The 108,717-nt window shown below is 43.9% G+C and overlaps 2 long non-coding RNA genes across 6 annotated transcripts; one reads left to right on the forward strand and one right to left on the reverse strand.

Moving 5' to 3' along the window:
- Window positions 1–5,245: 5,245 nt before the first annotated feature.
- LOC139361347 (uncharacterized) lies at window positions 5,246–80,748 on the forward strand. Of its 5 annotated transcripts, XR_011618907.1 has the most exons (5): window positions 5,246–5,526; window positions 9,104–9,299; window positions 36,819–37,053; window positions 41,172–41,312; window positions 79,868–80,748. It is a non-coding gene; the product is annotated as an uncharacterized lncRNA (long non-coding RNA). The 5 variants fall into 5 exon arrangements; XR_011618905.1 differs by lacking the exon at window positions 79,868–80,748 and having other exon boundaries at window positions 5,325–5,526; window positions 41,172–43,815; XR_011618908.1 differs by lacking the exons at window positions 36,819–37,053; window positions 41,172–41,312; window positions 79,868–80,748 and adding an exon at window positions 19,145–19,308 and having other exon boundaries at window positions 5,342–5,526.
- On the reverse strand, window positions 43,572–63,788 carry LOC139361349 (uncharacterized). Its single transcript, XR_011618910.1, has 3 exons — window positions 63,714–63,788; window positions 48,870–48,965; window positions 43,572–43,645 (listed from the first exon to the last, which is right to left on the reverse strand). It is a non-coding gene; the product is annotated as an uncharacterized lncRNA (long non-coding RNA).
- Window positions 80,749–108,717: the final 27,969 nt, after the last annotated feature.

Here is a 108,717-nt window from a genome sequence, read left to right on the forward strand (position 1 = left end):
CGCCCCTGGACCTGTTTACACGTGTCCTGGAAAGCACAATCAGCTTGAAGGAGCCCCAGGCCCTTCAGAATCACGGCAGGCCACTGCTCTTTCAAAGGAGGGACGCAGAGGGCTCACGGGTCAGTGAATTTTCAGCTGACACCACGCCTTGAGGCCCATGGCATGTTTCTGGGCTGCAGCGAGGCCCTGCCTGCCTCAGTCGATGTGCTCAGCGCATCCATTCTCACCCGGAGGGGTCCAGAATCGGATCTGACGGGGGGGTCGCGAGATGACCCCAGCAGGTGCCCTGAAGCTCCCCCTCCCCCGGTGGAAATCGGCCCAAGGAGTTCCTGAGGACAGGACTCCTGGGGATCTTGGCTTTGGAGCTGGGACGCCGCCCGCGGCCCCCTCTCCCACGCGGCCCCCTACCGGACCCCGGATCCAGCCGCTGCCAAGGCTGCAGCAGGAGAGCCCCTGGCGCCCAGCGGCCGCCATCGTTTAAAGGGGACGCAGCCTGTCTGCCCGCAGCGGAGCGCGGGGCGGCCGAGCCAATGCGCATGCGCGAGGCGCGAGCGGGCGGGGGGCTGCCGTCACAGTGGTTCCCACGGTTGTCACGGAAACCACGCCCGGACGCTTGGCAAACAGGAGCCCTCCGTGGCGGTGCTTGGGTGTCGGGGCTCCGAGGCTCCAGCCTGACCTCTCCACGGGGTCGACAGGACTGTCTTCGGACGCCAGGAGTCGTGGCAAAGGGTTGACCAGATTGTTGAAAGCACAGGAGGAGTCCGAGGGAAGCAGCGCCGCATCCCTGCCTCAGGCCCGCCCGGACGCTGTTCGGGTGAGTCTCCCCAGAAGTCGTGCCCCCGGGATCACCAGGACGGGTCGGCCTGCAGGCCCGTGGGCTGCTCTCTCAACCGAGGGTCGTTCTGGTCGAGAGTCGAACCCCGTAGCCACAGCGGCTGCCTGGGGGTGTTTCTTTCTGCGCCCCTGCTCTATGACTGTGTGTGTGTGTGTGTGTGTGTGTGTGTGTGTGTGTCTCCCATTTTCGATTCTCTCTGTCTGTCACTCTCTGTGAGTTTCTTGCCCTCTCTCTGTCGGTTGACGTGTAGGAGTGTGTGTGTGTGTGTGTGTGCGTGTGTGTGTGTCTGTGTGTTTGCAGCAATGTGCCCTGTGCGCCAAAAAGCGATTTCTTGCCGGTCAGCATGTCTTTGGTAAGGGTCCTTCCGAGTCTCTGCCTGGGTCGTGTGTCCCCTTTTCCACCGTTTCCTCGGCGGTTCCACTTGGGTTTCTGAAGGCCTCGACCACGTGAGGAGATGCGTCGCTCCCGGAGCCGTTGAAATCTCATCCCCATCCCGTGCGGCCTCTTTTCTGGGATCAAGACGAACACACTCCAGCCACGGACGACAGCCGCACGGGAGCTCATTGTCCTGCAGGAGAGGAGCAGGCCCACATCACAGAAGAGGCTTGCGTCTTTTCAGGGCTCTTCTCTGAGAAAAGAAGCCACACCACGACACAGGCTGAAAGAGGAAGCCGGGAATGGGAGATGGCCACAATCCCAGTCACTGCAACGCTGGCCTCACTGGACAAGCCACCCGTTAGGCACCACTCCCCTTAAGCCTGTGGGGGTGGCACGGTGCTGTACCCTGCCTGGGCTCTGGCCTCTGCTCCGTCGTCCCTCTGGCTGTTTATCCCCTGTTTCTCAGGGGCATAGATGCTTCTTGGTCTGGCTGGATGTCTTCCATGAGGATCATTTCCCAGTCCATCAGGGAGACACTTCCTGGAGATCCCTGTCATGATCGTTTCTCTCTCCAAACCTGCTTCGGTTTGGGCCGATTTCCACCGGGGGAGGGGGAGCTTCAGGGCGCCTGCTGGGGTCTCAGGACTCCGCTTCAGATCCGATTCCGGACCCCTCCGTGTGAGAAAGCATGGGCTGAGCACACCTAGTGAGGCGGGCAGGGCCTCGCTGCAGCCCGCAATCATCCCATGGGCCTCAAGGCGTGCTGTCAACTGAAAGTTCACTGACCCATCTGAGCACTCTGCCTCCCTCCTCCTTCGAAAGACAAGTCCTTGTCTTCTGAGACAGGTGCTGTCGCCTTTCCTCTGCACATCCAGTCTCATTCCTGAGAGTGAGACTCCCATCTGCTCGTGGGTGGACTGAGCCCCTGAAACTTTTGGCCTGCTGCTAGATCCCAGGCGTTCTTTGATTTTCCCTGGCATTCATGGAAAGATCACCTGTGCCCCCCTTCCACCGGGCACATGCCTGGACACCAGTGTTTCTTTCGCCATCGCCCCGTGTGCCCTCAGTGACACACGTTCACCCCATCTGCCCTAGGGGACGCCAGTGCCCCGCATTGGCTCCACCTCGGAATCGCCCCTGGACCTGTTTACACGTGTCCTGGAAAGCACAATCAGCTTGAAGGAGCCCCAGGCCCTTCAGAATCACGGCAGGCCACTGCTCTTTCAAAGGAGGGACGCAGAGGGCTCACGGGTCAGTGAATTTTCAGCTGACACCACGCCTTGAGGCCCATGGGATGTTTCTGGGCTGCAGCGAGGCCCTGCCTGCCTCAGTCGATGTGCTCAGCGCATCCATTCTCACCCGGAGGGGTCCAGAATCGGATCTGACGGGGGGGTCGCGAGATGACCCCAGCAGGTGCCCTGAAGCTCCCCCTCCCCCGGTGGAAATCGGCCCAAGGAGTTCCTGAGGACAGGACTCCTGGGGATCTTGGCTTTGGAGCTGGGACGCCGCCCGCGGCCCCCTCTCCCACGCGGCCCCCTACCGGACCCCGGATCCAGCCGCTGCCAAGGCTGCAGCAGGAGAGCCCCTGGCGCCCAGCGGCCGCCATCGTTTAAAGGGGACGCAGCCTGTCTGCCCGCAGCGGAGCGCGGGGCGGCCGAGCCAATGCGCATGCGCGAGGCGCGAGCGGGCGGGGGGCTGCCGTCACAGTGGTTCCCACGGTTGTCACGGAAACCACGCCCCGACGCTTGGCAAACAGGAGCCCTCCGTGGCGGTGCTTGGGTGTCGGGGCTCCGAGGCTCCAGCCTGACCTCTCCACGGGGTCGACAGGACTGTCTTCGGACGCCAGGAGTCGTGGCAAAGGGTTGACCAGATTGTTGAAAGCACAGGAGGAGTCCGAGGGAAGCAGCGCCGCATCCCTGCCTCAGGCCCGCCCGGACGCTGTTCGGGTGAGTCTCCCCAGAAGTCGTGCCCCCGGGATCACGAGGACGGGTCGGCCTGCAGGCCCGTGGGCTGCTCTCTCAACCGAGGGTCGTTCTGGTCGAGAGTCGAACCCCGTAGCCACAGCGGCTGCCTGGGGGTGTTTCTTTCTGCGCCCCTGCTCTATGACTGTGTGTGTGTGTGTGTGTGTGTGTGTGTGTGTGTGTGTGTGTGTGTGTGTCTCCCATTTTCGATTCTCTCTGTCTGTCACTCTCTGTGAGTTTCTTGCCCTCTCTCTGTCGGTTGACGTGTAGGAGTGTGTGTGTGTGTGTGTGTGTGTGCGTGCGTGTGTGTGTGTCTGTGTGTTTGCAGCAATGTGCCCTGTGCGCCAAAAAGCGATTTCTTGCCGGTCAGCATGTCTTTGGTAAGGGTCCTTCCGAGTCTCTGCCTGGGTCGTGTGTCCCCTTTTCCACCGTTTCCTCGGCGGTTCCACTTGGGTTTCTGAAGGCCTCGACCACGTGAGGAGATGCGTCGCTCCCGGAGCCGTTGAAATCTCATCCCCATCCCGTGCGGCCTCTTTTCTGGGATCAAGACGAACACACTCCAGCCACGGACGACAGCCGCACGGGAGCTCATTGTCCTGCAGGAGAGGAGCAGGCCCACATCACAGAAGAGGCTTGCATCTTTTCAGGGCTCTTGTCTGAGAAAAGAAGCCACACCACGACACAGGCTGAAAGAGGAAGCCGGGAATGGGAGATGGCCACAATCCCAGTCACTGCAACGCTGGCCTCACTGGACAAGCCACCCGTTAGGCACCACTCCCCTTAAGCCTGTGGGGGTGGCACGGTGCTGTACCCTGCCTGGGCTCTGGCCTCTGCTCCGTCGTCCCTCTGGCTGTTTATCCCCTGTTTCTCAGGGGCATAGATGCTTCTTGGTCTGGCTGGATGTCTTCCATGAGGATCATTTCCCAGTCCATCAGGGAGACACTTCCTGGAGATCCCTGTCATGATCGTTTCTCTCTCCAAACCTGCTTCGGTTTGGGCCGATTTCCACCGGGGGAGGGGGAGCTTCAGGGCGCCTGCTGGGGTCTCAGGACACCGCTTCAGATCCGATTCCGGACCCCTCCGTGTGAGAAAGCATGGGCTGAGCACACCTAGTGAGGCGGGCAGGGCCTCGCTGCAGCCCGCAATCATCCCATGGGCCTCAAGGCGTGCTGTCAACTGAAAGTTCACTGACCCATCTGAGCACTCTGCCTCCCTCCTCCTTCGAAAGACAAGTCCTTGTCTTCTGAGACAGGTGCTGTCGCCTTTCCTCTGCACATCCAGTCTCATTCCTGAGAGTGAGACTCCCATCTGCTCGTGGGTGGACTGAGCCCCTGAAACTTTTGGCCTGCTGCTAGATCCCAGGCGTTCTTTGATTTTCCCTGGCATTCATGGAAAGATCACCTGTGCCCCCCTTCCACCGGGCACATGCCTGGACACCAGTGTTTCTTTCGCCATCGCCCCGTGTGCCCTCAGTGACACACGTTCACCCCATCTGCCCTAGGGGACGCCAGTGCCCCGCATTGGCTCCACCTCGGAATCGCCCCTGGACCTGTTTACACGTGTCCTGGAAAGCACAATCAGCTTGAAGGAGCCCCAGGCCCTTCAGAATCACGGCAGGCCACTGCTCTTTCAAAGGAGGGACGCAGAGGGCTCACGGGTCAGTGAATTTTCAGCTGACACCACGCCTTGAGGCCCATGGGATGTTTCTGGGCTGCAGCGAGGCCCTGCCTGCCTCAGTCGATGTGCTCAGCGCATCCATTCTCACCCGGAGGGGTCCAGAATCGGATCTGACGGGGGGGTCGCGAGATGACCCCAGCAGGTGCCCTGAAGCTCCCCCTCCCCCGGTGGAAATCGGCCCAAGGAGTTCCTGAGGACAGGACTCCTGGGGATCTTGGCTTTGGAGCTGGGACGCCGCCCGCGGCCCCCTCTCCCACGCGGCCCCCTACCGGACCCCGGATCCAGCCGCTGCCAAGGCTGCAGCAGGAGAGCCCCTGGCGCCCAGCGGCCGCCATCGTTTAAAGGGGACGCAGCCTGTCTGCCCGCAGCGGAGCGCGGGGCGGCCGAGCCAATGCGCATGCGCGAGGCGCGAGCGGGCGGGGGGCTGCCGTCACAGTGGTTCCCACGGTTGTCACGGAAACCACGCCCCGACGCTTGGCAAACAGGAGCCCTCCGTGGCGGTGCTTGGGTGTCGGGGCTCCGAGGCTCCAGCCTGACCTCTCCACGGGGTCGACAGGACTGTCTTCGGACGCCAGGAGTCGTGGCAAAGGGTTGACCAGATTGTTGAAAGCACAGGAGGAGTCCGAGGGAAGCAGCGCCGCATCCCTGCCTCAGGCCCGCCCGGACGCTGTTCGGGTGAGTCTCCCCAGAAGTCGTGCCCCCGGGATCACGAGGACGGGTCGGCCTGCAGGCCCGTGGGCTGCTCTCTCAACCGAGGGTCGTTCTGGTCGAGAGTCGAACCCCGTAGCCACAGCGGCTGCCTGGGGGTGTTTCTTTCTGCGCCCCTGCTCTATGACTGTGTGTGTGTGTGTGTGTGTGCGTGTGTGTGTGTGTGTGTGTGTGTCTCCCATTTTCGATTCTCTCTGTCTGTCACTCTCTGTGAGTTTCTTGCCCTCTCTCTGTCGGTTGACGTGTAGGAGTGTGTGTGTGTGTGTGTGTGTGTGCGTGCGTGTGTGTGTGTCTGTGTGTTTGCAGCAATGTGCCCTGTGCGCCAAAAAGCGATTTCTTGCCGGTCAGCATGTCTTTGGTAAGGGTCCTTCCGAGTCTCTGCCTGGGTCGTGTGTCCCCTTTTCCACCGTTTCCTCGGCGGTTCCACTTGGGTTTCTGAAGGCCTCGACCACGTGAGGAGATGCGTCGCTCCCGGAGCCGTTGAAATCTCATCCCCATCCCGTGCGGCCTCTTTTCTGGGATCAAGACGAACACACTCCAGCCACGGACGACAGCCGCACGGGAGCTCATTGTCCTGCAGGAGAGGAGCAGGCCCACATCACAGAAGAGGCTTGCATCTTTTCAGGGCTCTTCTCTGAGAAAAGAAGCCACACCACGACACAGGCTGAAAGAGGAAGCCGGGAATGGGAGATGGCCACAATCCCAGTCACTGCAACGCTGGCCTCACTGGACAAGCCACCCGTTAGGCACCACTCCCCTTAAGCCTGTGGGGGTGGCACGGTGCTGTACCCTGCCTGGGCTCTGGCCTCTGCTCCGTCGTCCCTCTGGCTGTTTATCCCCTGTTTCTCAGGGGCATAGATGCTTCTTGGTCTGGCTGGATGTCTTCCATGAGGATCATTTCCCAGTCCATCAGGGAGACACTTCCTGGAGATCCCTGTCATGATCGTTTCTCTCTCCAAACCTGCTTCGGTTTGGGCCGATTTCCACCGGGGGAGGGGGAGCTTCAGGGCGCCTGCTGGGGTCTCAGGACACCGCTTCAGATCCGATTCCGGACCCCTCCGTGTGAGAAAGCATGGGCTGAGCACACCTAGTGAGGCGGGCAGGGCCTCGCTGCAGCCCGCAATCATCCCATGGGCCTCAAGGCGTGCTGTCAACTGAAAGTTCACTGACCCATCTGAGCACTCTGCCTCCCTCCTCCTTCGAAAGACAAGTCCTTGTCTTCTGAGACAGGTGCTGTCGCCTTTCCTCTGCACATCCAGTCTCATTCCTGAGAGTGAGACTCCCATCTGCTCGTGGGTGGACTGAGCCCCTGAAACTTTTGGCCTGCTGCTAGATCCCAGGCGTTCTTTGATTTTCCCTGGCATTCATGGAAAGATCACCTGTGCCCCCCTTCCACCGGGCACATGCCTGGACACCAGTGTTTCTTTCGCCATCGCCCCGTGTGCCCTCAGTGACACACGTTCACCCCATCTGCCCTAGGGGACGCCAGTGCCCCGCATTGGCTCCACCTCGGAATCGCCCCTGGACCTGTTTACACGTGTCCTGGAAAGCACAATCAGCTTGAAGGAGCCCCAGGCCCTTCAGAATCACGGCAGGCCACTGCTCTTTCAAAGGAGGGACGCAGAGGGCTCACGGGTCAGTGAATTTTCAGCTGACACCACGCCTTGAGGCCCATGGCATGTTTCTGGGCTGCAGCGAGGCCCTGCCTGCCTCAGTCGATGTGCTCAGCGCATCCATTCTCACCCGGAGGGGTCCAGAATCGGATCTGACGGGGGGGTCGCGAGATGACCCCAGCAGGTGCCCTGAAGCTCCCCCTCCCCCGGTGGAAATCGGCCCAAGGAGTTCCTGAGGACAGGACTCCTGGGGATCTTGGCTTTGGAGCTGGGACGCCGCCCGCGGCCCCCTCTCCCACGCGGCCCCCTACCGGACCCCGGATCCAGCCGCTGCCAAGGCTGCAGCAGGAGAGCCCCTGGCGCCCAGCGGCCGCCACAATCCCAGTCACTGGAACGCTGGCCTCACTGGACAAGCCACCCGTTTGGCACCCCTCTCCTTCAGCCCGTGGCAGTGGCACGGTGCTGTACCCGGCCTGGGCTCTGGCCTCTGCTCCGTCTTCCCTCTGGCTGTGTATCCCCTGTTTCTCCGGGGCTGTCGTGCTTCCTGGTCTGGCTGGATATCTTCCAGAAGGATCACTTCCCAGTCCATCAGGGAGACACGTCCTGGAGATCCCTGTCATGATTGTTTCTCTCTGCAAACCTGCTTGGGTTTGCCCCGATTTCCAGCGGGGGAGGGGGAGCTTCAGGGCCCCTGCTTGGGACTCAGGACTCCGCTTGGGATCCGATAATGGACACTCCGGGTGAGAAAGCATGGGGTGAGCACATCTCCTGAGGCAGGCAGGGTCTCGCTGCAGCCCACAATCATCCCACAGGCCTCAAGGCCTGCTGTCCACTGAAAGTTCACGGCCGCATCTGAGCCCTCTGCCTCCCTCCTCCTTTGAAAGACAGGTCCTTGTCTTCTGGGACAGGTGCTGTCGCATTTCCTCTGCACACCCAGTCTCATTCCTGAGAAGGAGACTCCCCTCTGCTCCTGGGTGGACTGGCCCCCTGAAACTTTTGGCCCGCAGCTAGATCCCAGGCGTTCTTTGATTTTCCCTGGCATTCATGGAAAGGTCACCTGTGCCCCCCTTCCACCGGGCACATGCCTGGACACCATTGTTTCCTTCGCCATCGCCCCGTGGGCCCTCAGTGACACACGTTCACACCATCTGCTCTAGGCTACGCCAGTGCCACGCGTTGGCTCCACCTAGGATTGGCCCCTGGACCTGTTGACACGTGTCCTGGGAAGCGGGATCAGCCTGAAGGAGCCCCAGGCCCTTGAGAGTCACGGCAGGTCACCGCTCTTTGAAAGGAGGGAGGCAGAGGGCTCACGGGTCAGTGACCTTTCAGCTGACTCCACGCCTTGAGGCCCATGGGATGATTGTGGGCTGCAGCCAGGCCCTGCCTGCCTCAGTCGATGTGCTCAGCCCATCCATTCTCACTCGGAGGGGTCCAGAATGGGATCTGATGGGGGGTCATGAGATGACCCCAGCAGGCGCCCTGAAGCTGTCCCTCCCCTGGTGGAAATCGGCTGAAGGAGGTCCTGAAGATGGGACTCGTGATTATTCGCATCTAATTATTCTGAGGAGACATTAACACAGCAATTTTGTAAATTTCCCATTAATTGTTAATCCATGGAAAAAAATTGGACAATGTTTTAAAATTTGAAATGCTTCATATAGTACAAATATCTTCCCACATGTGATTCAGTTTGTATTCATTAAAGCCAGAGAAGTTAATCATTACAAATTGCCAGTGGAAAAAAAAAATAAATCATTCATCATTGAAGTAGCATAGAATGTTTAAAGAGACAAGAATTTGTTATTTGCTTTGGGACAGTTTATGATTTCCAAAGGTTTTTTTTTGTTTTGTTTTGTTTTGTTTTTTTGCTCATGGCTTTCTTTCTCTCTCTTTCTTTCTCATTTCAGTTTCTTTTTATTTCTCCTGCTTAGAAATGTTGAGAGAACTTTGGATGCGGAACGTGGAGGTGGAGGAATATGATGTGGAGGCTTCTCTTGGTCAACACTGCAGGTGCCCAGCAAAGACACTGCTAGTCCACATCCCGGAGGTGTCTCTGAGCCCTAGTGGGCATTGCAGCTGATGATGAAACTTTTGGTGTGGCAGAAGAGTCTCCACAAACTTTGGAAGGTATTCGCTGCTTCCTCCATAGCCGTGTATCCCTGCTGAGGGTGGACTTCTGGGCGGGGGAAGTCCCCCTCATGGGCCAGGGCTGGCTGGCTGGTGACTCTTCCACAGCGCAGCCCCGGCGGTGGTGCAGGCTGCGTGGGCCCCTGGGTTGGGTGAGCCACAGTTGTCTGGATTTACCCAACTCCCTGGGAACACCCAGGTAAATTCCAGGCCCAAGATGGACCTCAGGCCCCACCTGGACACAAGTCCCTAGGTAGATGCATAGGCTCTGGGGAACCTCAAGCCTTAGGTGAAGTTCTAGGCTACAGGTAGACATCTTGCTCCAGTTGGACATCTGGTCCCAGGTGGACATCAGTCTCCAGGTGGAAACAAAGTCTCAAGTTGGACATCAGGCACCAGGAGGATTTCAGCCCTCCAGCGAACACCAGCTCCCAGGCTGACATCAGGGTACAAATGAACACTGGGCATCTGATGTACATCAGGCCCCAAGTTGACACCAAGGGCCCAGATGGACATGTGGCCCCATATGAACACTAGTCCCCAGTCAGCTAGGGCCTGGGTCCACCTGGAGCCTGATGTTTAGCTAGAGACTGGATATCCACCTGAGGCCTAGGTATCTACCCAGGGACTGAAGTCAAACTGGGGCCTGATATCCACCTGGGGACTAGGTATCCACCGGGGGTTGATGTCCACCTCGGGCCAGACGACCTTCTGGGGTCTGATGTTCACCTCAGGTCTGGGTGTCCATCTGGGGCCTGGTGCTGATTTGGATTCCAGCGTCTACCTGGAACCTGGGGCCAGGTTGTTCACTTGGAGCCTGGAGTTTTCCTCTGGGGCCTGGTAGCCACCTGGGCCCTGAGTGTCCACATAGGTTCTGATTTCCACTTTTGGCCTGAGTGTTCTTCTAGGGCCTGAGTGCCACCTGGGTCCTGATGTTCACCAGGAACCTAGGTATCCACTTGGGGCCTGATGTTCACCTGGGGCCTGATGTCCATGTGAGACCTGATATTCACTAAGAGCCTGGGCATCCACCTGTGGCCTGATGTTCAGATGGTGACTAGGAATTCCCCTAAGGCTTGATGTCCACTTGGGGCATAGATAACCACCTGTAGCCTAGTGTCCACCTGGAGCCTAGGTATCAACCTGGGGCATAATGGGCATAATGTCCTTTTGGGGGCCCACTGTCCACCTGAAGACTGGTGTCTGCCTAGGACCTGGCATCCACCTGGGGTCTGGTGTCTGCCTGGGGCCTAGTGTTCACCTGAAGACTGAGTATGAACCTTGGACCTGATGTATGCCTGGGGACTATTTATCCACCTGGGGACTAGCATTCATCTGGGGCCTCATGTCCACCTAAGCCCTGGGTGTCAACCTGGTGCCTAATGGCCACCAGGGATCTATATACTCACTTGGGGCCTGGTCCTCCCATAGGGCCTAGGTGTACACCTGGGGAATGATGTCCAGGTGGAGGTGGATGTCTTCCTTGGTGTTGGTGTTCACCTGAGGACAAAGGTGTCCCTGGGGACCCGTGTTCACCTGGAGCCTCATGTGCACTTTGGACCTGCTGTCTACCTAGGGCCAGATGTCCATGTTAAGGCTGGTTGTCCACTTGGGGCCTAATGTCCACCTAAGACCCAGTGTTCACCTAGGGCCTGGGTGTCCACCTGGAGCCTGATGTTGAGCTGGAGGCTATGCATCCACCTGAGACCTAGGTATGCACCCAGGGTGTAGTGTCAAACTGGGCCCTTATTTCCACCTGAGGACTATCTACCTGAGGCTTGATGTCCACCTGGAGCCCCACCCGGGGCCTGGTGTTCATCTGGGGCCCAGTGCCCACCTGGAACCTTGGTATCAACTTGGGTCTTGGGTGTCCACTTGGAGAGTGATGTGCACCTGGGGCCTGAGTTTCCACCTAGGGCCTGATGATCGCCTGAGGCCCAGGTGTCCACCTGGGGTCTGATGTCCACCTGAAGCCTAGGTAACCACCTAGGGCATGGTGTTACCTGTGCCTTGGTTTCCACCTGAGCCCGGTGTACAGCTGAGGCCTGGATGTCCACCCGGGGCCTGATGTACACCTCAAGCCCAGTGTCCACTTGTGGCCTGATGTCAACTTGGAAGCTGATATCCACCTGGGGACGGAAGTGCTCCTGGGGCCTCATATCCAACTGGGACCAGATGTTCACCTAAGACCTGGAGTTAATCTGGGACCTGATGGTCACCAGGGTCCCAGGTGTCTACCTAGGGCCTAGTGTCCAACTAGGGCCTGATGTCCACCTCGAGTCTAGTATCCACCTTGGCCCTGATGCTACCTGAGGCTTGGGTGTCTACCTAGAACCTGAATGCCCAGTTGGGCCCTGATGCCCCCCTGGGGCCTGGTGTCCTGTTAGGGCTTGATAGCTACCTAACGCCTGGGTATCCTCCCGGAGCCTGATGCTCACCTGTAGGCTGGTGTCCTTATGGGGCCTGGGTGTCCACCTGTGAGCCTGATGTACACCTTATGTACCAGAAAAATGGTATATACCTGGGGCCTGATATACACCTGGAACCTGTGTGTCCACTTGACCCCTGATGTCCACCTGGGGCCTGGTGTTTACCTGGTGCCTATATCCACCTGGGGTCTGAGTATCCCCATAGGCCTGGGTATTCTCCTGGAAACTGGTGGCAACCTGGGGCTTAGCTATACACCTGAGACCTGTTATCTGTCAGGGACCTATGTCCACCTTGGGCCTGGTTTTCATCTGAAGCCTCGTGTTCACCTGGGCCGTGGGTGTCAACCTGGGGGTTGATGTTCACCAGGGGCCTTTTCATCCACCTGAGATTTAATGTCTACTTGGGGCCTGATTTCCACCTGGGGTCTGGGAGACCACCTGGGAACTGATGTTCAGCTGGGCCTGGAGTTCACTTGGGGCCTGTTGTCCACCTGGGGCGTGGGTGTCAACCTAGAGCCTGATGTCCACCTCAGGCCTGATGTCTACTTGTGGCCTAAGTGTGCATCTGGGGCCTGTTGTTTGCATGTGTCCAGGATATTCTTCTGGGGCTTGGGTGACTACTTGGTCTCTGATGTCTCCCTGAGGCCTGGGGTGTCCACCTAGAGCTAGATATCCACCTGGCACCTGCATATCCTCCAGTGACCTGATGTCCACCTACTACCTGGTGTCGATCTGGGGCCTGAAGATCAACCTGGGTCCTGATGTACACCTTGAGTCCAGTGTCCACCTGAGGCCTGATGTTTCCAAGGTGTCTGAAATTCACCTGGGACATGATACAAACCTGGCTCCTGGATTTTTATGTGGGGCCTCATTACATCAAGGGCTTTGGTGCTCCCCTGAGCCTGTGTGTCTCTCAGGGACCTGATGTTTCTCGTGGGTCTAGATTTCCACTTGGGCCTTCTGTCCACATGGGACCTGATGTGCTCCTGAGGTTTGATATTCAGCTGGGGACCAAGTATTCACCTGGAGACTGGTGTTCAGCTGAGGACTGATGTCCAGCTGAGGACTGATGTCCAGCTGGGACCTTATGTTTACTTGGGATTTGGTGTCCACCTGAGGCTTAGGTGTCCCTCTGGGGCCTGAAGTAAATTTGGGGCCTGGTATCTACCTGGGGCCGGATGTTCATCTGTGGACTATCTATCTGGGGATGGATGTCTCCCTGTGGCTTATTGTTCATGCTGGGCATGAGGTCCATTTGAGGCAATGGTATTGACTTGGGGCCTGATGTGGATCTGGGGCTTCAATCTAAGATCAACTTGATTTTTTTTTTGTAAGTGACTTGGTCTTTACACTTGAAGATTCACACATCACATAATTTTTAAGGTTTAATTTTTGTTACAATATATTTTTGAATTTTGTCTCTGGGCCAAAACATTCAGATGTATGATAGGTGCCTCTCAATATGTAAATTCAAATTTTGTTTTATTTCAAGAAAGTGTGTGTGTGTGTGTGCCTGTATGTTAGTACGTGTGTGCCTGTGTGTGTTTATGAGACTGTTATAGTCTTAAAATTAATTCTATTTCAACGTTTCATATTTCCTCAAAGAAAAAAAATGAAAGAAATAAGTTACTCCAATTACACCTCTGCCAGATTCTCCTTGCATATCTTATCTTCCACAGCTATTCCTAATTCTTTTGAAACATTCTTAATTCTGTTTTATTCTCTTAGCTTTGTTTCTATCCCCTATTTCTAACACTATATTTTCAATTAATTCATGCCCTGTCTGAGGAACACTGTAATTTAATCTTAATTTCTGATACACAATTTTTCCCAATTTTTCTCTGAGGCTGATGAGTGTCCACTTTGCATTTTATTTTCCTTTTGTCTAGAACTATCATGAAATTTTGTATTTCTGCTTCAAAATATTCTTCTATCTGCCTTTACATGAACAATCACTGTATTTTAAACATTAGTTGTTTTATGTTGTTTCCTATGCTCCATAGCTGTTTTGATTGTTGTGTGTGTGTGTGAGTGTGTGTGTGTGTGTGTGAGAAAACTTCTTAAAATTTTTGAGACTCACTTTCTGTTATTTTTTTATGTCATTGTTGCTGATCTACAACACTTTTTTCTCTTGCTGTTGTATAGTTAAATTTCCAAATAAATTGACACATTGACTTATGTCTGTCTTCTGGATCTTAGCACCTTGTCTCAGTTGCTTTATTATTTCCCTTCAACACCACTTAAAGGGAAAATCACAGGATATCAAAAATGACTTTACAAAGAACGGTTGTAAAGAACAATTGATAAGAAGCTATGTAAATCTTTAACATAAATAAATGTATAACTTTGAAATTTTAAATTAAATGCATAGTATAGGGGAAATAGGTAGAAAAGGCATTTTAACTAGTCCATTAGTAAGCTGGTTAGTAATGTTGAAAGGACAAAACTAAAAAAGCTAAAAAGGTATAAATAACTTGATCCATAAGCTTTATCTAAAACTATACAAATGTATATCGAACAAATAAAGAATATACATTTTGTTATGTTTTCAAAAGTAGCTCATGAATTAGACAAAGAGAGAATAATCAATACATTCTAAATAATCAATATCATATTGTGTTTTTCAACCTCAAAGCCAACAACAACAAAAATTTTCATATATTTGGAAATCACTAAGCCCATCATTAAGTATTCCTGAGATTAAAGAGAAAACAATAGGTAAATTAATAAATTTAGACACGTAAAGTTTCCAAGAATAAATTTAAAAGAGAAATTGGAGGTGTATCTAATTTCAAATAAATTTTTAGAAAAAAACAAAAATATAAAAAAGCACTAAATCTTCTACCTGAAAATCTAGAAAGAACATATAAGTAAAATAAAAAGCATAACATATTTAAGAATTTAAACCACTTTAAGAAACAATAGATCATTAAAGATTAAAATTTAAAAATGATTTTTCATATTAGAAATTCTAACTAAGAAGAAAATGAATGCAAATGAAACTGAACTTTGAAAAAGAGATAAGTAGAGATGTGATATAGATTTAAAAATTTGGTCTTAAATTAGAAAAAAATAAGCTTATTTGTTTTACTTTCAGAAATTTCTCCAAACTATCAAAGATAAACAGAAAACAACAAATAACAACAAACAAACAGGAAACAGAAAAGCACAACAACAAGGCCTGTTTATTTCATCCTCTCCTAATAGTCTTCTGTTCATGATTTTGCTTTTTCTGTATATGGAACTGCAGAGAGAAAACACACCAGCCATAACAGTCCAAGTAACAAATTTTCATATGTGCATTATCTTTTCCATTGTAAAGTTCCAAAAGAACATCTCATTATGACTGTACATTAGGTTCAAAAATTCGAACACTGAAGAAATTGCACTTGAGAGTTGGACCCATTCCTTCCATTCATTCAGCAAATGTTTACTAAGTGCTTACCACTATTCTTTTAGGTACCACATATTCAGTGATTAAAAACTCAGTTGAGGTTTCTATTCCCATAAAGTTTTAATTCCAGCATTAGGAGTCAGCTAATAAAAAGATACATGTAAGCATTGCAAGTGAGAAAAGGCAATGAAATAAGGATGGTTGTGTACAGAGATGGAAATGTTAACTTATGGGAAGTCTTGAGACAAAAATGAGAAAGAATGAATTGAACAACCAGAAAGATGTAGACAATAGAGTCCAAGAACTAGATGGGGACCAGAAGATGCAGGCCCTGATAGGCCATGTGGATAATTTGCAATTAAATTTGGGAAACTCCATCTTCAACACAGTGAGATCAATAGAAGGAGGTTCATTCTATCAGGTAATGGGAAGTCCGAGGTGGAGGTAGATAGTTTTAATGGCTGAAAAGGCTCAGTGACGTATTCTTTTGGAGCCTCTTAGACTTTACATCACCACTGCAAAATAGTTATGGTTGCTCTGGCCATCACAATTGTATCCCAGATAGGAAACATGAAAGAAAGGGCAACCAGTGTGTGGTAAAACTTGCAACAGGAAAGTCAAAATTCTCGAAGAACTTTCTAGTAGGATTCCATTTCATTACCCAGAATCACAAAGCTGATGACTTCTGGTTGTAAGAAAGATTAGAAATTATGTTGCTGAATGCAGCGGGTTTGGCCTAAGTCAAGTTGCTCACCACACTGAAAGCCAATCATTAAGACAAGGAGTGTTTCCAGAGAAGAAAGGCTTTAATGCAGATGCCATCAGCCAGGACATAGGAGATCAGCTTTAAGTCAGTCTCCCACCCCAACTAAAATTAGAGGTGTATCTAGTGGGACATGAATGTAACTACATACAGGAAAACAGGAATCAGGAAGGGGTGAGTAAGAGGAGTTGGTCAACAAGCAGCAGGTGCATCTCATTATCCAATGCACTGTTGGAAAGTTTCAGTTCCTTGATACTATCTGTGAGTCCTGGTGGTTGGTTTTCTAAGAAAGGAATTCAGATAAAACAAATGTAATTTTCTTCAACTTCAGTTGTATGGGAAAGCTGAGCCAGTTTAAATTAGGGATTTATGTTAACCGCAATTTCTTTTGCACCAACCTGATAACTAAGCATTACATATTCATGATTCCAGCCCTGAAGGTGTTCTGATAAGAAGGCACAACAGAACGATGGATACTGGATGGGCAGCACTATTAGTCTTTGCCATCTGAGAGTCAGAAGTTCTGATTTTATCACATGTGTGTTGGAAGGCCTTTAGATGGTTTTCATCAGCAAGTAGCATACTTAGATGTAAATGTTACATTGACATTTTGCCTGCTGCATGGAGAGTGAGTTGTAGGCAGGTGGCAGCAGAAGCCAGGACAACTGGGGATGTCACTATAGACATCCAGGTGAGAATCAGTGGTAGCCCGGAACATCATGAAATTAATGGACACGGAGAGAAGTGGAAACAATAAAAAAAAAAAATGTTCTGGAGAGATGCAGGACTTATTCATGAAATGAAAATGCAGAGCGAGGGAACAATAGCCCCCAGGGATGAATGAAACCTAAAATTTTGACTTGAGCAGCTCGAAGACCATGGTGCTTGAGATGGGGGGATTTTGTTAGGAATAGGATTGAGGGTGGTGGACGTCAAGAGTTCTGTAACAATCTGCTATGTAGGAGATGTTCTTAGACATCCAGATGGAGTTACCAGTCAGTAGCCTATCACCTCTAACTCTGGAGGTCTGAGAACAGGACAGGTGGGAGAACATGGCAAGAACTCTGTGAGGAATTAGAGATATAGGAGGTTACACCCTTGACCAAAGTATAACCAGCAAGTCCTGTTCAATCTGCTGAGTTTTAGAGTCAGGCTCAGAAAAGGGTCCAGAGCATGGGCAGGAGGATCCAAAAGCTTCCCAGGGTTCTTCCTGGGCCAGGGCCCTGCCCAGCACAGCCTTGGAAGGTCAAGATTAGGGTCCTGCAGTCCACCTCTGTGGGTACCTGGAATTGGATGGTCCCACCTGTCATAGTGTAGGTACAAGGGATTAAGCCCCTATTTTCTCCTTTTTATGATGTGATTTATTTGGAGTACGGAATCACAGGTTTCCATGTACTCAGAAGTATTTGTTGGCCTTGGTTCTTTATGAATGACTGAGTGTGTGCTGAGACACTTGGAAAATGCTTTTTACTCCTGGGGGGTCCTTCAGAGCAGAGAGAGGCTTGGGGGCTTGGGTGATGATTTCAGATAAGACAGAATGTTCCAAGGTACTGGACTCTGTGTCAAAAATCCTGAGACAAGAGCAGGCCACATTGGGTCCGTGAGGTCCTCATTTGGAAGTTAGGGGAACTCGCTGCCCTGGCCGAGGCAAGGATGTGTTGAGAATGAGCTGCATACCTCAGGAGCTGGAGGAAAAAAGGGGACAAGAGAGGCTTCCAAGGTCCCTCTTAGTGCCCATAGAGCCTGCAGTTTCTGCTCCTTTGCCTCCTGGGACCCTGGAGAGCCACTAAGTTGATGACCCCCTACTGCAGGTGACTGTTGTGTTCTGTGATGCTCCTTCTGGTCACGTGGGTTGTTGGAGAGCAGCTTCCTGGGTCCCTGGTGCCCACTGGAACCAGGAGAAAGTCATGCTGAGGTCATGCACCTCCAGTTCTTTTTAATGATCTCCACATTGTGAGGTAGCCAAAAGCAAGAAGGGACGTGTGACACCTTCTTATTGATTCACTCAGCAATTCTGCCCTTAGCACTAGTCCTGCGCCAGGTGCCCTGGTGTGCCCAGCATGTGATACTGAAAATGACTGAGAGGTCTCTCAGCTCCAGGTGCCCACAGTTTGAGGACAAGTGGACATCAGGCCCCAAGTAAATACCTAGGACCTGGTGAACATCAGGCCCCAGATGGACACACAGGTCTAAGTGAACATCAGGTCCCAGATGAAAATCTGGCCCCAGATGTACATCAGGACTTGAGTGGAAACCCAGTACCAGGTGGACATCAGGCCCCAGGTCGACACCAGTCCCTGGGTGGATACCCAATGCCCAGATGGACTTCAGGCCCTAGGTGAACACCAAGGCCCAAGATGGACATTAGGCCACAGGTGGAGGCCCAGGTTTTAGGAGAACACAAGGTCCTACAAGGACATCAGGCCCCAGAAGAATACTTAGGTCCCTGGTGAACATCAATCCCTGAGTGGGCACCCAGGTTCCAGATGAACATCAAGGCCCACAATGGACACCCGGGCCCCAAATGGATACCTGGTCCCAAGTATACACCATTTTCCTAGTAAGCATCAGTGCCCAGGTGGACAGTAGCCTCCAGGTGTATATCAGATCTCTAGGTGGACATCCAGGCCCCAGATGTCCAGAAGTTGACATTGGACCACAGGAGGATACCCAGGCCCCAAGTGGACATCAGGTCCTAGGTATATAGCAGCCCTAGGTATATAGCAGACCCCAGGTGAACACCAGGATCCAGGTGGACATCTGGGTTCAGCTATGCAGCAGTCCCCAGGTAGATACCTAGGTCGCTTGTGGATTTAAGGCTCCAAATGTACACTAGGCCCCAGGTCAACAATAGGCCCAAGTGAATATATAGGCCTCAGGTGGACATCAGGCACCAAGTTTACACCCAGGACCCATGTGGATATGAGGCCCCAGATGAACACCAGGCCCAAGGTGGATATAGACCCCAGGTGGATTCCTAAGCCCCAGATGGACATCAGGCCCATGCTGGCCATAGTTGGTGGTGTGGCGCACCTGCTCTTGGTCCACAGAGATGGAGAAGTTGGACCCATCAAACAGTTCCTCATTGGTCTCCTGTGTGGAGCTCTGCAGAGAGAGTGCCCGACACCCATTTTTTTTTGACATTATTGGTGAAATTTAGTTATCCTGTTTATTTCAATTGTCTTTAGGTTACTATTTTGTGTTTGTGTCATCTAAAAGTGGTTTTTTTTTGTTTTTTTTGTTTTTTTTTTTTTTATAGGAAGGAGAATCAGATGGTAGAACATAGTCATGGCTCTATGAGACTATTGTTGGAGCCAGTCCAACCCTGGAGAGTGTGTGGTCCTCAATGGACAGGCATCCATTTTGACATATTTTGCTGTGGGTCACCAGAAAACCTGGACTAGGTTCTCCTTTCTCCTTCCTTCGTAGTTTTGCGCATTTCCCTGTGTGATGGGATTTGGAGGTAGAGCCTTGGGAAGTGATTAGGCCATGAAGGCAGAGACCTCGTGTATGGGATTCATGCTCCTATCAAAGGGACCATAGAGAGATCCCTCATCCCTTCTGTCATGTGAGAACACAGTAGAAACATGGCTGTCCATGAAACAGAAAGCCAGCCCTCACCAGACATGGAATCCACTGACCACTTGACCTGAGATTTTACCATCTCCAGAACTGTGAGAAGTCAATTTGTTGTTTATTAGTTACCTAGTCTATGGCATTCTGTTTTAACCCCAGATTAGCAAAAATACCAACATATCAACTTGTATACATAATTTTTGGAAAGAAACTGTGATACTAAATCTTTGATGGTAAAAGGTGATCTATCTGCCTGAGAAATGAACCTACATGATCCCTCTTTCCACAATAAACCTGAGGGAGTCAAAACAGGTAAAAGTACAAAAGCACACAACTGTTAGAGGTTTCCAGGATGCCTCAAAAATATCATCTGCAACATTAGGGAGTGAAAGAAGGCATTCAAGTTTCAAAAAGTCAAACTTTATTTAAATGTCATTGTATAAACTTTGAATTCTAACACTATGAATAAATCCTTGGGCAGGTGGAGGCATGGAGACCCTGATGTGCAGCTGCTGAGTTTGGAAGCTTCCTTTGGAGACACCCCCTGACTCCCTCACCCTTTGCCTGCCTGTCAAGAAGAGCCCATCCCAGGCAGCAAACAGCCCAGATGCCCAGCAGAGAGCAAACCTCCATGCCTGGAGGAGGCCACCTCTGGGACAGGAGGAGCTGCTGGAACCCCTCCTTGCAGGCTTCTTTTCCTGCTCTCTAGCAACTCCTTCAAGCAGGCAAACACACCCAGCAGCAGCAGCAGCAGGCTCTTCGGTAGCAGGGCTGTGGTTCTGCCAAATGAGAGAAGCCCCTCTCTAGCAAGGCAGAGGATCCCAGACTGCACACCCTGTTCTCCGCCTCCACGGCTCCCACTGTGTCCCGGACTGGGAGTAGCATGGGAGCTGCTGGCTGGGGCAGTGCTGGCCCAACCCTCCGTGCCAGCTCTAGCTTCAGCCACGCTTTTAGCTCCATGGCTGAGGCCAGTGGCTAGAGCAAGTGGCATGAAGTCAGGCAGCTCCTCAGTGGGCTAGACTTTGGCAGTCCCAGAGCAGAGACAGGAGGTCTCTGGAGCTGCCTCTAGCTCCACCCCTGTCCCTGCAGGGGGTCTTCCCCTGATGCTGGCACTAACTTAACAGCTGGTGCTGGAAATAACTGTATTTCTGCACATGGAGCAGGAGCTGAGAAAGGAGAATGGTCACCAATGTCACTTACTTTCCACTGGAATTTCCAAACACAAAAACAACCTCACTGAATTTACAGGAATTTTAGCCCCAAAACAGCACTCCCAGATAGTCTTCCAGACTGGAGGTCACCTCATCATGTGCCTATACATCAGTGGGCTTCAGAGGCTCCAACTTGTCAAGGATAATGTGCAGATGCAGTCCCATTTGTATCAGTGGTGACCCTCAGCCTGGAAGAGCCTGCCCTGGGCTGTCCTGTGATACCTGGGCCTTCTGCCAAATGTACAGAGGCATCTGGGGTGAGGGATGAGCCTTCGTCAGCATCGTCAGAAATGGCTCTCACTCTGGGCCTTCCTGAAGTAGGAGCCTTGAGATGTGGGGATGTAGCATGAGAACATCTTACTTTCTTGAGAATCTCCCACTCAGTGAGCTGGCTACAGGGCTGACTCTAGGATACCTGGTTACCAGGGCTGACCTGGTTACCAGAATCCTAAGTTCAGTTAGGGTCTGTCATCAAGGAAGTGAGGTCACTTCTTTAAGGTTCCATCCCCTCAACCGCTTCCTTCTATAAGACCTACTCAGGACCCCACTGGGCTGCTGACTGCTCACCCTCCCCGCAGGTCAACTCCTTACCTTTACATAAGTTACGTCCACCCAGGGCCTGCTTGTAGATCTGTGCCTGGTGTTCGCCAGGGACCTAGGAATCCACTTGGGGCCTGGGATTCAACAGGGGACTAATGTTACACTGGGGATTGGATAGTCACCTGAGGACTAGGTATCAACCTGGGGCCTGATGTCCACCTGGGGACTGAGTATTCATCTGGGACCTAATGTGCACCTAGGGCCAAATGTCCTCCTCAGGTCTTAATTCCACCTTGGGCCTCCATGTCCACCTGAGGCTGGTGATCATTGGGGCCTGGGTGTCACGTGGGGTCTAATGTGTGCCTGGAACCTGATGTCTACCTAGGGCCTGATGACAACCTGGGGACTTGGTGTCCATCTAATGTCTACCTAGAGCCTAGGTATCTATCTTAGGTATGGCGTCTGCCTGCAGCCTGAGGTCCACATGAGTCTGGTGTTCAGCTGGGGCCTGTGGTCCACTGGGGCCTTGGTGTCCATTTCGGGCCTGGTTGTCAACTTGGGGCCTGATATACAGCCTGAGTCCAGTGTTCGCCTGTGGCCTGATGTCTACCTGGTGACTGGTGTCCTCCTGGAAATGGTTTATCCATGCAGGCCCTGATGTCCACTTGGGGCTGAAAGTCCCTCTGGGGCTAGACATGCACTTGTGGCCTGATGTCCATCTAGGGCCTGCTGTCCACCTGGAGTGTGATGTTCACCTGGGGCTAGGTGTCCACATGGGGCCTGATGTCCATATGAAGCCTGGGTGTCCACTAGGACCTGATGTTCACCATGGGCCTAGATATCCACCTGGGGCCTGATATCTACCTGGTGACCTGTGTCCATCTGAGGGCTGGTGTCCACCTGGGCCTGATAGCCACCTAAGATTTGGTGTTTATCTGAGGCCTGGGTGACCACCTGATATCTCATGTTCAGCTGGGACCCAGAGTTCAACTGGGGACTGTGTGTCAACCTGGTGCACATCTGAGGACTAGGTACCCACCTGGGTGCTGGTGTTCACTGGAGCCTGATGTCCACCTGGGGCCTTGTATTTACTTAGGGCCTAAGCAACCACGTGGGCCCTGAGTGTCTTTATGGGCTCTAGAGTTCTCCTGGAGCCTGGTGCCTGCCTGGAGCTTGGGTGTACATCTGTGACCTGATATCCACCTTGGGATGGATGTGTACCTGGGCACAGATGTCCACGTGGGACTGAGTGTTCACCTGGTTCCTGATGTCCACCTGGGGCCTGGTGTTCACCTGTAGCTTGATACCCATCTGGGGCATGGACGTTTGCCAAAAATCTGACGTTCAGCTGTGGCCTGAAGTTTACGTATGCCTGACGTCCACCTAGGGTTCAGAGTTCATCTGGGGCTTGATGCCCACCTGGGGCCTGGGTTTCCACATAGAGCCTGGCAATGACTTGGGATCAAGGTATTTACCTAGGGCCTGGGTGTCCACTTGGGGCCTGACTTCCACTTGGTTCTTGGGGTCAGGCAGAGGCCTGACTGTTCACTTGGGTCCTAGATAAATCCATATAACTGATGTCCATATGGGGCCTGAGAACCACTTGAGGCCTGCCATTAACCTAGGGCATATTGTCCACCTGGGGTCTGGGAGTCAAACTGGAATGTGATGTCCACCTGGGGCGTGGAGATCACCCTGGGTCCTGATGCACTCCTCCAGTCCAGTGTCCAACAGAAGCCTGATGTAAACCTGAAGCCTGATGTCCACCTGTGGCCAGATGACCACCTTGAGTGGGATGTTCATCAAGAGACTAGGTATCCACATGGGACTTGGGGTCCACCTGGAGCCTGATGTCTACCTTAGGCCTGGCATTACCTGGGGTCTGTGTGTACATCTGGGGCCTGATGTTCAGCTGGGCCCTGGTTTCCACCTGCAGTTCACCATCTAACTCAGGCCTGATGTCCACTCTGGACCTAGGTATCCATCTGGGGCCTGGTCTTTACCTGGGATCTGGGGGTCCACCAGGGGCCTATGTGTCCATTTGGATTCTGATGTCCACCTGGGACCTGATGATTACCTGAAGCTTGATGTTCACCTGGGGCCTGGGTGTCCACCTGAAGGCAAATATGCACATAAGGCCTGGCATCCTCCTGGGGCCTTATGTTCACCTGTGTCCTGGTGTCTGTCTGGGGCCTGGGTGTCAAACAGGGGTTAATATACACCTGGAGCACAGTATCTACCTGGGGCCTGATATCCCCTGAGGCCTTGGTGTGCATTTGGGACCTGGTGTCCATCTGCAGCACAGGTGTCCATCTGGTGCTTGGGTGTTCACCCAATGTTCATTAGGGGCCTAGGTATCCATTTGGGGCCTGAAGTTCATCTGGAACCTGGTATTCACCTAGGGCAGGAGTATCCACCTGGATCCTGATGTTCAGATGGGGACTGGATATAGACCTGGGACCTGATACCCACCTTGGGTATAGGCATCCACGTGGAGCCTGATATCCGCCTAGAGCCTGTGTGTCAGCCTAGAGCCTGATGCCCACCCGGGAACTAGGTACACAGCTGGCTTTTTTGTTCACTTGAGGCCTAGTGTCCACTTGGGAACTGATGTCGAACTGGGGATTAGGTATCCACCTGCAGACTGGTGTCCAGCTGGGGCTTTATAAATCCCTGGGGCATGTTGTTCACCCGGGCTTGATGTACACCTAAGACCTGGGAATCCAACTGAGGCTGATGTCCAGTTAGAGCGTAGCTATCTACTTAGGGTCTCATATCCATCTGGAGCCTAATGTCCACGGGGGGACTTGTAGCTACCTAGGGTCTTGGGTGTCCACTTGGGGCTTGAGTGTACTCCTGGGGTTTGGGGTTCTCCTGGAACCTGTTTTCTGCTTAAGGCTTGGGAATATAACTGTGGTCTGATGTAAACCTATAAATGGATATTCACCTGGGGACAGATGTCCACTGGGGGCCTGAGTGTCCACATGGTGCCTGATGTCTACCTGGGGTCTGGTGTTCACCTGAGGCCTGATATCCACCAGGAGCCTAGGTATCCACCTAGTCCTGGTTTCTATCTGGGACCTGATGTCCACTTAGGTCTGGTATTCACCTAAGGTGTACTACCCACCTGGTCCTGGATGTTAACTTGCGGACTGATGTAGACCTCAAGTTCAGGGTCCACCTGGGACCTTATGGCAACCTTGAGCCTGACGTTCGCCTGGGGACTGATGTTCACCTTTGACCTAATGTCCACCTGAGGACTGGATATTCACCCACAGCCAAATGTCCACCTGAGGCCAGATGGCCAACTGTGGCTAAATGTGCAACTGAGGCCTGGGTATTCCCTTGGGACTTGATGTTCAACTGGGGCCTAAGGTTAACCCAGGCCATGATGTCCACCTGAAGTTTGATGTCCACCTGGGTCCTGGGTGGCCAGATGTGCAACTGGGGCCTGGGTATCCACCTGGGCCTAAGTGTCCTTCTCATGCCACCTGATTTCCACCAGTTGGCCTGGTGTTTATCTGGGGATGTGGGGTCAACTGGCAGCCTGATGTGCACATAGATTCCAATGTCCTCTCGGGGCCTGATGTATACCTGGGGCCTAGTATCCACTTGGGGCCTGGGATTTTACTGTTGGCCTGATGTTCACTGAGGTCCTAGGAATCTTTCCTGACTGGTGTCCACCTGGGTCCTGATGTTCAGCTTGGGACTTGAGTGCTTACCTGGGACCTGATACCCACTTGGGGCATAGGTATTCACCTAGGGCCTAGTGTTCACTTGGGGCCTGGTGTACACCTGGGGCCTGATGTCAACCTTGAATCTAGGTGTTCACTTGGGGACTGCTGTCCACCTGGTGCATGGTTATCAACCTAAGACCTGATGCCCACCTGGAGTTCAGGGTCCACCTTGGGTCTGTTGTGCACCTGTGTGCCCACTGGCTATTTACTTAAAACTGAGGTTTACCTAGGGCTAGATGTGCACCTGAGACCTGATGTCCCCCTGTGGTCTTATGTTCACCTGGGGACTGATGTACTTTTGGAGCACAAGTACACCCATGGGGCCTTTCGTCCACCTGGACTGTGTGTGTCAACCTCAGGGCCAGTGTCCACCTGGAATCCAGTGTCTAATAGAGCCTAATGTACACATAGGGCTCTGGCAGTCACCTGGGACCTGATATTCAGATATGGTCTTGAGTTTACCTGGGGACTGGTATCTACCTAGGGCCTTGGTGTACACCTGGAACCAGATACCCTAGGGGTGTTCCTGGGTCCCAGATGGTCATTAGGTCCTAGCTGGAAACTCAGGCTCCAGATGCACATCAGGCTGCAAGTGGACACACAGGTCACAGGGTGATACCCAGGTTCCAGGTAGACACTGGGCTCAAGAGGAACACAATGGCCCAGGTGGACATCCAGGCCTGAGGTGGACATCAGGCTCCAGATAGACATCTAGCCCCAGCTGGATACCTAGGCCCCAGTCATTGGCCCTAGGTAGACCCAGCCATATGTGACTAAGGTCATCTAGAATCTAATGTCCGCGTGGACCCTGGGTGTCCACATAGGGCCATGTATCTGTATGGGGCCTCAGCATCCACCAGGGCCTGATGTTCCCCAAAGGCCTAGATATCCACCTGAGGCCTGGTGTCCACCTGGGGCCTGATGTCCACCTAATACTTGGTGTTTAGCTGGGGCCTGGGTGACATCCTGGGATCTGATGTTCAGCTGAGGGCCAGAGCCAATGCCTGATGCACACCTGCAGATGAGGTATACACCTAGGGTCTGCTGTTCACTGGGGACAGATGTCCAACTGTGGCCTGGTGACCACATGGGTCCTAGTGTTCATCAAGTGCCTGGTGTCCACCTGGGACTGGGTTTCCACCTGGGGCCTGATGTTGATGGCAGGGAGGAGGCCTGTTGTGCACTTGAGATGTGGGGGTCCACCTGGGGCCTGATGTCCACCTTGGGCCTTGTATTTACCTATGGCCTGGGCATCCACCCAGAGCTTAAGTGTACCCTTGGGGCTTGGGTATATATATGTGACCTGATGTCCACCTTGAGACAGATGTCTACCTGGGGACATACGTTCACGTGGGGCCTGATATGGTTTGGCTGTGACCCTACCTAAATCTCATCTTGAATTGTAGCTCCCACAATTTCCATGTGTCATGGGAGGGACCCAATGGGAGGTAACTGAATCACGAGGGTGAGTCTTTCCTGTGCTGTGTTCATGATAGTGAATAGGTCTCACGAGATCTGATGGTTTTGTAAAGGGCACTTCCCCTATTGCCTGCCACCATATAAGATGTGACTTTGCTCCTCATTCACCTTCAGCCATGATTGTGAGGCCTCCCCAGCCATGTGGAACTGTGAGTGCATTAAACCTCTTACCTTTATAAATGTCCCAGTCTCAGGTATGTCCTTATTAGCAGCATGAAAACAGACTAATACAGTAAATTGGTACCAAGAGTGAGGTGGTGCTGCAAAGATACCCAAAAATGTAAAAACGTCCTTGGAACTGGGTAACAGGCAGAGCTTGGAACAGTTTGGAGGGCTCACAAGAGGACAGGAAGAGGTGGGAATGTTTGGAATTTCCTAGAGACTTGCTGAATGGCAATGGCTTTGATCAAAATGCTGACAGGAACTTGTTGGGAACTGAAATAAAGGTGACTCTTGCTATGTTTTAGAAAAGAGGCTGGCAGCATTTTGACCCTGCCCTAGAGATTGGTGGAACTTTGGGCTTGAGAGAGTTGATTTAAGGCATCTAGTGGAAGAAATTTCTAAGCGGTAAAGTGTTCAAATGGTGTATTGGGTACTGTTAAAGGCACTCAGTTTTATGTATTCAAAAAGATATGGTTTGTAATTGGAAATTACATTTAAAAGGGAAGCAGAGCATAGAAGTTTGGAAAAAATTTCCAGCCTGATGATACAATAGAAAAGAAAAACCCATTTTCTGAGGAGAAATTCAAGCTGGAAGCAGAAATTTGCATAAGTAACAAGGAGTCAAATGTTAATTACCAATATAATGGGGGAAAATGTCTCCAGGGCATGTCAGAGGTCTTCACAGCAGCCCCTCCCATCAAATGCCTGGAGACCTAGGAAGAACAAATGGTTTCATGGGCCTGCCCCAGGACCTTGCTGCTTTGTGCAGTCTCAGGACTTGGTGCCCTGCATCCCAGGTATGGCTAAAAGAGGCCAATGTAGCATTCAAGCCTTTGCTTCAGAGGGTGCAAGCCCCAAGCCTTGGTGGTTTACATGTGTTGTTGGGCCTGCAGGTGCACAGAAATCAAGAACTGAGATTTGGAAACCTCCTCCTAGATTTCAGAGGATGTATAGAAATGGCTGGATGTCCATGTAGAGGTGTGTTGCAGGAATGAAGCTCTCATGGAGAACCTCTGCCACGGTGGTATAGAAGGAAAATGTGAGATGCGAGCCCCCACACAGAGTCTCCATCGGGGCACTGCCTAGTGGAGCTGTGAGAAGATGGCCACCATCCTCCAAACCCCAGAATGGTAGATCCACTGACAGCTTGCACTGTTTGCCTGGAAAAGCCAGACACTTGACACCAGCCCGCGAAATCAGCCAGGAGGGGTGGTTGTACCCTGCAAAGCCACAGGGGCAGAGCTGCTTAAGACCATGGGGACCCACCTCTTGCATGAGCATGTCCTGGATGTGAGACATGAAGTCAAAGAAAATCATTTTGGAGCTTTAAGACATGGGCAAGGACTTCATTTTTAAAACACCAAAAGCAACGGCCCCAGGGGTACACCAGATTCCTGGTAGGCATAAGGCCCCAGGAGGACACTAGAATCCAGGTGTACATAAAGCCACCTGTTGACACCAAGCCCTCAGATGAATACCAGACCAACTGGTAGACATTAGACACATGAGAATACTTGGGCACCAGGTGGGTATCAGGCCCCAGATGAACATCAAACTTCAGGTGGACATCATTCTCCAAGTAAACTCTAGCCCCAGCTAAACATCAGGCTCCAGGTGGAAGCCCAGACTCCAGACTCCAGGTGCACTTCTGGCCACGGTTCAACATCTGTGCCCAGCTGAACATCAGACCATGGATGGATAGCTAGTCCCCAGGTGGACATCAAGTCAAAAGTGAATATAAGTCTCGAGGAAGACATCTGGCCCCAGGTGGATACTGAACTAGAGGTTTACATCAGACCCCACATTGACAGCAAGACCCAGGTAGACAGCAGGCCCCAGGTGAAGACCAGGTCCAGGTGGATACTGAACTAGAGGTTTACATCAGACCCTAGATTGACATTCAGTCCCCAGGTGGTCATGACACCTTAACTAGACATCAAGCCTTCAAGTTGATACCCAAGTCCCAGGTGGACACCAGGTCAAAGATGAACACAAGACCTAAGGTTGACATTCAAGCCCCAAGTGGACACCAGGCCCTAGGTGAATAATATGACTCAGGGAATCATTAGGACCCAGCTGCATACCAGTCCCCAGGTTTACACGAAGTCCCCAGTGGTTTCCTAAGCTCTAGTTGGACATGAGGTCTCTAGTAGACACCCAGGACTAAGGTAGACATCAAGCATCAGATGGACATCTGGCCACAGATTAACATCAAGCCTCACAGTATCTAAAGAAGCTCTTTAGTTTAATTAGATCCCATTTGTCAATTTTGGATTTTGTGTCCACCTGGTGTCTAATGTCTAACTGGGGCCTGGTGTTTCTCTGAGGCCTTATATCCATCTGGGGCCTGGGCATCCATTTGAGGCCTGATGTCTACCTAAGACTTGGTGTTTAATTGGGGCACAGATTTCTTCCTGGAGCCTGATGTTCATATGAAGCCTGAAGTTCACCTGTGCCTGTCGTCTACCTGAGGCCTATGTGTCAACCTGGGGCCTGATGACCACCTTGAATTCAGTGTTCACCTGGGGCCTGACGTCTGCCTGGAGTCTGGGTGTTCACATAGGTCCTGACGTTGGCTTGGGACTGAAGTATTTACCTAGGGCCTGGGTGTTTACTTAAAGCCTGACTTCTACCTGGTTCAGTGTGTCAACCTGGGGCCTGATGTCCACTTAGGGCCTAGGTAAGCTCCTTATGACTAAAGTCCACATGGGGGCTGAAACCACGTCAGACCTTGTGTTAACCTAGGGCCTAGTGTCCACCTGGGGCCTGCCTGTGACCTGGTGACCCCCTGGGGTCAAGGTATCCACCTTGGGCCTGATGACCAATTGGAGCTAAAGGATCTACCTAGAGACTGGCATCAACCTGGAGCCTGATGTCCACTTGGGGTCTGGTGTACACCTTGGGCCTGATGTCCACCTGGGCACGGGTGTACACTTTGGGCCCAGTGTGCCCCTGAAACCTGGGTGTCAACCTGGGTCTTGATGCACACCTTTAGTCAAGTGTTTAACTGGGGCCTGATGAAATAGTGGGGCCTGATTTATACCTGTAGACTGGGTATCCACCTGAGGCCTGATGTCCACCTGCAGCCAGATGTCCACCTGGCGCCAGATGTCTACCTGGAGTCTGGTCTTCGCCTTGCACATGATGTATTCCAAGAGACTAGGCATGCACATTGGGCCTGGGGTCCTGATGTCTACCTGAGGCTGGTATTGAACTGGGGCCTGTGTGTTCACTTGGAGTCTGATGTTCATTTGGAACCTGGTGTTCACTTAGGACATGGGTATCCGCCTGGATCCTGATTTCCAACTGAGGAGTGGATATTGGCCTGGGACCTGATGGCCACCTATGGTATATGTAACCCAACCACCTGGGACCCGGTGTTCACCTGGGGCCTGATATCCACCTGGTACCTGTGTGTCAATCTAGTGCCTAGTGTCTGCTTGAAAACTAGTTAGACACCTGGGGCTTGGTGTTCACCTAGGGCATGGTGTTCATCTTGCACCAAGTGTCCACCTGGATCCTGTGAATCAACCTGTGGCCTACGTGGCCACTTGGAGCTTTATGTGCACCTGCGGCCTGAAAGTTTCCTAGGATCTGATGACCACTGGGGCCCAGGTATCCACGTGGGGCATCAGGCTCCAGGTGTACACCCAGGCTCCATGTGGACACCAGGCCAGGAGAACTCCAGCCCTTATCTGAACATCAGGTCCTAGGTAGATGGCCAGGCCCCATGTGTACAGCAGGCCCCAGGTATGCACTGGACTCCAGGTGGACACCAGCACTCAGTTGGATACACACACTCAAGGTGGAAACCAGGCCCCAGGTGAACTGCTACACTCCAGGTGAACATCACGTCTCAGGTGGACACCTGGACCCCACGTGGGTACTAGGCTCTAAATTAATACCAGGCCTCAGGTGGTCCTCAGGAACCATGTGGACCTTAGTCATCAGGAGGTAACCTAGGCCCAAAGTGTATATCAGGTTCCATGTTGACACAAGAACTACTCGGAAGTCAGGCCCCGGGTAGACACCCAGGCCCTAGGTCCCAAGTTGACACCAGGCCTTATGTGAATACTTATAACTCAGGTCATCATCACACCTCAGGTGGACATCTGAGTTCATCTGGAACCTGGTGTTACAGGCCCCATGTAAACGCCAAGCCATAGGTGGATACCCAATCCCTAGGTGGACATCAGAGCTCAGATTAACACAAAGACCCCAGTAGACATGATGTACCCCTGAATATCCAGGCCCCAGCTAAATACCCAGGCCCCAAATTGACACCAGGGTCTATGAGGACACACGGGACTCAGATAGAAAACAGGCCCAAGGTGGACACTGGACTGTAAATCAGGTCCTAGGTTGACAACCATGCTTCAAGTTGACACCAGGCCCCAAGTGAACATCTGGCCCCAGCTGGACACTAGTCCCCTGGTGAATACCTAGGCTCAAGGTTGACATCAGGCCCCATATGAACACTAGACCCCAAATACACACTTGATGCCCTAAGTGGACATCAAGCCTCAGGTGTTTACCCAGTCCCAAGGTGAATATCAGGACACAGATGGGCACCAGTTATCAAGTGGATTCCTAGTCTCCAGGTGAATATCAGGCCCTAGGTGGATACCAGGATCCTGGTAGACATCAGGCCCCAAGAGGACACTAGAACCCAGGAGTACATTAGGCCACAGGTCAACACCAAGGCACCAGATGAATACCAGGCCAACTTGTGGACATTAGGCCCGAGAAGGGTCCTCAGGCCTCAGGTGGATATCAGGCCCCAGGTGAACATCCAGCACCCAGATGAACATCAAGCTTCAGGTAGACATCATGCCTCAGTTGAACTCCAGGCTCCAGCTGAACATCAGGCTCCAGGTGGATGCCCAGCTTCCAGGTGCACATCTGGCCACAGTTGGACATTCAACCCCAAGTGACCCTCAGGCCATGGGTGAATACACAGTTTCCAGGTGAACATGAGATCAAAGGTGAACATCAGTCCCCCAGTGGACATCAGGCCCAAGGTGGATACCCAGACTCCCAGTGAATTTCAGACACCAGGTTGACATTCAGACCCCCAGTGGTCATCTGGCCTCATGCGAACACTCAGACCTCAGGTGCACCTGATGTCTCAACTGGACACCAACTCCTGGTTTGATACCCAAGTCCCAGGTGGACACCAGGTCCAAGGCTGGCACTCAAGCCCTAAGTGAACACCACACTCTAGGTGAATAATTCAACCCAGGTGGTCATTACGACCTAGCTGGATACCAGGCCCCAGGTTAACACAAGGCCCCCGGTGGGTATCTAGGCACCAGCGGGACATCAGGCCCTAAGTAAACACCCCAGTCCCAGGTGAACACCATGCTCCAGGTGGGCATTAGGCCCTAGGTGAACATGGGGCCACAGGTGGACATCTAGCCCCTGGGCGACATCCAGCCCCAGGTGGACATAACCGTTTCCATGCATAAACCATTCCCAGGTGGACATCAGGCCTCAAGAGGATGACAGTCACCAGGTAGACATCAGGCCTCAGTTGGACACCAAGGTCCCAGATGTACAGCAGGCCCCAGCTGAAACCCAGACTCATGTGGATATCAGGCCACAGGTAGACACCATGCCTTAGGTAGATACCCAACTTCAGGTGGACATTAGACCCAAGGTGGACATCCATTCCCCAGATGGACATTCAGGCCCTAGGCACACATCAGGCCTTAAGTGGACACCCAGGCCCCAGGTTGATATCCAGCTCCCAGGTGATCACCAGGCCCCAGGTGGGCACCAGACCTTAGGTGAACAACAGGATGCAGTAGGTCATCAGGACACAGCTGGATACAAGTCCCCGGTGAATGCAAGGCCCTAGTGGGACATAGATCTAAGGCAGACATCAGGTCCCAGGTGGACATACAGACCCGAGGTGGAATTCATCCTGAGGGGGACATTCGGCCCCAGGTGCACATAGGGCCCCAGGTGAATACCCAGTTCCCAGGTGGACATCAGCCCACAGGTCAACCACAGTCCCCAGGTTGATACCTGGTCCCCAGGAGGCTACCCAATCTGCAGGGTAACATTAGGCCCCTGTAGGATTCCAGGCCCCAAGTGGATTCCAGGCCCATGGTGAACATCAGGTGCAGGTGTCCAAGAGGCCCTGGGTGGACATAACTGTGTACAGGTAAGGAGATGACCTGTGGGGAGGGTGAACAGTCAGCAGCCCAGTGGGGTCCTGAGTAGGTCTTCTGGAAGGAGGAGACTGAGGGGATGGAACCTTAAAGAAGTAACCTCACTTCCTTGGCGACAGACCTAAGGGAACTTAGAATTTTGGTAAACAGGCCAAGTGGCTCACACCTGCAATCTCAGCACTTTGGGAGGCTGAGGTGGGCAGATCATGAGGTCAGGAGTTTGAGACCAGCCTGATCAAAATGGTAAAACCCCCATCTCTACTAAAAATACAAAAAAATTAAAAATTAGAAACAATCTAGCTGAGTGTGGTGGTGCGCGCCTCGTGCCTGTAATCTCAGCTACTCAGGAGACTGAGGCAGGAGAATTGATTGAACCCAGGAGGCGGAGGTTGCAGTGAGCTGAGATCGTGCCACTGCACTCCAGCCTGGGCAACAGAATGAGACTCTATCTCAAAAAAAAAAAAAAAGAATTCTGGTAACCAGGAACCCACATCCTAGAGTCAGCCCCGTAGCCTGTTCACTTGGTGGGAGATACTTAAGAGAGCAAGATGTAATCGTGCTGCATCCCCACATCTCAAGGCTCCTGCTTCAGGAATGGTGGGAGTGAGCGCCTTTCTTTTCCAGCGATGTCCATGTATGCTCATCCCTCACTCCAGATGCCTCTGGCCATTTGGCAGAAGCCCCCCAGGCCCCAGGTAGCACAGGACAGGAGTCACCAGGTAGACATCAGGCTCGCAGGTGCAATCGTGGTGTGCTATAGCCTTGAACTGCTAGGCTCAAGTCATCCTCCTGCCTCAGCCTCCCAAGTAGCTGGGAGTGCAGGTGCATGCCACCTTGCCTAACTACAAATCCAGATTCTTATAGTGACAGTTGATTAGATGGTTCTCTTCTAGAAATAGAAGCTCAAAGATTGCACGTGCATCTCCTGGAAATATTTCTTTTGTCTTTTTTTTTTTTTTTTAGATGGAATCTCACTCTGTCGCCCATGTTGGAGTGCAATGGCACAATCTTGGCTCACTCCAACCTCCACCTCCCAGGTTCAAGTGATTTTTCTGCCTCAGCCTCCTGAGTAGCTGGGACTACAGGCGCTTGCCACCACGCCTGGCTAATTTTTATATTTTTAGTAGAGACAGTATTTCACCATGTTGGTTAGGATGGTCTCGAACTCCTGACTGCATGATCCCATCGGCCTCCCAAAGTGCTGGGATTACAAGCGCACCACCATGGCCGGCCTCCTGGAAACATTTCTAAAACCCAGGTGAATACGCCTCCTAAGTTTTCCAAGCTGACAAAAACTCTGGGATAAGTAACAGATGGATTTGGGAAATTGCAAAAGTGTAGCACAAAGCTAGTATAATTTATGCCTTATAAAAGACTGGCTCAAAGTAGTTTTCCCTTTAATTAAATATTTATGTTATAGCCAGAAACAGCAAGTGGTCTTTGTGTGGTCAGGACTGGCTTGCAACATGTCTATTTAAAAAAGAAAATGAATGGCCATGAAATAGTAATTCTTTACATGTTAACAGTAGATTCTGCTCTTTCCCTGCCTGAAGGCAAACAAAATGGCTAGAGATAACCAATCAGCTGCATTTGGAAACATACTTTAATAAAAAGACTGGGAGGACAGGTTCAATTAGGAAGTGGATCCGAGGTTTTAGTGAAGCCAGATGATGAGAAATACTCAGCCCTTTACCATTTATCTGGGGGCCGCGAAGGTGAACTTTTTTACTTTAGTTGCATTTTCTCATCTTTAGAATGGGGAAAATAACATGAGATGACCAATTTTTCCACGAAGCTTAGATTACTAACTGCTGTATCAATTTTCCAAACTCGTATATGACCCTTGCAAAGGATAATCTGTTGTAGCAAACTAATCTCAAGTATAATTTTGTGTTTTTAGTTTTTCTTCAGTCTGAAAATTTAGAAATGATCATGAACCAGAGCATGTAAATTCCTCTTATTTAGTTTTGTTATCTTTTATTATAAAAATTTACTTTTTTAGAGATGGGGTCTTGTGATGTTGCCCAGGCTGGAGTGGAGTGGCATGATCATGGCTCACTGCAACCTCCGCCTCCTGGGCTCAAATGATCCTCCCACCTCAGCCTCCTGAGTAGCTTGGACTACAGGTGCACACCCCCCTGCCTGGCTAATTTTGGTATTTTTTGTAAAGACAAGGTTTCACTATGTTGCTCAGGCTGGTCTCCAACTCTTGGGCTCAAGTGATCTGCCTGCCTCAGCCTCCTAAAGTGCTGGGATTAGAGGCGTAAGCTACTGCACCCGGCCTAGATCAGTGTTTTAATAACCTGCACTTAATAGCTTAAAGTTATTCCCTGAACTTTATTAAGTTTCATTTGCCTGAACTGCTAGAGCAACACTGCAATATCAATTATTGTTGGAATTAAATACACGTGTATGTATGTATGTATGTAACGAAAGGCAAAATTTGTACTTGGGTTTGGAGCTCAGAAAACTTCTCAGGGCAAAGGCCATGAAAATACAAATACGTACTAATTAATTTTTAAAAAAGGGGTGTTGAAAAAAGTCTAATTCTGAAATTTAAATTAATCTCCCAAATTTGAGAACCTAGAACAAAGTTCATTCCAAGAGGTACCCTCTTAACCACGTTAATAATGAAACTACAGTCGTGCAATAAAAGAGAAAAAGTAAAGAGATGAGAAAAATACGGCATTCTTTGATGTTGAGTCTAGAGCACATGGGTTCTAAAACTGCTGAATTGGAAAGGCATCTGCTCTCAAGACATTGTAAACAATGCCAAGTGCTAAATATTTAAAAGGTAATTAGGATATCAAAACCTAGGCTTGGAAACATTTTTAAAGCTTAAACACCTAAGTAAAGAATAATAACTGTTTTAAAATAACCACTTAGATAGAAAGTACGAGTGAAAAAAAAATCCCATGAGATTTAGGCCAGAAATTAGTTACCCCACAATATAAGATTTTAGTTAGCTTTGGAAGGAAGCTTTCCTGATATATTCATGCACTTTGCATGAACAACTTTTTTGTCTCTTAACACACAATTCACAACAGTTTAGGGTCTCCTATAGGAAACACACAATTTCTTTTTCTTTTTCTTTTTTTCTTTTTTTTTTTTTTTACACACAGTCTTGCTCTGTCGCAAGGCTGCAGTGCAGGGGTGCAATCTTGGATCACTGCAACCTTCGCCTGCCTGGTTCAAATGATTCCCCTGCCTCAGCCTCCTAACTAGCTGGGATTACAGGCATGTGTCACCACACCCAGCTATTTTTTATTTTTTTAATTTTTTTAGTAGAGACAGGGTTTCATCATGTTGGCCAGGGTGGTCTAGATCTCCTGACTTCATGATCCACCTGCCTTGGCCTCCCAAAGGTGCTGGGTTTACAGGCATGAGCCATCACACCTGGCCTTTTCTTTTCTTGAGACTAAGTTTCACGCTGTCACCCAGTCTGTTGCCCAGGCTGGAGTGCAGTGGTGTGATCTGCTCACTGCAACCTCTGCTTCCCGGGTTCAAGCGATTCTTCTTCCTCAGCCTCCTGAATAGCTGGGACTATAGGCACAAGCTACCATGCCCAACTAAGTTTTGTATTTTTAGTAGAGATGAGGTTTCACCATATTGGTCAAGCTGGTCTCAAATTCTTGACCTCATGATATACCCACTCTGACCTCCCAAAGTGCTGGGGTTATAGGCGTGAGCCACCATGCCTGGCCCTTCTTTCTTCTTTCCTTCTTTTCTTTTCTTTTCTTTTCCTTTCTTTCTTTCTTTCTTTAAAGAATTCTGCTATTTCAAGAATTCTGAAATAGCTACCTTTAAAGAATTCAAGAATTCTGAAATAGCTACCTTTAAAGAATTCAAGAATTCTGCTATTTCAAGAATTCTGAAATAGCTACCTTTAAAGAATTCTGCTATTTACAATAAAAGTGAGATCTCCCTCCTCCATCCTGTGTTGCACAGCTTGGGATTGCACCCTTGTTCCTGGCACCTTTGCATTGCAGGAGCCTGCCTTTGACTTTCTTTCCTCTCTGCACATCTTCCATTCTTGCTGCTTCTCTTTACAGAAAGTGCTGAGCTTCTTGGCGAGTGTCCCTCCCAACAGATGAATATTCAGCAGAGAATGGAGAGCTTTCTACTGGAAGAATCAGGATGTGGCTGTTTATAAAGTTATTGCATTTTTTTTTGAAGAGTGGCTGCAATTAGTTTTGGTGTTAGGCAGCAAAAACCCCAAAATGTTCTTTTTGATTTCACATTGCTTGCATAATACAGATACCCATTTACTGGAAGAAATCTTTGTGGGTAAGTGTATGAGTGTGTATGCATAAGTATGTGTGTGTGTGTGTGTGTGTGTGTGTGTGTGTGTGTGTGTGTGAGACTCCACATATATTTCTGGAGTGCCTTCTATGTTCCAGGCATGGTGTTAGTCAACATATGTAATTGAGAGTAAAACAGTCATGATCTCTGCTCTTAACCAATTTACAATCTAGGATAAAAGAGACTTTCCATGTTCAAATCCACAGTGACATTAATTGCAATATGATCATTGTTGTGTTTGAAGAATAGCTAAGAAAAGCACAAAGAACTTACAAGATGGCTTAACAGAAGAACTTCATCTAGCTTACAAGTATGGATAGCCCCTTTCTAAGAAAGCGGTATGAGTAAGGATGAATAGGAATAGGCCAGATAAAATACTAAGCCAGGAGTTGGAGGTGGACACGGGGGAGGGAGGTGACATAGTACTGACAGAGAGGTGTAGAGAGCTGAGGAGGCTGATGAATGTAGAGAAAGTAGAAGTGTCACTGGATTGCAGTTCTTGATAGGTAGAAATGTTGTATGAGGGGACGAAAACAAGGCCATTGGAAAGGGAAGCTGAAGGTGGTGGTGGTGGTCTTTGTGAAGGTATTCATATTATTGCAAAATTATCTGAAGTGCAGTTTCCAATGTTGACCAAATTCATGGTATGACTGTGGAAGTTGGTGCTTGGGGTGAATGATGACAACTATCAGTGGGTATCAGGGTAAGGAACTGCTGGTCAAGGTGTTGATGGTGCATCCAAGTGATGTTAAATCTGCTTAGCATGATGGTAAGGTTGGGTGAAAAGATGATCAGTTGGGTGCTAAATTCTTTAAGGAGTGATCAAATGATTAAGTGAGGACTGGAGGGAGAAGAGGCTCTTATTGTCAACTACTCAAAGGAGCAGCTTACAAAAGAGAGTGCAGTTATTTGTCTGCAAGTGGCATTGGGTAGTCAGGAGGACACTGCCTTGGTTCTGATACTGGGATATTTCGAGTTTGATGGAAAACATCTCCCAGCCCCTGCTTGAGAGGAGAAGCAGTATCCTTAGGTGACAGTGGGTTTCAGTGAAGTCAAGAAAGTGTGTGGTGTGTGTGTGTGTGTGTGTGATAACTTTGAGATAATTATGGGTTAGAAACATGTGGATTAAGGTAAGAAGAGACTACCCTCAGGCATTCATCCAAACTTTGAATTTCTTCTAGAAACCTCCTCTCAAGTCACAGTCAAGTGACTGTGATTGATTGATCCAGCAATTGCAAAATCACTCTCTTCTAATGCATACCATTTAAGTTAATTTAAAATGTAAGTTTTATTTTCTTTTTGGATGGGGTCTTGACTGCATCCTGAAAACATAGCTGATGTTTTTATTACCTTAGTGTAAGCTGTGTAGTCAAAAGAATAGTGGGAATGGTCACTGTGTGTGGATATTGTTGTTCCTGAGGTAAATTCTGTCCTAGCTACTAACCAAAGGATCTTTCAGAAATGCTCTCCCAAACCACTGCCCATTGGATAGCAAACGCAGTATCTATTTTAGAGAAAATGATTGCATCAGATTAAAATGGTTAAATTGTCTTAACATGCCAGGATGTTATCTTTTCATGAAAACATTTTTTATTAACTTTTTTTTAAAGGAGGACAACTGCTCTTCAGATTTTTCCCATGAGAACGGGAGATTAAACTTTGATTTTTCTCCTTTTATCCTCCCCAACAGAAGCTGTATGTTTTGAGGATAACCACTTGGTTTAAAGCAAAATAGCCTTAAATAAACATACATACCTTAAAATGAATGAGCATTTCTGGTATAGTCTTAGATTTCACAGTGTCATACTGACTGGGTTGAGAAAGCCACCAGAATTTCATAGCTCAAAGTTCAGGTTTTATACAAGATTTATATGTCCTGTAGAATATTTTGTTTGCTGCAGTTTGAAATGATAGTATCTTCTTCTCTAGGAAACTAATGTTTAACAAGTAAGTACAACTGGATTTGCTAACAGGAGATGGAGAAAAAAAATGTCACTATTTTGAATGGGGTTTGTGTTTACCAGTACACAAAATGTATGCTTGTATTATCGATTATGTGAAAATATCTATAATTGTTAGAAAGATAAAATCCATGTTTGACAAGAAAATCAATTTTTTCCATATCTCTCTTTGTGCACTGTGGTTTTAAAATTTCCTTTTCATTTTTAATGGTGTTTTCTGTTTAGAAAGCTTATTTGAAAAAATTAAACAAAAATTATATACATTTATTGTGTACAATGTAATATTTTAAAATATGCATACATTTGGAATGGCTAAATGTAACTAATTATCATATGCATACTTATGATTTTTGTGGTGAGGACACTTAAAATCTACTCTTTTAGAAATTTTCCAGAATACAATACTGTCCAATGTTATTAACTGTAGTCACCATATTGCACAATAGATCTCTTGGACTTACTACTCCTGTCCAGTTGAAGTTTTGCATACTTTGACAAACATCTCTCCAATCTCCACCTTTCTCCCCACCAGTCCCTTGTAACCACCATTCTACTTTCTGCTTCTGTGAGTTCAACTTCTTTATATTCCACATGTGATATTTGTCTTTCTGTGCTTGGCTTATTTCTTTTTTTTTTTTTTTTTTTTTTTTTTGAGACGGAGTCTCGCTCTGTCACCCAGGCTGCAGTGCAGTGGCCGGATCTCAGCTCACTGCAAGCTCCGCCTCCCGGGTTCACGCCATTCTCCTGCCTCAGCCTCCCGAGTAGCTGGGACTGCACGCGCCCGCCACCTCGCCCGGCTAGTTTTTTGTATTTTTTAGTAGAGACGGGGTTTCACCGTGTTAGCCAGGATGGTCTCGATCTCCTGACGTCGTGATCCACCCGTCTCGGCCTCCCAAAGTGCTGGGATTACAGGCTTGAGCCACCGCGCCCGGTGGCTTATTTCACTTAACATAATGTCCTCCAGGTTCAGCCATGTTTCACATATGACAGGGTTTCTTCTTTAAGGCTGAATAGTATTCCATTGCACATATATATCACATTTCCTTTATCCATCCCTCCATTTTTGGACATTTAGGCTGATTCCATCTCTTGGCTATTATGAATAATGCTGCAATTAACATGGGAGTGCAGATACCTCTTTGACACATGGATTTCGTTTCCATTGGATATATGTGGTATGCTCAGAGGTGCGATTGGTGGATCATATGGTAGTTCTTTTCAAATTTTTTTGAAGAATCTCCATATGGATTTCCATAATGGATGTACCAATTTACATTCCCATGTGCATTGTTTTCTGACGTTGATGAAGCAGTAGATCTATTCGTTTCACAAACCTTTATTGCGTGCTGACTATGCATCAGCATAATGGGAGACGCAGTTGATACAAATAAAAGGCACAGCCTTACTCGGAAGCAGATATGATAACTATTGATTAAACAAAGATGGCAGAAGTGGGCAACTGACTGCATGTGAGAAGAGTGACAAGGAGAGTGAAATCTAGGATGATGTATATTTTAGCTTGGGCTGTTGAGCTAATGAGGAATGTATACTTTTTGAAATGCAGTATGCTGTCACCTTATTTCTAAGTAGGGTCAAGTTTGAAGCCAAATAAAACTTTCCAATATTTGTTCTTCTAGCACATTAATAAAATGTACTTTGTGATTATGGGCAGCTGATTTGAAGATTGATTAATTTCTACTCCTGTTACCTTGATAAATGAGAAATAAATTTCATGGACAAGAACTCATCATTTGAAATAGATGGTAACAGTTGGATTGTCATTGATTACATGAGGTGATTTACAAGGAGGTCCAGCACATGCATGTAGTGTGCTATTCCTTGCTATGTCTGTTTTCTGTTAATTAATACAAATGTTGTTGTGTAGATTTTGGTATTTTGACTCAAATTGAGAAAATGTATACACTTTTATATACACGTATTAGTGTAAAACTTGGACCTGGAAAAGCAGAGGTTTCTAATAAATTAGCTAACATTTTCTTTGAAGAATTCAAGGTACCCTGAAGTACTTTCCTAATGATTGAATTGTTATTGTTAGAGGTCAATTTTCCACAGACTTTTTGTATTTCTGCATCTCTTGTGAGTGAGCAACTAACTGCCCTTCATTCTGAACTATCTTTTCAGGGATATTTGTATTGTGAACAGTCTTGGAACATAGAGACAGTGTCTCTGTCTGGAGCAAAGGCCAGGCATGCTCACTGCCCATTATAAAGGATTCGGGTTCCCTGAATTCAAGATTCCTCTTCTATAGCACAATCACTGAAGGTACCATCTGGTTCTCTTTGCATCACTTTGCAAAAATGGAGGCCTGGTTAACTGGTACAAAAAAATGCTAATACTTTGGCTACTGCTATTGTCATGAGCACTAAACTGTTATTTTTCTGTGACCCAGGAGTCTTGCGTCTTCTACCAGCATTCATGAAACTTTTGTCTGGCTAACTGGTTAGTTTGTGAGAAGGGTGAACTCTCAGACCCGTCGCAGTTTTTTGTTTGTTTGTTCGTTTTGTTTTTTGAGATGGAGTATCGCTCTGTCGCCCAGGCTGGAGTGCAGCGGCATGATCTCAGCTCACTGCAGCCTCTGCCTCCTGGGTTCAAGCGATTCTCCTGCCTCCTCAGCCTCCCAAGTAGCTGGGACTACAGGTGTGTGCGACCACGCCCGGTTAATTTGTTGTATTTTTAGTAGAGACAGAGTTTCACCGTGTTAGCCAGGATGGTCTCGATCTCCTGACCTCGTGATCCACCTGCCTCGGCCTCCCAAAGTGCTGGGATTACAGGCGTGAGCCATGGTGCCTGGCCTCCTTCACAGTTTTTGATGGTTAATGCACTTCAATGTCTTATATTCCAATCCGTAGACTTTATCCTACCATAAAATATGAAACATTCCAACTTTTCCAGCACTGAGAGGATGGAACTCTAAGTTGTAGATTGACATGGTTTGGCTGTGTCCCCACTGAAATCTCAACTTGAATTGTGTTTTCTAGAATTCCCAAGTGTTGTAGGAGGGACCTACCAGGAGGTAATTGAATCATGGGGACCGGTCTTTCCTGTGCTATTCTTGTGATAGTGAATACGTCTCACGAGATCTGATGGGCTTATCAGGGGTTTCTGCTTTTGTTTCTTCCTCATTTTTCTCTTGCTGCCGCCATGTAAGAAGTGCCTTTCGCCTCCTGCCATGATTCTGAAGCCTCCCCAGCCATGTGGAACTGTTAGTCCAATTAAACCTCTTTGTCTTCCCAGTCTTGGATATGTCTTTATCAGCAGTGTGAAAACAGACTGATACAGAAATGAAATGACAAAAAGTCAAAAACTGTTACATCTGCTTTTCCTTGTGATTGCAAATGAATATGGTGCCTGTGATACCTCACATTTATTACATACCATGATTTTTGAAACCTCTCACTGAGAAATATTGGAGTGTAAGTGTACATTTAAAGCAATGACTTCTGTGAAATGTGAATATTTACTATCACTCATAGTTCATTTATTTTCAGTGCACTTAACTTTTATCTAGGGATCATAAACAAGTGTTTTGCTTTCTTATTGTAATCAAGTTTATTGAGGTGTAATTTATGTGTAATAGATTGCATCCAGTGTACACTTTGATGAATATTGACTGTTTAATATGCCTGTAAGATCACCATCACCATCAAGATACAAAACACTTCCATCACCCCAAAGGCTTACATGTACGCTTTGACTAAATGAATTTCGATAATGTGTATAAGTCCTTGATATTGAGCAATTTGGGAATAATTTCTGCTGAGGAGTTTTTGCTAGTTTCCTTATTTTATTTACTTTTTAAATTATCATAAGCATTAATATCTTATTTTTTTTCCTTGGTTATTTGCTTTGATTTCTGTTTTCCCGTTAAGGGTCCTCTGTTTGGTCTTTCCTTCTCTTTCATATTTGTTGGAGCAGAAAGACCAAATAATGTTTTCTTGAGCTCACATAAATGAGAGAAATAGAGTACATTTGAAAAAACATCAAGACTAAGTTGTCTCGAAGGGAAAAAAAAGTCACACCAAAAAGAAGGTGGGAATTAGTGTACTTGAGTATGGAAATTGATTAAGCAATAAAAATATGATGACAATTACTTTTGTAATTCAGTTATGAATTATGCTTAAAATGTGTACTTTATTCACTTTAATTATGACATTTGATTTTAGAGTTTTTCCTTCTCTCAATTATTGATACATTTTCTAGGGAAGGCTTTCTCAAATATTTGTTTTTGTCTGACTTTTTATAATCATGGCTCTTAAAATCGAAGGATGGATTTTGAACAGTCAATTTCTCTCAGCAGTGTAAAATGAGTCACATGGGTCACATTTGTCTTGAGTCCCTTCAAAGACTGGAATGTGAGTAGAAATTGCAGTGCAACTTTCCCACGGCACTAATTGCATGTGAAGGACAAGACACTTCCATATTGTAATACCAATTATAAAATAGTGCAAAAAAAAAAAGTCTCTGGTTAGAACTGTTCCATTTGTCACATGCCTTCTCATTTATAAAACAAGAATTTTCTCTCTTCTCTCACCCGGTTGGAGGATCAGCTTTATTTTTCAAAATTTGGATGGAAATCAGTCTTCAGTCTGCTCTATCTGAAAAGAGAAAAATGCTTGCAACAGTTTGAAACCCTATAAATTGGAATACTTGATGTCAGTTATCTAGGATTTTTCTATCACTCCTCTTCCAACCTCCCACTTCTCACTGATGAGGGTTTCTTACTTTGGGGGGAAGAATACATAGCAACTGTAAAAATGTAAAATAAAGCGAGTTCATCTGGTTAGTCTGCAATCTCTCTCTTTTCGTTTGCATCTGGAAATTCTCAAGTAGACACATGGAAACTTGTAGCATGCATGCTTTCTCCCTGTGTGTCTGCATATTCCATGCCATTTTCCAGCCATGCTTGTCTTTTATTAGGAATTAGATGGTCTGAATGAGAATAATTTAAAACATTTTTTAAAAACTTTATTTTTTTAGGAAGAGTTTTAGGTTCATAGCAAAATTGAGATAAAAAAACAGAGATTTCCCATATATCCCTCCTGTCCCCCTCACCTGGCCTCCCTTATTTTCAACACCTCTGACCAGAGTGGTACCCTTGTTGCAATCCATGAGCCTATACTGACACATGATTATCACCCAAAGCCCAGAGTTTACTTTAGGGTTCCCTTGGAACCTAAATATATATCCTAGGTGTTTAGATAAATATGTAATGACATGTACACAGAAAAATAAAAATTTGAGGTCAACATCTCACCTTTCCTGTTCAGTATTAAACATGAAGCAACTGTTGTGCCTTTTCCAAAAATAGTCTGCCACAAGGAGCAATAAGTAATCAGAATTTAAAGGGGAGGAAAATGGAAAACTCAAGAGGCCTGCTTTACATGAACACACACATATTTTATAACTTCTCTTATACTTTAGAACATTATTCCACTGGATTCTGGATTTCTAGATATCACATGAAAGTTCAACTGTAATTAGGAAGTACTTAGCTTAGGGTGAGGCAGGGTAGCTTGGGCTCTGTTTGATAGAATTGAATTGGGTCAACTTGCGATGCATCAAACACTCAGAGCAAGTATTTTTTTGGGAATCATCCACCTGAACAGGGAAATTTTCTAATTTGCACTAAAGTGCAGTACACGCTGTCAGAACATGAGGAATTGAAGACAATCACACTTCCCCTCTTTTGTAGCAAAAGGATTTTTTTACACCGGAGATCTCTGTTGAATTATGCCTAGTTGGTATTATCCATGCAGATTATAAATATGAGATGTTTTGATCCAAGAAGAAAAGCATTTTTTGCCTTTTTCTTGTTTTTGTTTTCTTGCTTATTTTTACTTGCTTGTTTTCACTACTGTACCAGTCCAAGGAATCACTGGCCAAAAAGGAGGACACAGTTATAATTAGGAAATAAAGGAGGCTGGCGGGAACTGGAAAGACGTGAATAAGTGGTTCATTAAACTGAGAAAACTGAGAAAGCGAAGCTCAGGGAAAGCAAAGCTCACTACTGAGAAAGCAAAGTTCACTACTGAGAAATTGTAGTGGGGTTGGGAATGGGGTTGAAAGAGATGCAACTGTATTGTAGACAAGAGAAAGGCCACTTCAGGCACTAACTCATAAAGGCAGTGCATCTGCCCTGGTTTTCCTTTCACGAACAGCTAAAATACTAGGTGGCACTGGACATGGTGAAAGCACATAATAGGATGAGGAGGTTGGTTTTGAAATTTGGACTAGGTCAAGATTTCTGGCTCATAAAAGTTAGTTGATCATGGAGCAGTCAACGTTCACAATGGGTCTCAGCAGCTAAGTCAGGCAACGGGGAAGATATTCTTTACTTCTCTTGGGTAAATATGTAGAGGTGCATTGGCTTGCTTATACGGTTGGCATTTGTTTAAATTTTTCATAAACTTCAATTGTTATTTAAAGTGCTGGCATAATTTGACACTCCTATCAGCAGTGTGTAAGACCTCAAGTTGCTCCATATACTTAATAATACTTGGCATAATCAGTCTTTGATATTTTAAACATTCTAATAAGTATATAGTGGTATTTTACTGACATTTGTTTCTCTCTCACTATTTTCCTTTTGCTTTTTTTTTTTTTCTTGTGAGACAGAGTCTTGCTCTGTCGCCCAGGCTGGAATGCAATGGCGTGATCTCGGCTCACTGCAACCTCCGCCTCCCAGGTTCAAGTAATTCTCCTGCCTCAGCCTCCCGAGGAACTGGGATTACAGGCCACCACGGCCGGCTAATTTTTTTGTATTTTTAGTAGAGACGGCGTTTCACCGTGTTAGCCAGGATGGTCTCAATCTCCTGAACTCCTGATCCACCTGCCTCGGGTTCCCAAAGACCTGGGATTATAGGAGTGTCCACCGTGCCTAGCGTTTCCTCTGTCTTTCTTTCTTTTTCTTTTTCCAGCACTGGCACAACATGCACAGACTTCGAGGGCACAGGAGGACAAATGCTTAGGGTTCCATTCATATGAAATGCCCAGCACTGGCAAACCCATACAGACGGAAAGCAGCTCAGAGGTTTCCAGGGGCTCGGGGGAGGAGGGCACGTGGGGAGCGAGTGCACCGCATTTTCACGGGGTCTTCTTTTGGAGCGATGGAAGTGTTTTGGAACTAGAGAGCTGTGATGATTGCAAAACATCGTGAGCAGAATGCCACTTAATTTGTACGCTGTAAGAAGGGCAGTTTTAACTTACGTGAATTTTACCTCAATAAAAAGGGGTGAATCCCCCACCAGGGACAAGCAGAAACAGCAGCCCACGCAGAGACACGACGGAGAGGCCAGGCTCTGGATCTGCCTACCGGGAGGGAGAAGGACACCCATGCCCCTGGGGCTGCTGTGAGGGAGGAGCGCTCAGCACAGGGCCCAGAAACGGGTCAAGTGAAATATTTGCTGCATTCATTACCATCCCCAGACCAGCAGGGCGGCCCATGCAGCTCAGGCTAGCAGCCCTGTCAAGGGAGGCCCCGGGACGACCCAGGCCACGCCTGTGGCCACAGCTCCTGCAGTGGCCAAGAGCAGAGCCAGAGTGGGGAGTCAGGTGGGTTCAGCCCTCCCTCCCTGGCTAGCTCATGTCTCCTCCCTGGGCCTCACCTACCTCTGGGAAGGGGATAAAGACCAGTCCTCTAGGAAGCTTCCAGCACCAGAACCTTTCTGCACCTGGAGTCTCTGGGGAAGAAAATCAATCAATCAACCTATGGATCTACCCACAGGACCAGTGGAGAGGGAGGCAGGATGGTGCATTGGGTAAGCCGTGGTGATTAAGCTGACAGACAGGGGTTCAAATCCCAGCTCCTCCACCTCCCAGCCCCCCACCCTCAGGCCCCAGCTACCCTAGCCAGCCCTTCCGTGCCTCAGTTTACCCACCTGTAAAAGTCAGGTAATAATCGCCACTATCCCGTAGGGTATTGTGACGATGGAATGAGTAGTCTCACTCTGTCGCCCGAGCTGGAGTGCAGTGGCGCGATCTCGGCTCACTGCAAGCTCCGCCTCCCAGGTTCACGCCATTCTCCTGCCTCAGCCTCCCGAGTAACTGGGACTACAGGCGCCCGCCACCTCGCCCGTCTAGTTTTTTTGTATTTTTTTTTTTTTTTTAGTAGAGACGGGGTTTCACCGTGTTAGCCAGGATGGTCTCTATCTCCTGACCTCGTGATCCGCCAGTCTCGGCCTCCCAAAGTGCTGGGATTACAGGCTTGAGCCACCGCGCCCGGCCGCCCTCTGTCTTTCTTACTTGATTTTGTCTTTTGTTGATTTTCTATTTAATTTGATTATTTTCTTTCATTTGATTATTTTGGTTTTCTTTTGCTTTAAGTTTCTTTCTAATTTCTTAGTTTGCTTTTCTAGCTTAAGGTGGGAGCCAAGGTGGAAGCTGACTCAGATCTTTCTTCTTTTCTAATGTAGGGTTCAGTACTATAAACCTCCCACTAACTACTGAGTTACCTGCAAAGTACAGATTTTCATTTGTCGTACCTTCATTTTGATCTACATTCAAATGCTTTCAAAAAATTTCACTTTTGAATTCACCTTTGACCCATTGATTATTAAGAAGAGTGTTAGTTTCCAAATATTTGGGAATTATTAATACTTTGTTAATGATTTCTATTTTAATTGCATTGTCATCAGAAATATAATTTCAATGGCTTAAATCTTTTCAGATTTATTGAGAAAGTTTTGATAACTCAGAGTATGATCTATCTTGGTAAATGTTTTATGTACACTTGGAAAAGTTGTAAATCCTGATGCTCTTCTTGTTTGGAATATTCTATAAATACAAAAAATTGGTCTAGTTGGTTGATAGGTTATTCAAGTCTTCTTTATCCTTTTTGATTTTCTATCTCTATTTATACTATTTGGCATGAGAGAGAAGTATTAAAATCTCTAATTATAACTAAAGATTTGTCTACAACAGAATTTTTGCTTGCAGTTCTATCAGATTTTGCTTCAAGTATTTAAAAACTTTCCCTAAGTACATAAATGGAAAGAACTGTTATATCATCTTGATTAACTAACTTTGTTGCCATTGTAAGATTATCCTTTTTATCCCTATTAAGAGACTTTGCTCTTAAGTCTGTCTACTTTATCTGATAATAATATAGTCCCTCTAGCTTTCTTTTTGATCAGCGTTTGCACGATATATCTTTTTACAACCTTTTACTTGTATTGGTGTTTTTATACTTAAAAAACATAATTTTAAAAGCAGTGTATATGAGTCTTGTTATTTTTATCCAATCTGATAATCTCTGCATTCCAACTAAAGTTTTTAGACCACATAAATTTAACGCTATTATTGATAAGATTGGGTTTAAATCTACCTTCAAGCTATTTGCTTTTTATTTATACTATCTGCAGGCAATTATTTTTTTTCTTTTTTCATTCTTCTTTGGTATTGAGTACATTATTCAATTTTTCCCTTTTTTGTTGACTGATTAGTTCCTATTTTTGATGTTTTATTTTAATGGATACTTTAAGGTTTTTAGTACACATTTTTAACTCTTTACCATCTACTTTCAAGCAGTGTTATGTTTCCCATAGAGTGTAAGAACTTTAAAATAATGTATAGCTGACCATTGAATAATGTAGGATTTAGGGATGCTGACCGCCTGTGTAGCTGAAACCAAATATAACTTTTGACTTCCCCCAAATTTAACTGCTAATAGCCTACTACTCACCAGAAGCCTTATAGATAATATAAACAGTTAACACTTATTCTATATGTTATATGTGTTAGATACAATATGCTTACAATAAACCAAGCTAGAGAAAAGGTAATGTTATTAGGAAAATTATAAGGAAGAGAAAATATATTTACTCTTTATTAAGTGGGAGTGGATCATGATAGAAGTCTTCATCTTTGTCCTCTTCATGTTTAGTAGGTTGAGTAAAAGGAGGGGTTAGTCATGCTGTCCTAGGGGTGGCAAACGTGGGAGAAAATCCATGTATAAGTAGACCCGCAGAGTTTAAACCCTTGTTGTTCAAGGGTCAACTGTGCTTCTACTCCCCACCCACCAGACCTTTATGCTATTGTCATGTATTTTGTTTCTATATATGTTTGAAACAACACTTAAAGTATTATTATGTTTATTTTAAATGGTTTCTTATTTTTAAAATAAGATTTTAGTAATAAAAGTCACTACATTTATCTGCGTAGTTACACTTTCTGTGTTTTTTCATTCCTTTAGGTAGATCCAGGTTTCAACATAGTTTCATTTTCTTCTGCTTGAAGTACTTCTTTTTTTTTTAACATTTGTTTATGCCACAAGACAGCTGATGATTATTAGTCTTCGTATGTCTGAGAAACTATTTTACTTAAATATTTGAATGATATTTTTGCTAGGAATAGAATTCTATGTTGACAGTTTCTTTTTTGTCCTTTCAGTACTTTTAAAGACATTACTCTGCTGTCTTCTAAGCTAGCTTTCCTAAGAGAAATCTAGAGCTATTACCTTTGATCTTCTGGACATAACATGTCTTTTTTCCCTGAGGTGCTTAAAGTTTTTCTCTTAAACATATATATGGTCACATTCTTCAGAGTACATGATGTTATGTTCATTTTTCCTCAGTCTTTTTTTTTTCCTCTGGCTCTTATTTTGGATATATTTATTGCTATATTTTTAAGTTTACTAGTCTTTTATTCTCCAATATCTAATCTTGTGTTAATCACATTGCATCTTTTTCATCTCAGGGATTGTAATTTGTAATTTTTGACTTAGATCTGAACCTTTCTTATGACTTTTATGTCTCTACTGAATAAGTTCAAGATGACTTTTAGATTTTTGAAAGTATGAAATACAGTCATAATAAATGTTTTAATGTTCTTGTCTATGAATTCAATTATGATAATCATTTGAGTTTGTTTCAGTTTCTTGATTTACTAGTATGAGTTGTATCTTCTTGATTTTTTGCATGGCTGTAATTTCAGACATGAATTTTACCTTGTTTGATATTGGATGTTTTTATATTTCTTTAAATAATTTTGAGGGGTATATGTGTGTGTGGGTGAGAGAGAGAGAGAGAGAGAAAGAAACAGATTCACTATATAGAAACCATTGAGTCCTTCATGTCTGGTTTTAAGTTTGTTAGGCAAGACAAGAAATGCATTTATCTGGGTTTAATATATTTTTCTAGCTGGTGAGGCAAGACCTTTCTACTCTACACAATGTCCCCTGAAATAAGATGGTTTGGGTCTGAATAATGATTACAGATGCTGTTTTGGCACTGTGTGCTTTCTGGGCATTTTTTCTTCTAATCCTTTTGGATGGTTCTTCTCCCAGTCTTTGAGTATTTTCTCCCATGCACGTACTGAGCAGTACTTAGTTGAATTCTCTAGGAGATGTTTTTTGCAGTATATGAAATTCTTTCTCTGTGCAGCTCTCATTTTCCAGTGCTTCCGTCTGTCTACTTTAATCTCCTTAGCTTCCCCAGACTTTGGCTCTATTTTTTCAACCCAGGGAGGCTGTGGACTCTGTGTGAGTTTTCCCATCCTGCACTGCTCCTGAAAACTTTTTCAGGCAATTAGCTGCGGTAAGTGTAAAATTTAACTGCTTTCTTTCTGTCTTACTGTCCTTCATTGACTGATGCCTAATGCCTTAAGTGTCATTATTTAATATATTTTGTTTAGTTTTTCTGTCCCTTCTTTGTCTTGTTTTTTAAAATCTTTGTTTTTATAGAATTTGAGTTTTGTCTAAAACACAAAGTGTGATTCCTAAAATCTTCTCAGTTGTTTAACAAACCATGTAAAAATTATGCATTTTTAGCATTTTAAATGTGATGTTCTGTCTTTTGTATTGATAAGTATTTTCATAAGCTCATCTTTTTCCCTTATGTATTCACTCCTAAAAAATGTCTAGTAAAGACTGGTGTCTCCACATGTATGTACCCAATGTATTTTCTTTTTATTTTATTATGGCACACCTGATTGTTGTTATAATTATAATCCTGGACACAGAATGATAGAATCAAAAGCACAGGGTATCTCAATCAGGTGTTTCTCTGCACAGTGGTTTTCTCTATCTTAGGTGAGGCCACTTTACTAAGGCAAGGGTATCTATTTGACACTACCTTTGTGCCAGGGATATCTTACAAATAAGCCCAGATTACTTTTTAGTGCCATTGTCCCCTGCTTCAAAGATAAGCCTATACTGTGTTGACAGGCTTAGATACTGCTGGAGTAGCCAAATAAAGTCCAATTATGATTCTGTCTATATCTCCATTTGTCTTTTTATCCCAATTATTTGAGAGGCATACTCCTGTCTCTTATGAGAGAATATTACATGATGTATGAGAGAATATAGTCTCTCTAACTTTATATATAGAAGAGATTTAGCATTATGCATTGCACATCAGAATCTTCAGAGCTGATTCAGGTATTGCTAAATTATTGGTAATTAAATCTGAATCTAACACAAGGGTGCATATCCAAATACACATCACTTTCTTTTTTAGGAGCTATTTAAAGCTAATTATATTTGAAACTGCAGAGGGAGACAGGCACTCATTTATTTTCTCTCTTTCTCCCTCTCTCTCTCTTTCTAAGATTCTACAAGCTAAGACAGAAAAGGAAAGGACAACAGAAAACAAAATAATTGTTATATCACTAAAACACAAATTTCTATAACAAAAGGAAAATGTTATTATAGAAAAAGCCAGTGGTGCTTTGAAAGAGTACAGTAATTAAAGAATATTAACCTTCAGGCAAATTAGAACAAGAAGTTTTTTCTATTTCCACTCACTCAGAACAAGAACTCTCCTAAGAAGAATGGTATAATTGAGGAGACATGTGAAACAAAAGCATGCTTCCTTAACCAAGAAATGGTAGGTACAGTGTATAGAACCAAACATTACTCTTTTGGCCAAAGGCTGCTTCTAGGGCATTACAGATAATGAATATACTTCCCACTAATCGACTATGATTCATCAACTTCATAACATAGGGGGACAATATTTTCTTGTTCAAAGAGAGAATCTCTTGAAAGTTTAAGCCAGAAACAATTAAAAGTTACACCAGACACAAGTAAAAGCCAGATATCTCATAAGAAAACCAGAATATGCTCACCATGTTAAGGCATTACTTTGATTTGGATTTCTCCAACTCAGGAAACAACAATCACAACTTGTGGCATATTGGATAAAGTGAAAACTTTCCTTTATGATTTGCAGAGCTCTTCGTAATCCGGCTCCACTTCACCTATCTGTTATTCTACCACTGTCAAGCTCTCAAGGAAGAGAAGAATTAACATGAGCTTTGTAGTGTGACCATCCTGGTAATGAATCATGGCAGCCTTTCACTTCAGCCAAGATCTCAGTGACGATGGGTGTCAGGCTATTATCTTCAATGTGAAGACAATGATAGATGACTTTCTAGGTTCTCATCAGCATGTGATTTAGGATACTTTTCGACTACCAAGACAGAGTAGTAGAAAGATAGGATCTCTTTTTCCTGGGGTAAGACATTTGGTATAATCTGGGCATGATCTGGAGAAATAACTAAGAGAGGAATGTCTGGCTTATGGGAAGTAGAATTCAGCTCACGATATTAGAAAATATCAGGGTGAATCCCATGGGCTGAAGGTTGAGGGCCTCGAGTCCGATTGGGAAATATGAGTTAGTGGCAGTGAAATCCAATATAAACACAGTCAGTTGGCCTATTATACTTGTGTAAAAGAGTAGATAAGAACAAATTATATGGAAAGGCTTCAGCTGCAGATGTCTGGGGATCACTCATTGTGCATAGAGTCACTGGGGCTGACTCGAAGGATGTGCACACCTGAGGTTGCTGATAACCACAATTCTGTCTTTGTCTTTGACTTTCAAACTAAAATAGATTTGGATCCTGTGGGCTGCTTGGGAATAAAGGTGAAAATATAGCTGTGAAAAATAAGTGAAGAAGAAACAAGACAAGCTAAGAGCAGCACATTTTTGGACAGATGATACTCAAAACCTACCTACCGATATATTAATACAATAATTTAGAAAGCGACTTGGGATTTATTTGAGCAGTTGTAAGTTTCATAGACAATAGAAATTTTAAAGCTAGCTGCTGATTCACTGACCTTTTATTTTAAAGTCAGGTAGCACTTATTTGTAATGAGAAGCGTATAGATTTAGTCTCTTCTTATCTTCCTATCAGAAAACTTAATGTTGAATCCTTCTAGCTCACAGCTGGACTGTGAACATTGATTACTCTCATGCCCTGCATAGATTTGAGAAATTGTCTTGAATTTTTATTGACTTTATGTGGAATGGTGAGTTACACTAATTAACATGACAAAACTTTGCACTTTGTGGCTTCTTATTTCTGTTTGTTGTAGATCACCTACATTGATACTTCTACAGTTTTCTAGCATTGCATTTGTGTTTTATGGCATTCACTTAGAAAGCCATTAATATAGAGGAAATCCATCTGCCTTTGAAAGGATGTGTCTGTTTTTCTTTTTTTGTTTGCTGTCATTTTTTCCCTCTTTAATTTTTGTGGGTACATAGTAGATGTTTGTATTTATGGGTCACATGAAATATTTTGATATAGGCAAGCCATGCCATCACATAGGGGTCTATTATTCTTAATGTACAGCTTTTAAACATTTTCTTATATAATTTTTTTTTTTTTTGAGATGGAGTCTCGCTCTGTCACCCAGACTGGAGTGCTGTGGTGCGGTCTCGGCTCACTGCAATCTCTGCCTCCTTGGTTCATGCTATTCTCCTGCCTCAGCCTCCCGAGTAGCTGGGACTACAGGTGCCCGCTACCACGCCCGGCTAATTTTTTGTATTTTTAGTAGAGACAGGGTTTCACCATATTAGCCAGAATGGTCTCGATCTCCCGACCTCGTGATCTGCCCGCCTTGGCCTCCCAAAGTGCTGGGATTACAGGCGTGAGCCACTGCACCCAGCCATTCTTATATAATTTTAAAGCTGACTGTGGTTTATAGCTTTGTTCTGTTTTTCTTTGTCCTCTCTTAACAAATACCTTCTAGATATTGCTTTAAAATGGAAAGTTCCTGCCCATTACTAACTTAGGTTACCCAAACATTTACTCATACGCTAGTTGGAAAGTTGTCATCATTGTTTCATTTCAGGAAATAGAGGCAAACTTGGCGGATTAGTCATTGCATTAATAAAATGGAAGATTTAGCCAGCTTTTAAAAAACTGCACTGGAAACTATGGAGCACTGGGCACCCTAACAATGAAAAGTGAGGGCAGGGGAGGTGGAGACATTGAGATTTGTTTTCTCTCTCTGGCTATTTGAAGCTGCATTTTTCTTTGAAATTTTTCTTCTGGAAATTATATTTTGCTTTATTATACTCTCACATTACCAGACTAATTTAAAAAGACTTCTTTTTTTTTTCTTTTATTTTTTTGCATTTTACATATTTGCCAGGTATGTTCATGGATTACTTCATAAATTATTCCATGAACATTGCATTTTAAAGCTAATGCTGTTGTTTTAATATTTCATTTTTCTATGTGGAATGCTAAATCCCTTCTGATAATAATGTATATTTTATATATTAAAAATTAGAACATATATATCATATATTTTTAAAATTTTTTATTGTGTCCTCTGTAGAGTAGCTATTTTGATGATCAAAAAACTTGTAAGATTAGCAGGGCAATTATTTTATCTCAGTTATATAGATGAGAAAACAGACACATACACACTACATTAATGACCTGCTGTGTTCATACAGCTATTATCGGATGGAGTCAGAACTCAAACTCAAGGCACAATGCGGTCTGGTAAGTGCCCCCAGTCATAATCCACTTACAAATGCTATGATTAATTTGATTGTGTAAGTTTGTCATATTTGCAAACTGAGACAAAATATGTTGAACATAGCAAATAAAGAATAGTGTAGTTGTTGGAGTATAAAAGATCTGAACATTAACCCTGTCTTTGACACTTGCTAACCAGCTCATTACTAAACTACTTTAAGTGACTCATATCTTTCAAATGAGCATAAAATTCTTTCCAACCTCATAAAATTATTATGAGAATTATAAGAAACAGTGCACATAAGGTGCTTAACATAAGTACCCAACATTGGTAAACAATTAATTATAGATTTCATTAAAGTTTGAATCTAATATAAATGGGCATGTTATAATTTACTGGTCATTGTAGACTAAGATCTAGTTTTTTCCTTACCTCCATTAAATCCTCCCAGCTTGGTGGACCACTTTGCGTGTCACATTTCCAGCACTCTCTATGATTGGTAGTCATTTTTTAGGTACCGGCTGTGAACTGTGTGTTATCTTTTCTTGTATTCTTCCCTTGTCTCCTCAGTTAAATTTTGCTTTCCGGGCCATGGCTAACTCTGTTTTACTTTCTTTCATTGATTATAGTACAGGGAAGGGACCTTGCCTCCCTGATATTATACCATTCTATGGTAGAAGCATGACAACAATTTTGTGGATGATAAATGAACAACTAGGCCTTAGGAACCAAGTAGTAAGTGCCAGGCAATGTGTGATTGCATGGTCTCATACCACATGTTTCCATACTACATGTTTTGTCTTTCCTCACAGAGGGTAAAGATGCTAATTTGGCTCGGTTTGAATCTCTAATGTGTAACACAATCTGGAAGTGATTGAGTTTACCTATAATTAATTGATTCCTTTTTTTTTCCTACTAGGCAAAATGGGAACTTGAGATAGTATGATCCATTGAAGGGAAGCTGCAGCAAAGCTGGGATCCCAGTCTGTTAAGCAAGAGAGATGTATTTAAGTTGTGTCTTTGGCCACATCTTGAGTCTTTTGGGTGTAAGGTAGAACTGGAAACTGTGTCAAGGGTCACTGAGCCCTGCCTTTGGCACAAGAAACCTAACCAGTATTCAAAATGCATGCAGAGGCAACATAGAATTACAAGCATCTGCTACAACTTGTCTGACTCTACATTCAATAGACACATTTTACACCACTCCATGTGGTCTCTCATAGAATGGAAATATTTCTGGAAAGAAGAGATCCAAGGTTAAGTCATTCTCCTAAAATATAAAACATCCTTTGGAGAGAAAATATTTAAAGATTATTAATAATCACCTCCAAGCAACACTCTCATCAGTAGGCAAATGAACTTAATGGAAAAGGGGTGTGGTTAAAAAAATATAATACGTCGGTATATCACTGAGTTCTACTACAAGTCCCAGGCTTATGATATTTTCTTTAATTTATTGCCTTGAATTTTTCATTCTCTGAATCCAGATCATTAAATTTTCATTGCACTATGATAATGCTAGAGATGAAACAAGGCTCTCTATTTTAAACTCCAGTTGTTTATCTTTGATCAGTTTATCCTTTGCTTAGAACAAACATGGATCTTTCTGTTTTTTTTTTATGTAGTTGTCAAATAAACTTATTCTGTTTTTATGGTATACTTTATATTTTACATATCCATGTATGTTTGCTCTTTCAAAAAGTATACATTCTTTAGAAACACACTTTCTAAGTGCTCTTCTGGGCATTTAGTGCTTAGTAGCTGCTTCACTTTCCTGGACTTATAAGTAAACTATGTTATAAACTTGAGTAATTCCATAAGTTTTTTAAAGGGTAAAAGGGGTACCCATCACCTCAAGCATTTATCAATTCTTTGAGTTACAAATGCTCCAATTATACTCTTTTAATTACTTTAAAATGTACAATAAATTATTGTTGACTCTAGTCACCATGTTGTGCTGTCAAATACTAAGTCTAATTCATTCTAACTGTATTTCTGTACTCATTACCTGTCCTCACTCCCTCCACCGCACCCACCGCCCTTCCTAGCTTCTGGTAATCATCATTCTACTCTCTATCTCCATGAGTTCAATTGCTTTAAGTTTTAGTTCTTACAAATAAGTGACAACATGTGAGGTTTGTCTTTATGTGCCTGGTTAATTTCACTTAACACAGTATCCTCCTGTTCCATCCATGTTGTTGCAAATGACAAGATTCCATTCTTTTTTTATGACTGAATAGTACTCTATAGTGTGTATGTACCACATTTTCAGTATTCATTTATCTGTTGACAGACAAGTAAGTTGCTTCCAAACCTTGGCTATTGTAAATAGTGCTGCAATAAACATGAGAGTGCAGATATCTCTTTGATATACTGATTTCCTTTTTGGGGAGTACTGATAAAAGAAAAGCTTCAGCCAAATTAAATTTAAAGGAGTTTAATTGAGCAATGAATGATTTGCAAATCAGGCATCTCCCAGAATCACAGCAGATTCACAGAGACTCAGGGCAGACACATAGTGGAAGAAGATTTATAGACAAAAAAAAGGGAAATGACGTACAGAAATTGAAAGTGAGGTACAGAACAGCTGGATTGGTTACAGCTTGGTGTATGCCTTATTTGAGCATACTTTGAACACACAGCGGTGTATGAAAGGTTGAAGTATGGCTGCTGGGATTGGCCAAGAGTTACCTATTGTTACAGGTGCATACTACTAAGTTAGGTTTTCAATTTTGTCTGCCTATTAAGCTAGGTTACAGTTTATCACCAAGGACTCAAATATAGAAGTACAGAGTCCTTTTCAGGCCATATTTAGTTTGTTTTAACAGTATATACCTGGTAGTGAGATTGCTGGATCATGTGGTAGTTCTATTTTTAGTTTTTTGAGAAACCCCCATACTGTTCTCCATAGTGATTTACTAATTTACATTCCCACCAGCAGTGTACAAGTGTTCCTTTTTTCCCACATTCCTACCAACATTCATTATTGCCTGTCCTTTGCATAAAAGCCATTTTAACTAACATGGAAGTGTAGTTGTGATTTCATTGTAGTTTTGATTTACATTTCTCTGACAGTCAATGATATTGAGCACCTTTTCATATACCCATTTGCCATTTGTATGTCTCCTTTTGAGAAATGCTTGTTCATATCTTTTGTCCATTTTTAAGTCAGATTATTAGGGTTTTTTTTCCTATGGAGTTATTTGGACTCCTTATACATTCTGATTATTAATTCTTTATCAGATGGATACAATGTAAATATGTTCTCCCATTCTGTGGGTTGCTTTTTCAGTTTGTTGATTCTTTCCCTTGCTGTGCAGAAGCTTGTTTACTTAATGTGATGCTGTTTGTCCATTATCACTTTGATCACCTGGAGTAATCAGTTTTGTTCCTTGGAATTATCCAGATCAGTTATTCATATTTTCTATATTTATGCTAATTTATAAAATCCCAAACATCTAGATGCTATAAACCATCTTTCATGGAAAGTGAATTGATTTTAGAATTGAATTAATGGGGAATCATTGAAAGGTCTTATGTACCTAAATGATCAATAGTTAAATCTCAATATCCAACCCTTAAAAATGATCATTTTTGTGTATCAGCTGTTACACAGTTTCAGCAATCCTTACTACTATTCGACTCAGCAATCCGATTACTGGATATATACCCAGAGGAATATAAATCATTCTGCCATGAAGACACATGCATGCAAATATTCTTTGCAGTGCTATTCACAGTAGCAAAGACATAGAATCAACCTAAATGTCCATCAGTGACAGATTAGATTAAGAAAATGTGGTACCTATACAGTATGGAATACTATGCAGCCATAATAAAGAATGAGATCATGTCATTTGCAGTATCGTAGATGGAGATGGAGGCTATTTTTCTTAGCAAACTAATGCAGGACGAGAAAACCAAATACTGCATGTTCTCACTCAGCGGTGAGAGCTAAATGATGAGAACTCACAAACACAAAGAAGGGAACAACAGGCACTGGGGCCTACTTCAGGGTGGAGGGTGGAAAGAGGGAGAGGAGCAGGAAAAAAAAATGGATACTAGGCTTAATATCTGGGTGATGAAATAATCTGTACAAAAAACCCCTATAATACAAGTTTACCTACATAACAAACCTGCACATGTACCCCGAACCTAAAAGTTAAAAAAGAAGGCAGTAGCAAAAGGAAAAATAAAGAGTTAAAAAAAAAAATACTGAAGCAGCCCTCTAACTGGCCTGTTTTCTTTACTCCCTATGATGCCAAATAAAAGGCATTCATAGGCTGGATCCAAGTGGATAGAATATTGAAATTCATAATTTATCATTCACTTCTGGTGTTTCTCTAAACTTCATGTGATAAACCGTCAGGTATTTTCTCAACCATGTTTCTTTCTCTCTCTTCGTGGAATACAAGTTATCCAAGTTTCCAAAATCCTGCTTATATCTTTGAAAGTTCACTTACACAATCTCATTAACTCCTCTTTTGTATTCACAGGAATTTAAATGATGATAAGTTCAATTCCTCTACATAATTATAAATGAATTTTTGAATTATAAATATCTTGTTCCCAGACAATTTTAACAAGGACCAACAGAGTCCAAACTTCAATGAACTTGACTTTGTCTTTAGGTTACATTAAGAATAAACATATTCTCTCTCTTATTCATGATCTCAAATCATGTTCGATTTACCATTATATTGTCTCACCGGACAATAATATGGAATGAGCATGAATTGGCAGTATAAACTCGAACAGTCATGACTTCAAAGACATTTTAAATGTCCTATTATGTTATCACTTTTCCTGAAGCAGTAAAGCCTAGGAATATTTCATCTAATGATCTGTTTTGATTACCGTCTGTGGTTTTCCTGCACTTTCATGCAGACTTAAGTACATTTTTAGAACTCTCAACCATCTCTCAAATAAATCTTCCTTCCTTTTTCTCTCATGGAGATAGCACGGTTTTCAGATGAAAGCCCTCATCCACACACAACCCTTTTTTCTTTTGTGTTTTCCATTTTATTTTAAAAATCAAAATCTTGTACTCATGTGTGAGTGTATGTGCTATATTAAAAGTTGATCCAATTTCACTCTTGGAAGCTTGTTTCCTTTCTAATGAATGCACAATAGTTTTTTCGTCGCATACAAAATTCTGAGACCATCTTACTCTTTCTGTGAGTCAACCTAATTTTCACTATTAGAGTCTTCTAGGCACAGGACACTTTTATTTGTTTCAGATTTTTTAGAATTTATGTTTTTTTCTTTTACAAACCAAAAACTGGTCAACCTTTAGAATTACTTCATCAGATTTCAATATGGGGCACTGATATTACTCAAAATACAACAATAGGCCAAGTTGCTTAATATTTCTATTTAATTTATCTAAAAAGCAGGAGTGGTATTATTATCTACTTTATATTTTTTGTGGAATATTTGATCTCTTTAGTCTTTTCAGAGGCAATAGAGTAGTACAAGAAAGGTGGAATAAAGCAGAGTAAGAAATTATTGCAAGTATAGAGGTCTGTATTTCTTGTCTCTAGAATCAATTATTAGATTGCCATGGTGGATAATTGTTTTGAATATTATGATTTCAACATCATATCCCTTTCCAGGTATGTTTTCATATATAATTTATAAACTACTCAGAAATATATATTTCTATAAAATTAACTTCTGGCTGAACGAGCTGAACACCACTTTGGCAGAAATGAGCTTCGTTTTTTAACATCATTATTCCTATTTTCATCATAGATAATTATCTTTGATTTTTAGCAAAATTCACCGTTTGCTTTAAGTAAAATTAACTATTTCTTACAGCAGTTGATACAAACACTACATTGACAGTTAATATACTTTATTTGTTAGAATTTTTTTCTCCTTAACATGACATACATGTAACAATTAGTATTGTGATACTGTACCAAGGAAGTTATGATTTGGATTCCAAAGCATTCTTCTACTCAATTCATTATTTAGACCTTTGGAGTATCTGTTCTTTGTTCTTCAATTGGTATTTGTGATGATAAGATAATAATACTCAAAAATTGACCCAGTATTGAACTCAGTAAACTTCGACCTCAATGATATGCCATATGCCTAAAATAGGTAACATTTGACAACCATCGTGTGCTCATAAAAACCACAGAATTTGAAGAAAGGATATCAGGATGACAAAAGCAATTTAGGAAAACATTCAGAACATCATATTTCAAATAAACTAGAAAACCATTTTGAAATATATCAAGTGCAGGCCAGTCATGGTGACTCACACTTGTAGTCCCAGAATTTTGGGAGGCCGAAGTGGGCTGATCCTTTGAGCCTAGGAGTTTGAGATCAGTGTGGGCTATGTGGTGAAACCCTGTCTCTACCAAAAACAAACAAACGAACAAACAAAATAGCTGGGCCTAGTGGAGCACACCTGCAGTCCCAGTTACTTGGCGGGCTGAGGCAGGAGAATCACTTGAGCCTGGGAGGTAGAGGTTGCAGTGAGCCAAAATCATTCCGTGGCACTTCAGCTTGGGTGATGGGAGTAAAACTCTAAGAAAAAAAAAATCTCTCTCTCTCTCTCTCTCTCTCTCTCTCTCATGGGCAATTATGTTGAGAACAAGTTTAATCTTATTGTGTCAAAACTGTGCTTCATTTGTAGTTTTATTTTTTCTGTTTCTTTTGTGTACATTATAATGTAATTCATAAATATACTAAACATATTTTATTAATAAATGTATTAAATTGTCCTGTATATAAGTGAAAAGGCATGTAACTGATTTTCAAATGAATTAAGTAGTGGTCACAATTCTATATCTAATTAGTTGAATCTATGGGAAATAACATAGTTGTGATTCCTTTATATAGAAGATGACAACCTGTCTCCCATGATTGCAGGGAGCGAAAGCCAATGAATGTAAAAATACTATGTGTGTAAATTATTGAACTTAACTCTTCTCTTCAGAACAGTATGTGTCTCTTTTGTCTTTAAGTTCAATTTCAATCACATGACTAGGCAACTTTCTTATAGGTTGTAGGTGCCAAACTGAGGGGAAAAGGCAATGCTTGCCAACTTCTGTGATCAATTCCATATCTTTGATCCTCAGTATAGGCTTGGTGGGGGGAGAATGTTGGATATTTTGACTGTAAAGAGTAATATGAACTGGTTCTAGCTCATAGTAATCCACAGAGGGACCTGATACAACCAGAATTCCAAGATCAACTCTGCTACTTACAAGTCATATGCCCTTGAGAAGCTAACACAACCTTTTTACATTTTTCTTTTAATTTCTTAATAAAAATGGATGAGCTTTGAGGAATAAATAACAAAATAAAAATGTGTATAAAACATTTCATGATACCTGAAATATTATAGCTCCAAGCCAACTAGTAGGTGATTTCTTGTTTTTCTTTATTTCCCTTCCTTTCTTCCTTCCTTCCTTCCTTCCTTCCTTTATTTCTTTCTTTTTCTTTCTTTCTTTCTTTTTCTTTCTTTCTTTCTTTCTTCCCTTCCTTCCTTCCTTCTTTCCTTCCTTCCTTCTTTCCTTTCTTTTCTTTCTTTCTTTCTTTCTTTCTTTCTTTCTTTCTTTCTTTCTTTCTTTCTTTCTTTCTTTCTTTCTTTTTCTTTCTTTCTTTCTTTCTTTCTTCTTTCTTTCTCTTTCTTTCTTTCTTTCTTTCTTTCTTTCTTTCTTTCTTTCTTTCTTTCTTTCTTTCTCTCTCTCTCTCTTCCTCTTCGTTTTCCTTTTTCTTTTTCTTTTTCCTTTCTTTCTTTATTTCTTTCCCTCTTTCTTTCCTCAAATTGATATGTTTTTAGGCATTAACCATATTTCATTTTATTGTGATGTCTTAAGACAAGAGGAATATTCTTGTTTGGTCCCTAACTCATTTGAAATGCAGTCCTTATACTTGTACATTCGTTGTTCCTCTCTTACAGTTCTTGAATTTCTATGCTTTATTTTATTCCTTCCTGAAATCTTTGGATTACATAGTTGTTAACACAATCCTTGTCACCTGTGTGTTGCCTGCTGTTGATTATTTCAAAATATATATGTTGCAAGCAGAATACTTATATTCTTCATAAAGGAGAAGATGCATATCTTCTACTTTTATTCAAATGTCTTATTCCTTTATTCTCTTACAATGGTAATATCTTCCATTCATCTATGACTGTTAGAAAAAAAATTAATACTGTCTGAGTTGTAACTGCCCTACCTCTATTTTTAGGACTTAAGTTATGACATCACATTTATTTACTTGGATGGTATATTTATACTGCATGGTTTTGAGTCCATCACCATTTCAAATTCACTATTCAAGTCATATATCAGTTTATATATCAAATTTGCTGTTTGCCACCTGTCATTTAGATAAATGACCTCTCTGTTGTTACCAAAGAGCTATAAAAATAGATTAGGCAGAACAATCTTTATATGGAATCTTGAGATAACCATGAGAAATCACCTAGCCAGTTGATCACAATTATATTCACATTTAGGTAAAGTCACCCAATTGATTTCTGATTCAATAAATTGCTGTTACATTTCACCTTTAATTTTCTTGTAGCTACAAGTATCTCATAAGAAATATGATCAAATGCCTTTCTGATAAGCATGACTACCACAGTTAGATTTTTTATATCTACCAATCTATTTCCCAAGGAAATGAATGGGTTAATGTGATAGTATGCATTCATACCAACCCAGCTTATGCCTAGTAGTTCTTGATTCTAGAATATTTTCCAGGATCTACATTAAATGATACAATCCCCAGTTTATTTACTTTATTTTTAGTATACACTGTGAAAAATCAAGATTTTGTTTACCAATTTTCAGAGTTTTTTATCCTATTCTCAATAACAATCAATAATCATCAACAGCCATAAGAAATCTTGCTTACTAGGTCTTTCGTTCTAGCATCAAATTTGTCAGCTGAGGGACTTGAAACAGTTAGTTACTCACCTTACATCTCCTGACCAATCTTGAGCATGATCTTGGGGCACTTTCTCCTATATTAGTGTTTGCACTACTATTTTAGTTCAGTGGTCATTTCACTTGACAAATAAGAAAAAAGCAAAAGATGAGTTAAAGTGTTCTAGTTTTCTATTCAATTCATCATTTAGTAGCTTTAATCCCTCTTTGAAAAAAGCTTGAACATAAATAAAATAAGAAAATCATCACTGCTATGCCCCAAGCTGAAGAACTATATTTTCCTTGATCTTCTTTTGTGCTGAAAATAACAAAAAGATGGATTTATGTTTAACTAACAATTTTGTGACTTCACTTCATTTTGAAAAATTAGCATTAATGCTGTAATTATTTTCATTTTACAAGTCCTCATTATATTTATCCTTGATTATCTTTCTACCTGTTTAAATATGGTTTTAAAATGTGAACTGATTAACATGCAAAAGCTCCTAGTATGCTGTACATCACATTAGATCTGAAGAATAAATTCAAATTTCCTTCATACTGATTCATTGTCTGGTCCTGGAAAAGTCACTGATTCTCTCAGAGCCTTAGTTTTATTATCTGTGAAATGAGCATAATAAAACATCTACCTCAACTCTTAATTTAAAGTGGCATCTAAGACTTCCTTTCAAAGGCAGACAGAAACCATCAGAAGATCCTTTCTCCAGCTACTCTGGATAAAGTATAATAATATTTTATATATGTGACTAAATTCAAAATCCAGAGAGATGAGTTTTACAGTATCTGATATTAAGATCTCAAAACCATATAGTGAGAGTTTTTAAAAGCCCAGCAAAATCACAATGGTAGTGAAACAGGGTATATAACATAGAGAATTTTATTTTATACCAGTGAGGAAAATATGGAAAGGGAAGAAACAAAGTGTCTATCCTTTTTTTTTAAATAAAGCATGGTAAAATGATTGGGAAAGCTATTTTATTAGATTAAATATTAGCAGTTTAGTCTTATATACTACGGAATATTTTTTCCTAAAATTAAACATTTAATTTGATTTGATCCAATATAATTTCATTGTTTTATTTTGACACTTGATATTTTGATAATGTTTGCATATTACCTATATAAAACTATATGTGCATGGCTGAAATGATGAAATTATTATATTCTCATATGCAATTTTTCATCTATACATATGACAGGGTTGCATTATTTCACTTAGGATTTTCTTAGAGTGTCGAATTGCTTACAACAGGTTTGCAAAATGATTTCTACAGCTTCCACAATTTTATCTGATTTATATTAGTATGTACAATATTGGGATGATGTGTTCCTTAAAGAGTAAAAAATAGTTACATGAGTTTCCTGATGATGACAGTGATGGGCTGTGATGTTTTAGGAAGATTCCTGGCAGTGATAGTAAATAAAGTGTTTTCCTTAAAGTCACACACCTAGTGATTGTAGAGCCAGAATACAAACCTTTGTGACTCGAAATTCCGTGCTTCCAACAAATAAGGTCAAAGAGTAAAAGAAACTAAACTCAGAAAGTAGGATGTATAAATGGAATAAAGAAGACAGGCATGAGAAGTATTATGGGAGCTGTATTTATAAGATACAGAACCTGATTGAATATGATGGCATACAAGGAATTCATAAAATATTGGTTGATGGGAAATTATTCATTACAGAGATAATCAGAAAACTGATAATGTGTCCTACATTATTTAAAAGGAAATTTAAGAGAAATGTGACTGAGCAAAAAGGGCACAGAGTAGTGGTCAAACACATCCATAGTTTGTCTTTCTGTATTTTGTCCTGCAGCTGACCCTTTGGAAAGAGTTTGGTCTCTACTAAACATTTCATGGCAGAAAGTAGATGTGATTCACCCGTATGTCTTCTTGGTAGTAGAACTCTCATTGAAAATTTTTCAGCTAGTCTGTAATTATTGAGTCTTAAAAACAAAGTGGAATAATTTGACAATAGTGTCAAATTTGAGAGGTGCTTTCTTTGAGAAAAATATTAGCTACCATATATCTGTTTCTAATCATTAATCCTTGAATATATGCCTATAGTATCATAAGATGGTGATAGAAACTTCCCCAGAATCTTATACCCACTGAAGTATCAGTAGGATTAAAAAGCATGGCAGCATTTTGAAGGACAGTGAGCAAATTACGTGACATTGTGATAAGATTGTCAGGGCTACTTGTCCCCAACTTAAGGACATGTAAGAATACCTAATGTATCCAACCAATATTTGACTTAAAGTAAATGAATAAAAGGTTTAGAAAAAAATCTCATGAGATGATCAATTGTATTACTTCTGATCAAGCTATACCATAAACCTTTGTGTTGAGATAATCAACTCCTGTCCAAATGGGCTTGGAGAAGGCATGTCATATGGGCAAGATAAGGGTTGGTTTACTGGAGGAGACAAAGCTTGAGTAAGACTTACTTAAAGGATGAATCTTTTTTTTCTTCTTCATTTTTTCCCCTTCTTAGATTTTTAAAAATGAGATGTAATTTACATACCATAAAATTCACTCTTTTAAAGTGTGAACTTCAGTGATTTCAGATATTCAAGAGTTGTGTAACCACCACCACTATTTAATTCAAACAAAATTTCACCATCCCAAAAAGAAACCATGTACTTATTAGCCATCATTTTCCATTCTGCATTCCCCACTCAGTCATTAGAAATTACTGATCTACATTCTAGTTATATGGATTTGGCTATTCTGGATATTCCATATAATTTAAATAATACAATTTGTGATATTTTGTACCTAATTTCTTTCACTTTCTTTCAAGGTTTCTCCATGTCATAGGTTGTATTAGTAACTCATTCTTTTTATTTCTGAATAACATTTCATTGTATGAATGTACCACATTTTGCTTATTCATTTGTTATTTGAAGGACATTTGGGATATCCACCTTAGGCCAATTATTAATAATACTGTTATGAACATTTATGTCTTTTATATTATTATTTTCAAATACACTTTAACTTTATTTTTTACAGCAATTTTAGGTTCATAGGAATATTGAGTAAAAGATACAGGGATTTCCTATATACTCCCTGCCCTCACGCTTGCATAGCCTCCTCCATTATGAATATTCCTCATCAGAGTGGTACATTTGTTAAAACTGATGAACCAACATTGACATATCATAATTATCCCAAGTCCATACTATAAATTAGGGTTCATTCTTGATGTCATACCTCAATAATTACAGGCTACCTGAAAAATTCTTTGAGTTTAGACAAATGTATAATCATATTTATCCACCATTCTAGCATCCTACCAACCAGTTTCACCATTCTAAAAATCCTCTGTGTCTGCCTATTCATTCCTACATCCTCCTCAACCCCTGACAACCACTGTTTTTCTTTTTTTGTCTCCCTGGTTTTGCCTTTCTAGAATGTCACATAGTTAGAATCATGCAGTATGCAGCCTTTTAAGATTGACTCATTTTACTTAATATACATTTTAAGTTTCCTTCATGTCTTTTCATCCTTCATGAATAGCTCATTTGTTTTTAGTGCTGAACAATATTTCATTGTCCAGAAGTACCACAGTTGATTAATCTCTTCACCTACTGAAGGGCATCTTAGTTGGTTCCAGTTTTTGCAAATATTAATAAAGCTACTATAAGCATCTATGTGTAGATTTTTGTGTGTACATAAGTTTTCAACTTCTTTGGGTAAATTTGAAGGGATGAGATTGTCAGATTATATGGTAAGACTATGTTTAGTTTTGTAAGAAACTGACAAATTGCTTTCCAAAGGGCTGTTTCAAAGTGATGTTTGGAAAATGGCTTTTTCAAAATTTTGTTCTTACCAGTAATTAATGGAAGTATCTTGCTCCACATCCTCTCCAACATTTGGTATTACCAGTAGTTTTGGTTTTGGCCATTCTAATAGGTGTGCAGTGGCATCTCATTGTGCTTAAATGAGAATTCTTGGGGTTTTTTTGGTTTTTGCTTTTCAAATATTCTCTCCCATTCTTTGAGTTGTCTTTATACTTTCTTGATGATGTCCTTTGAAGCATTAATATTTTAAATTTTGATAAAATTTAGTTTATCCTTTTTTTGTACAAAGCTTGTGTTTTGGTATCATATGTAAAAAACTTATTTTAAGGTCATGACATTTTATGCCTATATTTTTAAGAGTTTTATAATTTTAGTTTTTATGTTTATATAAGTGATACATTTTGAGTGAGTTTTTGTGTATAGTGTGAGGTAATGGTCCAGTTTAATTTTTTTCCATGTAAATAGCCAGGTTTTCTAGCACTATTTATTGAAAAAGAATGTTCTTTTCATTTTGAATTGTCTTGACATCCTTTTGAAAAATCAATTGAATGCAAATATAAAGATTTATTTCTGAACTCTCAATCTTCTGCATGATTTACATATCTATCTTTATGTTAGTACCACCACTGTAGCTTTGCAGTAGGATTTAAAGTTTAAAACTGTAACTCCTCCAAGATTTATTTATTTCATTTATTCAAGATTATTTAGGCTACTCTTGCTTCATTGCATTTCCATATGAATTTTAAGATCAATTTATCAATTTCTGGAAAAAAGTTGAGATTTTAAGAGGGTTTACAGTGAATCTGTAGATTAATTTTTAACACTTTCTAAACAAAATTAAGTCTAGACCATGAACATGGTTTTTCCTTTTAATAATATCATCTTTATTTTCATTAAATGATGTTTTCAAGTTTTCATTGTGTAATATAAGTCTTTCATGTGTGTCAACAAGTTCATTCCAAGGTATTTTATTCTTTTTGATGCTGTTTTCTTAATTTCATTATCAGTTTGTTTATTGCTGGTTATAGAAATAGTTTATTTTTATCTTGATATTTTGTCCTGCAACCTTGCTGAAATAATTTTTGTATTTTATTCCTTAGAATTTTCTACATACAGGATCATGTCATTTTTAAATAGAGGTAGTTTTACTTTTTGCTTTTCAAAATCTGGATTTTTTTATTTTTGCACCTATTTTTTACTGAATGTAGTCTCCCACTACAATGTTAAATAGAAGTGGCAAGTGTGAACGTCTTTAAACTTTTTATTTTTTTTTCCTGTTGTGAGGAGGTAAGCTTTCTGTTTTTTGTGTGTGTGGTTTTTTGTTTTGTTTTGTTTTGAGACGAGTCTCGCTCTGTCGCCCAGACTGGAGTGCAGTGGCGCGATCTTGGCTCACTGTAAGCTCCACCTCGCGGGTTCACGCCATTTTCCTGCCTCAGCCCCCCAAGTAGCTGGGACTACAGGCATGGGCCACCACACCTGGCGAAATTTTTTTTTTTTTGTATTTTTTTTAGTAGAGATGGGGTTTCACCGTGTTAACAAGGATGGTCTCGATCTCCTGGCCTCGTGATCCGCCTGTCTCAGCCTCTCAGAATGCTGGGATTACAGGTGTGAGCCACTGTGCCCGGCGAAGTTTATATTATTAATATATTATACTAATATATTTGTCCGCATTGCCTCACCCTTGCGTTTAAGGAATAATGCAAGGGTGATTCAATGGACACATTCAATGTACCCATTTGCTTATAATATGTAACTTCTTCTATGTTGCTGAACTCCCTTGGCTAGCATTTTATTGATTTCAGCATCTATGATCATAATGAATGTTATTCCGTGGTGTTATTTTCTTGTGATGTCCTTTTCTGTTTTTGGTGTTAGGGTAAAACTGGTCTCATAGTTGAAAAGTGCCTCCCTCCTTTCTCGTTTTGGAAGAGTTTGTAAAATATCGGTGTTAATTCTTCTTCAAATGTTTGGTGGAATTCACAAGTGAAGCCATCTGTTCATGGGTTTTTATTGTGGAAAGTTTTTATTTTAAATTATTTTTATTACTATTTAAATTGCTCTACTTCTCATAAGTCTATTCAGACTTTTTTTTATTTCCCCTTAATTTAGTTTCAGTGGTTTAAGTCTTTCCAGAATTTTTTGCATTTCATGTAAGTTATCTACTTTGCTGGTACAAAAATGTTCATTTTATTCACTTATACTCCATTTTATTTCATAAGTTTGGAAATAATTTCCTATTTTCCACTCCTGTTTAAAAACTGACTTTTCTGTTTGTTTTCTTTTTCAGACCAGTTAAAAGTTAATGATTTAAAAATACTTTCACAGAACCAACTTTTATTTTTATTTGTTTTCTCTATACTATCTTTCTATTTTCTATTGTATTAACTCCTACTCTAATTTTCACTAGTTCTTCTACTTGCTTTAAATTTAGTTTTCTCTTATCTAGAAAAAAACTCGAAAGGTTTTGTAGGTAGAGTATTAGGTTATTGATTTAAAATCTTTCTTTAAAAAAAAATAGAAAGCTCTAAATTTCTTTCAGCCTTGCTTTAACCACACCAAATAATTTCTTTATGTTGTGTATTTGCTTTCATTCATCTCAAAATATTGTTTTAGCAACCTTTTTTTTACTATTTTTTATTTTTAATTTTAGTAGGTACATGGTAGATGTATATATTTATGAGGTACATGAGATAGAGGCATACAATGCATAATAATCATGTCATAAAAATGGGGTATCCATCCCATCAAGAATTTATTCTTTGTGCTACAAGAAATTCAATTATACTGTTTTAATTAGTTTTACATGTACAATTAAATTCTTATCGACTATAGTCACTCTGTTGTGCTATCAAATACTAGGTCTTGTATGTTCTTTCTGTTTTTTTAGGGGTACCCATTAACCATTTCCACCTCACCCCACCCCCCACTACCCTTCCCAGCCTCTGGTTATAATCATTCTACTCTCTGTCTTCATGAGTTCAATTGTTTTGATGTTTAGATCCCACAGTAAGTGAGAACTTGTGATGTTTGTCTTTCTGTGCCTGACTGATTTCACTTAACATAATGACCTCTAATTCCATCTAGGTTGTTGCAAATGACAAGATCTTATTTTTTTAATGAATGTATAGTACTCCACTGTGTTATAAGTACCATATTTTCTTCATCCATCCAACCTTAGGCCACTTAGGTTGGACCCAACTTTTGGCTGTTGTGAATAGTGTTACAATAAACATGGGAGTGCAGATATCTCTTTGATATACTGATTTCTTTTGGGTATAAACATACCAGTTGGATTGCTGGATCATATAGTAGCTGTTTTTAGTTTTTTGAGAATCTCCAAACTGTTTTCCACAGTGGTTGTACTAGTTTATGGTCCCAACAACAGGCTATGAGGGGGTCCCTTTTCTCCACATCCTCACCAGCATTTGGTATCGCCTGTCTTTTGGATAAAAGACATTGTAACTGGAGTGAGATGATATCTCATTTTAGTTTTTATATGCATTTCTCTGATCATCAATGCTTTTGAACACATTTTCATGTTTCTATTTGTCATTTGTACGTCTTCTTCTGAGAAACGTCTATTCAAATCTTTTGCCCATTTTTCAATATGATTATTAGATTTTTTCCAGAATTATGTATTCTGGTTATTAATCCCTTGTCAGGTAGGTAGTTTTCAAATATTTTCTCCCATTCTGTGGGTTGTTTGTTCACTTTGTTGATTGTTTTCATTGCCGTGCAGAAGCTTTTTATCTTGATGTGATTCTGTTTGTCCATGTTTGATTTGGTTGCCTGTGCTTGTGGGGTATTACTCAAGATTTGCCTGAAATGATGTCTTGGAAAGTGTTTCTAATTTTTTTGTAGTCGTTTCATAGTTTGAGGTCTTAGACTTAAGTCTTTAAATTACTTTGATTTGATTTTTGTGTATGACAAGAGATAGGGGTCTAGTTTCATTCTTCTGCATATGGAAGTCTAGTTTTCCCAGAACCGTTTATTAAAGAGGCTATCTTTTCCCCATTGTATGTTCTTGGCACCTTTCTCAAAAATGAGTTCACTGAAGATGTGTGAATTCATTTTTGGGTTTTCTGTTCTGTTCCATTGATGTATATGTCTGTTTTTATGCCAGTACCATGCTGTTTTTATTACTATAATTCTGTAGTATAATTTGAAGTCAGATAATGTTATTTCTCCTGTTTTACTCTTTTTGCTTTAGATAGTTTTGGCTATTCTGGGTCTTTTGTGGTTCCATATCAATTTTAGGATTTTTTTTCTATTTCTGTGACCAATGTCATTTGTGTGTTGATAGGGATTATATTAAATCCGTAGATATCTTTGGATAGTATGGATATTTTAGCAATATTAATTATTCCAATTTATGAATATGGAATGTCTTTCTATTTTTGGCGTCCTCTTCAATCACTTTCATCAGTGTTTTACAATTTTTATTGTAGAGATCTTTCACTTTTTTGGTTAAGTAAATTCCTATATACTTATGTATTTAATTTTATTGTGGCTATGGTAAACAGGATGACTTTCTGGATTTCTTTTTCAAATTGTTTCCTGTTGACATATACAGATGCTACTAATTTTTGCATGTTAATTTTTATCCCACAATTGTAATGAATTTGTTTTTCAGTTCTAAATTTTTGGGGGGTATTTATAGGTTTTTCTAAATGTAAAATCATATCGTCTGCAAACAAGGATAATTTGACTTCTTTCTTTCCAGTTGGATGTCCTTTAGTTCTTCCACCTGTGTCATTGCTCTAGCTAGAACTTCTAATACTATGTGGAATAACTATGGTAAAAGTGGGCATCCTTGTCATTCTCCAGATCTTAGAGGACAGCATTTCAGTTTTTCCACATTTTGTATGATACTAGCTATGGGTCTGTCCTATATGACTTTTAGTATGTTGATGTATTTCCTTCTATATCCATTGTTTTAAGGGTATTTTTAAATCATGAAAAGATATTGAATGTTATCAAATGCTTTTCAACATCAATTGATACAATCAAATAGCTTTTGTCATTCATTCTGTAGATATGAGTTATCACATTGATTGATTTGTGTATGTTAAACCATCCTTGCATCTCTGGGATAAATCCCATTTGGTCATGATGAATAATCTTTTTATTGTATTGTTAAATTCAATTTGCTAGTATTTTATTGAGGATGTTTACATCAATCATCATTAGAGATATTGACCTTTAGTTTTCTTTTTGTGATGTGTCTATGTCTGTTTTTTTTTTTTTTTTTTTTTTTTTTTTAAATCAGGGTTATATCTGGCCTTGTAGGATGAGTTTGGAAGTATTTTCTCCTCCTTCATTTTTTGGAAACAGTTTGAGTATGAATAGTATCCGCTCTTCTATAAATGTTTGGTAGAGTTTTGCTTGTTTGGGAATGAATGCCTTTATTTCTCTTTCATATTGGAAGGATATTTTCATCAGACATATTAGTGTACGGTGAAAGGTTTTTGTTTTTTTTTTCCCTTCAGCACCTTAATATGTCATGTCACTCTTTCATGGCCTATAAGGTTTATACTGAAAAGTCTGCTGCCAGATGTGTTGGAACTCCATTGTATATTTGTTACTTTGCTCTAGATGCTTTTACTCTTTACTTTACTCTTGACTTTTGAGAGTTTAATTATTAAATGCCTTGAGGTTGTCTTCTTTGGGTTAAATCTGCTTGATGTTTCATAACCTTCCTGCACTTGGACATTGACATATTTCTCTAGGTTTGAAAATTTCTCTGATATAATCATTTCGAATAAACTTTCTACCCCTATCTCTTTCTTTACCTTCTCTTTAAAGCCAATAACTCTTAGATTTTCTTTTTTGAGACTGTTTTCTAGATTCTGTAGGCATGCTTAATTGTCTCATTATTCCTTTTTCTTTTTACGTCCTCTGACCATGTATTTTCAAATGGCCTGTCTTCAAGCTCACTTCTTCTTTCTTCTGCTCAATTAATTCTGCTATTAAAAGATTCTGATGCATCTTTCAGTATGCCAGTTGCATTTTCCATCTCCAGAATTCTGCTTGAATTTTTAAAAATTAATTCAATCTCTTTGTTAAATCTATCTGACCGCATAAGATAAATTTTCTCTGTGTTATGAATGACTCTGAGTTTTCTCAACACAGCTATTTTGAATTCTGTTTCTGAAAGGTCACATATCTCTGTTTTTCCAGAATTGGTCCCTCATGCCTTGTATAGTTCATTTGGCAAAGTCAGAGTTTCCTGGATGGTATTGATGCTAGTAGATGTTCTTTGGGGTCCAAGCATTTAAGAGTTAGGTATTTATTGTAGTCTTTAGGAGTTAGGTATTTATCATAGTCCTGAAAAGAATGCTTTTCAATATCCTTCCTTCTTAGGAAGGCTTTCCAGATTTTTGAAAGGACTTGGGTGTTATGGTCTAAGCTCTGTTGGCCTTATGGGGCACCCCAAGTCCAGTAATGCTGTTGGTCTTGCAGATTTGTAGAGCTACCCCCTTCATGATCTTGGGCTATGTCTGGAAGAATTCTCTGGATTACCAAGTAGACACACTTGTTCTCCTCTCTTACTTTCTCCCAAACAAATGGAGTCTCTCTCTCTCTGTTATGAGCCACCTAAATGTGGGGGTGGAGTGCAACAAGCACTGCTGTAGCTACCACCAGAAGAACTGCACTGGGTCAGGCCTGCTGTCAGTACAGCACGGAGTCTTGCCCAAGGGCTTCTGTAATCGCTGCCTGGTTACCACATATGTTTGCTCAAGGTCCTGGAGCTCTACAATCAGCAGGTGGCAAAGCCATCCAGACCTGTGTCCTTCCCATCAGGGCACCCCCACCACAGTCCCATGGGAAGTTCTGCCAGACTACTGCCAATGTTCCCTTGATGGCCAAGGGCTCTTCAGTCATCTTGTGGTAAATGCTGCCTGGCCTGGGACTCACCCTTCAGGGCTGTGGGCTCCCTTCTGATCCATGGCAGGTTCAGAAATGCTTTCCAAGAGCCAACACATGGAATCAGGGACCTCAAGAGCCCACATGGTGCTCTAGCCCCCTATGACTGAGCTGGTGCCTAAGATGCAATGCAAACATATCCTTTATGTTTCACTCCACCTTTCTTAACCAGAAATATCTGAGCCAGCAAGTCTCAGAGTCTCACCGAAGGCTTTCGATGTACCACCTGGGTATTACTGCTGGTCATTTAGGCCCCAAGGGCTCTTCAGTTACCAGGTGATGAAGCCTGCTAAGATAGGGTCCTTCCCTTCAAGGCAGCAGGTTCCCTTCGGTCCTGTGCTGTGTCTAGAAATGTTCAGGGCAAGGGCCTAGAAAGGGGGCCTCAGACTCTGACTGGCATTCTATCCCACTGTGGTTGGGCTTGTATCTAAGATGCAAGGCAAAGTCCTCCCCACTCTTCCCTCTTTTCTCCTCAAGTGGAATAAAGGGTTCTCTTTTGGAGCTGCAATTTGTATTAATAAATCCTTGGGTTACAGGAGAAATGATGTCAGCACTCCCTTAGTCACCCCAGCCAATGTTTAAGTAGCTGCCGGGCCTCCTCAGTGTTCTGGCTTTGGGCCCAGTTCAGCACCAGGATTCACCTAGGCATTGCAGTCCTTGTGGTCTAGACTGCCTTTCAAATTTATTTAAGACTCTAGAGTATTTTCTTTCACAAAAACCAAAGACTGTTTCTCCTATGTCTTTGGTGCATCTATTAGCAATATGACGTTAATGCCAGGTACTGTTAGTTCTCGCTTGATTTTTGGTTCTTATGAAGGTGCTTTTTTGTGTAGATAGTTGTTGAATTGGGGTTCTTGAAGATGAAAAATATTGGTGAAATCATCCATTCTGCCTTCTTGCTCTGCCTCCCTGAATCTCAAAATATTTTTAATATCACTTGTGATTTATTCTTTGACTAATTTTTCTTTCAGGAGTGTGTTGTTTAATGGCCACATATCTGTGTATTTCCCAAATTTTCTTCTTGTATTTACTTCTAGTTTAATTTCATTATTGCCAGAGAACATATTTGCACAATTTCAGTTCTTTTAAATTTGCTGAAACTTATTTTATAGACTAACATATGGCTAATTCTGGAGACTGTTTTACATGAGTTTATGAGTGTGTATACATTAATGTTGGATGGAGTATTCTATAGATTAGAACTATTAGGTCTAGTAGGTTTCTAGTGTTGATGAAGTTTTCTATTTCCTTGTTAAATTTAAATCAAATTTCTCTATACATTATTGAAAGTGGGGTACTAAAGTCTATGTTATTGTTGAATTGTCTTTTTCTTTAATTTTGTCAATTTTTGCTTTAAGTGCTTTGGTTCTCTGTTTTTAGATGCATAAATATTTATTATTTTATATTTGTCATGGCTTGACTATTTATGTCTCTGTCTCTTGTTACCTCTTTTTTTTTAAGAAAAAAATTTGTATTAGTATAGTTGATCAGTTATCTTTGGTTACTGTTTGCATGGCCTACGTTTTTTCATTCTTGTTTTTTGAAACTACTGTAGCTTTAAATCTAAAGTTTGCTTTAGCAGACAATATATAGTTGAATTATTTTTTAAAAATCCCTTCTACCAGTTTGGTTTCATTTGAAGTCTATTTATATTTAATGTGACTACAGACAACATAAGATTTACTTCTGCCACTTTGTTATTGTTTTCTATATGTATAATGTCTTTTTAGTTTTTTGCCTATTACTGTCTTCTTTTGTATTAAATATATATTTTATAGAAGACCATTTAAATTCCTTTTTTCTTTTACTGTAATATTTGAGTGATTTTCTTGTGATTGTCCTGGGAGGATAACAATTAACATCTTAGTTTATAACAGTGCTATGTATATTAATACCAGATTTGCTTCTGTCTAGCTTATTTCCCTCTCCCATCTTTATGCTCTTATTGGTATACAAATTCCAGTTTAAGGAATTTTGGAGCTGAGATGATGGGGTTTTGTAAGTATAAAATTATGTCATCTGCAAACAGAGACAACTTGATTTTCTCTCTTCCTATTTGAATACCCTTTATTTCTTTCTCTTGCCTGATTGCCCTGGCCAGAACTTCTAATATTAGGTTGAATAGGAGTGGTGAAAGAGGTCATCTTTGTCTTGTACTGATTTTCAAAGGGAATGATTCCAGTCTTTGCCCATTCAATATGATACTGGCTGTGGGATTGTCATAAACAGCTCTTGTTTTTGAGGTATGTTCCATCAATACCTAGTTTGTTGAGAGTTTTCAACATGTAGGGATGTTGAATTTTATCAAAGGCCTTTTCTGCAACTACTGAGATAATCATGTGGTTTTCGTCCTTGGTTCTGTTTATGTGATGGATTATGTTTATTGATTTATGTATGTTGAGCCAGCCTTGCATCCCAGGGATTAAGCTGACTTGATCATGGTGGATAAATTTTTTGATGTGCTGCTGGATTTGCTTTGCCAGTATTTTATTGAGGATTTTTGGATCATGTTAATCCAGGATATTGGCCTGAAGTTTTCTTTTTCTGTTGTGTCTCTTCCTAGTTTTGGTATCAGGATGATACTGACTTCATGAAATGAGTTAGGGAGTAGTTCCTCCTTTTCAATTGTTTGGAATAGTTTCAGAAGGAATAGTACCAGCTCCTATTTGCATTTCTGGTAGAATTCTGCTGTGAATCCATCTGGTCCTGGGCTTATTTTTGTTGGTAGGGTATTAAATACTACCTCAATTTCAGAACTTGTTATTTTCTATTCAGGGATTCAGCTTCTTCCTGGTTTAGTCTTGGGAGGGTGTATGTGTCCAGGAATTTACCTATTTCTTCTGGATTTTCTAGTTTATTTGCAGAGAGGTTTTTATAGTATTCTCTGATGGTAGTTTGTATTTCTGTGGGGTCAGTGGTGATATCTCCTACATCATTTTTTTTATTGTGTCTGTTTGATTCTTCTCTCTCTTCATTTTTATTAGTCAAGCTAGCAGTCTGTCTATTTTGTTATTTTTTTCAGAAAACTAGCTCCTGAATTCATTGATTTTTTAGAAAGTTTTTCCTGTCTCTACCTCCTTCAATTCTTCTCTGATCTTAGTTATTTCTTGTCTTCTGCTAGTTTTTGGATTAGTTTTCTCTTGTCTCTGTAGCTCTTTTAAATGTGATGTGAGGGTGTTGATTTGAGATCTTTCTAGCTTCCTGATGTGGGCATTTAGTGCTATAATTTCCCTCTTAACACTGTTTTCACAGTGTCCCAGAGATTCTAGTACATTTTCTCTTTGTTCTCATTGGTTTCAAAGAACTTCCTGATTTCTGCCTTAATTTCACTATTTACCCAGGAGTCATTCAGGAGCAGTTTGTTCAATTTCCATGTAATCATGTGGTTTTGAGTGAGTTTCTTAATCCTGAATTCTAACTTGACTGCACTGTGGTCTGAGAGATTGTTTCTTATTATTTCAGTTCTTTTGCATTTGCTGAGGAGTGTTTTACTTACAATTATGCGGTCGATTTTAGAATAAGTGCCATGTGGCACTGAGAACAATCTATATTATGTTGATTTGGGGTAGAGAGTTCTGTAGATGTCTACTAAGTCCACTTGATCCAGAGCTGAGTTCAAGTCCTGAATATTCTTGTTAATTTTCTGCCTTGTTGATCTAATACTGACAGTGGGGTGTTAAAGTCTCCCACTATTATTGTGTGGGAGTCTAAGTCTCTTTGTAGGTCTCTAAGAACTTGTTTTATGAATCTGGGTGCTCCTGTATTGGCTGCATATCTATTTATAATAGTTAGCTCTTCTTGTTGAATTGTTCCCTTTACCATTATGTAATGCCCTTCTTTGTCTTTATTGATCTTTGTTGGTTTAAAGTCTGTTTTGTCAGAGGCTAGGATTGCAACCCCTGCTTTTTATTTTTCTTGCTTTCCATTTGTTTGGTAAATTTTTTGTCATCCCTTTATTTTGAGCCTATGTGTGTCTTTGCACATGAGATGGGTCTCCTGAATACCGCGTACCAATGGGTCTTGACTCTTTATCCAATTTGCCAGTCTTTGTCTTTTAACTGGGGGATTTAGCCCATTTACATTTAAGGTTAGTATTGTTATGTGTGAATTTGATCCTGTCTTCAGGATGCTATTTAGTTATTTTGCACACTAGTTGATGCTGTTTTCTCATAGTGTTATTGGTCTTTATATTTTGTTGTGTTTTTGTAGTGGCTGGTACCAGTTTTTCCTTTCCATATTTAGTGTGTCTTTCAGGAGTTCTTGTTGGGCAGGCCTGGTGGTAATGAAGTCCCTCAACATTTGCTTGTTTGGAAAGGATTTTATTTCTCCTTCGTTTATGAAGCTTAGTTTGGCTGGATATGAAATTCTGGGCTGCAATAATTTGAAGTCAGGTAGCATGGCGCCTCCAGCTTTATTCTTTTGACTTAGGATTGTCTTGGCAATGCGGGCTCTTTTTTGGTTCCATATGAACTTTAAAGAATTTTTTTCCAATTCTGTGAAGAAAATCATTGGTAACTTGATGGGGATGACATTGAATCTATTAATTACCTCGGGCAGTATGGCCATTTTCACAATATTGATTCTTTCTGTCCATGAGCATGGTATGTTCTTCCATTTGTTTGTATACTCTTTTATTTCACTGAGCAGTGGTTTGTAGTTCTCCTTGAAGAGATCCTTTACATCCCTTGTAAGTTGGATTCCTAGGTATTTTATTCTCTTTGAAGCTATTGTGAATGGGAGTTCATTCATGATTTGACTCTCTGTTTGTCTGTTACTGGTGTATAAGAATTCTTGTGATTTTTGCACATTAACTTTGTATTCAACTATTTCTAAGGCTAAAGTCCATTGCCTTCGTTGCTCTCAATAGACTCTTAAAAAAGGCTAAATTGGGCCACGTGCAGTAGCTCTTGCCTGTAATTCCAGCACAATGGGAGGCTGAGGCAGGTGGATCACAAGCTTGGGAGTTCAAGATCAGCCTGGCCAACATGTGAAACCTCTCTCTATGAAAAATACAAAAATTAGTAGGATGTGGAAGCACACAACTGTAATCCCAGCTACTCGGGAGGCTGAGGCAGGAGAATCACTGGAATCCAGGAGGCAGAGGTTGCAGTGAGTCAAGATCATGCCATTGTACTACAGCCTGGGTGACAGGGTGAAACTCTGTCTCAAAAAGAAAAAAAAGGGGGGGGGGTTGGCGAGCTAACACTTGAAATGGTGGTCCAGAGCTCTTAAATATGTCATCTTTGTAAATCTGAATATATTTACTAAAATATTTTAATCAGATCATTTTCTGATTATAAGGGATAATGCAATTTATGGTAACTCTAATTTATTTTAGCCTATTTTATAAAGTTTATAAAGTTCAACAACCATTTTTATTTCAAATCAAGATGTAGTCTCACCATGTTATCCAGGCTGACCTTGCTCTCTCTTCCTTGTTTCTCAGGGGCCTACATGCTTCTCGGTCTGGCTGAATGTCTTCAACACAGATCGCTTCCCAGTCCCTCAGGGAAACACTCCTCGGAGATCCCTGTCCTGAGGGTCTCTCTCTCCAAACCTGTTTCTGCTGGCTTGGGCGGGTTCCATGACCCTGGAGCTCTTGGCTTCCATACGTGTCTCCAACAGGGAAGCTGTCTTGCTCTCCCTGTTTCACCTCAAGGCTTCGTGGCTTGCCTAGCATGAGCGGTAGGCAACCGTGACTGGCCTGGTCTTCGTGTGTGGCATTTACCCTCTGCACTTACCGTCTCATTCTTGAGGGACAGCCTCTCCTCTGCTCCTGGGTGGACTGACTCCCTGAATCTTCTGGCCCACTAGAGGATACCGGGCGTTCTTTGATTTCCCTTGGAATCGATGGACAGGTCCCTTGGGACCCTCTTCACCGGGCACAGGCCTAGACACCGCTGTTGGTTTCGCCGTCGCCCCGTATGGCCGGGCTGGCACACATTCCCATCGTCGGCTCGAGGACACGCCAGTGCCACGCGAGGGGTCACTGGCTCCGCCGCGGAACCGCCCCTGTCCCTGTTTGCATGGGTCCTGGAAGGCAGTAGCACCCTGCAGGAGCCCCGGGGGTTTTGCAAGTGGGGGCAGGCCTCCGCTCTTTCAGAGGGGGAGGGAGGCCGAGGGTTCATGGGTCTGTGAATTTTGAGCTGACACCATGCCTTAAGACCCAGGGGTTGATTCTGTGCTACAGCGAAGCCCCGCCAGCCTCAGCAGATGATGGCGAGCCCATCCTTTCTCACCGGGAGGGGTCCAAATTCCAACTGAAGAGGAGCCCTGAGACCCCAGCAGAAGCCCTGAAGCTCCCCCATCTACCGGTGGAAGTCGGCTCAAGGAGGTCCTGAAGACAAGACTCCGGGGATCTTGGTACTGGGATGCCCGCGGCCGCTTCTCCCACGCCGCCACCTGCTGGTGCCCAGATCCAGCGAGCCGCCGGACCTCCCCCAGCCCCAGCACACACGCACCCTCCCACCCCATTCCCGCCCCGGTGCCCCGCGCAGCCGCACTTGTTTAAAGGGGCCGCAGCCTGACTTACAGGTGGCTAGAGAGGGTGGGCCCGAACCGGCAGGGCCAATGCGCGTTCGCGAGGCGCCAGCGCTACTCCATTCACAGTTGTCTTAGAAACCAGCCCCTGAGGCGTGGCAAAGCAGGAGCCCTCCGTGGCGGTGCTTGGGTGTCGGGGCTGCGAGGCTCCTGCCTCACCTCTCCACGGGGTCGACAGGAACGTCTCCGGACGGACGCCGGGAGTCGCACCGCGCCGGCCAGGATGACAAAAGCGCAGGCGGAGTCCGGGGGAAGCGGCGCGTCGTCCCAGCCTCAGGCCTGCCCGGACGGTGTTGGGGTGAGTCTCCCCAAGAGTCTTGCCCCCCTGATCTCCACCACGGGTCCGCCCGCCTGTCCGTGGGCTGCTCTCTCCCCCGAGGGGCCTTCACGCGCGGAGCGGGAGCCTGCAGCGTCAGGGGGGCTGTGTGCCTGCGGGGGCTGCGTTTCTGCGCCGCTGCTGCCGTGTGACTGTGTGTGTCTGCGTCTCTCCCATCCTCTCTTGTCTCTCTGGCCCTCACTCTCTGTGTGTGTCTTTCCCTCTTTCTGCCGGTTCGTGTGTGCGTGCCCGTGTGCGTGGGTGCGTTCGGACGAATGCGCCCGGTGCGCCCAAAGGCGACTTCTTGCGCGTCGGCCTGGCTCTGCCGAGCCTCTTTCTTCTGCCTCTGTGCCTCGGACTTGCGGCGGGCTCGTCAGTGGTTTCCGCCGCCGTTCCACTTGGGGTCCCTGAGGGCCTCGACCGCGTGAGGAGATGCGTCTTCCCCAGCAGCAGTGGAAATCTCGTTACCCTTGCCGAGCGGACTCTCTCCTGGGATCAAGATAACCACAGTCCAGCCAGGGCCAAAAGCCCCAGAGGAGCTCGTCGCCCTGCAGGAGAGGAGCAGACCCGCCTCAGAGGAGACGCTTGTACCTTTTCACGGCTCTTCTCTGAGAAATGAAGCCGCACCACGGCAGAAGCTTGAAGAGGAAGCCGGGAAGGGGAGATGCCAGGCCTCCCGGTCCCTGGAAGGCTGGCCTCTCCGGACAAGTCAGCCGTTGGGCAACCCTCCCCTTAGGGCCGCGGCGGTGGCACCGGGCAGTGTCCGGCCTGGGCTCAGGGATTCAGGGATTCATGACTCCCTGAATCTTCTGGCTCCCTCCTGGATCCCAGGCGTTCTTTGATTTCCCTTGGAATCCACGGGCAGGTCCCTTGGGACCCTCTTCCACCCGGGCACAGGCCTGGACTCCGCTGTTGGTTTCGACGTCGCCCCGTACGCCCGGGCTGACACGCATTCACATCGTCTGCTCGGGGATCGGCCAGTGCCACGCGTGGGGCCAATGGCTCCGCCGCGGAACCGCCCCTGTCCCTGTTTGCGCGGGTCCTGGAAAGCAGAGGCAGCTTGCGGGAGCCCCGGGGCTTTTGCAAGCGGGGCTAGGCCGCCGCTCTTTCAGTGAGGGATGGAGTCCGAGGGTCCTGCACGCTTTTCGGTCTGTCTGAATGTCTTCAACATGGGACAGTTTCCATTTCATCAGGAGATACTTCCTAGGCGTCCGGATCTTGATTGCTTTCTTCTCTTGTGGTATTTCTATTTGGTTGGACCGGTTTTATTACCCTGGAGCTCTGGACCTCATACCTTTCTGGGAGGGGGGACTTCCATTGATCTCCATGTCTCAAGTGATTGCTGCCTGGTTTGTCCGAGACCAGCGTGATGCGACCCCTCCGTGGCTGACCTTTGCCTGCCAGGAAAGGCAATGTTGCATCCCTCCTGTAATTTTTCGCTTATTTCTGAAATCCTTTCGGTTCCCCTGCTCCTGGGCAAAGTGCCTTCAAGCACTGAATCTTTTGACTGCCACGGATTTTAAGTCTCCCAAGGGATTGGGTTTTGCTGGTTGTCAGGGGAGGCGGTGTCAGGGGAACCACCAGGTGGTGGGCTGTTTGTGGGGTATACTTTTTCAAAACGTCTCGGCCCCTCTGGCAGGCATCCCTGCATGTGGCTTGGACTCTAGCACAGGTCCTGTCTCACAGGTTTTCAGGTGTGCTTGGCTTTTCCTCAACTTTGTGTGGGAGATCCCAGTGGCCCCTGGGCACATGCCTGGACCTCACTGTCTGCCTCAGCATCGTCCCAGATGACCTCAAAGACACACACTCACTCCATTTGCTCTTGGGGGAAGTCAATGCCATGTGTGTTCACATTGGCTCTATCTTGGCCTCGCCTTTGTCTCTTGTTGCATGTGTTGGGGAAAGCTGTGTCGGGATTTTGGAGTCCCCGGGCCTTGGAGACGAAGGTAAACCCCTGCCCTACTCAGGAAGGAGGGAGTCAATGGACCCATGGGCCAGTTTATTCAGCCAACAGCAGGCCATGCAACTCTTGGGATCTTTCTGTGCCCCAACGAGGCCCTTCCGGCCTCACTACATTGTAACCCCATTCCTGATCACCCGGTCGGATCCATTATTGGATTCGAAGAGGTGTCCAGAGAGCCCAGCGGGCATCCCGAAGCTCCTCCTCCACCGGGAACCAAAGCAGAAAACCAATCAAGAAGGTCCTGACGATAGGACTCCTATGGGTCTGATCCTGGCTCTCGCGCAGGCCCCTCTCCTAGTCCTCTTCCCACTGGCCACCTCGGACTGCTCCGCTGCTACCACCGCGGCCCCAGTCCCCGCGTCGCGTCGCCACCATTTTTTAAGGGGTCCCCAGCCTGACTCTCTGGAGCAAAGGGGGAGTCAGCCTCGCCAGTGCTCATGCGCGAGGCCTGAGCCGCCGTTTTGGTCACAGTGATTGACACCATTTCCTGGGGATGGTTCCCTGAGACTTGGCGAAGTAGGAGCCCTGTGTGATAGTGCGTCAGAGTCGGGGCTGAGAGCAGTCCTGGCCAGGGCGTTAACAGGATGGTCTCCAGAGACCGGGATTCACGGAGAACCAACCAGCAGGAAGAAACCTCAGGAGGAAGAAACCTCCGGCTGATCTCCGGGGAGGCAGCGCGAGATCCCAGCCTCAGGCCAGGATTCGTGGAGCGTCAAGGAGGCCTCTTTCCCAATCTTCACTTCACCTGCCACCGCCTCAGTCCCCACAGCCCCCGCTCCACCCTATTTTTTTTTATGTAGTCAGTGTCTCACTGTCACCCAGTCTGGAGTGCAGTGGCGAGATCTCAGCTCACTGCAAAGTCTTCCGCCCGGATTCAAGGGATTCTCTTCCCTCCGCCTCCCGAGTACCTGGGGTTAGAGGGATTAGTCAGAGTCAGGGCTAAGACCAGCTCTCACCAGGGGCATAGACGGGATGGTCTTGGAGGCCAGGATTCAGGGAGGGTCGTCCAGGAGGAAGAAACCACGGGCAGAGGGCCGGGGAAGCAGCGCGGGATCCCAGGCTCAGGCCTGCACCAACTGATGGTGTGCCAGTGAGTCAAAAGAGGAGAGGTTTGCTTGTGTGCCTGTGGGCTGCTCTCTTACCCACGGGTCATAGTCACAGAGAGCAGAACCCGGCAGCTTCAGGGGCTGCCTGGGAGTGGGTGTTACCCTGCCACTGCCATACGTCTTTGTGCATTTGTGTGTGTGCCTGCGTCTCTTCTTTCTCTCTCCTTTCTCTCTCTTTCGCTCTGTGTCCGTGTGTGTGTGTGTGTTGGGACACATGTGCCCTGTGTGCTGGAGGGTGGTATCTTGTACGTTGACCTTCCCTCTGGTCAGCCTCTTCCTGCGTCTCTGCCTGGGGCATGTGGCCGGTTGTCAGTCGTTTTTCCGCTGTTCCAGTTTGGGTTTGTGAAAGTCTGGAGGAGTTGGGGAGCTGTGTCTATCTGGTAAGGATTTAAATCACCTCTCCACCCTGAGAGGCCTCTTTTCTAGGATTAAGACCTCTACCCCCGAGCCAAGGGTAATAAGTCTCACCTGAGAAGTCATCGTCTACCTGCAGGAGCGGAGCAGAGCGACCTCAAAGAAGATGGTTCTCATTCCTCTCTCTCTTTCATCTCATTGAGAAATCTAGCCACAGGGTAACACAGGTTTTGAAAAGAAGGGAACGGGACCATGGCAAGGATCTGTGAGTGTGCAGGCTGTGTTTCACATATCATTAAACATACTCTAGTGAGTGTTTTGCAGATAGCTGGCATTTAACTTTGTTTTATTGAATCAAAGAAAGAAAAAATGCTGAGAAAAAAATGACACAACTTGCCTGCCAGTCCGTCTGATTGTTACAAATTTAATAGTAATTTTAATTTATCTCATGTAAAGGTCCTTGGCAGTGATACCTAATTTCCTAAGATAGCCTTGCTTTATTTGGTATGATTAAGATGTCATGCATATCAGAGTATCTGGAAATTCTTCCCAACTCCCTTGACATAATGATTAATCACATTTCCAAAATAACACAACAAAACAAACAACAGAAAATCATTTGTTACTTAGTTCCTTCAAAATTTGTTTATTTAAGTTGTGGTTCCTTCATGTGCGAAACATTTTTATGCGTCTGGCACTCTTCCAGCCACAGATTTCATCTTAAACAACCTAAGTATTGAAATGCTTGTGCCCTTTGATTAATTTTTCCTACATAAATACTTTGATATAAAAGCTACATTGAGGCTGGGTGCAGTGGCTCACACCTCTAATCCCAGCTCTTTGGGAGGCGGAGGCCAGCAGATCACAGGGTCAGGAGATCAAGACCATCCTGGCCAACATGGTGAAACCCCATCTCTTCAAACATACAAAGAATTAGCCAGTGGAGGCTAGGCGTTGCTTCATGCCTGTAATCCCACACTTTGGGAGGCTGCGGCAGGCAGATTAAGGAAGGTCAGGAGTTCGAGATGAGACCAGTCTGCCCAACCTGGCAAAACCTGTGTCTATTAAAACTATAAAAAATTAGCCAGGTGTGGTGGCAGGCGCCTGTAATCCCAGCTACTCAGGAGGCTGAGGAAGGAGAATTGCTTGAACCCAGGAGGCGGAGGTTGCAGTGAGCTGAGATCATGCCACTGCACTCCAGCCTGGGTGACAAGAGTGAAAATTTACCTGAAAAAAGAAAGAAAGAAAGAAACCTTGTCTATACCAAAAATACAAAAATTAAACCCTGAAGGTCACGTCCGAATGAGAAAGACATTGTTTGGATCAAATCGTCTGACACTAAGGAATAGTGCCGACTGGCCAAGTGAGGTGACTCACACCTATAATCCCAGCACTTTGGGAGGCCAAGGCAGATGGATCACCTGAGGTCAGGAGTTCAAGACCTGCCTGACCAACATGGTGAAACTCCATCTCTACTAAAAAAAAAAGTACAAGAAAATTAGCCGGGCGTGGTGGCGCGTGCCTGTAAATCCCGGCTACTCAGGAGGCTGAGGCAGGAGAATTGCTTGAATCCAGGTGGCAGAGGTTGTGGTGGGTGGAGATCATGCCACTACACCTTAGCCTGGGCAACAAGAGTGAAAATCTGTCTCAAAAAAAAAAAAAAAAAAAAAAAAAGAATAGTGAAGAGTTAGGGCAGATTTATTTTCAGAGAAGCAGGGAATCTGGAATTTTTGGTGAAATGTCCCTATTTCCAGAAGCTGAAAATGCTCTCAAAGGTAAAATTCAAGTTAGCCTATATCAAGCTTCTCCTTGTTCTATGTGTGAATAGCTAGTCTGTATCTTCACTTATGTATATTTAAAAATCAACCTTAAGAAGGCCCTTGGCCACCATAATCCTTCCACATGGTAGCAAGAGCCCAGCCTCTGAGACTATGCTTCCTTCCCGCCTCCCACTGGAATGCCTTCCCCCTAATCTCCAAGGTATCAAACCGGTCAGGGACAGCTGAGACAACCCTACTTCTGGGAGTCCTCCCCAACCCCTTGAAGTCACAGGCATCTCTGATGTCCCTGCCCTTCATCCACATCACTGAACAATTAAGTGCACACATCTCTGTACTTCTATTTAAACCATTCCATATGTGTTTACAATTAACGACTTCATGAATGACTGCGGTATGGATGGAGCAGAAAGGAATGCTGAGGGAGGACTCCGGTTAGAATGAGCTGCTCTTCCAGGACTAGGAATGAACTTTCCCCAGTACCAACCAGGCAGCCTCCAGGGCAAGAAAAGGTAAGGGGATCCATCCTGTTGACAGCCAAGATGGAATTACAGGTAATTCTCACCTCTTTTTCGACTCTCAGTTGGAAACCCCCAGCCACAAGGTGAAGCACAATCCACTCCAGAGCCCCACAGTTCGGGCCGGGGATGTCACAGAAATCACTAGGGCAGCCAGTTCCCATCCGTGGGGGGCCAGACTGACCCAGCACCCTCAAGCTTTGCTCCAAACTCAGGCCAGGGAGTGAAGCCCTTGTCCCCAAGCCACAGAGTGAGGGTTTGTCTCTAACCCTGTGGGCTCCAGTGAAAGGAAAATGGCCTGCAGGTGCCCACAGGAGAGCACCTGAGTTCTGAGACAGCTCTATGGCTCCCAGCCTTCATTCCCATGAGTAACACAGGGACACACAGAGGGGCATGCTGACTGCCTATAGGGCACCCATGGAACACGGATGCACCCTGCAGATCCTGAAACTGGTCAGGTAATGAGGTACAGAGGTGTGGGGAAGACCTGGAGGGAGGCCTTACTGGGTGCCAACCAGCCTAACCAGCCGGGGCCACAGACCAGAAGTGCTTCTGACATTAACCAGACACAGGGAAGGTGTGTAGGATGAGTAGTAGAAGTGACTGCAGAGGCCTCTGGGGATTGTAGTTTTGGAGCTAGAGAGGCGGGAAAGCAGTTGGTTTTGCCCACACAGGGTGCCTCTGACATCTGCACAGCACACACAACCAAGTTTAGAAGCCTACTGTTAAGATGCCCAAGTGACATTGACAAGTTTCGCTGGGAGCCAATGAGGTCTGCTGACCACAAGAGCATCGCGGTACTGCTGAAGGATTCTGGAAAATGTGGTGGGGTTGGCCGGTATGCACTGACCTTCCCCTGAAGGTGACCTGAGCTCACCATGCAAGTCTCCTCCCTGGTGTGCCCTTCCCCGAGCAGATGCCAGATTGGGACAGAAGCAGCTCAGGGAGAGGCGATGCTTTGCCATGACTCCTGGTTTGCAGGTGACACTGGCCCTGTGTTGCCTACAGTAGGAGGGTGTACCAGGACAGGGAACCCCAAGGCTGTTTTCAGGAAGAGCAAGATTGGCTTGCAGCAAACTCCCGGAATGGAGATGGGGAGAGTCTTGTAGCATTTCCCTGGCATTTTAGGGGATGGAGCCTGGATCTGGGTGAACAGCAAAAGATCGCCTAGTGGTAGTGGTGGTGAGGCTGGGAGACTTGAGCCAGAAATTCCTGAGGATCTTTTTTTTTTTTTTTTTTTTTGACAGAATCTCGCTCTGTCACCCAGACTGGAGTGCAATGGTGTGATCTCGGCTCATTGCAACCTCTGACTCCCAGGTTCAAGAGATTCTTCTGCCTCAGCCTCCTAAGTGGCTGGGATTACAGGTGCCTGCCACCATGCCCAGCTAATGTTTTTATATATTTTTTTAGTAGCAATGGCGTTTTGCCATGCTGCCCAGCCTGGTCTTGAATACTCGACCTGAAGTGATCCACCTGCCTCGGCCTCCCAGTGTGCTGGGATTACAGGCATGAGCCCCCAGGCCGATCTCATTTTTATCTTTTCTCTTACAGGTTTTTATTTTGTCTTTTTTTTTTTTTATCTTACAGGTGCGGCTTGGAGGAAACTTCTGGCGGGTGGGGTGGTGCTGAAGAGGAGGCAACATTGTAACCGTTTTGTTCAACATGGGTGTTTTCTTTATGCATCAATTTGTATTTTTAAAGATATTACATTAAAATTTTGTTTATCTTGATTACTGAGTTTTTTTGGTGCCCCATAATTTCTCTATCCATAGTCCTGAGCCTTGATACAAAGTGAGGACCTGGCCTCTGGGCATCAAGCAGCCAGAAATTCCCTTAGGAGCTTTCTCTGAATTGTTGAATTGTGAGTGATTATTTTCCTTTCCTGACTTCCCTAATATCCACAATTTCCTCGTAATCATCCTCCAAAGCCACACCCACAAGGCACCTCTGAGACCTATCATGAAGCAGATATTCAAAAATTATTTGTAAATCTTCACACACCACCCCTGCCACAATGTCTTCCAACATCACTTTGCCTGGAGAATTAAAAAACAAGGTTTGCATGTTGAGTATCAGCCTCTCCCATTGGGTGAGTGTTTAGGAAGGAGGATCAGCCAAGAGTCTTATTCCAGCCCAGGTAAATGACCTTGCCAAAGATTTGATATCCACAAATGTGGAATCCTTGTAACAGAACTCAGTGGGAACCAAAGTCAGGCATGGGGCTGGGCTTTAAGGAGCACAAACGAAAAGGAAGGACTAGAAAACTTCAGAAAGGTACTGGTGGGGGATGGCGGGGTTGGGGGAATGGGGGACAGTGAGGATGTGGGATCCTGAGATAATCCGAATCCCTATGTGTAGACGTATGTGTACAAAGGCTGTAAAGAGAGACCCAGGCTGATGGGGTATCTGTAATCAAACATAATGTGGCAGCAGGTCAAGTGATAAGGGGACTCTGGAAAAACAGAACAAGCAGCAAAATGAGCAGTATCAAACTCCACAGAACTTAACCAACACCAAGACACTAAGAAAGGTATTCCAAGAAGGATCCAGGTGCCTGTGCAAAGACCAAGCAGTGAGCAGACGTGTGTGTTAGTGATTCCATTAGCATGAACTGAACATCATCTAATACAGCATCTCACAGTTCTGTGTGCATCAGACTTATCTGGGGGACTTGTTAAATACAGATTGTTGGGTCTCACTCCTAGAGTTTCTGGTTCAGTGTTTTGCAGTGCAGCCTGTGAGTCTGTATTTCCAGCATGTTATTCAGGTACTGCTAATACTGTTGGTCCAAGGACTTTGCTATGATCTAATTTAATACTAGGTTTGGGGAGGTACTAAAGAGCAAAGAAACAACAGAGGAAGGGACCTGAAGCCTGTAGGGGCTTCTCTGTAAACTCAAACATAAAAGGCTTCAAGGCACTCAAAGAGCATTTACAGCATCATGTCTACAAATACAAGATACCACGCAGGGAGTGCTCCATCAAGTAGAGAGATGAGCCCACTGAGTGTCCCTGTCTCAGTCTGTTTGTGTTGCTATAACAGAATACCACAGACTGGGTGATTTATAAGCAAGAGTTCACTTGGTTTACAGTTCTGGACACTGGAAAAGTGAGGGGCCTGCATCTGGTGAAGGTCTTGCTGTGCCGTCCTATGGTGGAAGGTGGAAGGGCAAGAGAGTGACCACATGTGAGAGGAGGGGGGGGAAAGGGAGAAAGGGAAGGAAGCCATCCTCATTCTTTTATCAGGAACCCACTCCCAAGACAACTAACCCCCTCCGCCTTCATCCATTCCTGAGGGCAGAGCCTTTATGACCTAATCGCCTCTTCATGGTTCCACTGGGCAGCACTATTGCATTATGGGTTGAGTTTCCAGCACATGAACTTCGGGGAACACCTTCAAACAGCAGCAGTCCTCGTGCAAGCCTTCCAGAAAACCTGCGTGCCTGGCACTCTGGAATCCCTCTTTCCCACCCCTTCTCACTGCAACTCTAACATCATGATCCCTCATCATTTTCCATTCAAGCACAGGAAAGAACATAATCACTACACCCATTTTTTATGAACCATTCCTAAATTAAAATAATTCTATCACTCAAATAGAAATTTGCAAAAATAAATTTTCATTTTTGAAATGAGTGAATATGAATTTGAATTTTTTTCTTTTTTTTTTTGAGAAGGAGTTTTGCCCTGTGCCCCAGGCTGGAGTGAAGTCATGAGATCTTGGCTCACTGCAACCTCTGCTCCCTGGGTTGAAGCAATTCTCCTGCCTCAGCCTACCGAGTGACTGGGATTATCAGCACCCACCAACATGCCCAGCTAAGTTTTGTATTTTTTTTTTTTTTTTTGAGCTGGAGTTTCACTACTGTTGCCCAGGCTAGAGTACAATGGCGTGATGTTGGCTCACTGCAAACTCCGCCTCGCAGTTTCAATCGATTCTCCTGCCTCAGCATACCAAGTAGCTGGGATTACAGGCATGCACCACCACACCCGACTAATTTTGAATTTTTAGTAGAGACGGGGTGTGGCCATGTTGGCCAGGCTGGTCTCGAACCCTTGATCTCAGGTGATCCGCCCATCTCGGCTTCCCAAAGTGCTGGATTACAGGTATGAGCCTCTGCACCAGGCCCTGAATATGAAATTCTATATTAGTTTAATGGAAACTCTAAAATATATAGAAAGTAAAAATAATTACCAAAACTGTTCAATGATGCAAAGCAACACATACAGTGAGATCTTACATCCTAAAACTTATAGACCTAAATATGTTATTTTAAAAATCAAGCAGAAACATAAGGGGCTGTATATACACCTTTCAAAATAAGCTTTCTGGCCGGGAGCAGTGGCTCACGCTGTAATCCCAGCACTTTAGGAAGCCGAGGCGGGGGGATAACCTGAGGTCAGGAGTTCAGGACCAGCCTGGCCAACATGGTGAAACCTCGTTTCTACTAAAAATACAAAAATTAGCTGGGCATGATGGTGGGCACCTGTAATCCCAACCTCTCAAGAGGCTGAGGCAGGGAGAACTGCTTGAACCCGGGAGGCGGAGGTTGTAGGGAACTGAAACATGCCATTGTACTCCAGTCTGGGCGACAGAGCAAGACTCCATCTCAAGAAAAATAATAATAATAAAAAATAAAATAAAATAAGCTTTCTAGGTTCGGTGCAGTGGAAGGTGGAAGGGCAAGAGAGTCACTACGTGTGAGGAGGGAGGGGGAGAGGGAGAAAGGGAAGGAAGCCTTTCTTTGGGAGGCTGAGGCAGGCAGATCACTTGAGGTCAGGAGTTTGAGACCAGCCTAGCCAAAATGGCAAAACTCTGTCTCTACTAAAAAGACAAAAATTAGCCAGACTTGGTGGTGCACATCTGTAATCCCAGCTACTTGGGAGGCTGAGGCCGGAGAATCGCTTGAACCTGGAAGCCAGAGGTTGTAGTGAGCCAAGATTGCACCACTGCACTGCAGCCTGGGTGACAGAGTGAGACTCCATTTCAAAAAAACAAACAAACAAATAAAAAAACCACTTTTTGCAGGGGTGTGGGGTAGACAGGAATCGAGGCAGAGAGAGCAGTGGGGATGTACATAAAATCACCCTCCAGAGCTGTGCTGTCCAATAAGACTGCTGAGCACTTGAAAGATGGCTAGTCCAACCTGAGAAATGCTGTAAGTGGAAAACACATTTTAAAAAAAATTCTGAATACTCAGAATAAAAGAAAGAATGGGCCGGTGTGGTGGCTCACACCTGTAATCGTAGCACTTTGGAACTCCAAGGCAGGAGGATTGCATGATCCTGGAGTTTGAGACCAGTCTGGACAACATAGCAAGACCTCATCTCTTCAGGGAAAAAAAAAAATTAGGCCAAGTGCAGTGGCTCACACCAGTAATCCCAGTACTTTGGGAGGCCAAGGTGGGTGGATCACTTGAGCTCTTGAGTTCCAGACCAGCCTGTACAACATGCCAAAACCCTGTCTTAACAAAAACATACAAAAATTAGTCAGGTGTGGTGCCACTTGTTTGCAGTCCCAGCTACTTGGGAGGCTGAGGTGGGAGGATCATTTGAGCCCTGAAGGTTGAGGCTGCAGTGAGCTGAGATTATGCCACTGCACTCCAGTCTGGGTGACAGAGCGAGACCCTATCTTCCAAAAAAAAAAAAAATTAGCTGGGCATGGTGGTGGTCAGGACTAGTCTGACCAACATGGAGAAACCCTGTTTCTACTAAAAATACAAAAGTAGCCAGGTGTGGTGGCACATGATTGTAATCCCACCTACTCGTGAGGCTGAGGCAGGAGAATCCTTTGAATCCAGGAGGTGGAGGTTGCAGTGAGCTGAGATCATGCCACAGCACTCCAGCCTGGCAACAGAGCGAGACTCCGTGTCAAAAAAAAAAAAAAAAAAAAATATATATATATATATATATATATATATATATTTATATATATATATATAATTTTGGAGGGAAGTTTCAAAATCAATCAGTAAGCACCCCCCCCCAGGTTTATCCTTATGTAAAGTGACCCCACTGCACATGCAGGATTAAATAAACCTTGAAAATATTATGCTAAGTGGAAGAAGCCAGTCACAAAATACCACATATTATGTAATTCCATTTAAATAAAATGTCCAAAATACGACAATACATAGAGACAGAAAGTAGATTAGTGGTGGCTCAGGGTTAGGGGAGTTGGGGGGAAATGGAGGGTTATGGGGTTTACTTTGGGGTCATGAAAATGATCTAAAATTTATTGTGGTGATGTTTGCACAACAGTGCAAATATACTGAAAACTATTGAATTTTGCACTTTAAATGGGTGGCTTCTGTGGTATGTTATTAATATTTCTCAATAAAACTTCAAAAAAGTATATAGTGCTTGTGTGTCTTTTAATGTATTATTCCTCCAGAGTTCAGTCCACAGTTTTACACTTGATGAAGAAATTAAGAGTTTGTTTCTTCTTCTTTTTTTCTTTTTTGAGACCGAGTCTCCCTCTGTTGCCCAGATCGGAGTGCATTGGCACGATCTCGGCTCACTGCAACCTCCAGGCTAATTTTTGTATTTGTAGTAGAGACAGTGTTTCACCATGTTGGCTAGGCTGGTCTCGAACTTCTGATCTCAAGTGAGTCCCCCACCTTGGCCTCCCAAAGTGCTAGGATTACAGGCATGAGCCACCGCGGCTGGCCCAAGATTAGTTTCCGTTGTTTCAGATGCCCTAGGATCATTTTATTCTACCTTAATTTCTGACGCATCATCTCAGTGGAAATTTTACATTAGGTCCCAAAGTATTTCACTCTTTTTAAGTTTTTATCAGCTGGGTACAGTGGCTCACACCTGTAATCTCAACACTTTGGGAGTCCAAGGTGGGAGTATCAGTTGAGCCCAGGAGTTCAAGACCAGTCTCTGCAACATAGTCACACCCACATATCTACAAAATAAATTTTTTTAAGTAGGGGACATATTGGTGCATGCCTGTGGTCTCAGCTACTACATAGGCTGAGGTAGGAGGATCACTTGAGCCCAGAAGGTGGAGGCTGTGGTGGCCATGATTATACCACTGCACTCCAGCCTGGGTGACAGAGCAATACCTTGTCTAAAAAAAAATTACTTTTAGTTAGAATTTTTTTTTAGAAAACAAAGTATACACTTAGTGACTTGATACAAATGAATGACTTTGATAATCTAAAGAAACCAAAATAAATAAATAAAAACCCACAGCCATTCTTCTTATGTGAGTCTCTGGTGTCTCTGAGTTGTAAGAATTATGAATTGTGATTAATAACAAATACGCATGACAAGGATTCAATAAGGGATACGCATTAATAAATTGCAATGCATACTTACTGGAGTAAGGCCTTTAAAGATGTACAAGAAAAAGAAAGAGAAAAGGCATTGAAAAACTGTATTGCCTACCAAAACGCTAAAGTTTACCTAAGTCCATTAATCAGCACACACACACATGCGCAATGGGTGTGTAAAATGGTCAACACAGTCTCCCATGAATGTATCCTCTTATTAATAGGTCTGTGGGGGTAAGAGATGAGGTTCTATAGATCCTGGTATCAGGGATGGGGAATCTGTGAGGTCCCTGGGGTGAGAGATGAGGGTCTGTAGATTAGGGATGGGTGGTCTTTGGGATAGTGATGAGGTCCATGGAGCCAATGATTGTGGGTATGTAGGGTCAGTGATGAGGGAATCTGGTGTCAGTGATGGGATGTGTGTGGAATCAATGAGAGAGTGTGGAATCAATCTGTCAAAACCAGACTTGTGGCGTCATCTCTCAGGCTGACGCATCCTGATCTGTGTGTCAGTGGTGGAAATTCAATGGGCTCAGAATGTGGCTGGCAGGTTCCCGCCACTGGGTGTTCTGGGTCTGGCCAAGGGCACAGATTCCCTTACCTGGTCCTGGCTGGAGAGGCTATTCTCAAGGATTCCTCACATCAAAGTTGGGTTGGTGGCGGTTTTTTGTTTTTGTTTTTCAAGGGACCGTTGGCTTTTTCTTTTGGGTTTCGTTTTTACATTTGGAGACCACAGACTCATGCAGCTTTTAGGAAGGAATTTTTGTCTGGGTGTTCGCTAGGTCCTTTGGGCCAAGCTGTCTAATGGGAGCGAAGCTGACCATTCCCTCAGCGCAGTTCACATCTAGAGGGTCACTTTAAGGTGTCCCCACAGTGGCGTGCAGTGGGTTGGGGCTTTGGGTGGGAAGAAACAACTAAGAAAGTCCCAGGAGCGCTCCTCAGGCTGGATCTGTCACAGCTGGAAGAAAAGCCTCCCTAACCCATCAGGTGCCAATGGGAGATGCCTCTGGGCTGTGAGAGGCTGGCAGAGACGGGACCTGCAGACCCAGAGAGTTCGGGTACAGAAGCCTGTTACTGCCAGCTGCTGAGGCGTTGCCATGGGAACCAAGGGCCTTTTGGGTCAGATCAGAGCCTTTCTCAGACAATTCTTTTGGTAACTGGGGAGCTCCTGTGCAGTGCACACTCCTATGAAGGCTTAGTGTGCCATCTCCCGCAGAGTCTTCTTTGGTCTGAGAGCCACTTGTTTCTTACATCCCTGCACTAATCTCGCCATCTGCTCTTATGTGCCCAGGCATTTGCCACATGCTGTCCTCTCTTTCCTGACAGGCGGGCTGTCTCTCCAGCTTCTGGGAGGACAGTTCAAATTATGGAGGAGAGGGCAGGTGCAGGGCAGCAGTGCCAAGGGGAGTATGGGTGAGTTGGGGGAGCAGGGGCTCATTTTTCTTTGTAGCTCAGATTCCTAAGCCTGTGACTTTGAGAATCGGTGTCTTCCTTGCAACATTTCAATCTGAGGCTCTTGGGGAGAGGGCAGAGGTGGAGCTGGATGGAAGTGTGGTAGGGAGAGGGGTGGGTGTAGGAACACGGAGAATGTATCAGGTGGTGTCTTTATTCCTGGCACCTTACTTTACCTGCTGGAGTTTCCTAGTCTGCTCCTTGACCCTGAAGGGGTCTGAGGGGGGATGTTGGTTGCCAGTATGGGTGATTTTGCCTCACTGCAACCTCCGCCTCCCAGGTTCAAGAGAGTCTCCTGCCTCAGCCTCTCTAGTAGCTGGGACTACAGGTGTCCGCCACCACACCTGACTAAATTTTTTATATTTAGTAGAGATGGGTTTTCACCATGTTAGCCAGGATGGTGTCGATCTCCTGACCTCGTGATCCACCTGCCTTGGCCTCCCAAAGTGCTGGGATTACAGGCATGAGCCATCGCACCCAGCCCAGAATCTACAGTTTAACAAGATCTGAGGATGATCCTTATGTGTGTAAAAGTTTGATAAGCACTGCTCTATCTAGCCCACTGGTTCCCAGCCCAGGCCTGCACATTAGAATCCCCTGGAGAGGCTTTTCAAAAGTACTTGTGCCCAGGTCCCACTGTAATGCACTTGATTTAGGAATGAGCCAGGGCGTGGGTTTAGTTTCAGAGCTCTCCAGGTGATTGTAATGTGCAACCAGGGCTGAGAACCACCGCTATGGGTATCACCCTCAGTTAGGAGAAGAGTTCCCCATCAGGGCACTGTTTTGAACATTCTGTCATGAAAGTTTGAAAGAGCAGCCAAAAGCTGCAAAGCCATAACTACCTGCTGAGAACAGAACTGGAGCAGGTGCAGGCAGATTACTCTCTTTCATGCTTCTCCCCTCTCACCTCACAAATGTCTCTTCCTTTTGCTTGCCTTTGACCTCCCATTCTTTTAGTTTCTTTTTTGCTCTCCCTTAATGATATATAATATTAGTTAATTTAAAAATTGGTTATAATTATATAACTATGTAGCTAATTATATAACTATATATTAATTATATAGTAGTTAATATAAAACACTTTCCACAGGAGCCTATCATTTTAGTATGTAAAACACTGAAATGTATATAGACGACCCTTGAACAACATGTCCACTTCTAGGCAGATTTTCTTCTGCCTCTGCCACCCCGAGACAGCAAGGCCAACCCCTCCTCTTCCTCCTCCTCCTCAGCCTACTCAAGGTGAAGATGATGATGCAGACCTGCAGTTATGATGATCCACTTACACTTGATGAACAGTAAATATCTTTTCTCTTCTTTATGATTTTCTTAATAACATTTCATTTTCTCTAGCTTACTTTATTGTAATTATATGGTGTATAACACATATAACATACATCATATGTGTTCATCAACTGTTTCTGGTTTCAGGCTTCAGGTCAACAGTAGTTAAGTTTTGGGAGAGTCAAAGATTAAACCTGAATTTTCAACTGCATGGGAGTAGGTGTCCCTAAACCACATGTTGTTCAAAGGTCAACTGTATTTAGTTTTAACATATGAAATCTTATTAGATAATATGAACAGGAGATAGCTTAAAAGCCCTTGTATTCTGAAAGCTACATGGCTTTGATGTGCCATTTTAATAACAGGTAAATTGAATGTTTTGGATTTCTGTCTGTAAAACAAAACCAATGCAACTACTAGTTGAGATGCTTTGTATTTGCATATGGCCCTTGACAGACACCCCCAACCCCTAATCCCCAGACACACTCCTCAGAATTTGACCCTAATCGAAGTTTTCACCCTATTTTAGGGCACATGTTTATGCAGTGTGTACTATGAGAGCGCACTTAGTGCAGTTAGATTATGCAGTCTTCTGGGACAGTTTGGCCATTCCAAGGGGCTTTGCCATACAATAAAAACCATTAGCACTGAACTTCAAAGACATTAGGCGAGGTGAAAGAAGCCAGACACAAAAGACTACCGATTGTATGATTCCATTTGTATAAAATGCCCAGAAAAGGCATATCTATAGAGACAGAAGGTAAATTAGCGGTTACCTGGGGTGGGAGAGAGAAATAACTGCAAATGGACACTGCGGGGTTTTGGTGGGGGGAGGGGATAGAAATGTTTTAAAATTAGATTATTCCTATTGTGGCACAATTCTATAAATAGATTCAAAAAGTATCCAATTGTACTGGTAAAACAGATGCATTCATTGATATGTAAATTATACCTCAATAAAGCTACTTAAAAATAGCAAATAACCAAAAAATTAGCACTAAATATTTCTCCACCTCAAAATAAGCTCTTTCACCCTCATCCTTTTCCAGTAATATCCGGTGAAGAGGAAGGAGCAAAATGGTTTTAACGCAGACTCACTTATTTAAGAAAAGTATATATTCCCATTGCCGGTGGTTCGTTACCATTTTTATTTGCTTTCGAGTATTCTGAGGTCTGGCAAGGCAAGGAAAGGAGGGAGAGGGGGAAAAAGGAGGAAAATTTGAAAAGAAATAAAAGCTATCGGACTTTTTTTGTTTGTTTGTTTTTGAGACGGAGTTTCGCTCTTGAATCTGGGAGGCGGACATTTTTAAAACAGCTGCCTGGGGAAGCGGCCGGACGCAGGGGAAGGCAGCGCTGCTGGAAGGTGTTAACCCCACGGGCGCAGACATCTGGCAGGAGCGAGGGCTTTGGCAGAGCCCGGGCCGCCCTTACTAGTCTGTACAGGGGAGTTGTCCCACCTGCTGATTTATCATTCCCTAATGTCACGGGGATAGGATGTTGAAATTGTGGCTAGAATGTGAAATACGAAAACCACGAAGACTATGGTTTAGCGTCTGGGGAAGATCAGCTTTAACCTGCAGAACATCTTGTAAACGGGAGGCATCCTTGGCCCTCGCCTGTAGGTTTTTTACTCCAACACTCAAGCTGGGAATCTGGGCGGGCAGAGCGTTCTTGAGTTAGAGCAGACAGAGGCAAAAGTGGAATTAATAAAAGCAAAATCACTTCTGTGCTGCTATGGGGATAGTGCTGGCGAGCGCCAGGAGGACCAAAGTAAGTTTTCATTAAACAGAGACCTGATGTAGAAGGATAAACAAAACAACGTGGGGTGTAAACAGCTTAAATCAGGGATTCAAATGACACCTGCGGGTGACTAGACATGATCCTGATAATTTGTAGTCTCGGAGAAGATGCAGATGAGTAGGATAATAAGAAGGTACGAAATAAGAGAACTAAGTGGGAGAATGATTTTAACAGCTATCCGTGGAGGAAAAGGTAAGTTAGCAAAGGAAACACAAAACTACATGTGTGTAAATCTTGCATCAAAAAAAGTAAAAGATCAATGCTTTGTGTGATTTCTTTCTTTCCTCCTAGGAAACATAGTGTGTTGAAGTTTTTCTTTTTCTTTTTCTTTTTTTTTTTTTTTTTTGTATTTCCACCGTTCAGCATGCCCCTATGTACAGGGAAAAATGCAGTTTCCACATTGTTTGCTGGTTATCAAAATAAGCGTTGACCACTGTTCCCTCAATGCTTACAGTTTGTTTTAATTACTTCCTGTCATACCAAATGCATCTACCATATGGATTTTAAGAATTGGCCTCAAGATATGGGTGTGCTGTGTTGAAAGTTAAATAGGACAACTTGACTACTGAATCTTCAGGTTCATTCATTTGTTCATTTATTCATTCATCCAGAAAAACTACTGCCCCAGACACTGTACAGAAATGAACAAGTCTGCCTGCCTTCACATAGCATGCTATCTGCTCAAAGAGATGATACAAAAAGTGTGTGTGTGTGTGTGTGTGTGTGTGTGTAGCTGGTATCCAGTTAGAGTACTGAGTCCATTTTGCAACAATAGGCGGAAGTATATATAAAGGAGTTCTTTTTCTGTCCAGCAGTATCGGGCAGTGGAACTTTGCCAGAAGTCAGTAGTTCAGGTAACTGAAGATAATCATTCTTAAGAACCAATTAAAAAATTGTAAAAGAATGTTTGCTGAGAGTCACTCTAAAATATCGCACTTACTCCTTTGCCTTCCTTTCGTTTGGTCATGATGACCCTTGACTACAGTTGCTTTAATACAGGGAGTCAGGGGCCTGGGAGGTTTTTGTTTACTTGTGTGTTTATTATATGTCACAGTTTCATCCTTATTGCTGTGTGATTTGGGCCCATTAACCTCACTAGTTGTGCTTCTTCATCTGTAAAAGGAGGGGATGGACCTCACTAGAAGTTCTTTAAAGGCCTGTTCTAGTTTTGATGTTCGTTGCTTACGTTGTGCCATTAGAAAAGTCCCAGTGCCTTTACACCATGGACGGTAGCACGCCCCTTTGGAAAACGCCCGTAGTATGTGAGGACTTGGGACCCTTGTCAGGATCAAGGCTGTGCTTGTTAGAATTGTGTCCAAGGTACCTGTGAACATGTTCTGAGGGAGGCTGTGTGAAGCTCTTGGAAGTTTCCAGGTCGTGAACTTGTCAGCCTCTGTGAACTTGTCAGGATGCTCACAGGCTTCTTTTTGTTTTATTTCTCTCTCACTCCTAATTATTTATTTGGCTTGTTTCTGCTTTCAGTCATAGTCTGGAAAATTGAGGGCACTTTAAACCTTATCTCTAGATAAATGGAGTATAACTACACATATACACCTTCCAATTGTGCTATTCCGTGGCAGAGGGAAATTTTTCCTGCTGTGCATCTCTAAATTTGCAGAACAATGGCACAAAATACATTCCACTTTTCTGTGCATCAATTTAAGTTAGCTTCTTCTCTGAAACTGCTATCAAGGAATTCAGCAAACATTTAGTAAGTAGGCACCTTCTCTGCTCCAGCCCTGGGAGAGTTGCTGAAAATAGAGAGATGAAAAGCCTGATCCCTAACAGGGTGAAGTTCCCTGGTATATGTAGCTCACTGGCATAATGTCATGACACAGCCCTGCATGGCCCACTGGTCTCACCACACTCTCTCATGGGTTTGTCATTCAGATGCATTTGTATGTTTTGCCCCAGATAAAGACCTAAAAAGTGCAAGTGAAATCCCACTGTTCTGTTAAAATAGAAAACATGTTTGATGTTGCCTATATTTATGCCTTCTCCACATATTTGATAATTAAAGGGTTATTTTCTATCATAACAATATGATGTAATACATGATTATTCTGGAAATCTTAGAAAATACAGAAAACTTGGAAAAAAGGAATAAAAATCTGCATGAGTTGCTCCACTTAGAGGCAACTACTGGTAACACTCTGGCCTATTTCCTTCAGGTCTATATTCTTACTTACCAACACTTTGCCAGGCACTGTGCTAGTGACACTGCAATGAATGACTGCATCCTCCCCTCAGAGCTCACAGCTTAGAGACCTTGTGTTAAGTGTGATGACCTGGAAGTACAAAAACTAAGTAGGAGAGGCTTGACCTCGGGGCACTTCCATGGACTCTGGGTTTAGGAAAGGGTTTCCAGAGGGAGAGATATTTAAGTTGAGACCTAAAGAATCAAGGGAAGTGGTCCAGGAGATGGGAAGGGTGGCAATGGGGGGAAGGTGTGAGTGAAACATGGCACTGGGATGACTGGAGGGCAGAGGGCTGAGGCCTCCAGGAGGAGGAGAGATAAGAGATGGTGCTGCAGAGGTAAGCCAGGCCCCAGGCAGGCAGCTTATCAGCCCAGTCATTAATATTCTGTAGCAACAACTTTGGGTCCTGAGTCTTACTGGTTGTATTTCATTTTAGATTCTGCACTAAATACCATAGCATAATCTTGTTTTATATTAATATAAATTATTTTAATGGATATATAATATTCCCCCAATGGATGAGGCATCATTGACTTAACTGTGCCCCTTTTGTTGAAGATGAATCTAACAAGAATTTAAAACAGAAAAGAGACTTTTTTTTCTTCATATTCCACTCCCCTTGTAGTTCTCCAGTCTCTAGATAATGGTAAAACTGGAACATTCTAAGCAAGGTAGATATATTCATGCTTTTTTACCCCAAATCAGAACTTGAACCATCAACCAGAATCCACTGCCTCAGGACTCCTGGCAGCAGCTGTTAAATTCCCTTCCAGAAGCAGAATCAACACAGCTTTCATTTCTTCCTCTAAGCAGCCTACTCCTGCATCCAAAGAAAGATCAATGCACAGAACCAGTTTCTAGGTAATACCAAATCCCCTCTTCCTTCCTCCACTGGTCTCCCCCTCCTCCCCCTACTCTGAAGAAACTCGGATCAGAATCAGTTGACAAAAATATCAACCTTTTATTACAGAAAACACTTTAGAAGGAAGAATCATCGCAGACAAAAATCGTTTATGACAAAACACACCCTTTCATCCCTCTTAACCCAGGAAAGTTATGAGCACTCATTCATACCTTCATTCATTGGTTTATTCAACAAGTACTTATTTGGTGTTAGGCCACCCTTTGAGTATAGAGTAAGGGCCAAAACCAACCTGGCTGCTGCCTTGCAGACCCTACAGCTGAGAAAAGAGTCTGACATCACCTGTTATCATTGGCCCCTGAAATTCCCTGCTGGAGACTCAGAGACACTTCCTCTTTCCAGACTTTGCCATGGTCTTTAGTAACTCTAGGCCTTCATCTGTTCATTGATTCATTGATTCATTTGCTCATATGTTCAGTTAGTATGTGTCATTGGTGGGCAGGACAATTTGGTTTTCACAGAAAAAAAATTTGTTAAATAAGTCAGTACATCAACAAACAGTGGCTGGTGAAATAGGGAATGTGCTGGAACAGGGGAACAAATACCTAATCCATGGGGTCAAAAAAGACCTCCCTGAAGAGGAGTCATTTAAACTGAGATCTGAAGAATGTGTAGGCATCAGCCAGGTGAAAAGAATCAGAAGGATGTTTTGCCAGAAGAAGCAGGATGTATGAAATCCTGGGCGTGAAAGCCGCTGTGATGAAGCTCGAAAAATCAAAATGAGTGCAGCAAAACTTGAATAGAAAATGCCAAGGAAGAACAGTAACAACTGAGGCTTCAGAGGTGGGTGGGGCTAGGCCCTAGAGCCTTGTAAGCCATCCTGAGCAGTTTCAGAAGCTATTGAAGAACATTCAGTGCAGGGGATTGACATAGATTTACATTTTAGAAAGATCATTCAGACTTGCAGTAGGGAATGTGCATTGGAAGAGGAGAAGGAAGAGGAGGACAAACAATGGAATAGGGAGACATGAGACATCTGGAAGCTGATATAATATTCTAGCCAAGCCAGGTGCGGTGGCTCATGCCTGTAATCACAGCACTTTGGGAGGCCTAGGTGGACGGATCACGAGGTCAGGAGTTCGAGAGTAGTCTGGCCAACATGACCAAACCCCGTCTCTACCAAAAATACAAAAATTAGCCGGGTGCAATGGCACACGCCTGTAGTCCCAGCACTCAGGAGGCTGAGGCAGGAGAATCGCTTGAACCCGGGAGGCGGAGGTTGCAGTGAGCCAAGACTGCGCCATTGCACTCCAGCCTAGGTGACAAAGCGAGACTCTGTCTAAAAAAAAAAAAAAAAAAAAAAAAAAAAAAAAAAAAAAAAAAATTCTAGCCAAGAGATAATAGAACCCTGGGAGATATGGATAAATTTTAGAGCTATTTAGTAGGAGACATACAGAAACTCAATGAATGATTAGATGTGGAGGGTTGGGTCAGCCAGGAACATTTCTAGGTTTCTGGTTTAGGCAACTGGCTGAAGAGTGAGTCTCTTGCTACTGTGGTGTTCACTGTTTATTCCCAGAGAATGGGAACTATCTATTAAATGAATCAATGAATGAATGGAAGAATACAGACAATCATTTTAAAAGGAGATGAAATGATACGTTCCATTTTGGATGTGGTGGGCTTAAGGAATCTGTGGGATATCTCAGTGGAGAAATGTCCATGAGACCGTTGTATCTGCAGGTCTGAGCTCCAGAGAGAAGTTTTGGGCACAGCCTTTGCAGTGTTATGCCCTGTGTAGAGTGGGAATAACAGTCCCTTCTCTGCTTCAGATCACCATGAGAATCAAATGAGGGAAGACGACAGTGGTGCTCTGAAAATAGTCATGTGTTGGAGGAAAGGGATTAGGTTTCGAACCAGCCAAACCTGATTTTAATCTGTACTTACCTCTTTTTGAGCTGTGCATTCTTGGGTAAGTCAATTAACGTCTCTGAGCCTTGGGTTTTCATCCACAAAATGGAGTAGATATCACCTCTCTCCTAAGGTTACCATGAAGCTTAGGTTAACTAAGCTTCCTTCAAATCTGGTGCTATATAAAGCCTCAAAATGGTGTCATCACCATTATTGTTTGGCAATGTGTAGTAATGTCCTTAGTCCTGTCCTTTTTAATTATTTTGAGGAGTTGTAACTTTGGGTCTATCTACCCTCCACCCACTCAAAATGTCACACCTGTTTCATGAATCTTCTTACCTTTCTCCATCACATTGTAGCTCTACACTGTGCCTTCTTCCATAGGCCAACTAGACCAAAAATGGTAACATGTATGTGAGCTTCATATTGACATCCTCCAGGAGGAAGAGATTCAAAACTAAAGTTCTAAAGTCAAAAGAACTTGCTTCAAACACCCAACTTCACCACTTGTAGGTGGGTGACCTTGGGCACATCATTTAAACTCTCTAAAACTCGGTTTCCTTGTCTGTAAAATGAAAATAATAACAGTGCTTACCTCACAGCTCATAGGAAGAAACAGAGAAGGCTGTGAGAAAGTGGCTCACCAAGGAGTCTCAACTCACTGAGGGTGAATATTGTTTTATCTGTATTAGCCTGGTCTCATACTGCTAATAAAGACATACCTGAGACTAGGTAATTTATAAAGGAAAGAGGTTTAATTGACTCACAGTTCCACATGGCTGAGGAGGCCTCACAATCATAGTGGAAGGCAGAGGAGCAAAGTCACATCTTGAATGGCAGCAGGCAAGCAAGAGAGAGTATGTGCAGGGGAACTTCCCTTTATAAAACCATCAGATCATGTGAAACTTATTCACTATAACAGGAACAGCAGGAAAAGACCCGCCCTCATGATCCAATTACCTCCCACCGAGTCCCTCCCATGACACATGGGAATTATGGGACCTACAGTTCGATATTTAGGTGGGGACACCACCAAAGCACATATCAGTATCTAAAACCTGCCACTAATTATGTTCCATCAAACCCCCTTTCCTGTTAGATAGTAGCACCCTTAATGATATTTCATTCTGGTTCTATAACTTCTTGGTCATTTTTTGTTTTCTCATTTTTATTGTTGTTTTTGTTGTTGTTTTAAGTAGCCTTATTTCAATCCTTTGGATTAATTCTTATTCAGTGAAAACCTACAGATTCTGAAAGCTGGCTGCCTGGATTGGAATCCCAACTCTGCCACTTACTAACTGAGAGCTTTGGGCATGTTACTCAACCTCTGTGCCCCAGTGTCATCATCTGTAAAATGGGGATAATGATAGTAGCTACCTCATAGGAATATTGCCAGGGTTAAATGAGTCAATATGATTAAGGTGCTTAGAAGAGGGCCAGGCACAGGAAGTAAGTGCTATGAAAGTTTTGCTCTTAGTATACCAAACTCGAAGTCCTCGTCCTCTTCACCAGGCAAGATTAGACCTGGGCTTTGTCTACTTACAGTTCTGGTAATCATTCCGTCATCCTTTCTTCTCCCTCAATATTACCAGAATGAGACCAGTATTGGGGCCTGAGGAAGAAGCAAAAGACAGTTGTTGTCCCATTGACCCAGCAAGGAGACATTCTCTCCTATCCTGCAGCAATGCACTATGCATGGGCTTGGTGCTGACCAGTGGTGCTTCCAATAGGCCCTCTAAGGAGAGCCCCCTCCTGTGTACCTCCCATAGCCATTGATGGTCCTTTTAGACTCTTGGCTTGTATCTTCCTGCCCCAGCTCACAGCATCCTGCTACATGCCTCAGATGTTCCACTCAGCGATGGTCACAGGCTCCCAAACTCACCTATCCTTGGTAGCAAACTATTAGGACCATCGGCATATGCAGAATCAATTTTATGTCCCAGCTGGGACTGAAACTCCAGGCCAAGGGACACGAAGATGGGTCTTGCCCTCTCTCTACCCACAGCCCTCACCAAGTAGCTCACCCCAGGGCTGTTCACCCACACCCTGGACACTGCGGCATCCAACTGAATTAGAGGGCTCACTGGTTCTTAAACAAGCCAGGAGCTTATAGAGCCCACATCCTGCCACCTCGACAAGGGTTTCCCAGAGGCCTGCCTCCCTTGGCTTGAAAAAGGGAAGCAGCTCCCTCGGCTCCCACAACAGGCCAGATTGGTCTTCCTCTAGGCCTTTCCTTATAGCCAGCACTGTGGGGTTGGGGCTGGTGGAGTGATGCCCACACATTCTGAAAAAGTGGTTCCCCTAGTAGCCCCATGCCACAGTCCCCTGACGCTAGAAAGTAGGGTTCTTGACCAGGTGTGGTTGCTCATGCCTGTAATCCCGGGACTTTGGGAGGCTGAGGCGGGGGGATCACCTGAGGTCAGAAGTTCCAGACCAGCCTGGCCAACATGGTAAACCCCATCTCTACTAATAATATAAAAAGTAGCTGGGCGTGGTGGTGACACATGCCTGTAATCCCAGCTACTTGGGAGGCTGAGGCAAGAGAATCACTTGAACCAGGAAGGCAGAGGTTGCAGTGAGCCAAGATTGTGCCATTGCACTCCAGCCTGCACGACAAGAGTGAAATTCCATCTCAAAAGGAATGAGAGAAAGAAAGAAAGAAAGAAAGAAAGAAAGAAAGAAAGAAAGAAAGAAAGAAAGAAAGGAAGAGAAGAGAAGAGAAGAAAAGAAAAGAAAAGAAAAGAGAAAAGAAAAGAAAAGGAAAAGGAAGGGTCCTTGATCCCTTTCTTAGCTGCAGGCTTTGGTTACCAATTTATGTACATGACATGCAACACCATCCTGTGACATATAATTTTTTTTTTAAAAAAGAATTTGCACATTGTTTTCAAAGCATATTTGAATGAGTAAATGAATGAAAACCAGTCATATTATAAACCCATATTATAAATATAATAATAAACTCATCAATTAAGTGACAACAATAATAAACTATAATATTGTAAATATGATCATTGTATAAATAATATTTAAAGGCCAGGTGTGTTGGCTCATGCCTGTAATCCCAGCACTTTAGGAGGCCAAAGTGGGCAGATCACAAGGTCAAGAGATGGAGACCATCCTGGCCAACATGGTAAAACCCTGTCTCTACTAAAAATACAAAAATTAACTGGGCATGGTGGCACACACCTATCAACCCAGCTACTTGGGAGGCTGAGGCAAGAAAATCGCTTGAACCTGGGGGGCGGAGGTTGCACTGTGCCAAGACTGTGTCACTGCACTCCAGCCAGTGCCACAGAGTGAGACTCCATCTCAAAAAAAAGAAAAAGGAAAAACAACATACAAATTGTGTGACTAATGAATATGAACATATTTCTTTCTTTTTATAAAATGTTTTGAATCTTGGTGTTTGATTATGAAATATTCTATTTATGTACGTACTTCTTATACAAACTTGAATACAATTTTCATCAAAATGTTTCCGTTACTTCTGCCTTTTTTTCATCTTCCTTCTGCTTGTCCATGACTTCATGTTTTCCAGAGGAACTTACGAGTCCTCAGTAAATGACATCTTAAACATGTTTTTGGATTTTTCTGTCTATCGTCTGCATTATAATCCTGTTGAAAGTAAGATCCATGTTTGGTTTTTCTGATCAGTAGTTTGAGAACTCATGAGATGCTGTTAAATCTATGAATTTTTTGTGTGGAAATATCGACCAGTTCTTTTTTTTTTTCTTTTCTTTTCTTTCTTTTTATTTTTTCCTTTGAGACATAGTCTCGTTCTGTCACCCAGGCTGGAGTGCAGTGGTGCAATCTGGGCTCACTACAACCTCCATCTCGTGGGTTCAAGTGATTCTCCTGCCTCAGCCTCTTAGGTAGCTGGGACTACAGGCATGAGCCACCACACCTGCTATTTTTTTGTATTTTTAGTTGAGACGGGGTTTCGCCATGTTGGCCAGGCTGGTCTCAAACTCTTGGCCCCAAAGTGCTGGGATTACAGGTGTGAGCCACCATGCCCAGCCATTCAATTATTATTTCATATGAACATCTTTAAACATAACAAGTGCTGAAAGAACAGTAAAACAATCTCTTATGTACCCATCATGTGGATACAATAATTAATATTTTGCCATGCTTTTATATGTCCGTATCCATGCGTTTATTTTTTGTGCTGAGACATCATGATGTTTCACTCCTAAGAAATTAAATATGTATTTTCTACCAAAAAAAGGAGCTCCCGGTCAGGCGTAGTGTGTCATGCCTCTAATCCCAGAACCTTGTGAGGTGGAGGAGGGCAGATCACCAGATGTCAGGAGTTGGAGACAAGCCTGGCCAACATAGTGAAACCCCGTCTCTACTAAAAATACAAACATTAGTCAGGTGTGGTGGCGCATGCCTGTAATGCCAGCTACTTGGGAGGCTGAGGCAGGAGAATCACTTGAATCCAGGGGTCAAGGTTGCAGTGAGTTGAGATCGCAGCACTGCACTCCAGCTTGGGCAACAGAGCGAGACTCTGTCTCAAAAAGAAAAAAAAAAAAAAAGGTGCTCCCCGTATAACGAAATGCCATTATCACACCTTAGAAGATTAACCATATTGTCCTAATATTATAGATGATCCAGTCTTTGTTCACGTTTTTCCAATTGTCCCCAGAATGCCTTTCATCATTTTTAAAATTCCAGGATATAATCAAGTTTCAAGCTTTGCATCTGGTTGCTATATCTTAAAAATCTAAACTTTTCTTTCTGGTCAGGTGTGGTGGCTCACACTTGTAATCTCAGCACTTTGAGAGGTCAAGGCGGGCAGATCATCAGAGGTCAGGAGTTCAAGACCACCCTGGCCAACATGGCAAAACCCCATCTCTACTAAAAATACAAAAATTGGCTGGCCGGGGTGACATGCACCTGTAATCCCAGCTACTTGGGAGACTGAGGCAGGAG

This window comes from Macaca nemestrina, unplaced genomic scaffold (genome assembly GCF_043159975.1).
Source record: "Macaca nemestrina isolate mMacNem1 unplaced genomic scaffold, mMacNem.hap1 Scaffold_44, whole genome shotgun sequence".
Lineage (NCBI taxonomy): Eukaryota > Metazoa > Chordata > Mammalia > Primates > Cercopithecidae > Macaca > Macaca nemestrina.